Source organism: Trifolium pratense, linkage group LG2 (assembly GCF_020283565.1).
Source record: "Trifolium pratense cultivar HEN17-A07 linkage group LG2, ARS_RC_1.1, whole genome shotgun sequence".
Lineage (NCBI taxonomy): Eukaryota > Viridiplantae > Streptophyta > Magnoliopsida > Fabales > Fabaceae > Trifolium > Trifolium pratense.
In genome coordinates, this window is record NC_060060.1 from 40,838,446 (window position 1) to 40,980,019 (window position 141,574).

The 141,574-nt window shown below is 32.1% G+C and overlaps 19 protein-coding genes, 2 long non-coding RNA genes, 2 other non-coding genes and 1 pseudogene across 45 annotated transcripts; 12 read left to right on the plus strand and 12 right to left on the minus strand.

The window, feature by feature from the left end:
* Positions 1–9,464: 9,464 nt before the first annotated feature.
* LOC123904702 lies at positions 9,465–14,765 on the minus strand (annotated as a pseudogene).
* LOC123908987 (21 kDa protein-like) lies at positions 13,846–16,546 on the minus strand. 2 transcript variants are annotated; one of them, XR_006809792.1, is made up of 4 exons: positions 15,886–16,546; positions 14,708–14,874; positions 14,280–14,584; positions 13,846–14,084 (listed from the first exon to the last, which is right to left on the minus strand). XR_006809792.1 is itself a non-coding variant. In XM_045959753.1 (1 exon), exon 1 carries the CDS (start codon positions 16,493–16,495, stop codon positions 15,890–15,892), a length of 606 nt encoding a protein of 201 aa, XP_045815709.1. In that variant the 5' UTR covers positions 16,496–16,545; the 3' UTR covers positions 15,802–15,889. The 2 variants fall into 2 exon arrangements, 1 of the variants encoding a protein (XP_045815709.1); XM_045959753.1 differs by lacking the exons at positions 13,846–14,084; positions 14,280–14,584; positions 14,708–14,874 and having other exon boundaries at positions 15,802–16,545.
* A 329-nt stretch (positions 16,547–16,875) lies between these two features.
* LOC123908986 lies at positions 16,876–19,591 on the minus strand. The gene is made up of 8 exons (XM_045959752.1): positions 19,371–19,591; positions 19,122–19,268; positions 18,360–18,457; positions 18,216–18,288; positions 18,067–18,127; positions 17,594–17,679; positions 17,409–17,498; positions 16,876–17,174 (listed from the first exon to the last, which is right to left on the minus strand). Exons 1-8 carry the CDS (start codon positions 19,503–19,505, stop codon positions 17,112–17,114), a joined length of 753 nt encoding a protein of 250 aa, XP_045815708.1. The 5' UTR covers positions 19,506–19,591; the 3' UTR covers positions 16,876–17,111.
* A 3,967-nt stretch (positions 19,592–23,558) lies between these two features.
* Positions 23,559–25,463, plus strand: LOC123909456 (non-specific lipid transfer protein GPI-anchored 9-like). 2 transcript variants are annotated; one of them, XR_006809925.1, is made up of 4 exons: positions 23,559–23,937; positions 24,034–24,078; positions 25,203–25,380; positions 25,417–25,463. XR_006809925.1 is itself a non-coding variant. In XM_045960298.1 (3 exons), exons 1-3 carry the CDS (start codon positions 23,619–23,621, stop codon positions 25,295–25,297), a joined length of 459 nt encoding a protein of 152 aa, XP_045816254.1. In that variant the 5' UTR covers positions 23,559–23,618; the 3' UTR covers positions 25,298–25,463. The 2 variants fall into 2 exon arrangements, 1 of the variants encoding a protein (XP_045816254.1); XM_045960298.1 differs by having other exon boundaries at positions 25,203–25,463.
* A 3,685-nt stretch (positions 25,464–29,148) lies between these two features.
* On the plus strand, positions 29,149–31,742 carry LOC123909051 (non-specific lipid transfer protein GPI-anchored 7-like). The gene is made up of 3 exons (XM_045959830.1): positions 29,149–29,499; positions 31,095–31,133; positions 31,505–31,742. Exons 1-3 carry the CDS (start codon positions 29,199–29,201, stop codon positions 31,597–31,599), a joined length of 435 nt encoding a protein of 144 aa, XP_045815786.1. The 5' UTR covers positions 29,149–29,198; the 3' UTR covers positions 31,600–31,742.
* Positions 31,743–32,653: 911 nt separating this feature from the next.
* Positions 32,654–34,342, plus strand: LOC123909898 (UDP-glucuronate 4-epimerase 5-like). The gene has a single exon (XM_045960828.1). It carries the CDS (start codon positions 32,866–32,868, stop codon positions 34,168–34,170), a length of 1,305 nt encoding a protein of 434 aa, XP_045816784.1. The 5' UTR covers positions 32,654–32,865; the 3' UTR covers positions 34,171–34,342.
* Positions 34,343–37,446: 3,104 nt separating this feature from the next.
* On the minus strand, positions 37,447–38,221 carry LOC123904703 (F-box/LRR-repeat protein At4g14103-like). Its single transcript, XM_045954332.1, has one exon. The coding sequence runs from the start codon at positions 38,209–38,211 to the stop codon at positions 37,447–37,449; it is 765 nt and encodes a 254-aa protein (XP_045810288.1). The 5' UTR covers positions 38,212–38,221.
* A 5,373-nt stretch (positions 38,222–43,594) lies between these two features.
* LOC123908477 (40S ribosomal protein S13) lies at positions 43,595–45,995 on the minus strand. Its single transcript, XM_045959130.1, has 5 exons — positions 45,898–45,995; positions 45,730–45,802; positions 45,504–45,642; positions 44,893–45,079; positions 43,595–43,851 (listed from the first exon to the last, which is right to left on the minus strand). The coding sequence occupies exons 1-5, from the start codon at positions 45,918–45,920 to the stop codon at positions 43,818–43,820; spliced, it is 456 nt and encodes a 151-aa protein (XP_045815086.1). The 5' UTR covers positions 45,921–45,995; the 3' UTR covers positions 43,595–43,817.
* Positions 45,996–49,170: 3,175 nt separating this feature from the next.
* LOC123908478 (probable calcium-binding protein CML13) lies at positions 49,171–50,033 on the minus strand. Its single transcript, XM_045959131.1, has one exon. The coding sequence runs from the start codon at positions 49,874–49,876 to the stop codon at positions 49,433–49,435; it is 444 nt and encodes a 147-aa protein (XP_045815087.1). The 5' UTR covers positions 49,877–50,033; the 3' UTR covers positions 49,171–49,432.
* Positions 50,034–52,576: 2,543 nt separating this feature from the next.
* LOC123908974 (LRR receptor-like serine/threonine-protein kinase GSO1) lies at positions 52,577–58,064 on the plus strand. The gene is made up of 4 exons (XM_045959733.1): positions 52,577–54,189; positions 55,822–56,082; positions 56,377–57,249; positions 57,430–58,064. Exons 1-4 carry the CDS (start codon positions 53,760–53,762, stop codon positions 57,909–57,911), a joined length of 2,046 nt encoding a protein of 681 aa, XP_045815689.1. The 5' UTR covers positions 52,577–53,759; the 3' UTR covers positions 57,912–58,064.
* Positions 58,065–58,487: 423 nt separating this feature from the next.
* Positions 58,488–58,605, plus strand: LOC123911955. Its single transcript, XR_006810817.1, has one exon. It is a non-coding gene; the product is annotated as a U5 spliceosomal RNA (small nuclear RNA).
* A 1,886-nt stretch (positions 58,606–60,491) lies between these two features.
* Positions 60,492–67,735, minus strand: LOC123904704 (serine/threonine-protein kinase SAPK3-like). The gene is made up of 10 exons (XM_045954333.1): positions 67,673–67,735; positions 65,152–65,283; positions 63,164–63,238; positions 62,658–62,771; positions 62,482–62,535; positions 62,319–62,414; positions 62,111–62,203; positions 61,506–61,610; positions 61,300–61,398; positions 60,492–60,740 (listed from the first exon to the last, which is right to left on the minus strand). The coding sequence occupies exons 1-10, from the start codon at positions 67,733–67,735 to the stop codon at positions 60,492–60,494; spliced, it is 1,080 nt and encodes a 359-aa protein (XP_045810289.1).
* A 1,743-nt stretch (positions 67,736–69,478) lies between these two features.
* On the plus strand, positions 69,479–70,987 carry LOC123908316. Its single transcript, XM_045958923.1, has one exon. The coding sequence runs from the start codon at positions 70,019–70,021 to the stop codon at positions 70,730–70,732; it is 714 nt and encodes a 237-aa protein (XP_045814879.1). The 5' UTR covers positions 69,479–70,018; the 3' UTR covers positions 70,733–70,987.
* A 2,191-nt stretch (positions 70,988–73,178) lies between these two features.
* On the plus strand, positions 73,179–81,869 carry LOC123906026 (SNARE-interacting protein KEULE-like). Of its 3 annotated transcripts, none has more exons than XM_045955856.1 (21): positions 73,179–73,472; positions 74,213–74,271; positions 75,237–75,318; positions 75,533–75,611; positions 76,157–76,207; positions 76,305–76,401; positions 76,512–76,544; positions 76,901–77,026; positions 77,122–77,313; positions 77,397–77,480; positions 77,565–77,663; positions 77,741–77,817; positions 78,545–78,641; positions 79,179–79,304; positions 79,502–79,597; positions 79,728–79,847; positions 79,925–80,005; positions 80,327–80,511; positions 81,286–81,382; positions 81,474–81,563; positions 81,651–81,869. In XM_045955856.1, the coding sequence occupies exons 1-21, from the start codon at positions 73,391–73,393 to the stop codon at positions 81,702–81,704; spliced, it is 2,007 nt and encodes a 668-aa protein (XP_045811812.1). In that variant the 5' UTR covers positions 73,179–73,390; the 3' UTR covers positions 81,705–81,869. The 3 variants fall into 3 exon arrangements, with proteins under 3 accessions (XP_045811812.1, XP_045811811.1, XP_045811813.1); XM_045955855.1 differs by having other exon boundaries at positions 73,198–73,472; positions 79,728–79,853; XM_045955857.1 differs by having other exon boundaries at positions 73,198–73,472; positions 79,928–80,005.
* Positions 81,870–82,460: 591 nt separating this feature from the next.
* LOC123906027 (deoxyribodipyrimidine photo-lyase) lies at positions 82,461–86,201 on the minus strand. The gene is made up of 9 exons (XM_045955859.1): positions 85,823–86,201; positions 85,009–85,352; positions 84,591–84,831; positions 84,309–84,466; positions 84,198–84,234; positions 84,029–84,087; positions 83,400–83,481; positions 83,221–83,292; positions 82,461–82,949 (listed from the first exon to the last, which is right to left on the minus strand). The coding sequence occupies exons 1-9, from the start codon at positions 86,174–86,176 to the stop codon at positions 82,761–82,763; spliced, it is 1,536 nt and encodes a 511-aa protein (XP_045811815.1). The 5' UTR covers positions 86,177–86,201; the 3' UTR covers positions 82,461–82,760.
* Positions 86,202–88,808: 2,607 nt separating this feature from the next.
* Positions 88,809–88,881, minus strand: TRNAK-CUU. Its single transcript has one exon. It is a non-coding gene; the product is annotated as a tRNA-Lys (tRNA).
* A 304-nt stretch (positions 88,882–89,185) lies between these two features.
* On the plus strand, positions 89,186–92,701 carry LOC123906028. 19 transcript variants are annotated; one of them, XR_006808676.1, is made up of 8 exons: positions 89,220–89,447; positions 89,636–89,702; positions 89,878–89,937; positions 90,058–90,186; positions 90,387–90,476; positions 90,597–91,150; positions 91,250–91,357; positions 91,595–92,701. It is a non-coding gene; the product is annotated as an uncharacterized LOC123906028 (long non-coding RNA). The 19 variants fall into 19 exon arrangements; XR_006808672.1 differs by having other exon boundaries at positions 92,163–92,701; XR_006808669.1 differs by having other exon boundaries at positions 89,186–89,447; positions 90,597–91,357; positions 92,163–92,701.
* Positions 92,702–94,984: 2,283 nt separating this feature from the next.
* Positions 94,985–97,325, plus strand: LOC123908420 (uncharacterized protein At4g22758). The gene is made up of 3 exons (XM_045959041.1): positions 94,985–95,419; positions 96,400–96,616; positions 96,850–97,325. The coding sequence occupies exons 1-3, from the start codon at positions 95,105–95,107 to the stop codon at positions 97,056–97,058; spliced, it is 741 nt and encodes a 246-aa protein (XP_045814997.1). The 5' UTR covers positions 94,985–95,104; the 3' UTR covers positions 97,059–97,325.
* Positions 97,326–99,474: 2,149 nt separating this feature from the next.
* On the plus strand, positions 99,475–100,667 carry LOC123908567 (uncharacterized protein At4g22758-like). Its single transcript, XM_045959238.1, has 2 exons — positions 99,475–100,025; positions 100,354–100,667. The coding sequence occupies exons 1-2, from the start codon at positions 99,752–99,754 to the stop codon at positions 100,422–100,424; spliced, it is 345 nt and encodes a 114-aa protein (XP_045815194.1). The 5' UTR covers positions 99,475–99,751; the 3' UTR covers positions 100,425–100,667.
* A 1,433-nt stretch (positions 100,668–102,100) lies between these two features.
* Positions 102,101–105,734, plus strand: LOC123910406 (protein cornichon homolog 4-like). Its single transcript, XM_045961501.1, has 4 exons — positions 102,101–102,464; positions 102,571–102,752; positions 105,174–105,296; positions 105,387–105,734. The coding sequence occupies exons 1-4, from the start codon at positions 102,393–102,395 to the stop codon at positions 105,415–105,417; spliced, it is 408 nt and encodes a 135-aa protein (XP_045817457.1). The 5' UTR covers positions 102,101–102,392; the 3' UTR covers positions 105,418–105,734.
* A 4,389-nt stretch (positions 105,735–110,123) lies between these two features.
* Positions 110,124–113,308, minus strand: LOC123908083 (ACT domain-containing protein ACR8-like). Its single transcript, XM_045958589.1, has 7 exons — positions 112,878–113,308; positions 112,237–112,282; positions 112,001–112,115; positions 111,803–111,870; positions 111,120–111,686; positions 110,886–110,990; positions 110,124–110,785 (listed from the first exon to the last, which is right to left on the minus strand). Exons 1-7 carry the CDS (start codon positions 112,937–112,939, stop codon positions 110,423–110,425), a joined length of 1,326 nt encoding a protein of 441 aa, XP_045814545.1. The 5' UTR covers positions 112,940–113,308; the 3' UTR covers positions 110,124–110,422.
* A 6,774-nt stretch (positions 113,309–120,082) lies between these two features.
* On the minus strand, positions 120,083–121,272 carry LOC123910280. The gene is made up of 2 exons (XR_006810180.1): positions 120,869–121,272; positions 120,083–120,200 (listed from the first exon to the last, which is right to left on the minus strand). It is a non-coding gene; the product is annotated as an uncharacterized LOC123910280 (long non-coding RNA).
* A 4,308-nt stretch (positions 121,273–125,580) lies between these two features.
* Positions 125,581–130,725, plus strand: LOC123908141 (ATP-dependent Clp protease ATP-binding subunit CLPT2, chloroplastic-like). Its single transcript, XM_045958681.1, has 6 exons — positions 125,581–125,851; positions 125,932–125,970; positions 127,292–127,330; positions 127,418–127,527; positions 128,243–128,422; positions 130,426–130,725. Exons 1-6 carry the CDS (start codon positions 125,631–125,633, stop codon positions 130,581–130,583), a joined length of 747 nt encoding a protein of 248 aa, XP_045814637.1. The 5' UTR covers positions 125,581–125,630; the 3' UTR covers positions 130,584–130,725.
* An 82-nt stretch (positions 130,726–130,807) lies between these two features.
* On the minus strand, positions 130,808–132,566 carry LOC123908140 (protein DETOXIFICATION 56). The gene has a single exon (XM_045958680.1). It carries the CDS (start codon positions 132,564–132,566, stop codon positions 131,049–131,051), a length of 1,518 nt encoding a protein of 505 aa, XP_045814636.1. The 3' UTR covers positions 130,808–131,048.
* Between the last annotated feature and the right edge of the window lie 9,008 nt (positions 132,567–141,574).

Sequence of the window (141,574 nt, forward strand, 5' to 3'; positions counted from 1 at the left end):
TGAAGTACACTATTATAAAAAGTAAGTGTCAAAAAATCTTACTCCTCTAATTATTAACATGTACTATTATTAAAAAAAATAGATTCTTTAGAGATTTTGAATATCCAAGTAGATAAAAAACATCTGAATTTAAATGATTTTATTGTAGGTGAAAACTTGCGAATTTAGATGATTTTACCGATTTTACACAGAGTAAAATCATGTAAACTCGTTTTGACGTGTGATTTCACTCAAAACTAATTTAGTTTTGATTTAACACGCAAGTCATACATAAAAACGTAGTATCGATAGAGTTTGCGTTTTAAAACGAGATTTTAACAACCTTGCCGTAGAATAGAAAAAGATAAAGTTTGAATGAATTGAGGAGAAGGCCTTATTTGTGATGCAATTTCTTGATATTCATTCAAAAAAATTCAAAAAAGAAACGCATATGATTAAAAAAAAAAAGAATTTCTTGGTTAAAGAAAGAAAGAACCGTTCTTAATACTCATTCAAAAAAGAAACGCATATGATCATATAAAAAAAGAAAATTTCTTGGATAAAGAAAGAAAGAACTGTTCTTGATAAACAGCAAGTTGTAAAAGAAACACGCACGATTGCGTACTGCAAGGTATATAATAGAAGAAAAAGTCCAAGATTTCATTACCAATGCTACAACAGACAGCGCTGTATTGTGGTCTTTAACCATCTTGGTTAGAGTTCCATTAGAGGATAATGGCGGGGTTGAAAATACCGAAGATGGCAGTGAAGATGGAGAGGCAGGGACCTGTGACAGTGCCTGAAAATGTAGACTTAACATTTGGGTTGCCATGACAAATAGAACCAGAGAAATGGTTAAGAATGACTTGGTGTGATCGTGTACGGTGATCGGTGGTGAAGATTCAAGCGGCGGCGGCGTTGCCATTGTGAAGAAATTTGGAGACGAAACGGAATTGGGGAAAAATCTAGGGTTTAGGGTTGAACATAATTTGACTGTTTATTTGCTTAGTAGTATAATTAGTGCACTATAAAGAAAGAACTGTTCTTGATACTCATTAAAAAAAGAAACGCATATGATCACAAAAAAAGAGAATTTCTAGGTGAAAGAAAGAACTGTTCTTGATACTCATTCAAAAAATAAATGCATATGAAGCTTATAAGAAGAAGGATTTCGATCGTTTGTTAATTGTGAATTGTTCTAGCTTAGTTTAGGTTACTTTTTGAACATAATTTGACTGTTTATTTGCTTAGTAGTATAATTAGTGCACTTAGTTATAGTATATTGTTAAACTGTGATTTCTCTAGCTATGCAAAGGGCAGTGGTTTATTATTTGTGTATATGAGTTTCTTTGTTGTGTATAAAAAAGACTCGAAATATTGATTGAAAATATAAAAAAATTCATTATTTTTATGGGACAAAATCCAATACAATATAAGAATATTACTGTCCCTGGTAAAGGCAAAAATACCCCTGCTTTAAAAACTGCCATGTGTCCATATTGAGGGTAATTGTTGTCCAAAAAACTTCTAACTGAACTAAATAAAAACCAAACCAAGCTAACATGTAACTGAGCTGATTTTGATTTGTTGTGAGACAAAAGACACTCTTCACGAAGCCCAATGAAAGCCATAGTTTAAAACAAACTATTTTAGTTACTTTTGGAGAACAAAGTTTAGCTAAAGTGAACAAACACTTTTTCAGAAAAATCAAAATCAACCACACTCAATTATTGTTTCTTTTCCTGCATAGTACAATGACACAACACATTTTCCACTTTTCATTCAAATTCAAATTCACAAATTTTCCCACACTTTATAATTTACATTTAACTAATATACTCATGCTCATTATTTGAAACTTCTCACTTCTTACTTCTCTCTTCTTTCTCTTCTCATCTTTAACTACAATTCTCTAATAATTTTTTTTTTGTGTTTTGCAGAAAAAGTAAGAGATATTCATCTCTATCTAACAACAAGAAGAAGATAAGTATAAAGATCAAACTCTTTTTTCTATACTCATTTTTCTTCATTCTTTTTTTCTTTCATACCATGTTTACTAAATGATTTTTTTTTTCTTGAACTTATCACAGACAACTAAGTAAAAAAAGATCAAACTCAGGTATGAAGATCAAACTCATTTTTGCAATATATCACTACTTTTTTGATATATAGTATTCTTATCTTAAGATCATAAACACATTGTGTTGAATATCTTGCTATTTCTTATTCTCTTTTTTATTTCTTTTCATCTATCAGATCTAAAAAAAAGCAGTTGAAGAAGACAACAACACAAATACACATGTATCCTATTTTCTATTCTTTCTTCATCCATTTTTTTCTTCTATGTTAATCATTGTTCTATTTCCTCTCAATTCATACAAATATTTTCTACTTTGACTCCAAAAAATACTTTATTATGAAACAATGATGAGTTTGCAGCAATATGAAATAAAAAATATGATTTTTTTTAAAGAAAAAAAATAAAGAAAAAAAATATGATGATTTACAAAATAAAACAAAGAACAGTTTAATTTTAAAGATCAAAGTTACATATTTTCTTAGTTTTGACCATAAAAGACAAGATTTTTTTCCATCATTTTCTTTACTTACACAACTTTATACAATAAAGAAGAAAACATACATAGAAACAAACAATGAAACTCTGTCAATATTTGTTCATTTTTGTTTTATATGTTAATATTTGTTCTATTTTCTCTCAACTCATAAAAATATCCTTACTTTGACTACAAATAAAATACTTTATTATGAAACAAGGAACAGTTTGAAGAAAAATGGATGAATTACAAAATAAAAACAACGAACAACTTCCTTATTAAAAAACAACAAATTGCGTAAAAAAAAAAAATAGAGCAGGAACATGTCAAATATAATCAAAGAAAAATACATAACAATAAATCTACACAATAAAATTCATAAAATAGAAATCTTTTGTGAACAAACAAAATATAGCAAAAACATGTGAAATAATCAAACTTAGCAAAAAAAAAATAATAGACAAACAGATGAAAAAAATTAAATAAATTTTATTCTTCAATTTTAAAAAAGAAAGAAATACAAACATATCATAAACCTACCATGAGTAAAATAAAGAAATAAAAAAAAGTTGAGATCTAAACTTCAAACACTGATTTGTTGTTGCATGAACCAAAATTGGAGAAGAAGATCACAAAAACAGACTAAATTCGCTTTCCGGCACGGTGACGCTATTTTCCGGCATGGAGGTCAGGGGATTAAAAGTTTTCTGATATTGATTTTTTTTTTTGTGAGTTATGTAGAGGAGGTGGAGGAGAGCCTATATATGGTGATAATTTTTCAAAATCTGGTCTATGGTGGTCGAGATCTAATGGGAAAAGTGGCGTTGATACATCCAAAATACACTCCGATCTAAAAATAAATTAGACAGAAAGCTAGAGGGGAGGATGAAGATGATGGTGGAACAACCAAAAGAGATCGAAAATAGATTGAACAAGGTAAGGTGGTGATAGGTGGTGTGTGGCGGCTAGGTTTTTCACGGGGAGAGAGTTCTCCAAAAAATTGACAATGAAGAGAGAGAGAAAGAAAATAGTAGTAAGTAATTTCTGAGGGTTTAAAGTAAAAAAATTGACCCCTTTAGTCTCTGAAAAGTTACAAACAAACAATATATAAAAAAAATATATGCTCTCTTCAAAAAACATATATATATATATATATATATATATATATATATATATATATAGGGGGCTGCTAATTTAGACCCAGTTGGGTCTAAATTAGCAAAGTGCACATTTTCAGTTGGACCAAAATACTCATTCTTTTTAATTAATTAACCAAATTACCATCAATGGACGCGGATCCAGTGTCGCGCGCGTACCGCAGGACCATGGTTACAGGCCGTTGATTTCCATCTGACAGCCAAGCTCTGATCTCATCAAGACTGTCTGATCAATCAGACAGCCCAGATCATACGAATCCATCAGATTCCAGCGCGTGCACCACACTGGATTACACCCTGGAGAGAGAAGAATCTACTTTTTAAAAGCAGGACACGTGTCGCTGTCTGATTGGCTGGGCGTGATTTTTTTCCATTTAATACTTTGAACTCAATTATTTCGTTGTAAATTAATTTTTTATTTTTTATTTTTATACCAAAATTCATAATTTTTTTTTCTCTACAAATAGAGACTTGGTTCGTTTGATTTGGACACAGAAAAAAAAACCCAATTTTTCACTATCTTAATCTCATTTTTCACTACCTTACATCAACTCACTGAAACCATTCTACCAGGAAAATGGTTTCAGAGTACAAATCTCTGAAACCATTCTACCAGCTAAATGGTTTCAGAAGCAAATAACTAAGAATCAACTTACTGAAACCATTCTACCAACAAAATGGTTTCAGAAGCAAACACAATTAATAAATTACTCACTGAAACCATTCTACCAGTAAAATAGTTTCAGAGTACAACTATGTGCAACCATTCTACCTATGTTGCACGGGTACTCCATTTTAGACAGAGTACCGGTACCGGTACGCGTATGGTACTCCCATGGTACGTACCCTCAAAGTACCGAGTTTTTTTGTTTGTTTTTTCATGTGGGTACACGCGTGGTACTTCCGAGGTACGCGCGTGGTACTCTCAGGGTACACACGTGGTACATATTTCATCAAAAACTATTATTTTATTTTATTTTTCAACACTTTCCAATCCCATTCTTCTTTTATTTGTTTGTTTTTTTAATAAAGATTCACTTTAGTTTAAAATTAGAATCAATTCAGTCTCCTTCCCTTTTTATTTATTTTTAAAAGTAGAGCCGCATAGTCTTATTACTACTCCTAATTTCCTAATCGTGTAAACCACAATATAACTACTTTTAAAGTTTGCTATTTTTTATGTTTAATTATTTTTTTAAGAATATAATTTTATTATTTTAAGTATATAACTATATTAAAAAAAAATTATACGAGCGTACCCGTACCTTAATTTTTTTAAAAATACCGTACCACGTACCGGTACCGGTACCGGATACCGGTACCGTACCCGCACCTATGCAACATAAGCTAAATGGTTTCAGAAGCAAATAACTAATAATCAACTTACTGAAACCATTCTACCAGCAAAATGGTTTCAGATTACAACTCTCTGAAACCATTGTACCAGATAAATGGTTTCAGAAGCAAACACAATTAATAAATTACTCATTGAAACCATTCTACCAGTAAAATGGTTTCAGAATACAACTATGTGCAACCATTCTACCAGTAAAATGGTTTCAGAAGCAAACATTAGTTTTTAATTACCGTTTTATCTCATTTAATTAACTAAAAATAGTTTCAGGTCTCCAAAAATTTCATAAAATATACCAAAAGTTCCAGAATATTATCTACTATTTTTCTGGTATAATGGTTTCAGTGAGTTGGTTGAGTGGTGCGTGTTAAATTACAACACACAAGTAACGTATTTAGTAGACAAAAAATGAGATTAAGGTAGTGAAAAATTGCATTTTTTTTTCGATGTCCAAATCAAACGAACCAAGTCTCTATTTGTAGGAAAAAAAAATTATGAATTTTGGTAAAAAAATAAAAAAATAAAAAATTAATTTACAACGAAATAATTGAGTTCAAAGTATTAAATAAACAAAAATCACGTCCAGCCAACCATTGTGTGACACGTGTCCTACTTTTAAAAAGCAAATTTTTCTCTCTCCAGGGTGTAATCCAGTGTGGCGCACGCGCTGGAATCTGATGGATCAGGATGATCTGGGCTGTCTGATTGATCAGACAGTCTTGATGAGATCAGATCTTGGCTGTCTGATGGAAATCAACGGTCTGTAACCATGGTCCTTCGGTACGCGCGCGACACTGGATCCTCGTCTATTAATTGGTATTTTGGTTAATTAATTAAAAAGAATGGGTATTTTGGTCCAATTGAAAAGATGCACCTTGCTAACTTAGACCTAACTAGGGTCTAAGTTAGAAAACCCCATATATATATATATATATATATATATATATATATATATATATATATATATATATATATATATATATATATATATATATATATATAAAATAAAAAGTCACAGACAAAAAGAGTTAGGGTTTGGAATAATAATAATAATAAAAGTTTGATTTTTTTTTTTTTTACTAAAAGGTTTGTGTTGGATAATGTGTTTTGGGCTTTGGCCTGTAATAATGGTCTCTTCTAATCAAATAATGAGATTTCACATTAATTATGATCAAGAAAAAAATAGACTTCACATTAATTATTTTTTACAAAATCAATTTTTTTAATTAATACTTAATAGGTAAAAATAGGTAAAAAAATTATTTTACTATTTTTAAGAAAATAAATCATAGACTAAATATACTATAAAAAAATTAAATAAGGAAAACCCACAAAATCATACTTCAAATTCTTATGTTTTACTTTTTCTTAATAAGTGTGATTTTTTTTATTTTCCCTTATAATTTGGGACGGAGGGAGTACTTGAGACAAATTATGTTACTAATTCAAGGAACTCATAACAATCTCAAAATAATAATCATATACTAAACAAATCATACATGGGACAAATTATGCTACTGATTCATGAAACTCATAACAATCTCAAAATAACTATCATATATACTAAATAAATCATATATGAGACAAATTATGCTACTTATTCATGGAACACATAACAATATCAAAATAATAAACATATATACTAAATAAATCATACATGAGACAAATTATGCTACTAATTTATAGAACTCATAACAATCTCAAAATAATAATCATATATACTAAATAAATCATACATGAGACAAATTATGTTACTCATTCATAGAACTCATGACAATCTCAAAATAATAATCATATATACTAAATAAATCATACATGTACAAATTAGAACTCATGACAATCTCAAAATAATAATCGTATATAATAAGTAAATCATACATGAGACAAATTATGTTACTAATTCATGGAACACATAACAATTTCAAAATAATAATCATATATACCAAATAAATCATACATGGGACAAATTATGCTACTAATTCATAGAACTCATAACAATCTCAAAATAACTATCATATATACTAAATAAATCATACATGAGACAAATTATGCTACTAATTCATGGAACACATAACAATTTCAAAATAATAATCATATATACTAAATAAATCATACATGAGACAAATTATGCTACTAATTTATAGAACTCATAACAATCTCAAAATAACTATCATATATACTAAATAAATCATGCATGAGACAAATTATGCTACTGATTCATGGATCTCATAACAATCTCAAAATAATAATCATATATACTAAATAAATCATACATGTACAAATTATGCTACTGATTCATGGAACTCATAATAATCTCAAAATAATAATCATATATACTAAATAAATCATACATGAGACAAATTATGCTACTGATTCATGAAACTCATAACAATCTCAAATAAATAATCATATATACTAAATAAATCATACATGGGACAAATAATCATATATACTAAATTAATCATATTACTTCATTTATTAATGAATATATACTTTGATTACTTTTTGAAAGTTGACTTAACAAAGTGTAACTTAAAAAAATATAGGTGTAACGTTACGACCCGTGCGGGTCTATTACTAGTTGACAATTAGAAGTGCTAATAACACCAACTAAGAAGTGTATAGTTTAAATTGAAAAGCTAGAATTTTTATTTTGAAAAGCGATAAAATTGAAATTAGTTGTATGTATTGGAACATAAATAGCATAGATTGACCTTAGACAGATCAGAACTATTTAAATTTTGCTCCTTTAGTTTGCTCTTCCTAATGTTATTCAAACACCCGAAGTATAGACTAGGAAGATTTGATCAGTTTCCTAAACACCCGAAGTATAATGTGTTGTTGTTACAATAATAAGATGTGCTCATAATATGAGTTGGGTTTGTATGCAGGTATTGGTTGATTTCCAAGAAAATCCAAAGGCTGCGCAGGAACATACCAAGAACCCTGGTGTGATGGACAAGATCCAAAAGCTTATCAGTGCTGGAATTGTCCAGATGAAGTAAATTTGATGGAAGATGGCAGCAGCTCTCGCAAAAAGCATGTGATCATAAAAGAGAATTTCTTGTTAAAAAAGAAAGAGCGGTTCTTGATATGAAATTCTTGGAAAGTCCTTGAAGGAGAGAACAGTACAAGTGATTTTTATACAAGTGATTTTTTAATATTTTTTTAATGGCAGCTGTATAGAGTAATGAATATAACACCCTATATATATAGGTTCAAGGGAAATAGCACTGAAGGGAGTCCCCTCTCAGGTTCAAGTGCTTAAACTTAGAGCACAAGGAAGAGAGAGCTCAACATGAAAATTGGAGTCACATGTAAACTTAATACTAACAAGTATGTAGTATTTACACATAACCTAAGTGCTAAATGAACAATGACCCAAAAATTTTCTGTCCAATTCTCTACTTGAAACTTAAAGACATTTTAGAATTAAGGAATTATCCTTATGGATTACATATCGGATATCATAGTTCCACTTGAAGGAATTTTAGAATTGGCTGATGAATCATACTTAAAGTCATGCTTTTATGGATTAATTGTAATGAGAATGAAGAGACCAATTAGTTAGCTATTTAGAAATGATAATGAATTGTGGGCAATTGTATAGAGTAAAGACTTTTTGTGATATTCAGGTTCTAACAAGGAAGAAATAGAGGGCGGGCCTGTTTGTTTCAGATTTTTCACAAAAAAATTTTATTTTTTTATCTTGTTTCAGATTTTTTCAAAAATCATTTTAGTAAAAAAAAAATCATTTTTTTCATGAAAATGAGAATCTATTTTCAATAATTTTTATCAAAATCCATTCTTTTATCATTCATCATCCCTCATATCTTAAAAAAATATATTTTAATGATCGTAAACAAACGGCAAATAGTTTTAGATTTTTTTTCAAAATCTCTAAAAAAAATGATTTTCTTGAAAATAATTTTTTTTCAAGAAAAATCATTTTTTAAAAATCTCAAACAAACGGGCCCATAATCCATTTGTCGAATTTTTTTTTGTATCGAGATAAGCTCCGCAATGTGAATTGCAGAACCCTTTGATATATTCCTTCAATGATATTCTCAGACCACTCCAATGATAATATAGAGATCTTTCAATGTTGCCATCCAATAAAATCTAGTAAACGCAAAACTTAGAACACAAGGGAAGCTCCAGGGAAGAGAGAGTTCAATATATAAATGGAGTCAAGTTAAGTCAACCATTAAAATTGATATTAAAAACCATAAAATAAGTATGTACTAATATTTACACATGACCTAAGTGCTAAATGAACAATGACCCAACTTTGTTTTGTCCATCTTTGCACCTAAATTTTCTATCAACAACCAAACCCAAACCAACCATTAGAACAACTTTTTATGTACACAAGATCATATCCTAAGCTAAGAATATTATCAGACACAAGCATCTGCATTAAGAACATGATTTAATTAATCCCAAACTGTACAAATTTCTTCTCACAAGGTTCCCGGTAGACCACAACACTGCTCCACCAACTCCAATCACATTTGTTACCATGTTTTCTACGGTCGATACCTCAACCCTTGTAACATTAAGCCCGTTCTTTCGCGGAACGTTCTCATCACTTCTGCTCCCTTCTTGTCTTCCGTACATAACTCTAGTTGAACACCCTGTTAGCAAACATATATACCGCATTTCATGGAAGGATGTTGAGTAATTACCAAGTAAGCTTCGTTACTATTCGTGTTGATGGTTGCATGAAACACAACATACTCCATGTCTGTCAAATTGCATACGACATCAAATAATAGTTTGATTCGATCCTTGCACTGAACATTCACAACCGAATTGCCCCTTTCTGCCCAATTCTGGACCGTCACTACAGTGTTATCGGAAGTTAGCTTGAGTATGGGAGTCCTCTCGTAGTCACTAATCATTTGATGCAACCTTCTTTCACTAATCACTATGCATAACAGACATAGAGATAGTAGTCTTTGCACTTCTAGTGTCATTTTGTGTCCCTTCAAAACCTTTCTTAAACGCACTTCAATCTTTTAAATTTTCTGAGAATCCTCAATAGTGATTCCAGAACCGCATCCAGAACCGCAGTCTTTAACATATATCAGATGCAATGCGGCCATTGTGAGTCCAAAGTCGCATTGATGATCAGCATGTACAGCAAACACCTCCGATAGAAGACCAACTCTATCGGTTCCTGATAATTCAATTCAAGCGCGCAACTAGTTCTCACATTGTGAATGCTCCCAAGTGACTGTTGCAACATACAATCAAAAACTAAGATTAACATCAACAATATTAACAAGTAGCATTATAATTCAACATTTTGACTATTAGAACTAGTAAAGTCATTATTTACAATTAAATTACCTGTTCTGTATATTTTAAAACACTCTTCAATTAACTTGCTTCCATTTTGATGACTGACATGGAAAACTATGTTAGTAATAGTATTTAACTACACGCATTCTCTACGGTTATATATATATATATATATATAGAGAGAGAGAGAGAGAGAGAGAGGATGTATCACATGAGAATGATATATTTATATGAGAATATGAGAATGAATTTTTAGCCTTTAGATTAAAATAAATGGTTCAGATTAAAAACAATAACATGTGCTCTTTCTATTATATCCATTCTCCTTCACACCAATTCTCTTCTTCTTCTTCACATCGTGACTATTGTCTTCTGTCATTGACTCTTCATTTCTGGCCGCCGTCTTCCCATATCATTCTTCTCAATTCCGGTCACCGTCTTCCCATCTCATTCTTCTCAATTTCGGCCACCAATATTCAGAGCCCCTTAATACAACACCTGAATTCTCAAAATTCAAATTCAGAGCAACCAATTTTGCACAACCACACCAAATCTACGATGCATTAACTCAGAAATATGTCCAATATTATAAAAAATCAAATGAATTTCACAGATCTTCATTGTAACATTTTTTTTTAAATTAACCGTAACATGAAATTGGATTGGTTATTTATAATCTTATACTGATCCAAACTATTAAAAAATCCTCAACATAAAATTGGATTGATCAACAAACAAGAGGGCACGATATATATATATATATATATATATATATATATATATATATATATATATATATATATATATATATATATATATATATATATATATATATATATATATATATCTATGGGGGCTGCTAATTTAGACCCAGTTGGGTCTAAATTAGCAAGGTGCACCTTTTGAGTTGGACAAAAATACCCTTTCTTTTTAAAAAAAAAAAAAAAAAAAAACATATTGGCGCTGATCCAGTGTCGCGCGCCTACCGCAGGACCACCGTTACAGACCGTTGATTTCCATCAGACGGCCAAGAGATGATCTCATCATGGCTGTCGGATCAATCAGACAGTCCAGATCATCCATCTCCATGATAAGCCAGCGCATGCACCACACTAGATCTGCGCCTGGAGAGAGAAAATTTCATTTTAAAAAAGCAGGACACGTGTCAACTGCTGGGTGGTTGGCGTGTTTTTTTTTTCATTTAATACTTTAAACTCAATTATTTCGTTGTAAATTAATTTTTTATTTTTTTATTTTTATACCAAAATTCATAATTTTTTTTTGTCTACAAATAGAGACTTGGTTCGTTTGATTTGGACACAAAAAAAAAAACTCAATTTTTCACTACCTTTAATTATCTTTATATAATACTGTGAAACCATTTAGCTGGTAGAATGGTTTCACAGTATAACTCTCTGAAACCATTTTACTGGTAGAATGGTTTCAGTGAGTAATTTCTTAATTGTTTGCTTCTGAAACCATTCTGAAACCATTTAGCTGGTACAATGGTTTCAGAGCGTTGTACTTTGAAACCATTTCACTGATAGAATGGTTTCAGGGGAGTTGATTTTTAATTGTTTGCTTCTGAAACCATTTTACTGCTAGAATGGTTTCACAGTATAACTCTCTGAAACCATTCTTCCAGCTAAATGGTTTCAGAAGCAAACAATAGTTTTTAATTACCGTTTTATCTCATTTAATTAACGAAAAATAGTTTCAGGTCTCAAAAAATTTCATAAAATATACCAAAAGTTCCAGAATATTATCTAATATTTTATTAGAAACAAATAAAAAAACAATTGGTTTCAGAGTACAAATCTATGAAATTATTATTATTATTTGTTAAATGGTTTTAAATAATCAGTGGAATTTGTGAAAATAATTTCATGACTTGAACTAGGGAGAGTGAGGTACACAAGAGGGTTCTAAATAATTCATAGTACTTTACATAAAGTTTTGGAAATTTTTTATGGAATTATAATATTTTTAATTACCTTTTTACTCATTTAATTAACTAAAAATAGTTTCGGGTCTTCAAAAATTTCATACAATATACCAAAATTTCCAGAATATTATCTACTATTTTATTATGAAAAAATAAAAAAAAATAGAGCCTCCCTGAGGCCGCACGCGCACCCACGCGCCGCCGGTGAGAGTGGGCGTGGGCGACGCGCACTGTTCATCGTCCCTCCCACCCGTTTTATGCAGAAACGGGTCGTGCGACCCGGTTTTTGACCCGGTTCGATCTCCCTCAATACTCAACGAAACTCGACGTTCCTTATATGGATTTTGATCGTTTTTCAATTTTACAAAGGTTTCCGGTATTAGTTTTTGAAATCGGCGTTCGATTCGCACGTAAAATGAGGTCGAAATTTGGAAGAAATTTAAAAAATGTAATAGTTGTTCTATTGTTTCAAAAAAAAAAAAAAGGGTATTTTATGATGCAAATTACATACATGCCCCAGTTGCTCTATTGTTTCAAAAAAAAAAAAAGGGTATTTTTGTCCAACTCAAAAGGTGCACCTTGCTAACTTAGACCTAACTAGGGTCTAAGTTAGAAAACCCCATATATATATATATATAACTTGCTTGAATTAACTGTAGAGAATGCCAGTGCCTTTATTGAAAGATTTTAAATATAAATAATTAAAGTAAATCCAAAATATTCAACAATTATTTGTGTTATTTTGGTTGCTTTTTTTTTTTGTAACCTGTTACCTAAGGAGTGTTTAGGTGTTGTGCTTATTAATAAATTTAAACCCGTTCAAAAAAAAAAAAAAACTACACGCATTCTCTACAGTTATAAAGCCAAAGTATATATATATATATATATATATATATATTCAGGATCAAATGGCACAACTAATTTGAAACCAAATGTTACACCTCTCGATAAAATTTTAACCGATATAAATTTTATAAACTTCATCGTTGGATTGAAAGTTTACATCATATAAATCATTTATGTAAAACTTCAGACAAAACATAAAAAACCAAAATTATATAACTAAATAGCTAAATAGTAGGCTTTTTGGATCGAAAATGAACACATTACACAGAGTAAAAGCGTTCGTGATATATTCGTGAATTCAAATGGCACAACTAATTTGAAACTGAATGTTACACCTCTTGATAAAGTTTTAACCGATATAAATTTTATAAACTTCACCATTGGATTGAAAGTTTATATCATATAGATCGTAAAACTTCAGACAAATCCAAAATCATTTAATATGTTATTGCGACACATAAAGATTTACGGCATATATTTTTTTTTAATATTAATAAAAATATGAATATAGACCTTGTAAAAATGAAATATTTCGGGACGGGCTGCGACCCTCCCAAGACCATAGGGAGCTCCGCCCCTGCTTGGATATATCTTATATAGAAATAGAAACTAGAAGTAGATGGAAAAATATTCACTTTCTCATAAAAACTAATTAATATTCATACATCATCACGAATATAAAGAAAAGACGAAAACAATTGAGCATTAAAGGAAATCAATATAATGAATTCATGTATAATTTGTTAATCTCTCTTAGAAATTCATGGTTTGAAATTTTCTAACAACAAAAAATTTGTCTAGTACTGGCCAATCCTTTGATTGCTCTCCTCCACTGTTGCAGCCGGTAAACCCTTGAGCAATGGCCTAAGTTGATTCTCGAGCAATAGTAATTTTTGCAATAATGGTTCCTTGAACATTTTATATAAAACCCAACTTTCTTCCTGAAAATTTGTAATTCATGTAAAATAATAATAATAATAATAATAATAATAATAATAATAATAATAATAATAATAATAATAATAATAATAATAATAATCAACACAATCTGTAGCGTAGACAAAAATAAAATTCGAAAATAGACTATGGTTTTTATCGAAAAGAAAGGCGATATTATGAGTAAATAAATATATAACCTGAGCCTGAAGAAGAGTGCCACTTTCATCTTCATTAGTTTCTAAGCGGTACTCAAACATGAACCATTGACTTAATAGTCCATTAGGTTCCCTTCCTTGAAAGAAGGCTAGAGGCTTTTTCATTCCAATGAGACTATTATGGTCATTCTCATCATCAGAGTAGATTGCACAGCCAGTTCCTTCTGCTCTCCAGTATCCTGCTTTTGTAGTTATATATGTATGATTCCTACTAACTGAAAACTTGTCTTTTCGACCGAAAAAATACCATCCTATTTGTCTATCACCAAATCCTATATTGCATAATTCTGCATGCATCTCGACACAATTAAAGATTATCTAGTTAGATAGAGTTAGCATTGCAAATAATTAACTAATATATATATATAGATAGATCAATTATATCTTACAAAAGTACCATATATACCTACCTGGTATATCCCATGGCTCAATTTCATTGAGATCAAGATCTATGAAATCAAAATCCATCTTTTCAGAAGCAATTTTATTCTTAAGGTACGTAGTGCTCAATAAGTTGTTCATCGGTGGGTTTGAAGATTACTCCACGAGGAAGTGGTAAGAAATCATTCATATCGATCTGCGCGAATTTATTAACACGAAAGGCTCAAATTGTATAGATGAAAAAGAGACCACTTAATTTGCAATGTGATTGATTGATTGATTTTCTTTACATATTTATAGGTTTTCGTGGATCGGCTCAAAAGCCCATTCCGTGTGTGACGGCACGTCAAGTTGGCAACAACGGTAAAGTTTTTTTTTAAGTTTTTTCAAGTTTTTTTTTTTTAAGCCCATTCCATCTTACATTTAAGTTTTTTTTTTTTTTTTTGACAATTTCTATATATATATATATATATATAAGTATTAAATCCCCGTTTCAAAAAAAAAAAAAAAGTATTGAATCCTTACCAAAAATAAATATAAGTATTGATTCCTATTAATCAGCTACAAGTTGGTTTATTCAAAAAGAAGTTACTGAAATATTCTTCTTCTAGATTCTGTTCGGCAAAACTTGAAATTAGGCTTTCTTTGGTAAAAATAAACTTATAGCTGAAAAACTAATAGAATAAAATTAAAGTTTTGTAGAAGAGATAGAATAAAAAAAATACACGTGTCACCTTGTTATTGGCTAGTTGTGCCACATCAGCGTTCTGTTAAAAAAACTAACGGTAGCGACTAATTTTGATGACGAAAAAAAAACGTAGGATTTTTTTTTTCACCATAAAAAAAAGTAAGGATTATTCTTGATCTTGACAATAAGGTAAAATATAGAAACTGAAAACATATTTAACCCTTAAAAAAACAAAATTTCTTTTAATAACGGGACGGTGCTTCACACATAACGGAAAGATCACTATCAGTTAGTGACATGGATTAAAGAATGACGTGTTGTTTTTTTATTGGGGGAACAGTACTAACAACGTATATGTAACTGTATCTAAGTTTTGTTCATATGTTTAATGGTTTTAATTTCAATTTCAAAAAAAGAAAAACACCATCCAACTCATTGGTAGAAGAGAGACTTTTCATCAGTTAAGGGAAAACATTGACAATAGTACAGTTGAACAAAGCGGTTGACAATACAACTGACCAATTTAAGGAGTTTCAACAGTTCGATGAATCGAGGCAAAGCGATTGACCAAAGCGAGTGCGTTGCTTGTAATTTGAGTAACATTGACAACTCTATTCTTGATGGCAGCCTTGACATTTCCCTTCATGGAAGGACCAGAAAAGCCATCAAGACAAGTGTTATCATCAGTAACGGCAGCACTGACCCAAGTTTGCACGTTGCTCATGTGCCAAACGAAATCCTCTCCAACAGCATGACCAATACTGCCTAACTCCCTAACCGATTGGCTAAGACTGTCCAAACTGTCACCCATGTTTTCTATGCAGTCTTGAATGGCTATGTACTCCCTTGGTTTGATGCCTCTTGCTTTTGATATCTTCTTCACAAATGATGCACTCGATCGTGTCCTGGATATGCTCACTGATAGAGCAGTCATGGCTAGTTGTCGCTCACTTAGGCCAATCACGCTCGCATACCCCATGAGGCATCGAACACATAAAATAGGGTAGCGAGTAGCCCTACACGAAGACTTGATAAACTCTGCCGGGGTTATAGAGGATTCTGCGGTGTTAGACATGTAAGTGACAAGGCTCATGAGAACCAGTAAAGAAACCCTCACTCTAGCTGCCATGTTTACTGCTATATACTAACTATATACTGATGTATCATGTATGTACATATATAGGAGGAGTATAGGAAATAGGGATGTAGAAAGTGGAAAACATTTATTATTGTATATATTTGTGTGGATTGCTACGTATTCCACTTTCTTTTTAAAAAGAAAGTATATCATGTTAGCTTTAATTTAAAGGTATAACTTTTCTTTTAATATGTTCCAGAGATATAACTTTTGTCGACTGTTTTTAAAGATACAACTTACTACTTTAACTAAATATATTATTAATATTCTATCTAATTTGATAATGTAAAGCCATTTACTGCCACAGTACAATTCATCATCCATCAAGCATGTGCTCGGAACCATCAAGTCATGAAGGAGACAAATTGAAATTACTCAAAAACAGAACCAAACAATTAATAAACAGGGCTTTCCAACTAAAGATACATTAGTCGTACTAGTAATTCAAAATTTACATTTCATTTACTATGATACCACGGTGAAGAAATCTGCTACAGGTCTATGACAACTCAGTTCTATTTTATATAGTATATTTGATACAATTATCGACAGCACAATTTTCCACAAATGGTGATAATACAGTAAGAAATAAAATGTACTATATGCACTAAACTGTAATGTATTTGAGAAGAGCCCCCCGGAGTTTCTCCATGTATTCTGCAGCTTGCTTCTGCAACAAGGAAAACAAGGACTAATCTCAATATCTCTTATAAAGTATGTGCACCATAAGTTAGTCTGTTATGGTTCAAACACAAATCGTGTTCCTACAATCCTAAGTCAGTTCAAAGTTTTCGTTTTTTCTTGTAACGGCAGCATGAAAATATGTTGTGCTTTAAGGGTAATGAGTTAAAACTCCACACACAGATTCTGGTATTCAGATGAAAAAACATTCAATTGATATTACCTGTTTGGCCTCATGTGCAGTTGCTATGTTTTCATCAAGAAGCGTCAACAAAGATCGATTAATCTCGTTGGTTTCAACCATCTCCAGCAACTGCATTGAAGACAAATTAGACCTGGTTTAACTAGAATCAAAGTACAACACCAGCAACATAAACTCTAAAGAACTGTGAAAATTGATTGATATACAGTTGCTTTGACATCCTTTGATGTCATGATTTTGGTTAGGCTCTCCTTGGATTTTATGAGCTCATTTTGCATCTTGTCATAAGCCTCTGCATAGGAAAATGGAAGCAACCAAGAAAGGAGTGAGCTTGTATTATAGTAATAGTTTTTAAACAATATTTTTTTTCTCGGTCGGAATGACCAATTGATCAAATAATCAATCTAGTCTTTAAAATGGTAGGGTTTCGACAATTTAGTCCTTCAAATTATTAATATATCAAATTAGTCCTTGATATGAAAATATTCGATTACAAGTCATTACAATTCAGTCAATTTTAGCCCCTAAAATAGAATGACAGTGCCTAATGTGATTGAGAATTTTCAAATTCATAGATAATTTTTAAATTTCGTTAATTTCATGGACTAAGTTACCAGTGCCTTACAATTTTATGAACTAAATTGGCCATTCACTGTATTCAGATTCTATTTTCACAAACCTATTGCTTCTTGTATGGCTTTCTCTAGAGCCTCCAGCTCAGCCAATCTATCGTCCATAAGCTGCAGAAACCATCTTTTTAAAAAAGATCAGACACTAGCACAATTTGTTCAACAGAAATATAACCAACAATAGATGTCAGAAACGGACCGGTGTTTTGTTAACAGCAAACCGAATCTGTCCCAACTCCGATTTTAATTCTGAAAAGAATTCTGCATTTAATCTGCAGAACTAAAGAGTCAATCACGACAGAATATAAAGACAAATCTCATTCACTTGAAAAGTACTACGTACCGCGGTCTCATTCTTGCAATCTCAAATTCAATCTCCTGAGCCTCAGTGTCAAGTAAGTATTCAATGAGATCTTGTGGAGTCTCAGGAACATCACGAGACTAAGCAAATGAAGAAAAAAACAGACAAAAGCATTGAATTCGTCATAAAATAATAAATGCTACAAAGAAAGAAGCATTCAAGAAATGAATAAACCATCAATTTAGTCTCAAAAGTTTCACTCCTCCAATTTTTTTCATTTTTTTGGTCAAATAGTTTTGTGACCAGAATTTCACCTCTTAAGGTGAATAAGTAGGAATACAGGATTCGAACCCCGACCCTGCATATTTCAATGTCCTTACCAACTGAGCTATGCTCACGAGGACCATTCCTTAAAGAGTATGAAAATTTGGCATGTTAGTTCCTAATAGAACTAAAATCTTAATAACATGATGAATTTCATATATTTTAGGATTATAATTCGAGTAAAACGACATTTGTCAGGTTAATCCTAAATAGTCATTTTGGCCCTAAATGTATAAGACAGTGCTACTATAGTCTCTAAATGTATCAAAATTACAAACATATTCTCACGTGCCTCTTTTATTAGTAACTTAATTGATCAAATTGACTAACAGAAAACATATTCGATGACTAAACTACTAACAAAAGACACATTTAAATACCAAAATGACTAACAAAATAGACATTTATGAATGTTCTTAAAATTTTGATACAAGACTATTGTGATAGCACCTCACACATTTAAAGATAAAGTTAAGTTACTTGGCGAAGGGCCTGACGACGCTCTTTCTCTTCACGGACTTGACGCTCAAAGGCTTCACGAGCATCGGAATCTTTCTCCATCCGTCTCTTAAACTCAAGCCTAGCAAGGTGGCCAGTATTGGGCTGCCCTAGTATACCTTCTGGATCCTACATCAATCAATCAAATAATTCAATAAACGAATTCCAACTAAAAAGAAAAACAACACAAAGTAGTTAGTTAGTTAGTTAGTTAAGGATTAGTTGAGTTACCCAACTAAGAGGACCAACAGGACCTGGACCAATACACACAATTGTTGTGGGGTTTTGTCGGTTCCATTTGGTTCGGTAACCAGCAGCACCAGTGTTTACATTTGTTGTGGCTATGCCAAAGTTAAGCGTAGCCATTTGAAGGAAATGCCACACTCAATAAAAATCTCTAACTATCTTCAATAAGATGATATCGTTATCTGTTACTATACTACTCTTCTTCCAACTTGGAATAACCTAAACTGGCAAGGGTATTTCTGTAAATTCAGTTTGACACTCTTCCCCTGCTCAGTTGTTACTGGATCTTGTGTTTTTGTTGGGTTTTCAAAATGGGCCACACTAAAAGTTTAGCCCACTTATTTAAGGGATTTACTTTTGCCGCCGGTAGATACTCACGCGTCATACGACTTTTTCTTATTACCATTTCGCTACTTAAGTAGCGGACGTTATAAAAATGATAATTTTAAAAAAATATCGTCCGCTACTTAAGTAGCGGACATTATAAAGGTAGGGTATTTTGGGGGGTGTCCGCTACTTAAATAGCGGACGATGGTATTTTGATAAATTCGTACGCGCGCCAGAATGAGTAGGGTGGCAAAATGAGATATCCTTATTTAATAGAAAGGTGGGTTTCTCAATTGAGATTTTATTTTGCCACCCAACCCATTTTCTCACGCGCCCTACAAAATTACCAAAATACTCATATCCGCTATTTAAGTTGCAGACATCATAAAAATGAGAAAATTTCATATCAGGAGACGTTATAAAAATCTTGAAATTCATGTTGGGGGGGAGGGTGGGTGCTTCCTCAAATTTCACATTTTTATAACGTCGCTACATAAGTAGTGGACATATCCGCTATGCTACTTAAGTGGACAGGTAAAATTATTGAATTTGATGTAGGGTGTTTTTTCCTCTAAATTTCATGTTAGGTTGTGAGTTGCTACCTCCCATATTTTTTTTCTATCAATTACTTTAATGACAAAAGTTTCACATATTAAAAGGAATAAGTGAATTGTTTTGAATTTGAACCTCAATAATTCTTGCATATTACAATTTCTCCGCAATTGATTTATATTGACGGGATACTCTCTAATCCATCTCTAGTCCCTACATTTCTCAAAGCACACCCCTACATATTCAACATTTTTTTATAGATTTTCTTCATTGAACATACTCTTTTATTTGTGTCAAACACTAAATGCAAGTTATCTATTTTAGTTGGAATTCAAATCTTAGTTTGTCAATAGCTGAGTTTAGCTTATTCTACTAGATTCAATTCAAGTTGACCAATAAAATGTATATTTAATACCTCAATTATACGTTATTTAATAACTTAATAATCTAGTAAAAATTATTTATTGAGTCAAAGACAGTAAAAATTATTTAAATGTTCATAATAAAATATCAAATCAATTACAAATTAACATTTTATTTAAAGAATCTATTAAAAAAATTTAAAATCATTTAGTGATCAACATGGTAATTAAACCTACTTTTTATTCAACATTTTATAGTTTATCAAAATTTGTGCAAGTGTTACTAAATATACTAGTATATAATGGTTAATTAAACAATCGTGCGTATGCTTTTCTTGCTAATTAATCAAATTCAACAAAACCAATAATCCAATATATAAAAATGTTATTATCATAATAATTCATATATAGTTGAGGCCTACCTTGATTGTTCAATTCTTTTATCAAATGTTCAGACTTTTTCTCTATTATTTGAGGGAGGGAGTCTTGTTAATATTTTTTAAAACACATAATTCAATTCAATGCCGATGTTATTGAACTTCGGTTCCTATTTCATTTACTGTCTCTCATCAATAGTCATCATTATTAAGGGTATCGCAACATTCCAAATAATTCGTCCTAGGGAAGCTCATTAACTGCTTAAGACTAATGTCTTGGTTTATTTTTAATTTTTTTGTTACAATGTCTTGGTTTAATTTATTATCATCAACTTAATCAAACAAAATCTTTTTCATTCAGCAAAATAAATTTAATTGATCTCTCTCTCAAAATTTTTAATCCAAATAATATACTATGAAATTCTTCTTCTTTTTTCAGGGCCAAAGCATATTGTAAATAACCTTTCGTTACATTTTAATTCCTTAATATTTTGCTTAGACTTGTGTGTGAATGGACCGCTAAACTTCTGCGATGGTCATTTTCGGTTCATGTTTGTCTTAATTGTCTTACATTCACCATTTCATGACACATATCACAATATAAGACCCTCTGTCTATTTTATGCATGCATCTTTTTCTGGCTCTTCCTAGCTAGTTTCAGCTTTACGATCTTCTCTCATTAGGGATTAAACGTTTTATCGGACAATTGTTGAGCCAGTCAAGATTAAATTAAACATGCCCACGTAGAAAAGTTAATAATTCGTCCACAAATTCTACAAAAATATTAAAATAGTTAGGTGGAATGTGATGATTGGAGTTTAAATTTCGGTCCTTCCTTTTGTGTGTGGATAAGTTTTTAATGATTTATCATTTTGTTTAATTTTTTTTAATAATTCTACAATATTTGAAAAATTAAAATCTTGAGTTAGAAATTAAACCTCTAACTACCCACTTAAAATGTCCAAAATTCGTACCACTTAAACCAATTTATTATTGGTAAGGTAGTTCTGAATTGATTTGAGTTAAACGTTAAATGTGTTAAGAGTAAAAGGTCTCCAATTCAAGTTTCAGTGGAGGAGAAAAACATTAACATTATCGACTAATGACTAACTTTACAAATTTTTATCCGTAAAAAAAAAAAAAATTGCAATTTTTTTAAAAATAAAATAAACACACTGTATTTATTTATTATATCCTCAATTAGATTCCACCAGCCTTAGCCTATAGAAATTAATTTAGAGTATCCTCCATTATGTCCATCCAACAACTAGCCAAGTATATAAAAATAAAAAAAATAAAAAAATGCTAATTTAAGCTCGTCATTAACAATTGGTCAATCCATGTTGGAAAATTAAGAAAAACAACAAAATGCTCCTACCACTTATATAAGACTTTCCTTTTGATAAAAAATAATTATAATATTTTTTATCAACAATAAATTGATCCAAGTGATAAAGAGTTTGATCCTTAAACAAATGGTTAAGTGTTTGATCCTTGAATTTCAACTATGGAAAAAAAACTTAGTTGAGATGCGAGAGTTCACAAATTCTCCGACAAAGATTATTCGCCGAAATGTGGTAGAAACTCCATACCTATACTTAAAAAAACTTATAAGACTTTCTTTTGTTTGGTACGCACGTAAAAAATAGTCTCTTATCATTTGGTTTGAACCAATCAATGCTTCAATATCGCCAACCATGTCTTGATGAGTAGATCAAATGTCAACATCCATTTTTTAGCTTAATCGTTCCTTAGGCGTCATCAAGCGTGGAAATCATTCCATTTCCAACTAATTAGTACAGTTGTCTCCCGCTGCTACCCTCTTTCTTACTAAGTTTGTTTAAATTTGTACTCAGAATAGTAGTGCGAAGTATATATTGACTTTGACTATTTTTGGTGATGACTAATCTTCATCAAAAAATTTAGTCGAAATGGTAGTTACAAATTAGAATCCTAGTCTCGGAGTTTAGATTGTGCCTTACAAAATCAGAGTAATAAAATTTAAATTGCAAAATATATAGGGTATGTGCATTTTTTCGCCCAGTAGCCATAGGTCTCTCGTCTTCCAATCCTATTTTTTCCATCTACAGAAACTCTAACATGAGACTTTACTTAAGAGATTCAAGTCCTTTAAAATAAAAAAATAAAAAAAACAATTTCAATTTTACTATAAATGTCCACAAATTCTAACTCAACCGAAAGAAACTTCGAAATTGTTAGGTCGGACATCATAACCGGAGTTTAAATCATGGTCACTCCACTTTGTGTTTGAGTTTTCAATGATTTATCATTTTTTCTATTAAAAAAAACCAAATAATAAACACATATAAAGACAAAGTAAGAATATATTTTTTATGGTAGAGAATCTCACCCAAAATATGTAGATATACAGTTCACAATATTCCTTTGAGATGCAAATCTTACTTGAGAGAGTCACCAGCTAATTAATTAATAAATATATATTAAAGGAAAAAACAAATATTTCCAATGAGGCAATGGGAACTATATATAAAGACTTATACACATCCATATCAAAACAAGAAATTAAATTAAGTGGAACAGAATTAAGGTCTCATTGTCGTCTCATATTTAGTTAGAACGTTACATACAACAAAATGGATAATTGCAAAATTATGATAATTTGGGTGTTAATGATGGTAGTAATTAGCAACATGAATTTAATTAGCTTAGTAGATGCACAAGTGGCTCCACCTTGTGCTGATAAGATATTACCATGCATGGATTACCTTAACTCAACAAACCCACCAGACATATGTTGCAATCCAGTTAAAGATGTTTTTGATGCAACACAAGAAGCATGTTTTTGTCAACTTGCAATTCCTGGCTTACTTGAAGGTTTTGGTGTTAAACTATCTCAAGCTTTGGCAGTTCTTCATGCATGCGGTGTCAATTTTGATGTCAACTCTTGCAAAGGTATATATGTTAAATTAATTAAACATTTCATATTCATATTATTTATTGGGTTCTTTTGTCTTGAAATTTTATTTTACTTTTTTTGGAAAATTGTAGCTTCTTCTCCAGCTCTTTCTCCATCTTTGGTGCAACAACCACCAGGTAAAAGCCTCTCAATTAATGTCTCTGCTTTTTTTGGATTACTAATAATGCTTAAGTAGTGCTTTACTTATTAAGTACACACACAATGCTTTACTTATCGCAAGTAAAATTAACATCATAAATTTTAAGAAATATGAAAATAGAAAATGTTTTCACAAGGTGAGTGAGGCCTAATTTTTCACAACATATATATTTTTTGACTAGGAAATTAAACAAAATCTAAAAAATAAAAAGATGGGGTTTAACTCATTTTACCCGAGAGCGTTTAAATTAGATGACGCATGTTTCTTCTAGTTTAATCAAAGGCTTGAGTTTGATCCCTAGTTTGAGCATGCATCAGCGTTAAAATTCTTAAGAAGAGTTTGCTACTCATTTGGTTCTTACAAGACTCGATGAATTAGTCTCTACAGCGTTTAAATTAGATGACACATGTTTTATCCTAGATTTTGTGCCCCATGAGTTCGCTACTTAAATAGCAAATGGGGTATTTTTGAAATTTCTAAAGGCGAATGAGGACTTCTAGGAGTGCAAGAAGAATATTTTAATGAGACTGAACTATAAATTTCAATGGCTTGAGTCATTTTGGCTCCAATCCCATGTGAAGGGGTCTAAATTACTCCAAAGCTAAATGAGCCGCCTTTTGTATGAGCCACAAAATCAAAACTTGGCCCAAACCCTCAACTTTGTTAATTGTTTCCCAATTTTTTTCTCCCTAAAAATTACATATTTTCTTCCGTCAAAAAATAAATTACATATTTTCCATATCAAAAAGAAAAATTGAAACTTCCAAACTCTTACAATTGTTTCTATGATTCCCGCAAACTTATTTAAACAAAATCTCTAAATTATTTTGAAATAAAAAAATACAGAGTTTTTGTAAAAAAAATCTCTTCAATTCTTTTTTTTTAAATTCAAGTTTTTCTCGACATTTTTATTAGCCCGAATTTTTATTAATTGAGATCTGTTATTTGAACATCGGATTTGGAGATTAAAATTTGACACCTCATTTTCTCTATTTAAAAGGACGAAATCTGATGCATGCAAATGATAATAAAAAATGTATATTATTGTATTTTTGTTAGAAAATTGTGTTTAAATAACTTTTTTCTTTTATCAATTTGCAGCAACACCAGGAAGTGATGAAGGAGGAGCGGCTACGACCGTTTTAATCAAACTCTATTTCATACCGTTCATTTGGGTATCCATGTGTTTTTATTAGGAAGAAGAAATTTGTATTTTGTTGGTTAATTTATTCTATAAAATTAAAAAGATATATGTAAATGTATTTGTAATTTCAGCGAGTTTTTTTTTCTTTTTTTGGTACAAAATTTCAACGAGTTAGACTTTCAAAAATTAAAATAGATGTTTGCGTAATTATTTATCTTCGTGAGATCGTCATCTAACTAAACCAAAATTGTATTTGAAATTATTTTTTCATTATTATTGAACGTATTCCCATGTATTTGGTGGTTGTCTATTTTAGAATTCTATTTCCCCACTTAAACGGATATAATTAATATCAACAATGAATTAATCTAAATAGTAAAAGTCTTGAGTTGTAAAATAAAAAAGTGGTAGAAATCTTGTGTCACTTAAGCAGATGATTAGATGTTCGATTGTTAACTCCAATATGAAAAAATATGATTATTAAAAAAAAAACTCATCTTATATTTCCCATTAATTTCAAATACGCATTGATTAGTGCACACTCAAGAGCAAATACGCATCGTTCACAAGTCACAACAGTATAAAAAATGTGATGTGAATCTCCAATGTCATACCAAAGTATTTGAAAAACAACTAGTATTAGACTAGATGATTATGAGCATTCTCATATATATGTCGAAAGTTTTTTTTATTCATCATTTTCATCAAGCAACACATCATTCCACTGGTCACTTTTTATTTTTTTTATACATAAAAGAATTTGCTATTCTTAAATATTTTGATGTTATAAATGTCATTCTCCCTCACTAGCTAGTGCATAATATCAGAGGATAAACTACCTAAGAATATAAGGAAATACACTACACATGAAACAAAACATTAAAGAGTAAATTGATCTATTTTACTTTATTGCCATCAAACTTTATAATTAGAATTTAGAGGTTATTATTCTACTATCAACCTTAGTTCAACAAGGAACTGATATCGGCCAATAAATCAAAGGGAAATGCTGCTTGTCACGAACTACTTTATCACGAGACCATCACGAATCACGATAGTCCATTTGGCTAAATATCATATCCAACTCTTTATCCAGCCTCCCATGTTTTCCAATAAAGATAAGTTGATCCATGATAGGTTCGTGAAATTTTCTTTCGCAATGAATAGCACCACCGTAGATCAAAAGAAGCGAAATTAGGAGCAATATTTAAAAGACAACTTTCACAATCCATTTGAAGTCCAAAAATCAAAAGATGCAAAATTAGAAGACAACTTTTACAATCCATTTGAAGTCCAAACTTTATAAAAGAAACATGTTAGCCTCACAAAAGATATGAGAGATTATGAATCCTGAATTTTTTGTTGTAGACTCATAGATTTTGGCCATCAAACCATATAACAAGGGTGTCTCTTATTACACCTTCATCAATCAAGATCATTAGTGTCATTGTACCAAATTTTACATGACTAAATCTAAAGCTTCTTTTCCCATTGTCAAATTGACCCATTACGATTTGTCCACATTTCATCCATATTATATTAACCAGAATAGAGGCCCAGAGCCAGACCCAGTTTTTCTATTTTAGTTGTGTTGTTTGTTTTCAATTTTTTTTTTTTTGGCATTCGTCACCAGTTTTCAATTATTTTATGAAAATGATTATAAAAATTATTTTTGTTTTACGATAGTTTTCAATTTTATTAAAAAAAACCTTTTATTACTAATTTCAACATGACAATGTTTTTTGTCCTATTTGGTTTAATGCAATTGGTTTAATATCAATAATTATATGTTTATAAGAATAAGAATGATTATTTTTTTTATATTATATGCAATTTAAATCGATGATTTTTTTTTAAAAAATTATGTTTTTTTATTTATGGGCCACTTTTTAATTTTGCATAGAGCCTCTAAAAACTCGGAGACACCCCTGAATCACATCATAACAAATCACGAAGTTATTACAACCACAACTTTTAATTTCCTCACTTTACATTTTAACCACTTTAAAGATTCAAATCTCAAAATTATAAATCTCTACTTTTACCAATTTCATTATCAAATACTTAAACACTTACTATAAATTTTTAAATTTCTCTCTTATTTTCATGAATATTATGTTTCATAATATTTTATTTTGACTTTATTACAAAACTAACATGTAAAATGAGAACTCACTCCATTTATAAAGACATGTTCAAACATTCTTCTATCTAATCTTAATCTAATGTAAGACTATTAATATGTCGCTTTCACTTACTCATATTTGGTGATGCCTCACAAAGTTTTACATGGATCAACTTATTTAAAAAAGGGTCAAATGCTTTCGTTACTTTCAAAGGTTCAAAACTATGGTTAAAAACCAATTTCCTCACATCATAAAGGCTCTCCAAACAGATTGGATCGAAAATTTTAGACACTTTATCCAAATTTTAATTGAGTTTGATCCATGTCTCATTTGCCCTCAACTCACCATCAAATTGACATAGTTGATCAGAGAAACAATAAAATTTTAGTTATTGATGGTTTCTCTCCCAACCCCCCTCAATTCTTTTCTACCCCCAAAAAATCCAAGTTTGCCCCTTGCGGTTTGAAACATTTTTGCCAAAAAACTTTGGTTCGTATTCACCGAAGCCAAATATTAGACCATTTCGGTAACTGCAAATCGAACATTAGCGTTTTTGGTACACAAAAAACGAACGTCATCTTGTTCGGTATCTGCGAACCGAAATGTCCTAGATTTCGGTACGTTGGTCGCTGGAATTAGGTCATTTTCGGTAGAAATTTACCGAAATAATTGTTTCGGTACCTACGAACCGAAATGTCCCAGATTTCGGTAAGTGGTTACCGAAATTTATCAGCATGTCAGCTTATTTCGGTTTGTATAAACCGCAGTACCCCAGGGACAAAAACGGAAATTCAGGGGGTAGAAAAGAATTGAGTGGGGTTGGGAGAGAAACCATCTTAATTATTTAATTTCAGAGAAACTCTAAAGCAACTCCAAAAGACACCTTACTTTTTTCTTGCAAAAAAAATAATGGAGATTGAAGAGTGATTGATTTTTAAGAAATAAGGATTAGAGAGATAAACGATTGACCAGAGATAAAGACAAAGCAAGAATATTTTCCCCATGAAATAAAAGTAGAGAATCTCACCAAAATAAATAGCTCAATTCATCTATATATTCGACTCTCAAATATTAATATTATTATTATATTGAACATTTTTATCGGGTTCAAACTCAATTAATAAATACTAATATTGTTAAATGAACACTTTTATATGAATTCGATCTCAAGACCTCAAAATTTTGTGCGTGTGTGTGTGAGTTTCTTGTGATGATCGTCACTTCATTCACGGATGAAAAAAAAATTATATATCTTAGTGTCAGGGTGAGTAAAAGGAAAACATGCATGTGTGAACTTGATTGGTGTTTCCCCACATGTGGGATTAAGAAATGAGGATTTTATTGTGGAATAAGCGGCCCTCATAGCTACTTCGGGTAAAATGGTTAAACACCAGAACCTGTGGATCTTCTAAAAAGAGTTCAAAGAGTTATGCATAACAATATTATATCTCTTAGATTTCTCGATGTAATGTTTAAGAAGAAATATTTTGTCATCCAAAAAAAGTTAACAGCGCTGTTTGTTGTGTGTTTATCCATTCATGTGTAATTATTTTGAATATATAAGATTATTTTATAAGTTTATATATTGATCATGCTTTTAGTCAACTGAGTGCCAATCTTGTTGAAAGAGTCATCAAATCACCAAGAAAAAATAAACCAAATATTAATTAATTCTAGGAAAATCAACCTTTCAAGTGAGGCAATAGGAACTATATCTATTAATTAATCACCAAATTAAACCAAAGCAACATATAAATACACACATTTCCGCATAGGAAAAATGTAACAAAATTAAGGTCTCATTGTTTCATCAATTATAACAACAAAATGAATAATGGCAGAATTTGGGTATTGGTGCTAATAATTAGCATCAATGTAATTAGTTTAGTAGATGCACAAATGTTTCCAACTTGTGCTAATCACCTATTGCCATGCATTAACTATGCTAATTCAACTAAGCCACCAGATTTTTGCTGCAATGTAGTTAAAGATCTAAGCACAACCCACAAAACATGTATCTGTCAACTTGCAACTCCTGAATTATTTGAAGGGTTTGGTGTTAAAACTGCTCAAGCTTACCGATTTCTCCACTCATGTGGTAGTAGCTTTGATTTCAGCTTCTGCAAAGGTATGTCAAATTAACAAAATATTTAATATTAATTGGGTTTTTGTCCTTTTTAATGTAAATAAACATTATGTCGTGCAAGTATAATTACCGGAAAATATTAACCTTGTATCTTTGAAGTATTATAGTTAACGAATCAAATATATTAAAAAAAATAAAAAATTTACACAATATTAAAATTGTTTTAAAATTTGTGTAGTCAGCCATTTAAAAATATAAAAAATGTTAATTTTAATATAAAATTTACCATTTTGATTCTTTTTTTTAACAAGCAAAATAACATTTTGATTCTTAGAGCACTAGTTAACATAATTTTTTTTTCTTACACAAAAATTCTTACGAATTTAAAAATCTATTGTGATAACCCAAAAAAAAAAAAACCATTATACTACTAATTTTTTTTTTCGGATTTCCACCCGCTCAAGTGGTGAGTACAACTAGTGCTGCCGGCAAGCAAGCAGAAACAGAAATTAATGGATCCATGAAATTAAATTTTATTTTTAGATATAACATTTTTTTAACAGCAAATATATTAATTGTTATTATTAATAACCGGTCTCTGCACAAGACGAATAGAGATCGGAAAAAACGAAATTACAAAACAAATGTGTCGTATATAGGCGGAACACTAATAAATAAAGTCAAAACCAGACACCACATAATAGAGGTTCACTTCTAATCTCATTCTTAGAAGATCACTCATCATCAGCCTCCAGGTTATCAAAAAGGACCATCAACCTGACCCATAAAGATACCACTAGACTCTAACTTCTGATCTCGAATAAAAAATAATCCGTTTAATAATAATACTTTTAAAAATTGTACAAAAAATTTATTAATTTTAAAAACATGTAAAAGAAAATATTGATATGTGTCCTAATGTTTTACTGCCTCGTTCCCAATATATAAAACTTCTTTCACAAAAATAGTTTTTGCATTAAATTTGTCAATAATATACATTTTTTTCCAAAACTACTCTTCAATTATTAAGACTGAAAAATATTAATTATTTTTATTTCTTTTCATTTAAGTATGAGTATTTTTGTGAAAATTTAATTAATACACATTGAACTTTGAAAATGATTTATAAAATGGAACAATAAAAATTTACAAAAAAATCTTATATATTGAAACGGAGAGAGTATTTCGTATTTCAAACTAAAGATGAGTAAGACCGGAGTAAGGATCCTCTCAATTTTCTACGATTTTCATTTTTTCCATTACCAAAGTTTTTTAATATTTTGGAGGGTATAAAAAAGATGTTAACTCATTAAATTAATGTCACACTTTTACATTTATATTTCCAAAACTATATAGTAATGAATAAAATGAAAAAAAAATACAAAATAAAGAGATCCCACTCGTAAGACCAACCCGTCCAACCGTGCATTTAAGATTTGTGTTTTTAATTTCATTTTCACTAAAATAAAATTATGCTGGTCTTGGGATCAATAGACAAATTTTCATCAACTTTGTCAAAAAAGCTTGTTCATGTGATTTTTTTATTTTCTCTTATAATTCGGGACGGATGAAGTATTTACCTATTAATGCATTTATATATCCTGAAAATTTAATTTTACTTTATTGGAAATTTTCAGCATCTTCTCCAAGTCCTTCTTTGTCGGAACAACCACCAGGTAAAAACCTCTTAATTTTCGGTATCTTATTTACAATTTTAGTTTTGTTATTTTAGTTAATATAAGATTTTAGTCCTACATTTTATGAATGAAATGCATTAAGTTTTCTTTCGTAAAAAAAAAAAAAATAGTCCCTACATTTGTTACATAAGAAATTGAATCTCTTAACATGGTTGGGCTTAAAATTTTAAAATAACACTGCATTTGTCTCGTTAGTTTAACTTAATTGATATGAATATTGCATTATATGTGTAGAGGCCAGAGTTTGAACATCAGTCATCTCATTTATCCATACATTAAGGATAAAATTTCTAGTCACTAGATTACTTAACAAAAAAAAATAACACTGCATTCTTTTTACCAATTTGCAGCAACATCAGGAGGTGACGAAGGAGGAGCAGAGAAGATTGCTATAACTCGAGTTTGCTTCATGCTGTTTATTTGGGCATTTATGTTGTTTCATTAGGAAGAGACTGGTCGAGAAAGTTCATTTGATGGGGGGCAAAGAACATAGTCATTGTGGTTTCACACGAGAAAAATATTACTAAGTTTTTAAAATACTTTATAGCTAAAGTTTTAAAAATTATAAATGTCCTTTTATACATATTTTCATATTTTAAAATGATATTGTATTTGTAAAAAAAATGATATTGTATGTTTTTCCATTGTATACTATATAAGCCAATATTTATATGTATGTATTTAACAAAACAATTGTTTATATCTACAATTCGTTTTATGATGTTTATATGTATGATATTTATCTTTAGTTAAAAAAAATGTATGATATTTATCCGTCGTTAAAAATATTAAAATTCAGGTTTGGTGGTGATTTAAAGTGAAATTTAAGAATTTTTATTCTAATTATTATATGTGGTACTCAAATTCTTTATGTTTGCGGCTACTTGACTTGTCTCACCTTTAACACCATAAGTTTTGTTTTAAGTTATAATTTGACATTTGTTGTAAGTTGTAACCTCAGAATTATGCCCACCTTGTAACAAACTTTAAATTTATAGCTCTAGTTTCTATATACCATAATGAAATTGAAATCAATCATGATATACAATGAACAAAGTTTATGAACGTGATACATGTATTCTAACTTGTATTTTATAATGAACACTAATTAACATACATTTTATATTGCCATGTTCCAACGGTAGTAAACATATATAAGGCAATATCAACAAATGGCTTTATGACTATGATTTCCAAGCCAACGGTAATAGTACATATATATATATAGAAATATTATCGAGAACTTTTATGAGTGTTATTTGATTTCACTCCATGTAATAAGAAATGCATTCACACAAATTATTTTTTAATGGTTTGACTAGTTTGTCTTGATCTATTACTTAAGGAATTTTTATGATTCTTTACATCAGGTCATACAATTTTTTAACACCGTTACTACATTAAGTCATTATCCAACAAATTATAAAATAAAATAAAATGATAGAAAATTAATTATTAATGAGATAAGTCCCACTTAAAATGACTGAGAAGGCAAGCAAGAAAAACTCAAGAAGAGCAAGCTAATGAAGTAAGTAACCTTAGCGGTGGAAGTAAGCAAAGCAAAAACAATCACACCAAGTCAATACTTCAATAGTATAAATAAAAAGTCAAAACCCTCAAAAATATTTCTCAAAATACCTACCTTCTCCCTCACCCACAACTCAAAAACCACACTATTCTCAAATCCTCAAATGTGAAAAAAAAAACAAAAATGGATAACATAAGCATATTACCATCAACCCCAGGAAAATTAAAACCAGAAAAATACTACCAACCTTATAATAATAATAATAATAATTACTATATTCATCGCATTAGATTATCAAAACTTACACTATGGTCTTCAATTTTCCTAGCTTTCATTATTTTCTTTTTCATTCTCTCACCTTCCCCTTCCCCAAATTCAATTCGGACCCATAACCCATGGGGCGGACCCGATTGGGAAAAACGGGTCACCAAATCCGCCCGACGCAGCTCCGCTTCATCTCTCACCGTACTCGTCACCGGTGCTTCCGGTTTCGTCGGTACTCACGTCTCACTCGCGCTTAAACGACGTGGAGACGGTGTTCTAGGTCTTGATAATTTCAACCGCTACTATGACCCGAATCTCAAACGCGCTCGTCAGAAATTACTCTCACGCGCCGGTGTTTTCGTCGTTGAAGGTGATATCAACGATGAAAAACTTCTTCAAAAACTCTTCGATGTTGTTCCATTTACACACGTTATGCATCTTGCTGCTCAAGCTGGTGTTCGTTACGCAATGCAAAACCCTAATTCTTATATTCATAGTAACATTGCAGGTTTTGTTAATCTTCTAGAAGCTTCTAAATCGGCGAATCCTCAACCGTCGATTGTTTACGCTTCATCGAGTTCAGTTTACGGATTGAATTCGAAAGTTCCTTTCTCCGAAAAGGATCGAACGGATCAACCTGCTAGTCTTTATGCAGCTACAAAAAAAGCTGGTGAAGAAATTGCACATGTTTATAATCATATCTATGGTCTTTCTATAACTGGGTTGCGTTTTTTCACTGTTTACGGTCCTTGGGGAAGACCTGATATGGCTTATTTCTTCTTTACAAAAGATATTTTGAAAAGGAAACAGATTACTGTGTTTGAATCACCTGATGGTGGAAGTGTTGCTAGAGATTTTACATATATTGATGATATTGTGAAAGGTTGTTTAGGGGCATTGGATACTGCTAAGAAGAGTACTGGTGTCGGTGGGAACAAGAAGAAAGGGAATGCACAGTTTAGGATTTTTAATTTGGGTAATACTTCGCCGGTTCCGGTTACTGAACTTGTTGATATATTGGAGAGGCTTTTGAAAGTGAAGGTGAAAAGGAAGGTGATGCCGATGCCGAGAAATGGTGATGTTAGGTTTACTCATGCTAATATAAGTAAAGCACAAAGGGAGCTTGGTTACATGCCTACTACTGATTTGGAGACTGGACTCAACAAGTTTGTGAGGTGGTATCTTGACTTTTACAATCCTTTAAAGAACAAGAGTGTTTGGTGATTTATTTTATTTCACGTGTTTTGCTTTTGTTCTGTTTTGCTGCATAATATTTGTGTATTATTATGATGTAATGTACCACATTCCCCTATTTCTCTTCCCTATAAATAATTGCAGTGTGCTAATTGTGCTGAGGGGAAGAACTAGTATATATAGTATCATGGACTTTAATCTTCCTACGTGTGCCTTTTTATGTTAGCCTTTTGTACGGTTTTTGATGGAGTATTTAAGGCGACTTTTGTTGAAGTTTATATTTATTCATATAGGTGCAAAGTTTTAAATTGCAGTTAAACAGCATTACATGATAAATGTGCTGCATTCGCCGTTGTGATGCCGTTATAGTGACATTTAAAACCTTGGAATCTTTGTATCGTGGCGGTTGTGAACTGCAATTAAAAATTACTGTTTATAGCTAAACGATTAGTCCGACACTATGCTTACCAATTGAATTTTAGTTTATATGGTTGAAAATCTCTGAAAGCATGGTTAGCCCCAAAACATCTAGAGTTCTTTTTGTGGTCAATTTATGTTTGGATTTTGTAAGGTTAAACCCTACATATCATGTTTTAGGTTTAAACTACGAACTTGTTATGTCATGTTGTGGTTTAAGCTAGTTTTTTTTGCCTGTATGTAATGTTTCATAAGATTACAAGATGGTTTCCTCTTGGAGATTATGTATTGTGAATCCTCATTGACATGGATATTTTTTGGTCCTCTCATGTTAGTTGAGACTGAGAGTCCTTGTCTGCGCCAGTATTCATATACACGACAACAGAGCTACACCCAACTCTGTATATAAGCCAGTGGTGTCATTGGTCCAATTTGGCTTATACCATTCAAGCATTCACCATACTGTTATGTACTTGTCTATCACTTTATATATATGTAGCACTTGATTTTTTGTTTTGAATTGGAATATAGTCGGACTCAGGAGGGTAAATATGTATCAGTTCATTCATGTACTGGTGTCATCTATGGTGCTTTATATTCAGTGAAGTTTGCTGATTTGAAAAAATTCAGCATAATTCCAAAAAAGTAGAAACTGAATTTTTCTGAGCTGACACAACTGCATACTTCGGCATGTTCTGAATGACCAAAATTACATTTTTGGATCAGTTTGATGTATTTAAGATTTTAAATGTCCGTTTGGATATGCGATATGTTTGTTTGTGTCTCTTACTCATGTCAAAATAAGTGTGCATTGTGAATTTATTGAAGCGGCTATTTGCCTACACAAACACAAGCCAAGGGTGATGTTATCATGAATACACTCTTTTCAGTTCAGGAGGGCTTAAAACTTACTTAACTGTTGGTAATTCATTCACTGATTGTAGAATCATCAAAATCTACATGCAGTTGAAAATATCATTGTATCCATTGTTGTTCATGGAGTCATCAAATAGAGCACTATGACTTTGTTAGGATAATAGGATGTGAGCAAGAGTGTGACTAAGCGAGAAAAATGTGAGAAACATAGGAGATTTTATAAATTGGTTCATGTGAAAAAAATATTTATAAAATAGAAGATAAAGAAGTGTGTATGTGTCTCTATTTACTTCAACAAAAAAAAAAGTCTCCATGAATTTAGCATTGAAAAAAAATTCAGGTAGAAAAATTCTATTAAGTTAAAAACCTTTGCTTCTAATGTCAGTAGCTCAGTATATGTGGAGCTGCCTGATCTTGTGATCTTAAGGAAAAACTTCCATACTGACAACAGCGAAGGAAGCAGGAAATTATGCTCAATAGAAACGGAGGAGCAGAGATGAAAGTATTCATGAAAATAATTATTTTTCAAAACGGACAAGTTGGTCAATGTAAACAAGGGATTTGGATCCTCTCCAATTTTTCCTTCATGTTTTCTCTCATTTTCGTAATCCAATGGTTGATTCTTTCTCTTCTTAAGTGTGTTTTTATTCTTTGTAATTTACCAACTCTTAGATTAAGAAAATTAGAGAAAACATGAGGGAAAAATTTGAGAGGACCCAAATTCGTAACGAAAAAGAATAGTGATAATATAACAGAAAAATAAGTCATGGAAAAAAGTATGCGCACACTTCCAAGACAGTTCGATTATGTCATGGCAGCAATTCAAGAGTCAAAAGATCTTAATACTACGACCTTGAATGCTTTGCAAGTATCATTGGAGTCGCATGAAATGCGAATGAGTGTAAGGTTAAGTGACACAATCTATCTATCTATTAAGCATTTAAAGCTCTAGAAAATCTGACAAACGAGGGATTTGTGCAGAATTTTAGAGGTACATCAAGGTTTCCCAGAAGAACTACTAGTAACTTAATGGTTCAAATCCAATATTCGATGTCATAACTCATAAATGCTAGAAGTAGGGAAATCATATATAGCATCAACAAATTTTTCTAGTCAAGCAATTTGGTTCCAGAAGATGCTAAGAGAAACATACATTGCATAAAAGATCCAATCTAAATTGTTCAAACCATCACTCCAGTAGTAGCATATATTATTAGAAACTAGCATAAACACCGGGTATACATCCAGGAACTAGAGACAGTAGTAGGGATGATTGATTGACAGCTTACATGCGGGAGAGATCCTCTGACAGGAGAGTAAATCTTTTAGAAATCGAGGACTCTCATTTGGGGAACTGTGATAGCAGATTGTCATAGCTTGTAAATGTCTCGCATTCTGTAAAATATATGCTGCAAATCGAAAATCACCTTCCACCGCAAAATAGCCTGAAATTGTACATGTTTTTAGATGAGACGAAATACATTTAGGAACATGATATGGGTATTTCCAATCATCTCTGCCTCTTGTTTGTGTCCACTGTCAATAAACAAAAAAAATATAGGTTTTGTAAAAATCCTTAGAGAATAAAAAAGAACCAACAAAAATCAATAATTATCCATCGGTGTGACTAACAAACCTTTGAAATTGAAAGAGCTTCAAGTTTGGGACAATTTTGTAGCATTTTCACTACGTCATCCCAATCATGAATGCAATCATCAAACCAAAATAGTCGAAGTTCAATTAAGTCTTCAAACACAGGATATCCTTTGTAATATGAATTGATTTTTTCATCGGGAAGTCTTTTCCCCATCTGCAAACAAAACAAAAAATATTATCAACATAACTAAGTGCTTATCATATAAGTGTTTGCTACACACAACATAAATTAACTGTTTTCATATGAACTTATGAAAAGAAACCAGAAACAACTTATTGATGATATCTCTAAAACAGTTTCACATTAATGTTATGTATATAGATAATTCAATCAAAGAGGATGCATCATATATCATATCATACCTTGGTTACAGTTAGAAATTTCACACAAGAAAGTGCTCTGAGAGGAACATCGAATAAACGGATACTGGCTTTGATCAACTTAGATAAAGAAGGTTCAGAGTTCCCTCCAGCTGTAACGCCGACGCTTGCATTAATATATGCAGTTTTCAAATCCTCCAATATGGGACACCCATATAGAATTTTATTTAAATCCCCCATATCATCAAAATTAATATCAACCAGACTCAGAATTTTAAGTAAAGGAAGACGAACAGAACAATTAGACAAAGTTGAAACATGTAACCTGCATAATTTTAGAACCACAAGTGTTTTCGAGATGAAAATGGCAGTAGGCTCCAATGTGACACCAAATAACAAGAACAATGAAAGATCCTCAACACAACGTTGTATTGCGGCTTCAATCCATTTGATGATATTGCGATGATCAATTTTCCAAAATTTGTATTGACACTTGAGATGAAAAGTTTTGAGAGTTTGTTGTTGTGCATGTGGGGAGAGTATAATTGCATCCAACATTTGACAGAACTGAATCCATGTCTCTATGGTGGTTACTCCGCTTTGGATATCGTCGAAGTGGAGAGTGGAGAGTGAGTAGCACAATGAGATCCATCTCTTGGAAAGAACGCTGGTTCTAAAAGCTTCTTTGATCGGAAGAAAAGAGAGAATGTGAGTGAGTATATCGTCTTGAATGTCGTCGAGAGTGTTTATTATTGCTGCCGACGATTGTGAAGAATGCCGAGGATGTTTCCCATTTCCCATTGAGTGGATAGTTTCTCCAAAGAACAAACTAATGATCCATTGAGGTGAGGTCTAATTCTACAAAGACATTGATTGAAGAAGGCTTGTTGAGTTAATGACAATTTGTTGACGGAAAACACAAAAATATATCCGGTTAATGTTTTTCCTTTTTTATAAAAAAACCGTCATTGACCAATTTTTCTAACCAGTACTGCTATATGGTACGATGGAAATTTACAAGAAAAGCTAGAATGTATATGTGTCAAGCATGAGATAAATCAAAATATATAATCTCCTTCAATAGCGAAAATCATGTTGTGCCTTGGTTTTAATATACGGTTCAGATTGATTCGTGTGTTTCGTTTGTTGATATGTTTCGTATCAATAAGCAATAAAGTATAGTATAGACCAAATACATAAATGATGCAATGGACCTAAAAAATAAAGTTTGCTTATATTTTGTCATAAATGGAGTATCTTTTAATGTTAGATTTATAGACTATTTGATTTAGCCGTTGATAAAAATATTTTGATGGCGGGCGTACACAAGGGGGTGAGGCGTGGGTGAAGTGGGATGGAAATGGTGCCGGTGCCTTTTTGCATGGGCGCAGGGGTGCAGTCTAGTGTTGTTATGGGTAGTCTTGGCAAGGCTACCTTTTATAATTTAATTAAATTTTTAAGGCTTAAATGCAGTTTTGGCCCCCCAAGTTTCACAATTGCTTGATTTTGGTCCCCCACATTTTAATTGCTTGATTTTAACCCCCTAAGTTTTACAATTGCTTGATTTTAGCCCTCCAAGTTTCAATTGCTCGATTTTGGCCCCCTAAGTTTATCCCCTTTTGCATTTGCTAGCCCCCCGTTGAATATTTTAATTAAAAATTGGTTATGTGGCATTTTAAAATTAAATAAGTATTTAAAAATAAATAAATAAATTACAAATTGTTTTTTAAAAACTAAATTATATATTTTTTTTATTATATGTAGTTTGTAAAATAATTTTGTTATATAAAAAAGTAAAAAAAACATTTTATGAATTATTTTTTAAAAACTTTGTAAACTTTTTTTTAAATAAAAAATAATTATTAAACTTTTTATTAAAAAACAATTTTTAATACATTTTTATAAAAGCAAATATTATTATTTTTTAATTAAATCATATTTTTAATTTTTTTAAAATGTCACACAAGCAATTTATAGTAAAAAAAGTCAACGGGGGGCTAGCAAATGCAAAAGGGGGTAAACTTGGGGGGCCAAAATCGAGCAATTGAAACTTGGAGGGCTAAAATCAAACAATTGTGAAACTTAGAGGGTTAAAATCAAGCAATTGAAATGTGGGGGGCCAAAATCAAGCAATTGTGAAACTTGAGGGGCCAAAACTGTATTTAAGCCAATTTTTAATAAGCTATTGTATTTTTACAAATAATTATTTTGATAGTGTAAATTTAGCAACCTAAAATAAGTTTATTTGTGAAAAATTAGTAGAAATATGAAAGAAAACAAATTATCACTTGATAGACAAATTTATTCTTCTTGTTAAAACTAGATTAATAAAATAATATTTAATTTTTTCTTTTTATTTAACCCCCTCATAAGATTCCAGCTAGTTTCGCCACTCACAAGGACGAAGCTAAATGAGGCTTACCATAAGGTAGCCAAAGCCACCCAAAATATTATTTTTTATTGAATAAGTGGGTATATCTTACAATTGATTATTCTAATGTACTATATTGAGTACCACAAGTTTAACTACAAAAAATTAGTAAAATAGAAAAGCTAAAATGATATTTGCTTGTTTGATAGATGTATTCTATCTTATTTTGACATCTTTAGACTTTTTTTTTTGACACATGCATCTTTAGACTCTTAAACAATTATAAAGTGAAGTTTGTTAAGAATAAAATTATAAAATTATCAAAACAACACTTAAAATAATTTTTTTTATAAATTTGATCCCCTCATAAATAAATGGTTAGCTTTGCCGGTGCATACACTTACAAGTTACAACAAAACTATATATAAGTCACTTTAAACGACAAAACAGTGAAACATAGAGAAATATATAATCTATTGTCTTGTATAACATAAAAATCTATCTATCACAACAAACAAATTCAAACACAAAAATCTAGTCAAAAATAGTTTGTATAAATCAAAAAAATATTTAGTCACAAGACTACCAAAATCAACAAATGAAGGATATACCTGGATTTGAAGAAAAGAAGAGGAATAGTTTTGATTTTTAGTGGAAGAGAGTAAAATTTTATGGAAAAGATAAATTTATGGCATTATTATATAGAGTTAAAATTATTACTACGTTTTGATTGAAGGAGAAGTTAAGAAGTCATGAAGCCAAGCCCTTAACGTATGGGCAGAAGCTTAAGGAACGTAACGGAACGGAGCAAAGAAACTAGAGGTAATGGTTCTTTGAAAAATAAATCCAATATTCAATGTCATAGCTCATAAATGGAAGAAGTATGGACATCATATATATAGCGGCAACAAATTGTTAATGCTTATAAACTAAAAAAAAAAATTGTTAATGCTAAGTGAAACAGACATTGCATCAGTGTTTTAAAAACCGGACCGGACCGGCCGGTCGAACCGGTCGAACCGGGAACCGGAGCCTGTCCGGTCTGGTTCATAAGTTGGATCGTCCATGTTATTGGACCGGAGAGAACCGGAAAAAACCGGGAAAACCGGGGAAACCGGTGAACCGGCGGTTTTCCCGAACCGCCGGTTTGATTACACGCATGTTTTTTTTCACCCAAGATTCCAAAACGATGTAGCTCTTTCTTCTTTCTTCTTCCCTCTTTGTTCGGTTCTGTTTCTTTATTTCTATTCTGTTTTTTGTAGGTTTAAAATGGTGTGGTTTTTTATGGTGTTGTTTGGTGGTATTTGGTAGAAAATGATGGTTTTTGTGAGGAAGATGAAGATTATGGTTTATGAGTTTCTATTTGTGTTTGTTGATGAGTTGTGGTGGTTTTTTATGATGATGGTGATGAATGAATTGAAGGATGTCGAAAATGGTGGAGAGGGGAAGCGCATCTGTTGTGTTTCTATCTCTCTTCTTTCTCTAATTTTTTTATTGAGTTTTATAGACAAAATTAGGTTTTGGTGTCTATTGAACAAATTTATGAACTGGATTCAAGGGTGTTTTGAAAGAAAAAATGGATTGAAGTGATTTGTGCTTTTGCTTGGAGTGTAGAATTGGTGAAGATTGGGTGAAAAGAGAGGAAGGAAGTGTGCTGCTTGTTCAGTTTCCTGTCTTTCCTGCTTCCTTGATTGAGTTGATGATTTTTGGTTTTTTTTTTAATGAAATTAAATATAATAAATTACAATAATAATGATAAAATAAAAAATAAGAAGAAAAAGAAGGGTTGGGGGACGTGATTGTTGCTGTTATTGTTTTTTTTTTTGTTATATTTATAATAATGATGATAATAATAGTGATAGGTAGTAATTAAAAATGGAATAAAAAATAAAAAGGAAATAATAATAATAATAATAATAATAATAATAATAATAATGATAATTAATGGATGGAATATAAAAAGGGAATAAAGGGGAATAAATATGGTAAATAATACAAAACAAAATTTATAATAATAATGATAATAATAGTGATAGGTAGTAATTAAAAATGGCATAAAAATAAAAAGGAAATAACAATAATAATTATTATGATAATTAATGGATGGAATATAAAAAGGGAATAAAGGGGGATAAATATGGTAAATAATACAAAATAAAATAAAAATAATAATATAAAAAAACAAATAGTAAAACAAAAGATTTTTGACCTTTTTTTAAAGATAAATTTATCTGATTTAATAATTATATAATTTTATTATAGAGACCGGTTCATTCCACCGGTTTAATCCGATTTAATCCGGTTTATCATGCAGTTCGACCAGTGACCCGGTGGTTCGACCAATAAACCAATGAACCAATACCCTCACCGGTTCGATGTCCGGTCCGGTTTTTAAAACATTGCATTGCATTATAAAGAGATCAAGCCTAAATTGTTCAAACCATCAAATCTAGTAGTAGCATACTCTCTCCCGGTCACATTTATAAGCAAAAAAATACTTCAAATTTTGATCAATATTATAAACAAAAATTAACTACTTTTAAATTAATTAATATACCATTTTATTTCACTTTTACACCTTTCAAAATGGATAATATAGTAAACTTAACTCGTTTTGCATTAAATCAAGAAAAATAACTATACTGAATTAAATTTCTTAAGCACCACATAAACAATTTTTTTTCCTAATATTTATGACCTGAGGGAGTATATGATAGAAACTAACATAAACACCAGGTATACAACTAAGAACTAGAGACAATCTTCTTTTACTAGTAAAAGGAAGGTTGAGTTGCTCATAGACAAGTATTTTGTTAGGTGTTCATGAAGTGCTATCAAATGTCGCTCATCAGCCTTTACAATTTTGCGCTGTTTATATTTTTTTTAAAATGTCCTGACAAGCATACAAGCGATTTGGGTTGTTGTTGGAATTTTTGGAAAGAAAGCAATAATAGGATGTTTACGCAAAAAGAATCTCCGTCGGAGGTATTGTTCGAAAATGTGAAATTATTGATGTGGATATGTGGTGATGGTTAAAGATTAAAAATAAAAGTGTGATGTTCAATTTGAATATGTTATGGTCTAACCTCATGAGTCATGTCTTGTTTCGGGTATAGAATTGGATAATAGGGAGTAGATGTTTTATTTTTTTTTGTTAGACGCACCTTGTCAAGGTGCTTGACTATGTTAATATATAGGCAAAATTGTTTTTTTAGTTCTTAATTTAATTTCAGATAACAATTTAGTCACTTTTCACATCAGTCTAATCCTTTTTCCATCATTTTCATGTTTGCGAATGATGTTAAGTCTGATCAGATCAACGGTTTCTTGTGTCTTCTATGGTTGTGCGCCACCTCTTGTTTAAAATCTCTAGCTAAAGGTAGATATATATCGTGTTTAGTTTACTCGGATTTAAAAGTGAGGAATAAATCTGATGCTTGAAAGCATTTCTATATGATTCTTCGCTAATCATATATTTTACCCCAAAATAGTGGATCTTCGTGCATTATATGGCTCTTTGGCTACATTAAATACTAAATAATGGAATATTTTCAACCAAAAAAAATGTGTTACTCTTGGTCCTACTAGTTAAAATTTGAGGAAAGCAATGTATTCTCAAGATAAAAACAGAGAATGTATTGGAGAGAATCCAAATCCCTCATTTCAGGAAAGCAAATTGACTTTCTTTACTGGAATGCAAATTTCAGGAAAGGCAATACTAATGAAAGCTCATTTTCACAATTTAAAAGTGTAATTAACAAGCTTTTAATTAAAAATCCTATGTTTCATTCATAAGCACAAGTCACACAAAAATGCAGAAATACGAAGATCATTTAAAATAACTTCCAAAACTGTTTAATATGTTATACTTGAAAAGAATACAACGCAGTCAAGGTAAAATAACATCTTTAAGCTTAATCAAAGGTTTATAACAAAATAAGAAATTGCATGGCCCATCTAGTCTCCAGATAAACTTCAAAATGACCTAGCAGATAACAAGTGTAGCAACCCTCTGTTACCGGAAAGCATACAATCTCTAAGCAACCAAAGTGCTGGCAGTTGTTGATTCGCTGCAAATTAAAAAGTCATTAGTTGCAGTATTCACATAGTAAAGTGCAAATTAACAGGAAGACGGAGACATGAAAATTTCACTGCTTGAAAGAAGATTATAAAGTAACATTTGCACACTTTAAAAAAATTATATACAAAATTATAATGCAAGCAATCACACCATGATATTAGCCTATTGAGAAACAATATTATGCATGTACGGCAACATAAAATCTAACGGAACAGCAAAAGAAATAAGAACAAGTAATAACTCCGGTCTTTGTTGCTGTTCAGAAGTTTAATATACAAAAAGTAATTTATTTACATCAAAATAACTGTAAAACCCAGTAATTAACATAAAATGATGTGATACCACAGTAACCAATATAATTGGTATGTCCGTGGGATAGTTAGTATCTATAAAGGGCCAAAGTAAAAATTTAGAATGAAAATCACGTTATTTACTGGTACTTATTAAGTAGAATAAAACACATACGAATGAAAAGTAAAGATCACTTAAAACACATACGAATGAAAAGTAAAGATCACTTCGTTGTCACTCTTGGTTGAAAATCATTTTAACATGTCATTGTTTTCAACTTTCCACCTAGTCAACCAGGCTTGATATTAAAAATATTTCAAAAGAAACTTGAATTTAGCTGAAGATCCAACAAAAAATGAACTCAATTAAAAATGTGGAAAAATGAAGACGTGAAGGAAGAAGCAAACAAAGGGAATGATATTAAGCATTATTCAACCCAAAATGCATTAGTTAAATTTATACTCTAGCTAACAAGATCTTTCCCAAATGTTGATGGGACCTGGTGGACTGTATCTGATACCCTAGGCATGTAATTATAGAATACAAAAACATGTGACGTAGAATATGGATCCAATGTATTAGAGGATATTATAAAAATTTGGCTAATAACAACATGGATAATTCTTTCTCGTGTTCCAAAATGCAAAAAAATTGTAATTGGTGACTAAGCCTATCATTTTGAAGCTGAATCAAGTCGAGGGAAAACAAAAATAAATTGCATAGGGTGTGAATATCTTACTATTTCCAGACAGGGGGAAGCTTCTTAGTTTTCTTGTAGTAGCGAGCAAGACGGTGGATTCTGCTCTCAACAAGGATGAGTCTGAACTTTGAGTCCTTGTCCTTTCTGTTCCTCTCAAGATGCTTACGGATTGAAACAGCCTTCTTAATCAAATGGTACAGATCCTCAGGAATCTCAGGTGCAAGTCCTTCAAATAAACAAAACAGTTAAAAAATAAATCCAATAGTTACATATACTTTTAGTTCCTATAAATTAACTAGTTTAACATTTTATTCATTTTTAGGACCACAAATGTATTTAACACTACAACTTCAGGCCAGTTTGGATAAATTAAAGATAAATTATTTCATAAGCTAAACTAGAGAACTTATGATTATTGTCATAAGCTGTTTTCATAAGTTCTCCTAAACAGTGTAACAAACTTATGCCGGTGGATAAGCTCAAATAAATCAATCCAATCCAAATAGACATTTTATAGGACTGAAATTGAACTTAATTTTATAACGACTACAAATACAAACATACTTAACCCTAAATTCAACTGCTAACAAATGGAAACAACACAAAACAGAGAGAGAGAGAGAGAGAGAGAGAGAGAGAGAGAGAGATACCGTGAGCTTTGAGGATACGGAGGATTTTGCTGCCGGTAACGCTCTTAACCTGAGCAATACCATGAGAATCACGAAGAATAACACCGATCTGAGAAGGAGTCAAACCCTTCTTAGCAAACTTGCAAATATTCTCATCAACCTAAAACAAATTCAACAAAGTGAAAATCAATAAAATAAAAAAAATTAATGTTGATAAAGAGAATTAGGAGAATGTAATGTTAGTTACATCTTGGGAAGAGATCTTGAGCCAGCTAGGAGAAGTTCTTTTGTACGGCAAAGCGGAGGAGGATATACCGTTACTGCAATTAAACAAAAGGAAAATCAATGGTGTCAGAAAATAAATTGAAGAGGAAGAAGAAGAAGTTGATATGAGATTGGAAGAGGAATTACTGACCCACTGCTGTGCATACGAACCATGGTTGCTGTTTGTGGTTTCCGCCGTCTGATACAGTACAAACCGAAAACCCTAGTTTATGTTTATGTTATAATAGTGAAGAAGAAAGAAGAGAAAGCTTAATAAAAACTAGGTTAAACTTGGATCGGCCCATATAACTCATTGGGCTGGGTTTTGTGTAAAGTGGCCCAAATTCTCAACCCACGTTTTTTATACAGAAAAATTAATGTTTTGTTCAAAAATATATTTTAGGGTAATAAAAGTTTTTTTTTAGTTCTTTTACATTTTATACGTAGGAGTCGAAATTCGAATTTCTAACACTACGAATTTACCTTATAGATGAAATTCTAGCCTAATTGATCCAATAAACAAAAATTGGTTCAATTGGTAAAACATTAATGGTTCATACATGGGGGGTAAGCGGATAAGAAAAATCTAGTTGAACCAACGATCCAAATCAATCCAAACTGAAAGGAAAAAAAAACCTGATTTTTATGGTTCGGATCCAAGTTCCAAGTTCTCTCTAAACATTTTAACTTGTTGCATGCCTTACTTTAATATAATATATTATTATTTTGCCTTTTAAAGAAAAAATTACCAACAATTTTATATGTTACTTAAAATAATTACCAACCAGTAATAATTTCCTGCTTTTCCATTCATTCTTTTCTCTACTTCAGAAGCAAGAGTTTGACATATACCAAGCAATTTCTAACGACGTAACTACAAAAATCCAAGTAATGAACAAAAGTTGATAACAGAGTAAAGTATGTGCTTGGTTCTTCAGTATTTTGAACGTGCAGAAGTAAAAAATTAGAATGAAAATCACTTTATTCTCGGTTGAAAATCATTTTTAACTTGTCATTATTCATTTAAAAATTAAATTGTTGAGCTGTTGAAAGTTGAAACAGTTGTAAAGGGAGACTTCCCTCGGCAAAGTTAATACTTAATAACATAATTTGTTCTCTTTTTTTGTACAAAATAATTTGTTCTCTTTTTTTTTTGACAAAATAATTTGTTCTCCTGTCCTTTCTTTTCTTTACTTCTCTTATTCAACCTTACAATTTTCGGAACTAACACCATCCAATACAGGAATTTCTTATTTAGAAGTTTGTTACTATAGTTTAAAATTCATTTTTGTTTAATTAACCCTAGAAGATGGAAGCATTCAATTACTATGAAAAATGATAGACCACTTCTTTAGTATAGTACTATAGTTATTTGTCTATTCTATTAGTATTGTTTTACTATTTCATTTAACTTTGAAAAAGTAATTCTTGTTTGATACAATCAAAATACAACGAATCTGTCATTTGATGAAGTAAAAATAAATTTGCTGCATCCTCTCTTCTTCCTAGCTTTGCAGGTAGGTTTCCTTTCTCCATTTTGAGGAGGCTGGTTCCCCTAGGAACACGTGAGCTCATTTTCATTTCCTATCACGAGTATTCTCCAGCTTGTTCTCTTAAGCTATTTGATAATCTTAATCTTGTAGCTCAACATTGTTAAACGTTTTCATTCATTGAATTGTTATTCAAAAGCTACAGTTATAGTAGGTGGATGCTCTATAAATTGAGCAGTATTTACAACATCTAAACAAGTGCTCACAATGTCATTGGATTCAAATAATTGTGAAGATCAGTCATTGCTTCCGAGCTGAACAAAAGACAAAAAAAATCTAATAGATCCTCTTTTCAAATTATTATATTTATATAATGGAAGCAAAAAGACAAATTCCAGCAGTTTATCACAGAACAACGTGCAAGGGTTCCAACAATTGAATTCAATTCACCATAACAATGCCAGAACATTTAACAAATGACATAAATAACCCAGAGCAGCGTAGCCCAAGGCAGCATCCACACATTGGTTGAAAGAATTAAAAAATGTGCCACACATTGAAAGTTCGAGGGCAAAGTTCGAGTGAACAGACATACGATGTTTCTACTCTATGTCTCTACTTTATATTGGCCTGATAGTGATTCGGCATCACATTCACATTGAACCTTGTACCAAAATGGACAACAATTAATTACACTACTATCTTGAAGGTCAATGTTTTTGAGATATTTATGAAATTATCACACTACAAAAAACAAAAACGATGTAATATCCATAATTCACAAACATGACACCAATAATCTGGAGTATCGTTCAAGGCAAATAGCCAGAGTCTCATCTGTTTGTGAATGATTGTGCGAGACAAAGTCGCGTTTTTTGGAGAAGATTAATATTCTAAGTCCTAACATTCTACCTCTTACAATAGGTTCTCGTCTCTGCATCGTCCTATATTGTGTTCCCTCATTACAGAAACATGGAAAGAACATGCAAACATTTGTGGAACCAGAATAATTACCTCTACCTCTTGCAATCACACACACACAATTACACATGCAAAAACACTGCTTCAAGAACACATCAACCCTCATTGCCTGACATAGGCTATAATGGTTTGTACAATGCTAGAGGTGGAAACCAGAGACTTGGTATCGGGAGGCAAACAATATACAACATAAAAGACTTTATAGTATTCTTTATGACCTGAAAACATAATTCATTTTGTTGACGAAATCAAATAAATTACATACATGAAAAAATTACAAAATTGAGGGTCATCATACCATGCACATGTTCCCCCAACCCCCACTGCGTTAGTGTACTGCTCAGTGCTCACTATCTCAGTTTGAGTTAACTACAATAGTGATTCTTCAGGTCCAGGTCTGGTTGAGAGTATCATAGACTCTTACTCTTTACACCAATGAAATGGTGTATGTATGACATCAAATAGATTGCAGTAAGCATTATAGATACGGGAATAGTTTCTTTACATTTGACCAATGATTCACAGACATATGGCCATGGCTTCTTTCTTCCTAACCTGAACTTAAACGTTTAGAAGCAGTTCTTCTAAATATCATCATAGACATATATCATTTCTTATGTAAGGAAGCAATGGCTAAAGTTCATATTTAGAACCTAAAAATAATCGGTTAAAATCACAAAAAAACACATGACGCATCAAGCGTACATTCAATTAAAGCAACATTTTTCTTTCTATTCCTCCTATTCAAACCAACCCTCTGCCATTTACTTCCTGGTTTCACAACACTCAAAAAACATGGAAACAAACGCACTTGGGTTGGTCCAGTGGTATTGGCTTGGGACCTGGGAGTATGTTCCTCCTTAAGGTCTCAGGTTTGATTCTCTCCGATGACAATTTGGGTGGGCTAATTTAGCTTCTTCAATAAAATAAAAAAAGCTTGATACAAAAAAAAAAATTAATTAGATACACATATATTCCCAGTATCAGATCTCATCATACAAATCAACTCAAACAAATAGCCAAATCACACACAAGGTTAGATACATTCCATAAAACAAGAAAGCATAACTAGGTTAATTGATTGATCCACTTGAAGGAAATGAAATAGAAGAAACACAAGCATCACAAATTAAACAGATGTAATAACGAAACACTAGAGAAAAGGAAGAAAGAAAAAAAAAGCATTTGAACCGATTCAAATAGCAGGATCTGGATTCACTTAGCAAGCATTCTAGCGATGAAATCCTCATAACGAATATTCCCATCGGAACCAACATCAACTTCCCTGATCCATTCATCAAACTCAGCAGTCTCGAGTTTCTCACCGATGCTAGTGAGAATATGACGAAGCTCCTTAACGGAAACGGAACCGGAAGCATCCTTATCGAGAACCTTGAATGCGTCGCGAAGTTGACGATCGAACGGTTCAGGTTTCATGTGTTTGGACATGAGATCCAGAAACCGAGGGAAATCGAACGGTGATGTGAGATTCTCTTCGGCAACGATTGATTTGAGTTGAGCTTGGGTCGGGTTTCCTCCGAGAGATCGCATGAGGATTCCGAGCTCCGATGGTGCGATCTTGCCGTCGTTGTCGGTGTCGAATAGAGTGAAAGCTTCTTTCATTGAAGAAACTTGATCGTCGCTCAGATCTTTACCCATTTAGTTCTGATTTCGGGTTTTCGGGTTTTGGATTTTTGTTGAAGATGATGAAATTGAAAATGTTTTCCCCCTCGCTCTTTTTCACTCGATTCTTAGATCGATGATGAAGATAATAATGGTACTTTGTTTTGTTTTTTGCTTATTCAAACGACGTCGTGAGGTGATGTTTATTTGGGCCTAAGCCCATAAAAAAAGAGGGAAAAGTGTGTGGACCCCGGGTGCACGGACTAGACTTATGATCAATTATTTCTGTGAGCAAATAAAATGTTAGAGACCATTGGGAACTGAAGTTGTCTTTAATTTCTGCACCTGTGACTCAGTTTGTTTGATTCCTACTCTCTTGGTCTCAAAATAAATGACATGTTTGATCATATTTATATTTGTCAATGCACATGTTTTTTGCTTATTCAAAATTAGATAATTTATTTTGGGATGTAAGTAATCAAAAAATTACTTATGTGAGTGTGACATTTGGTAAATCATAGAAGTTTTGCTCAACTACTATTCTCTTCATCTCTCTATTATGAAAAAAAAAATCAATTTTTAGATTCAATAATTACGGTAACTAATTGATACTGTAATATACTTTTTTTATTACAAAAAATGACATTCATTCAATTAAAAAGGTAGAATATAATACAAATTGAAAATCGATAAAAATTAGAAAGAATAGATCTGTGAATAAGCTCACAGTGCTTAGGTTAATAGCATACAACAGCAAAAATAAAGCCTACATATGTGATAAAGCATACAAATATAACAAATTTAAAGTGTTCAAAATGTATTTAGATCTGTAACGTTAATGATGTCAAAGTCATTGATTGAATTTACATTATAGCGAATCGAATATGTCAATTTGAAACCAAACAAATACCGCAACAAAACGGGAAAATACAACAATGCTGCACCAAGACGGTGAACAAATATCACACAAGACGGGAAAACAAACAAAGTCGCACCGTAAGACGACAAAATAACAAAAAAAAAAAAAACTAAATACTCTGTATATGTGAAAATCACTTATTTGAATAAAATGAAACAAATTTTCATATGAGTTAGCTCGCCCCAACCCAGTTTCCATATGGGCTACACGAACCTCACCCAGTTTTTAGAACTCTTAATTCATGGCAAATTTCTTAGGCAAAAGCTAACATGTGTTATTAGGGTATTTGTTTAGTGTACTATTTGAATAAATTTTATAATTTGTGTATTTTATAATTTTAAAAGTAAAAGATTTAGTTTTTCAAAACAAAATTTCTATTGTATTTAAGTAACCTAAACACGTGTGATCCACATTGTTATCATGACTCATTTTCTTATAGTAAAAATCATAATAACTTTTCAATTTTCAATACAACATTATTTTTTTCAATTGTGTTATCTAATTAAAATTAGAAAAATGATAACTAATGTCCCTGGGTCACTAGTTAAAAAACTAAACATGGTAAAATAATTTTGAAACTTGTATAATTGACCTTTTATGAATATAAAAAACACTACTTTCAATATAAAAATTATTTTTCGATATCCCTAACTAGTGTCCTAGAGACACTAACTAGCATGACTCCTAAATTTATTTGCATCATTTCAGTTCAACATGAAAGTTCGTCAATTAGTGAAAACCAAGGACACTAGTTAAGAAACCAAATATGATAAAATAATCTTGAAACTTGTATAATTGACTTTTTATGAATATAAAAAAAAAACATTATTTTCAATATAAAAATTACTTCATTCGGACACAATTATAAGCAAAAAAACACTTTTTAGATTCATTGAAAAACTAATGTATATAGTCTATATTATTGATCAGATACATTACTTTTTAAATATACCTAAAAGGTAGTTTTTTTTGCTTATAAATTATACTCCTTACGGTCCTATATATAAGAGAAGTTTTACTTTTTAGGTTCATTGTAAAATGGATGTATATAGACTATAATACAAGAGAAGTTTTGCTTTTTAGGTTCATTGTAAAATGAATTTATCTAGACTATATTGTAATTGTGTCTGAAGTACCCCTTCGTCCCAAAATATAAACAAAAATGGATCAACAAAAATGAAGGTATCTAAACTAAATTTTAAATCAAATTCATCAACTTTTGTTGACCACTTTTTACTTATATTTTGGGACGAATGTATTGATTAGTGTCCCTAATTAGTGCCACGGCACTAACCAGCATGACTCTTAAAATTACGGTATTTGCATCATCTCACTTCAACACAGTGTTTTAAAAACCGGACCGGTCATCGAACCGGTGAGGATATTGGGTCACTGGTTCATTGGTCGAACCACTGGGTCACTGGTCGAACCGCATGAGAAACCGGATTAAACCGAATTAAACCGGTAAAATGAACCGGTCTCTATAATAAAACTATATAGTTATTAAACCTATATAAAAAATCATATAATTAATAAACCTACATAAAAAATCATCACAACTAAAAAAAAATTGAAAATCTCGTAAGAATCTTCAAAGAAAAAATAATAGCGAACCATTTTTGTAAGAATTTGCAATATAGTCGATCTACAATATAGTGAATGTGTAGCTATTATTTTTCTTATATGTTCTCTACATTATAATATTTGATGTAAAAAAAATTAATATCTATTTCAAAAAAATAAAAAGTAATATCAATAGCAAAAGAGTTAAGTGTGTATATATATATATATATAAGTGCTATAACTTTTCCAACCTTGTTTTTTCCCTTTACTAATCTTACGGTACAAAAATAGATACACATGGTCCAAGCCCAAAATGAAATAGATTAATAACTCTCTCTCCTCTCTTTTGGTCCAAATAGATACATAACCCTAATGAATAATGCTTTATGAATGGAATCATATCAGTAGCCGCCGCATCTTTACTTCATTTCCTATTTTTCTATGAGTTGTGCATAATAATTTAACATGCTTCCTCTTCATCTTTTTCTATTCTTTTTCTTTGCTTCTTCTTCTTCTTCTTCAACTTTATATGGATCTGTTGTTGCTGTGCTTCTCAAATCTCAATCTCGGTTCAGGTTTCTATTTTCTGCTATATTTTTTTTTTATCTTTTTTTTTTTTTTTTAAAAAAAACAAAAACAGAACGACATCGTTTTCAGCTTGATGAAAAAAATGCATTTAACCCGCCGGTTTTCAAAATCACCGGTTCACCGGTTTTTACCGATTTTTTCCGGTTCACACCGATTTGATTGCTTACCCGGTCCAGCAGTCAGACCAGACCGTTAAACCTCCAATTTCCGGTCTGACCGGTCCAACCGGCCGGTCCGGTCCGGTTTTTAAAACACTGCTTCAACATGAAAGTTCGTCAAATAGTGAAAACCATATAGTCAAAGGACCTGGGTCCACAATATGACGAATCTCTATTCATACTTTAATTAATTCCACCAATATTTTCCGCAAAGAGTGGCACCCAGTTGCAGTGGCATCCATTCCCACTACCGAACAGAACACCAATGTCATCATCATAATAAAATCCCATTTCCCCCCAAAATGTACTCAAAGTCAAGATACATGCAATTGCAATGTGAACCAACCTACTTTTGTCTTTCTGTCAGCAACTCATAATAAAGTTAAATTAAATCAAATTAATTATCATGCACCCTTCTTTGAAAAATGTTTCTCCTTTTACTTACTACTCCTTTCTTCTCTATCCAAATCTATCCACACAAACTAACAAAATCACACACCATTAATTAATTAAAGTGTCAAACTAGGTATTAGTCCTAATCAAGTAATAATCAACATTATTATGTTACACAGTTACAGAACAATCAACCACCCAAAACCAAAGTTAGATTTTTTAACATAAAACCTTAAAAGGGTGTCTCTCTTTTTTTAGCTTTTGTTTGAAATTTTTGAGAATTTTGAAAAATTTAGACATGAATTACTTCAATCTCCTTCTTTCTTTGTTTCTGTTGAATGCATTTTTAAAACCAGAAACGGTTTGTGGAAATGCAGAGCTAAGAGCTTTGATGGATTTGAAAACTTCTCTTGATCCAGAGGGAAAGATTCTTACTTCATGGATCAGCGATGGTAATCCATGTAGTGGTTCATTTGAAGGGGTTGCTTGTAATGATCATTGGAAAGTGGCTAATATCTCTTTGCAGGGAAAGGGACTTTCTGGTTGTTTATCTCCAGCTGTGGCTGAACTCAAATGCTTGTCAGGGTTATACTTGCATTATAACAATCTTTCTGGTGAGATACCATCACAAATTTCAAATCTTACTGAGCTTGTTGATCTTTATCTTGATGTGAATAATCTTTCCGGAACAATTCCTTCTCAGATTGGAAACATGGCTAGTCTACAAGGTATGTATATTATACAAAATTGTCTTTTAGTAGTATCTCACTATCAAGTTATTATTAGTTGTTTAATTTTCAATATCAAGCTCCTGTGAGTTTAAACAAGACCAAAATAACCAAGAGCATTTAGATGAGATGAGGCAGAGGTCTCTTCCAGCTTAACCAAGGGTATGGGTTTGATCCCTGACATGGGCATGAAGTAGCGTTAAAACTCTTAGGGAGAGTTTGCCCCTCATTTGAGTCCCACAAGGCTTGATAGATTAGTCTCTGCAGTTGCGCGTAGAAGATACTTAGTTTACGCCCAAAAAAAAGACCAAAATTGTGTGGCACGAGTACCAGACACTCGTATCCTTTAAGCATTTATAGTCAGGAGTTTGATCATTGATGAGCGTGTTCAGGGACGGAGCCACTTGATGGCTTGTGTGGGCATGTGCCTTCACAAAGTTTTGAAAAAAAATTAAGTAGTATATAGAATAACATATGTATATATCAAGACTATTATAATTTTTAATGAAAGTGAAACAGACCACCCAAAAGAAACACATCACACCACAACAATATTATATATATATATATATATGTCAAATACATGTTTTCACATTTGTAATAGTTAAGTTTTTTAAGCTTTTTAGGTAATAGATATGTCCTTTAAATTTTTAACTTGTTGCATCTTTACCCTTTAAGTCCCCTATTATTGTTCCCGTTAATCTTCTATAACATATGTGTCTTTTTCATCAAAATATCCACCATTGTGAAAGTCAAATGGCCATAGTGCAACAAGGTAAGAAGGTTAATCGGAAGGATAACAATGCAACAAGTTAGCAATGTAATGAACTTATTTGTCACCTAAAAATTTGAAAGAATCCGGTTGTTACCTAAAAAATTAGCTCAAGGGACATAACTGTAAAAAATGCGAAACTTAAAGGATCTTTTGGTACATTCGGCCTATTATATATTTTGTTGAGTTTGAATTTGTGTTAGTAATAGTGGAAACTCCATTGTTAGAGAGAAATATTTTTATTGATAATGAAAAAAATATGAACGTTTTGAGAATATAAAACATTGTAGAAAACAACTTATGCAATATAAACGACGATTAAAAAATGAAAAGTTATTTATATATTTAATATAAAAAATTTATATATAGTGCCCCCACCGCTCAAAAGTTCTGGCTCCGTCACTGAGCGTGTTTGATATATGTTGAAGATGTTAACCCCTTAAATATACAATTACCTTATGGGATTAGTCTTTGCAATTGCCTAAAGAGATATCTTAATTTACAAAATAAAAAGCTTATGTAGATACAGAAGATACCTCACTTAATTTCCACTTTCAAGTTTACACCTTTTATGTAAAGTGAAGAAAGGTACTTCTGCAATCAATGACATTTGGAAATGTTACTTTTACAACTGAGTTTCTTTTGGTACATGACTATACATGAGAGTTTGTATTTCTTTGTTGGATTTGAATAGATTTTCAAATCTCATGTGTCTTTGCGGAATGAACCCTTTTGATCGGCTTAGGGATCTTTATTTCAATGAGCCAACACGTTACGAGTTGTGTATGTTGAACCAAAATAAATTTTTAAGCGTGTTTTGGTTCTGTGGTGTAAAAAATTGATTTTGAATTGTTTTTCAGTACTTCAGCTGGGGGATAATCAATTTGTGGGGAATATACCTGCACAGATGGGTTCCTTGAAGCAGCTTACAACTCTTGCTTTGCAATATAACAAGTTAACTGGTCGAATTCCTCTTAGCTTAGGGAACTTGGAGAATCTAAGCCGGCTAAATTTGAGTTTCAACAACTTCAGTGGTACTTTTCCAGCAACACTAGCTAATGTTTCACATTTGGAAGTTCTGGATATTCAAAACAATTCTCTATCAGGAACTGTTCCTTCTGGTATGCCTCTAACCCATGTCCTGTTAGTAAAGTAGTATTTGCATTTTAACCTAATGCCTTACCCGGCTTCCAAATTTTCTTGGCATTTCTCTTTGTGCCTATGAAGCATAGGCACAAACACCGGGTATGACACTGACACATCCACAACAACGGTAGTCTGAGAAAATAAGTTAATTAATTTTAATCACATGTATCTGACACCTCACACACCTTCATTTTAAGCGTTGGTGCTACATAGCTTTGTACGTTATTTTAGTGTAAATCCTAACTAACACTTTGAAAATGAAAATGAAGCATTGAAGAGACTTGGGGAAGGATTCCAAGGGGCAAACAATCAAGGTTTATGTGGAGTAGATATTTTTACTTTGAGAGCTTGCAACAATAATTCAGATTTAGACGCCAGCGACATTGATACCTCGGATCAAGGCCACCTCAAAAAGGGTAATTCCGCAACGCCTCGCCCGGAGGCTGCAGATTTCCAAATGCATTGTAACCAGACTCATTGCTCAAAATCAAGGTTTCCTTTAAGTGTCGTCACAGCAGCAGGTGTTACAATCACCGCTCTCACATTCATAGTTGTTGGATTGTTTACATTTGTCAAATACCGCCGTCGAAAGCAGAAGGTTACAGCAAACTCTTCTGAAGGGAAACTTAGTCCTCAGCAGCCTAAAGGGTTATACAGAAAAAGTCCATCTACCCTGGTTAATCTTGAGTATTATAACGGATGTTATCCAATGCCCGGTGATCAAAATGCTGGGGGATTATACAGTGAATATCTAAACCAGTTTAGGTTTAATGTAGACGAAGTCGAATCTGCAACACAATATCTTTCAGAAGCAAATTTATTGTGTAAGAGCAAATTCTCAGCAATGTATAAAGGAATTCTCAGAGACGGTTCTCTTGTCGCTATTAGAAGCATTAACATGACATGCTGTAAAACCGAGGAAGCCGAATTTGTAAAGGGATTGAGCTTATTAACCTCCCTTAGACATGAAAATGTTGTTAAGCTAAGAGGTTTCTGTTGCTCAAGTAGTAGAGGTGAATGCTACCTTATTTACGACTTTGCAACGATGGGCTACCTATCTCAATACCTTGACATAGAGGATAGAAGTGACCATTTGCTTGACTGGTCCAAGAGGGTTTCTATCATCAAGGGCATTGCAAAGGGTATGTTGTTCCTAATTGCTGGTATTTTCTTAAGAAATATATGGTACAAATGAAAACGTTTTCACAATAATTTGCAAGGACTAATTGCAAAAAAACGGTATATTTATAGGAAGCAAAAACATATTTAAACCAACTTTATGTTTTCTTTATATTTGATACTTGCTATTCCTTTATGATCAGGTATAGGATATCTGCATGGTGATGAAGCAAGCAAACCTTCAATAGTACACCAAAATATATCAGTGGAGAATGTTCTCCTTGACAAAGAGTTTAATCCATTGATCATGGATGCAGGACTTCCTAAGCTTCTCGCAGACGATGTTGTTTTCTCAGCTCTAAAAGTAAGTGCCGCCATGGGATACCTAGCTCCTGAATACATTACTACAGGACGCTTTACCGAGAAGAGTGACATATATGCATTTGGAGTTATTGTACTTCAAGTTTTATCTGGCAAGACAGCAATCGGAGGTTCAATACGGACAGCATTCGAGTCTTTCAGATTTGATGATTGCATCGACACAAATCTTAAGGGAAGATATTCTAGTTCTGAAGCAACGACGCTAACAAAGCTTGCAGTGCAGTGTATCCATGAGAGTCCCGACCAAAGACCAAGCATGGTGGATGTAATTCAGGAGCTAAGGGTGCTTCCGGCTAATTCATAATATTCTACTAATTGGTTTCATCCATGACAGTTATTTATTTCCATGAGCATGTAATAAAGTTATCTAATTTAGTCGTTGACTCGTTGCCAAATGATTGTAAATTTCGTTGCGAACCTTACAGTTACAGATAAAAACTTCTATAACTTATACATATTTTGAATTTGGATCCTCTTATTTGAATATTGATTTGCATAACTGCTGTTGTTGAATAATTAACTATGCAGTTCTGTTAGAGGACAAAGACAAATTTATCAGGCAATAATCTTTTGATTGGTTATAAGTACTGTGTAAATCAAAGCACAGTCTTGGCCTTTGTATATGGAAGCAAAGCTTCAATGCTACATTTCTTAGTCTTCCTCTCTCATTTGATATTATGAATTTTCAAATGATTCTAAAATATGAAAGTGAGAAAACATTAGAAATGGGTGGATGGGGATAAATGCAAAAAAAAAAAAAAAAAGACTATAAATAGAAACAAAGGCCACACAAAAGTTAAGCCCACATCGACCAGTTCATGTACGAAAGAAAATTGCCAACACTATAAAGTGAATAGACTTCCAATCTTTTCAATACACGAAGCCATGTGATAAGCTTAAAGCGAACTATTCTGTCGCCTTTTACTAAAGAATACCGTGGGCTTGTTACTATTAAATGGCATACAGCGATTTTTGGAAGAGTCCTCTAAGAGGAGTCTGAGGAGTCTGCTATTAGTTCAATATTTTTTCTATCATTTTGTAAAATATGATTGATTTTTTGTTTTGGTAAAAATCAAACTTCTTAATTTAGATATAGTTGTGATATAATAAATTGAAGTATTGCATATACATTTTTAACTTTAATTAGATTTAATCTTATACTTCTCTGGTCTTTTTAATTTATATGTTATGCTAACCAGTGTTGTAAATGCATTTTAAAGTTTAATCAACTTTTAAAAAATGTAATATAAAATGCATTTTCCTTGATTTGCAAAGTTCAATGTAATATTTGTAAAAAAATAATACTCTAAATTATTTATCGCAAAGAGATAAATATAAGTGGAATGTAATATAACACATAGTTAAAGACGTTGTAGAAAAAGACAAATAATTACATAAAAAATAACAAAAAAAAAATTATGCTAAAAATGAATCAAGAAAGTATTTTTCTATTTCTTTTCTTTCCTCTTTGTCTATTTCATGGATGAAGAGTCCAATGACCAATTCAGTTTAACAATGATATATAGGGTTCACAGTAATTTCTGGGTTCTTGGATATTAGGGTTCGCAACGATGTGAGAAGGAAACTGATCGCAGAAAATCAATCGGAGGAGAGGAACGATTTATGGGAAACGATTGTTCTGAGTTGAATTTATCTGGGAAACGGTTGCACTGAGTTCAATTGCTTTGAGTTTGATGGGAGAAGAGGAACAATTTCGTTTCTAGGGTTGTTTGATTTGCTGGGAATCGATTGGGTTTGAAGAAATTATGATTGCGAGATTGGGTTTGAAGAAACTATGAATTCATAATGTTTGCATCGTGGGTTCAATGTTTAATTTCTCAGTTTTTATTTTGTTTTTTAATAACTTCTGTTTCTATTTTTAAATTTTTTTATTAAAAAATAAAAATAAAAGGTCAACGGGTCAAGGGTTCGATACTCACCCACCACCCTTTTTAATTAATTTCAAGCGCGCGTTTTATGCTTTAATAGCGTGTTTTAAAAAAGCGCTGTCATAATTTTGTGTGTGTTAGGCTTTAATAGCGGTTTTTTACAAAACGTCATTATAGTGTTCCCTGATTGAAGGTTTTAATAGCGTGTTTCATAAAACCGCTATTATAAATGCTACAGTTTGAGTTTTAATAGCGCTTTTTAAACAAGTGCTATTAAAAGGGCGCTATTAAAACTCATTTTTGTAGTAGTGTTTAGATAAATGTGATGTCTTCCTATCATAGAACATTAACTCATTGTTGTACGTGGCGTTGCGTATATTTCTATGATGTTTTTTTTCCTGGACTCCCAACACATTGTAGATTTGTCCACCACAGGCAGGTGTGTACATTATCCTATATATACTCCGTACTATGTTAAATGCGAGAATAATTGACTTGATGATGTTGGTGCTAGCTTTAGTTTGAAGTACTCGTCCTATTCCCATGTGATGCCGCTCTCTTCAACATACAGTAGATTTATAAGGTCAATAAGTGCAGGCATTATCATCAAACGGTGCATATGCATGTCTTCATATTTAATTTAGCTCGCTTATTTCCATCTACATTAGGTGGTCGTTTTACACGAAAACAATAGGAAGGAGGTGAGGTTCAAATAGAATAAAAGTACTAGTATACTACAGTATTGTATTAGCGCATTATCTATGATGTGAACGAATGAATGAATGAAATGAACACGCTATATGTACGGATGAAGCTTGCGGCTTGTATATGTTGCGCAGCTAGCTGCCTAGCAATTATCATCTCAAAGCAATTCCTTTGCAACACTTTCTCTTAAGATATGATCACAACATAAACTAGTTTTGCATTTTGTTTAAGATAATTTATTTATTGCTACATAACAATTGTAAACAAATCCAATAATGACCGCAAATTGGTCACACAAGTTCCACTTTCACAAAATCACCATTAACATCAACAACTTTCTCTTCAACATTCCCATCAACATTAGCAACATATGTTGTTCTTGCTTCTTGTAGAAGCTGCATGATTTCTTCTACGCTTTGTTGCCTAGGTAATTCATCATTTTTTGTTTCTTGGTAACATTTTTTACCAGGTTCAACAGTTTCTCTAGGCATGTATCTCAAAAACCAAGAGTGTTGTTGTATCTCTGGGATCGTGATCCTCTTTAGCATAGATTACAAAAAATAATAATTAGTTTCAATATACAAGAACTATATATATTTTACTTAACTACTAATTGAGTTAAGAAAAACTGTCATCTTTTAACATTTCACTTTCACATTCTTAAGCTGAAATAAAATTTTTGCTAGGCCTATTAGCATGACACATGCATGTTTTAACTTTTAATTAGTGTTTTAGAGTCCAAATAAGATGAGAATTAGAAGTTTTTTCTTCTTCTAAAATTGGTTCAAATAAGATGTTCTTAATATCTTTTTAAGAAAATCTTTTCTGATAATAATTGATTACACTTGATGTGCTAGTTTAGCGGTAAGAGATTACTTTTGCAACTTCAAATACTGAGTTCAAATTCATTCGAAAACAGTTGTAAAATGATTATTATTACCGGTGATTAATAAATAAAAAATTTCATTCCCCGCTTTTGTTTTTAAAAAATTGATAATTGATTTACTTTTAAACAAAATAGTTTTCACTACTGTAAACAAACACAAATAACATTTTTTTTTAAAAAAAAAAAACTTAAAAATATATATATATATTTACCTTAGCTGGATTGGCAACAAAAATCCTAGAGAGGAGATGCCTACAGTCTGCAGATATACATGCATAGCCAGGTATGGAGTATTGAACATCCATTATTTTCTGCAAGGAAAAAAAAAATATGAGTATATTAATTTCTTGCTATAGTCTATGGATCAAAGATATTAATTAGCCATAATAGAACTTTTTCATTAAAGTCAATAGCTCACCTTAATAATCTTTCTGAAATTTTTAGGATCTTCTGGATCTTGAAATGGGTATGATCCAACTAGCATGACATAAAGAATAACACCACATGACCAAACATCCGCAGGCTACAAAATTGCCAATTTGAGAAGGAAATTTAGCATCCATGATGAATTGTAATATACTGGGCGCATGTTTGAATTGCCTGAAATTGACTTTCACAAAATCACGGTGCTATTGTGATTTTGCCGAACTCACGTCAATAATTCAACTGTATATACATTTTATGTGAGTGATAGCAATAGAGGCGGCCTTAGGAAGGTGCAAAATGCTCTACAGAGATGGGCCTTCAAATATTTGGGGCCTGAATTTTAGGTTGTCATCCGACCACAATCAAAATACTTTGTAATCACTACAATCGCATATATCTATTGTTGAATCAAGATCTGGCGAACGTCATTCTCAGACTTCTTCCGATCATATTTTAAAGATATACTCTCCAACTATAAATCGTCCGGCCTTTATCCAACGATTAAGAAATGTTAATTGTAGCGATTAAATGATATTTTGACCGAACCAAATCCAATTAGTATTTAAACATAATTAATAGACAAATTTTTTAGAATACCTTTCCATCATACTCCTGTCTAGATAAAATCTCTGGTGCAATGTATGCAGGAGTTCCAACCACTAATTTGGGTCGAGAGTGCAGCAAAGTAGACTGAAAATGAATATAAAATTTAAAAATAGGAAACTCAACTAACAAATATATGAAAAAAAACTACTTCATAACAAAGAAAAAAAGTTCATTTTAAGAGATGATATATATTTTTAACCTTAGAATAACCAAAGTCACAAATTTTGAGTTGAGGAGTTCTTGGATTTCCATCCAATAGAGTGTTCTCCAATTTCAAATCCCTATGACAAATTTGCTGCAATAGAATGTATAAGATGATTATGACATTATGAATTAAAAAAAGAAATTCTGAATTTGCATACCATGGAATGCATGTACTGGACTCCAGATATTAGTTGCTGGAAGAAATATCTTGCCTGTAACATATATATACGAAATTAATAATAATATAAAAAAGATATACTCGATACTATATAAATGTATGTGCGCGAGCGTGCACACGCGTCAAAGTATATATAAATATATAACAGTTTTAAACCTCCTTTTCAGTAATGCGACCCTTAGGGATAATGTTAGAGGCTATCCTATGAAATAGTTCACCACCATCAGCATACTCAAGGACAATCGCCAAATGAGAGGGTGTCACAAATAACTGCATAAATAAAAATAACTATCATTCAAAATTTGTTGTATATAGTTTATTTGATTGAGATATTAAAGTACGAAAATAATAATGCAGATATACAAAAATGTGTGTGTCAATTTTGTATATTTATAAAACGGGATTTAGATTGTGTGCGGTGTGATCAATTATATATAGATCTTATAATTAAAATTAAAGTGAATATGATTTTAATGCATATTTTATTTTTAGAAATCTAAAATACGTGCGAATTTCAAATTTAAAGTTGTGACTATTTTCGCGCCAACACATGATTGCAACTTAAATCCTTATAAAACCACAACAGTGAAGCATTAACATTTATTTTTATTTTGTTCAAAGAATAAACAATTTTAAGGTTAGGGAAACAAAGTCGCAATTACCTCTTTGAAATTGATGATATGTGGATGGTTTAAAGATCTATGATTAATTATCTCCCTTTCAACATTCTCATCAATCTGCAAATATAACAATGTCGGAAATTTAGTTACGTAATCTAATCATAATTAAGCTTAATGAATAAAGGGTAAATAGGGTTTTACCCCCTGCAAAATAAGTCAATTTTGCATTACCCCCTGCAAAAAAAAACTTGGGATTACCCCCCTGCAATATGAAGATTCTCTCTTTTTACCCCTGCTTGACAACTTGACATAGAATCTTTATTTTTTATGAGGTGGCATGCATATGTGGCATTTAATTATTTTTTAATTTGCACATGTCATTTTTATTATTAAATAAATTGGTGATAATATTTAAAAAATTCCACTTAATTAGTTTTTAAAAAAATAAAAATTATTGTTAAAATGGATGGTGGAGTATTTAATATTATTAAAAAAATAAAAAGAGAAAATTAAAACAGCACAAAAAGATTGTATTAAAAAAAAACACGAAAAAATATGTTAATCCATTATTTCTAATGCAAAAAAAAAAAAAAAAACTCAGAATTTTTTTCCGTAACATAACACAAAACTTTCTCCTTCTCATTCTTCTTCTCAAAACCCAAAATTATTTTTTCTCTAACACAAACTCAGAATCCCATAATCCTTTTTCTCTAAAATAAAACCTAGAAATCCACCGAATCACTCCGCCAAATTCGTCGAAACAAATGATTGATGAAGAACAAAGGCAGGAACTAGGAACCGAATTTCCTATAAAGGCAGAAACTGGGTTTTTGAATTTATGGGTTAGGGATTGAATTGATGGGATGAAGAATTGGGAAGAAGAATTATGTTTTTGGGTTAGGAAGAAATTGAGTTGTTGCAAGGGATGAAGAATAGAAGAACAAAAGAAATTTATGATTATGTTTCTGGGTTTACTTCCTCCGTCACTGAGATTGATTTTTGGAAGAAAAAAAATTGGATTCTTTTTGGATTGTTATTCTTGGTGGTGTTGATGATTTTGTTGATGTTGTTGTTGTTCTTGGTGGTGTTGATGTTGTTGTTTTTGTTCTTGTTGAATGATGAAGGTTATCGTGGTAGGGATGAAGGGGAAATTAGAAAAGGATTTATTATTATTTTTTTAATTTTTTATTTATTTAATAATAAAAATGTCATGTGCAAATTAAAAAAAAAATTAAATGCCACATATGCATGCCACCTCATAAAAAATAAAGATTCTATGCCAAGTTGTCAAGCATGGGGTAAAAAGAGAGAATCTTCATATTGTAGGGGGTAATCCCAAGTTTTTTTTTTTGCAGGGGGTAATGCAAAATTGACTTATTTTGCAGGGGGGTAAAACTCTATTTACCCATGAATAAATCATTAATATAGTGCTGAGTTTGTTCATATAGGTCCAGACCCAGCACCATAGTGGAAGACTTATGTCTATCTTCTATAAAGGGTTGCAGAGCTCTCACGAAATCGTATGCTTGAAAGTTGGACAAAATTCAACACAATATTATACTTGCTAGACTGTTCTAATATGGCATTACACACTCACAACATCTTCACATCAAGCTATCAATTCATTCACAGATAGATCTACTACATTGTGTTACACCAATCAATAAAATTTAATTGGTGATGTAATTGTAATCTAATTAAACTTGACAATGACCACAATCAATAAAATCCCATGATGATTTTATGAATATATCACAAAAAATAAATCCACAAGAAATCAGCTTTTGGTATATATAACGTTGTCCTGATTTACAACTTACCTACAACCGAAATTTCAACATCATAGGAGAAAAAAAATGATAGTGATGTTGCTTATGACACAATTTAGATGCAGACTACATAGTACTAAGTAATAACACAATGATATCATTATTTAATTTGATTGTATCATAAAAACTCAAGCCAAAATGAAAATTCAATTGGGGATCAACAATTTAATATTGAATATTTGTGAAAAAAATAAACGAGACCTTCTCTCCTCTTTGAATGTACTTGATAGCAACAAGTTCTCCGGTTTTGATGTTTTTGGCCAACTTAGTCACGGCAAAGTTGCCAGAACCAAGCACATGCATTACCTCGTAACGTTGTTCCTCCATTATCAACTCTCACCAACCCAAAATTTTGAAGAATGGTTATTTAGGATGATTAAGGTTTTGGCTTTTATTCTTTTTCTCAGGTGAGAAAAAAGGGTAAATTAACTTGTAGTGTTTGTGAAGCTGAGTTGAGTTGAGTGTCTAACAAAACAAACTTAGAGGTTTGTGTATTTGTATGATCAGGGACGGAGGCACTTAGAGGAGGATGGGGGCACTGGCCTGCACAAAGGTTTGGGAAATTTTTTTATAGCATATATGGCTAGATCACATTCATGTATCATCCACAAAAAATTTGTTACATGAATCTAAAAGTTGTGCTCATTTCCATCCACTTACTACACAAGTACTGAGTACATATGTTATACATTTTTTAGTCCATGTCATTAATTTTAGTTAAAAAACTAATGGCAAATGCTAGTGCCCTGGACACTATTTAAGATCTTAAATAGTAAATATTAATAGAATTTTTATAAATATTTATAAAGTCAGCGCATTAGAAAATTGTTAGCAAGACCCAAAACTAAAATGGTAAATAAGTAAATTGTATAATTAAATTTTTAAAATTAAAAAGAAAAAAGACTTGTTTTTTCTAATGTGAAATTTACTTCTTTTTGGCTTGCTTAATTAGTGCTCCCGAAACATTAATTAGCATGACCATTTGTCAAATAACAATTAGACTATGCTTGGTAATGTCAATAAACTAGTTTATAATTTATTAGTATGTTTTATAGTAAAAAAAAAATTTGTTTGGTAACATATTGTGTATCCATTGATATATTTACTTTTAAAGTTATTTTTGATCAATATTACTCGTGACAATTGCAACAGTTGAATAATATATCGTTTACTTACTTTTCTTTACAGTGTAGAGAGATATTGTTTACTAATTATGTGGAAAGGTATTTTTATAGATTGAAAATGGAAAAAATAAAACCTTCAAATTTTCAAAATTATTATAGGTTGTAGAGAATATTTACAATGTATATTTATCCTCTCAAAAATAAAATATAATCTATATTTAATGCTACAAATTTATTTAATGCCCCCTCTATTGAAAATTTCTGGCTCCGTCACTGGTTGCGCTGGTGTGTGGTTCACTTCAGCTTGCGGCTTGTATATCCACCAATTTTTGCTTCCCACCACGGCTACACAAGTCAATAATAGTCTGTTTGATTTCCATCAAATGCCCCGTGTCCTAAATAAACTAATAATCATCACTATGGTGACTTATCACACTATTGTATTATTTTCTGCGAGCTTAATTCAGTTGATAAGACATCATATTTTAGGGTTGAGGTTTAAATCCCGAACATCCCATTTATCTATCTCAAGGATGAAGTTTCTAGCCGTTAGACTATATAAAAGGAAACTACCGTACTCTTTTTTTTTTTTTTTATAAGAAAACTACCGTACTCTTTTAATAAAACCCTTTCTAAAGATTTCTTTTTTTTTTTGTAATTAGGTGTATGTTCAGAAAACATAAATCTAAAGGGGAGGGTAATTAATTAATTAATTAATTCTTTAAACAATATTATGGTTTCTAAATTTAAAAAAAAAATCCTAAATATCATGCATCACTTTTAAATTTATTATTTTTTACTTTACAATATTTATAAAGTTACAAATAATTAATAAAGATAATCGAGTAAAATTTCTAAATTAAAAAAAATATATATATATATATATATATATATATATATATATATATATATATATATATATATATATATATACGGAGTATATGACACAAGTTTCTGTTGCTTTTGGAAGGACGAAGGAGATAAAATATTGAGGTATGGATAACAAGTCAATTAAGATCAAGACGAGAACCTAAATTACTAAGTGCTGACGTTAATTAACATAATGGATGAGGCCGTGAACATGTCTTCGTGCAATGATTATGACTGTAATCGTAGCATCCAAGCAAACATTGACCATATTGGGGGAGGGGGTGTAATCCGCTACTTAGTGGTGCGATTAAGTAATTCACCTGTTTCTTGTGGAAGAAATATGATAGTTGCCACTTTAGAAAAGCTTTGCCTCCAATATTAATTACGAATGTGGTGACCAAATAATTAATCCCAAGAAAAATCTATTCCTTGCTGGGACTAATCTATTTCTTAATTAAGGTATATATGCATTTGACTATTTTCCTTCTGCATTTTTCCAATTTGCATGTCATGTCATGGTCTTTGTTCTGGACTGGGCCAAAAGTTGACCCAATCACTTTCTGCTCGACATTTGGGGCACAACCCAATAAGGGGAGGTTTTCCCGACACGTCAGCCAATGACGTGTCCTCCCCGACATAACGGATAAGCAGCACGTTAAACACGTGCTCATCTATCCACGCGTGTTGATCCGTTCAACCACGCCTTCGTCAAGGAGCCTATCCATTACCCGCGAATAGCGTAACGGCTCCAACCAAGATAGAGGCGAATAACCGCCTCTCCTACGATACATGGACTATCTTGGCAGTTGAGTCTATTGGGCCGGTTATTCCAGCCCAATAGACCAACCTTTGGCCCAGCGCTGGGGGCAACTATATAAGCTCTCATAGACAAGAGAGCCAGGTATTCTAAACCATTCTACTTTCTACTTTCTCTCTCTTCTCTCTTGTATCTCTCTCATTCTCTTGCTGACTTAAGCATCGAAGTGCCTGCAGGTACAAACCCCCCTTCGGTGTGGACGATTTGCTCAACGGACCAGCCATCAACCTTTCTGATCATCAGGTTAGATCAGTCTTATTATTATGTCTTGCATTCCATTCCTTGACCGTGTATTTTCTTTCCTTTTCTTTTCTTTGATTTAACACAACGAACGTGTACATTCTATCTAACTCTGAAAACTTTGTTTCACACTCACAATAACTTGAGCGTCGGAGCACTTGCAGATACACAGTTCTCCTCCTGTTCATCGGAACGTAAGAGGAGCGCATCACCGGCGAGATCATCTCTGATCCAGGTACGACTAGAGACCAAAATCCCTACCACTTGGATTAATTCATTGTTGGTCGTTTCCTTAATTTTTAGGAAGAAAATAATAATTAATCTTCAAAGTTTTAAAATTCATTTTGACAAAATCATTTATTCTCTGAACAAATGATTACTACAATATTTTTGCGTGGTTGATAAACTACAATATTCTCTTTGAAATTTGTAGTAAACATTTGTTAAATTGAAATTGACTACAGTGATAGTTTTTTAATGATTCAATTTGTACGATAGAAAGCAAGTTGTTAGAATTTAATGTTTTTAATTAAGATAAAATAAAATAATATAGAATTAGGTATTAAGGTTTGATATTTTGTTTCTCTCAGATATTTTTATGATATTTAGTAGGAGTAGACAATAGCCAATCACCGCAACCGCCATGGTCCACCAAGATTTCAATTGCAACTAGATGAAAATTGATGAACAGAACAACCACTAAAATCCAAAACCACCAACAGAAAAGTTGTATGAAATGAAATAAAAATTAGGTCATTTTGGTGAATAGTCCCATCTTAGAGAGATTTTATTCTATCACGGGCACGAGTGTGAATCTATGGTTAACGCTCGAGACATCGTAGTTACCGTGCCGTCGGTCCTCCGATCAAATGAATAGTTGTGATAAATTTACTTTATAAAATTGACTTGAAATGTTAACTATTTAATCTATTTTGTACGGTCATGATCATCTACTGCGTGTAACTGCATGCAACAGTTACATAAGGCGATCCAAATCCTGATTTTGTCTATCTCATCTTTAAATTGAATAAGTTCATTTAAAATATAAAAAAGTTTTTATGATCAATTGTATCTTGACTAGTAAACAATAAAAAAAACATTGAATCTATAAGATATATGGTTATTGTTTTTCATCTCCATTTTATACATGTGTAATTATCGTAAGTGTCACAATAATATATGCCTTTAATTTTAAGGTATCCAAAAAGATGAATTCTTTGGTACACATATTATGTGAATGTGTACCGGTACATTTGTTTAGGTGGATGATTCCGATTGGTTTACAAATAGTATTTATTAATTTTTTATATTAAATACTATTTGTAAACCAATCATCCACCTAAGTAAGTCGTGTATTGGTACATATCCACATAATATGTGGACCAGAGTGTTCACCTTCTAAAAATAGAAATTTACACGAAATGATATAACATACTATATTTCATGTTTAAATAGTAAAATACACAAATTACAAAATAATTTTATTATATATCACTCCTTAACATGTTCGAAATTTTTTTTCCTGCCAACTGAATTAAACTTAAGAAAAAAAATAAAAATAAAAAATATGTATTTCAACTACTCCAACTATAAAACACATATCTAAATAACTTCACACAATTTAAAATCAACCGTTCGATCTAAAATAACTTGACACAATTTAAAATCAACCGTTGATTATAAATCAAATAATCCACATTAATTATTGTGTTAACTGCATGTGAGAGTGACCCATCCCTTTGAGAGCATGACTAAGAAAGCACCGAGAAAATGTCAAACAGAGAAAGAGAACAACAACGCCATTCATTATTACTACACAAAAAAGGTGACATAAATGCCACCGCTATCGTAATCCAATACGTTAGATTGTCGAAGCCGAAACACGAAAAGTCAATGGTCTTTGTCCCTTCACACGCACCATAAATACAACCCTCAAACTCCCATTTCCCATTCCACACTCCAACACACCAACAACAATTTCACAAACAAAACCACAAACACAAAACATAGAAATAACATGAAAGATATGAAACTAATTTGGTCACCAGAAAGAGCAACAAACTCATACATAGACACAGTTCAATCCGTAACAACCAATAATCTTTCCAATGAATCTGGTGTGGCGGAGCTGGTATCAGCCATGGCGGCAGGATGGAACGCGCAGATGATAGTAGAAACATGGTCACGCGGCGGAGCTATTCCAACGAGTATTGGTTTATCTATAGCATCACGTCACACGTGTGGAAGACACGTGTGTATAGTACCAGATGAACGGTCAAGATCAGAGTATGCAAAAAGTATGGGTGAAGCGGGTATGTCGCCGGAGATTATGGTTGGTGAACCGGAGGAAGTTATGGAGGGTATAATTGGAATAGATTTTTTAGTTGTTGATTCTAGGAGAAAAGATTTTGCTAGAGTTTTGAGGTTAGCTAAGTTGAGTAGTAAAGGTGCTGTGTTGATTTGTAAGAATGCCAATTTTATTTCTAAGATGGATTCTGGTTTTATATGGAGGAGTGTGGTGGCGCGTGGTTTAAGACGGCTTGTTAGGTCGGTCTTTCTTCCGGTTGGAAAGGGGATTCATATGGCGCACTTTTCAGCTGCCGGTGGTGGTGGTGGTGGTGGTGGTGGTGAGAACACTGTTTCGGCGATGAAGCATAAGGGACGTACTCCCAACCGATGGATCAAACATGTTGATCAACGGTCAGGGGATGTTCACTTTATTAGAAAATGAAAGATCAAAGATGTATGTATATAGTAATAGTATTACCTTAATTCCAAAATCCAAATCATTTTTTTTTGGTTTCCTTCTCTGTAAATAACTAAGGTTGATTATGATTGTGGTTAGTATTACTCTCGTAGTAGAGTAGTACACGGAATATATAGTTTTCATATGACTAGGTGAAAAGACTGTTAATTCCTAGCTTGATCTTAGTTTATGGCAAATTTTGTTTAATCGTTTACTTATTTTAAGATGATAAATACAAAATTATGTTGGCGTTAGATTTGGATTTTTTTTTTCTAAGTGATAAATAGGATTTTAATAAACGATATTCATTCATTTAAATTAGAAAAATATTAAATAGTATCTCATACATTAATTAAGTATATTAATAAGTAAATTTTATCGCGAAACTGTATATTCAATACTTTAAAAATAAAAGAAGTTATTTTTCACTCTAATTATATTTTTGAATTAATATAACATGTTTTATTTTTAAATTAATATATCATCATAAATTATCTTTTGTGTCTTATTTTTAGTAATTACAATTTTTAGACTACAAATTTGATTCCATTGTTGACATAACATAACCATCAACAATAAATAGTACTCTCTCCGTTCAAAATTATAAGAGAGAAAAAAAAATCACACTTATTAAGAAAAAGTAAAACATGATAATTTGAAATATATTTTTGTGGGTTTTTCTTGAAATAAATTGCATGAAAAGATGTAAATACAATTTTTATTGATTGTTGTTTATTAAAAAAAAGGGAGAGAGATAAAATTAAATGCAATTTGCATTTAATTTTATGAGAGTAAAGAAAAAATATTCTTGAAAATGATTTTTTCCCTTATAATTTTGGACAAAAAAAATGAAAATTTTCACTTGTAATTTGGGACATATATTTGTGTCGGGGGTACACAATTTCCCCCTCATTTTCGTGTGTTGAATATGATCTTGAAGTCATACATACATATCAATCACCAAAAATATCATCTACGAATTACACATAACACCACCAACCAATTATGAAATTTAAATTATTATTATTATTTTGGTCATACAGAAGAAAAAAAATAAAATTTTAATAATAATAAATCATACATAATTTCCTCATTCTAATGTATTAAATATGACTCTTGAAATCAAACCTATCAATTACCAAAAACCAATTATTATATGCATAACACCATCAATATAATTTATTCTCCTTAATTTTTCATGTAATATTACATGCATGATCATTATTTTTATGTCTCATTTCTTTTCATATTTTTTCTTTTGTATTTTTCTCTTTTCCTTCCTTTGACTTTTTTGCATACTTCCCTAATGTAGTATGTGGATACACTGCATTTCAAGCTTTGCATCTAAAACTGCTGTAGCTTTGCTCATGTATTGTGCATCTTAAAATAGAACTTCATTTTCAGTCCCTTATGTATCTTGAGAATATAGTTTATCTATGTTAAATTGGAATAGGCAAGCTGAGCATTAGAGAGAACTGTTATAAATACAAGTTATATTTCTTGGATCACACATTCTGGTATAGAAAAATTCAAATATAATAAAGAGAAACTAATACCAATCTAATGGAGTTATAGAAAATATATTAATTGGCTACAGAGTTGTATTTCGATTCCGCCATTGCTATTCGTTACACATCTACAGAGCTCTAATTAACACTTCCATCAACCTGTGACCAGCTTGTCTTACCCTCGTGGAAGGAGTTTTTTCCCCCTTTTCTTTTGAAACGGTGATTAAACGGAGTTAGCATAGAGGGAAGGTGTATGTCATTTATTTTATTTTATTTTTTAGCTTTTACTACAAGTTTAATCTGGTTCGGAGGTCAGTCGTATCAAGTGGTTTAAGCTACTTCCCGATCGCATTTGTGGGAGATCGAACCATGGTCCACCCTACCAAGTTCAACGTCAATCACCACTGAACTAACTAACGATCGATTAATTGTGTTTCATTTAGATAAACTTAAGGAAAAATTTGTATAATTTACCCAAATATTATTAAATATAAGGTCAATATGATAATTTTAAATAGGACATAGCAGGACGAGTGCGAGTGTAAGCACACACACCCCTGCCTCCGTATTTAAAATTCGAATTTTCTTTAATTAATTATTAGTTGGTTCAGTGGTGATTGACGCTGAACTTGATAGGGAGGATCACGGTTCGATCCCCGAAACTGCTATCGAGAGCTGAAACCACTTGATGCCAGAACCGACCCTCCGAACCAGATTAAACCGGTGGTGAAAGAAAAAAAAAATTGAATTTTCTTTGGGCCGGGTCACACTAATCTGGGTGGGCCTGGTCCACTTGCCATGCCTGCACCCGACCCAGCTCTCTGTTTGGAGCTTCTTGAATCCAATCATGGAGTGTACACGTACGTACGACAATATACAATTCAAAACACGTCATCACTCATCCATCATTTTCAATGCGTTTCAGCTTAAAATTCTTTTTGACTGGAAATTTTTTCATTCCTAAATTAAACTAAACAAATTATCATCATTATTATCAAAAAATAGTAATTATCAATTCCCAATTTCAAATTAAAAAAATAAACAATTCTGTTCAAAGCACATTCATCATCATTTTCTAAACTGATTGATCGATCAAAGCACATTCATCATCATCATCATCATCATCATCATCATCATGTCTATGTCCGATTCTGAATCCTCCTCCTCTTATGGCGGTGCCGCCGAATACCAATATTTCAAGCAAATTACCCGCGACCGTACGTAAACCCTCTCTCTTTTTCTATTATTAATAAATAATCTATTTCTAATTTCCTTTTACTTTGTGTTAATCCAATTCATGATCCATTTTGTTGTTATTATACCTTTAAACTCACTTAACCGCTCTTATAGTTACTCTTGCAACTTTCAACCTAAAACATCTAAGTTTCGAGTGTGCTTTTGTTGCATTTGTACCACATGCCATGCAATTACTTCATGCTTAATGATTTTAGAGGATTCCAATGATTTAGTTTTACTCTTAAGATTTTTTTTTCCCATATGTGATGATATCAATTTATTTTCTTAGGCTCTCTTAAGTCTTTGTATAGTGGATAAGATATTTATCTACGAAGCTTGGATACTCGTGGATTGAGCGTGTCCTGATGTCAGACATGTGTTGGTGTCCGATACGATAAGACACCTATAATTACGTTCAATTATGTCATTTTCTCAAATTATTATCAATGTCGACGTGTCGGTGTTTTTTTTTATAAGCACGACGTGTCGGTGTTGGTGTCACGTTCATTGTCTGTGTCCGTGCTTTATAGATTTTCATTTAAGCAAGTTTTGAATTATTATTATTCTTATTATTGTTGAAGTTAATTTTGAAATGATGGTATTTTTCAACCTTTCACAGCATTGTTACTGCATCCTTTGAGTGTTTTCTTTTCATCCTTTGAACATTTAATAGTTGCTGATTGAGTAAATTTATGTGTCATGCTGATGATATTGTCTCCAGGATTATTACGTGAAATGCTCAGATCAACAAAAACAGGGGATTCTAAATCAACTTTCAAGGTATGTGATGTTATTAATTACCAGTAGTTAGCTTATAAAAAAAATTACCCATTAGTTAAATGAATTCTGTGTTAATTTATTTAGCTTTACTCTGGATATAGAGAATTAGAAGGACTTAGAGCATCTACAATGGTGGGTGCTTTCACCTGTCTAGCACGAAGCTAAATAGGCACAAAATTGGGTGCATATATAGAGAAGGGTGGCTATGGAAGCGACGTCTTTTTGCGGGCCCCACTTAATAAATACTCCATATTAAAATGAATGAATTATGAATTTAATTTATATACACCGTTACCGTAAAGTTATTTTACACATACATCCGATAATATATTGACACAATATGTAATGTGTTTAAACATGATATGTTACATTCATTAAATGATTTGACAACACATTATTGGATGCATGTGCAAAGTAACTTTACATTAACATTGCATACCATTTAAACTCATGAATTACATAGAAATATAAATATATAATGATATTAAGTTATTTGTGTACCCATTTCGTAATTTTTTTGAGGTGCTGTGTTGGATATATTGAGTTCTTATTAAGTAGTAACATTAAAAAATAAGTGATATGTACATGCTTGATCCATTTAAGCATCTAAAATGGGGAGCTCTGTTGTGGAGGCTCTTATTTTTCTGTCTGTTTCACATTAAGTTTATAGTTTATATACTTCATGTGTCTTAGTTGCTTGTTTTATTCATTGCATTTTTAGTATATTCTTGTCTCTGGATATGAGTAATATGCACTGTGGACTGGTTTATGCACACTAAATGCTGGTAGATGTATCATGTATGTAATTCTTTACGTACAGCCACCCAGAGTAGTCTAAATCTAAACATACTTTACAAATGAGTGAAGTGTTGAAGGTAAATTAAAGAAACAAAAATGTATAATATAAAAGTTGAATTTATCGATTAACATCTTATGCATCTGGTTCATGGTTTGCTTGCCTGTAGGTACTAATATTGGACAGACTTACTTTGAAGATAATGTCTCATTCATGCAGGATGGCTGATATCACTGGCGAAGGTGTTACATGTAAGGATCACAAAAAGTAAATGACCAGTTTTAGTGACTATGGATATATTGTATTTGTTAATTAGCACTTCTTTTAGTAAGGTTATTTAAATTGAAGTTTCTTATCCTATATTAAGTATTAACATCAAAATGGTGGGATCTTCATTCATCAGGCATCCCTTTTTTCAGTTCTATATTTCCTTTATGGTTTGATATTTTGGTGCTCTTTCTGTAGTGGTTGAAGACATGTACAAACAGAGGCAGCCATTTCCAACGTTGGATGCTATATATTTCCTCCAGCCAACCAGAGAGAAGTAACACATCTGAATTTCTTTGATGTTCCTATTGTTCTTCACTTTTCTGTTAAGTATGCGACTAATGTCTCAATAAACACGTAGGTTACAAAACATTTTGGAACCTATAATTCCCTGTTTCTTAGTTGCCAATAAAAGTATGTAGTCATTTTTAGGTTTTGAATATCAAAGGGTATAATTTGTTCCAACTTTGTCCGTTATTCTCTTAGAGTTTCTGCCGTTTAGTTTCCCTTTTATTTTTCACCTTATGTTTACTTCCAAATGTGTCATGAGTTATGTGTCTTGCCTTTTTAATTTTATCATTTTTGTTTTGAATTTTCCTTTCTATTCTCTACAAATAACATGATAATGCATTACTTTGTCTCTAAGTCTCCCTTTCTTCTAATTCATTTTTAATGTAAATTATTACTGAATGATAGTTGCCATATCTTTTTGGATGTAAGATATTTTCATTTAGCTTTGATGTAGAATTTAGTGAAACCTAAATTGTCGAGTTTTGTCAGATTCACCCCGATTTAGTGATTTTCTCTTTATTTTGATTGCAGTATAACTATGTTTTTGTCAGACATGGCTGGAAAGGCACCCTTATACAGGAAGTATGTGGTGACCGTTATAGTACCTTCTGTTTGCCATTCATCCTGTCTTCAACTTATTTGTTTTCAAGTTTTTTTTTTCCTTTCTGTTTTCTTGTAGGGCATTTGTTTTCTTTAGCTCACCTATTTCCAGAGAATTAGTTGTGGACATTAAGAAAGATCCGAGGGTGTTGCCTCGATTAGGTGCATTGAGAGAGGTGAAGATATTATATTAATTAGAAACAAGTTGTGCTTAAATTCATATTTTTACTCAAACAGTTTCATTGCCTATTGTGATTTCCCCCCTTATTTGGATGACGTCATGCAGATGAATTTGGAGTATTTTGCCATAGATAGCCAGGTATATGGTTGCATACTTTTCATTCGTCATATATAATAAATTGCAAAACTTACAACATGTAGAAGTTTTCTGTGTTGGTCCAGTTACACTTCGCTGTGCATGTATATGTCAAGTGATGAATCATGATTTCTTTCGTTTAAATTAATCATAATCTACTAACTGCTAAAGAAAACCTTATCCATATATACAAACAAAGGGTGTGCTTGAATTGACTGATAAACAGCACAAATAAATTGTGCTAATTGCATATTTTTGAGTCTTCTGAATTAGAAATCTTGTATTAGTTTCTAATCTCGCCATCGTCTCATTATTTTGTGTCTTCAACTTGAGGTGTATTTTTGGTCATATCAATGCAGGGTTTCATCACAAATAATGAGAGGGCATTGGAGGATCTATTTGGGGATGAAGAGAATAATCATAAAGGTGTTGCATGTTTGAATGTGATGGCAACACGAATCGCTACAGTTTTTGCTTCATTAAGAGTATGCGGATAATGCTCTTTGTGACAAGAATACTAAAGTATTGTAGTAAATTCTTTCTTATTGAGAAGTTTTCTGAAGCATGTAATATGTTTTAGGAATTTCCTTCTATTCGCTATCGTGCTGCCAAGTCCCTAGATGCAACCACAATGACTACTTTCCGTGATCTTATTCCTACAAAGCTTGCTGCTGGAGTCTGGGACTGTCTTACAAAATATAAAAAAACCATACCTAGTTTTCCTCAGACTGAGACCTGTGAGCTGCTCATTATTGACAGAACTATTGATCAGGTTTTTATGGTCATTTACTTTGTAATAATATTTTATCAGACAATAATGTTGCTTACAATGAAGATATTATTCTGATTTTGTAGATTGCTCCTGTAATACATGAGTGGACATATGATGCCATGTGCCATGATTTGCTGAACATGGAGGGAAATAAATATGTTCACGAAGTAATTTCAACAGTTTTCATTTCTGAGTTTTTGGGTCCAGTTTCTTGTATATAAACATGATTTTATACTATATGTATTTTTAAGGTTCCTGGCAAGGCTGGAGGTCCTCCTGAGAGAAAAGAAGTTCTTTTGGAGGATCATGATCCTCTATGGCTCGAGCTTCGTCATGCACATATTGCTGATGTAGGTCCTACTTTTTGGCTTTACCTATCCTAGACTTGAGCAACATAAATACCTTTTGATATTGATGACCATGTCAGGCTAGTGAACGGCTGCATTTGAAGATGACTAGCTTCATGTCAAAGAACAAAGCTGCACAAATTCAACATGGTTCAAGGTGAGTAGTAATCTTCTGGGGATTTCAATTGATGATGAACAAACTGATGTAGCTGGTTAATCATTATCAGCAATTAAATATTTTCCTAATTTTTATTTATTTAAAAATGGTATGGTTTGACGCACCCGATGGTTTCACTTGAATTAGTTCCCCACTGTGTTGTAAAAGTTGACACTTTGCCGCCCCGTGGTGTATTCGGTGATCTGATAATCACCCTGAGTTTTTCCATCCATTTTGCTATGACTAGTTATCTGCGTGAAGACTTTGAATATATTTGCTTGTTGTTTGTGATAAGGGAGCAAATCATAATAGATGGGCGAAGTATCGATATTTGTTCCTTTGGACAATTTGAATTCTGTTCTGTTAGAATATAAGAAAATATCTTACAATATCTTTGATATTATTATCTTAGTATCTTAGTTTATTTCTTGAAATCGGTTTATAATCCGAGAGTGTCTTAGGTTATCTCTTAGGGTTAGTTTTTATATTACTTATTATTATTATTATTATTATTATTATTATTATTATTATTATTATTATTATTATTATTATTATTTGTTTCTTGATTTCTCTATTTAGGATTGATTCTATGTATCCCTATATATGTTGTGAATATTTGCCCTTTTCATAATTTAATGAATCTTGGATTTGTAGTTTGATGGAAATTTTTATTTATCTAGTTCATAATAAGCTTCACTGAAACTATCAATTTGTATGGTATTTATAGAAATAGCGGTGAAATGTCGACAAGGGACTTACAGAAGATGGTTCAAGCACTTCCACAATACAGCGAACAAATTGACAAACTCTCCCTCCATGTCGAGGTTAGTTTTGCTGTAATGCTGTTTTGATACAAACTATTTTTCTTTCTTATAATGATAAACAATATGGCTCGCACAAATACATGAGCTATCTACATTTTGAGGAAGAGGCCTTTTCAACAGTTTGCATTTTGTTATGCAGGAAAAATCTTATTGTAATATGGTAATGTCACATATTTTATTGCCTCATTGGGCAATTTCCTTCTTACTGCCTTCCTTTTTAATAAAACTGAACTTAGAGATGTTATCTGTTATCCCACTTAATATTATTGTTTCCGTCATGATTCTCGCTGATGTACGACAGAATTAACAAACTTCTGCACCTAAGTGTTTTAGATGAAAATAGATCATATGGGTTTTGGTGGAAGGAATAATAAAGAGCAAAACAAATCCACTCTATTGTTTTGTTTGATCTTAATGGCTTGCAAAACCCAGTTGAAAAGTCTTTTGCAACTATAGGGATCACTAAATCTACCGTGCTTGATTAAAATCATGTACTAATTGACATAGCATTATAAATAATGGGCTTCTCTGATCCAGCTTGCAGGAAACATTAACAGAATCATTAGGGAGTCAGGACTGCTTGAACAGGGCCAGCTGGAGCAAGATCTTGTTTTTGGAGATGCAACAATGAAAGATGTGATCAAATTTTTGACTATGAAAGAAGTAAGATATTCTTAATGGGTGAAAGGAAATGGCGTTCTTTAACACCTAATCAATGTACATGTTAGAATGAGAGAACTTTAATCACCAAACAAAAAATGAGAGAACTTTTTAGTGAAGACATGAATTGCGAAATTAGACATGCAAGCTTTGTACTGTTTTGTATATTAAATTTCATACACATGCCCTCTTTTACGCAGGATACAACCCGTGAAAACAAATTACGCTTGTTACTGATTCTTGCAGCTGTTTATCCTGAGAAATTTGATGGAGAAAAGGGTCTGAATTTGATGAAGGTATGATTTTTGACTTACTGGGTGCAGACTTAATTTCCACTCTCTGTACATTTGGAAGAATAATATCTTTCTATGATTTCAAACACCTGTAATGATGTTATCCAATTTTTACGTTTCAAGTACTTTTCAGGTAGCTCGATTAACAGATGAGGATATGATTGTTGTGAATAACTTAAGAATGCTTGGGGGACAACCAGATACCAAAAAACGTTCGACTGGTGCTTTCGGCCTGAAGTTTGAGATCAATAAGGTAAAGGTAATACTCATTTTGAAGTATGCAATTTTTTTAATTTTACATTATTTCTGAAAATGCTTTTAAGTTGTCAGAAGAAGAAGCGTGCTGCAAGGAAAGAACGTCCTGAGGAAGAAGAGAAATGGCAGCTATCACGCTTTTATCCCATAATAGAGGTACAAATTAAGTTAATTAATACGATTTTCCCACATAAAATATATATCCACTTATGAATTTTCACCGACAGGATAGCATTAGAATAAAAATTTAACGACTATGATTCTCGCTGAAAATATGTTTAAGCAAACAGTTATATTAAATATTCTGTCTTTTAGTATCTCTTTTAGTATCATTGGAATTTCAGACAAATAAAGGCCGACTTCATTTTTTCATATGATGAACAGTTTTATAATTTATTAGAAGAATATATTTATGATTGCATATTTAGCCTCAAAAGTTCTATAGCTTTTATATGTGATGAGTGGATGAATATTCAGGAACTCATTGAAAAACTCACGAGAAATCAACTGTCTAAGGAAGATTATCCATGTCTGAATGGTCCAAGTGCAACTTTCCACAGCTTATCTTTTTCTGGGCCTTTACCTCAAAATCCTCAATCAATGAGATCAAGACGCTCGCCATCTTGGGCACGACCGCGAGGCTCTGATGATGGGTACTCAAGGTATTATTTTCTATACACCTCAGAACTAATCAGTAATCTAACAATTGCTTCTGATGGGATCAGTTTTTTTGTTTCACTATACCTGCTCGCGTAATATTCCCCTTCACCTCTGAGTTGGGTAGACTTGCACTGTTGCACAAGTTTGTTAATATTTAGACCCATTTCCCACGGCCAAGCAAGTGAAGGCTTTGTTTTGGGCCAAAAAATAGTGTTTCTAGTGATTAATATTATTTTAGAGCAAAAATTTACTGAAAGGGTGTTGCTAGTAATTAACTGGTAAGTAATATTAAGGTTAAGAATTTTCTTTGTATAAAATAGGTTCCTCATCTTGTCATGGGTCTCCCTTTTCTAATTAGCTAACTTTTTCTATTCTATTAAGCTTAGCTAATGGATGTAGTTCAAAATTCAAATAAAATTATAACAATTTTAGTAAATTAAATTGAAGTTAGAATGGCTTTATCTTAGAATTATTATGGGTGTAGATATATACCTTGCGCCAGACCATGGCAATTTGTATATCAGCATTCGTTTGAGTTTAAGGCATATGTAAAAACATTTCACATGCTTACGTACATCCTATTATATTGTTATCACGATGTCACTTTTATATATTACTTCCTAATGTATTTCTAAATTTTCTATAGATATTTACATGATGATAGATGAGATATGATTGGCTATATATGTAATTTTTTTTACATACATTGAATTCTGTGTATTTGAATACTCTCTTGTAGTCAGAAACAATTTTTATATTTTCTTGTTGGCATGCAGTGATTCGGTGCTTCGACATTCTTCTAGTTCTAATGATTTGAGGAGGATGGGGCGACGGATATTTGTATTCATTGTCGGTGGTATTACCCGATCGGAGGTTTGAATAATTTCTTCCATGAGTTGAGATTGTAAATTCTGGTTTTTAATTTTCTTACCTTTTGGTCTTGTGCGATGATTTTATTTTTCAGCTAAGGGTTTGCCACAAGCTTACTAACAAGCTGAATAGGGAAATTATTCTAGGTTCATCTAGTCTTGATGATCCTGCACAATTTATCACGGTATTTGAAGTTTCTACCCTTTTGACATAATCTGGAATCACAATTTTGACATAACCATCATTGTGTGCTTTTTATCTTGTTTTGCAGAAATTGAAGATGCTAACAACACATGAACTGACATTAGATGATATCCAGATATGATGTTACAGAAATCAAAGATGAGCTTCTACTTTCCTGTAAAATATTTGTTGTAATTATATAGCTCAGTCATATTATTGCAGTTCATTTGAATATTCAACTCCTTGTGGTTCAAATGAGTCACTTATTACAAACTCTGCACGCTAAGAAATCTTCATTGTTTACTAACCATAATGATTTCTGTAGTTTTCCATGAAGTAACAGTCTCGCTTAAGACCTTGAATCAAAAAATAGGAACTATTTGCACTGCTGAAAAGGAAAACCAAGAGTCTTCCGTTCGCTCTAGAAATCGTCATCAAGTCATTTTTATTTGAAGATATACTGCAATAATTGCATAAAACATTGTACCAATTTAAAACCTGTTTCAGTCCATTATAGGAATATGTTGCATATTCCTTCTTCTGCCATGCCCTTAACTTCTACAATCTAACTGCAAAGCGAGGAACGGAACATTGTATTGAAAACATATATAATAGAATTTTGCTAGAGACCACCATCCATCTCAACCTGGGGCGAATCTTTTCCATCACAGCAAAATTTTCTTAATACACACATATGTACCAAATTATCGATTCTACCATCAATTTTATATGTAACAAACATGCAACATTTACTAACTAGTATTGAATGTCTACTGTGCCACAATGGCTAAAGTGTTTTTATAAAGGCCACTAACATTTGCTCAAAAACTGATTTCAAACTATCACTACAAAACATTTAATATTTAATTGAAATATATATTACTTAGCTATTGAAGACTTCCTCAAAGAAAATGCAGTCTAATTACAGCACTCCCAACAACAACAAAAAACCACTCAACAGTTCCATATCCTCTTTTTAATGTCAATGTGACCAACTTGTTCGAGTTGGAGCACAAGCAATCTCAGTTTCGTCGGTGAATTACAAGGTGTGCATCTAATGAAAAACATCATTGTATTCAAAACTCAAGGCACATAAATCTAGTCCTACTTCAAATTAAATCAGCCAAACAAAGGCAAATTACTAGGCTACTCTACCTAAACAAAAAAAGATGCCTAGAAAACTAGAAGTATACATGCTTCAATCCTCGGGATTACAATGGCGGAGTACTTTCTCCTTTTGTGACGGCAAATTTTCAGCCTTTCTCTTCCTCAGTTCGCCAACTAATTTATTAACATATGCAATGTATCTGTCAACATCAAATTTTCTTTTGCACCCTTCATAATTCATGTATCGAATTTTCCCAAAAATGGGACGCTCTCGCCAACCCTGAAATGAATCGAAACACAAATGCCAAAAATTGAGAAATCTTCATGAAAATTTACACTACTTGATTCTTATACACTATCTTTGCAACACAAAATTTTACAGTTCAATAGCTTGTAATGAAATTAGAAGGAAAGCCTAAATCAGTTCCACATGAAATGAAACTACCACAGCCTAGGTAAAGGCATCAAAAGCACTATAGCCAAACTAAACTTCATTTTTCCTTGATACTCAAATCAAATTGTTGTAGCAAACAAGAATGAAGTAGGCGAACCTGATCGTGTACCCCACATATAGACCACATACAGCCAACATAACCACTTGGATCCCTCCCATCCATTTCATACTGCAGTCAGGTGAAATTGTCATTTAAGAAAAAAAAAAACTTCATCTCATGAAAACTGCATTAGTAATTTTAGATATCTTCTATATTGACTAAGGGTTAGCATATACCTTATCATTTAAATATATACATATCTCAAGTGCTTCCTCAGGTCCTCTTGTCCATTCAAGTATCTTCTTCGCCCAATACATTCTGTACAAGAAAATTTCTAATTGAGAAAACATATTTATAAGTTGCAACCATTAGAAGCTATTTGTATATTCAATTTACAAGAGATATGGTGTGCCTCTGCCAAGATATTATATAGCGTCATGCATAATAATAAAACATTACTGTTCTTCGATATTGTAGACTATTGTAATGTAAGAAAACGCTCGTGTTATTTATCTATCCCACTCCACACACACGAAAAAGTTAGGCTGGTGGAACGGAATCACTTTATCAACAGGATATTCATATTATTGACAGGCTAGTCTCATGCCTTGGGAAATCACAGATTCCTTGTAGTCTAAGTTGTTATTTTTCCCTGTGAAAATGAGGATGGTGGGTTTCTCACTAGAAAAATAGATCCTATGAAGACCAATCAGAACTGTAAGGGGGAATAAACTGTTTTGGTTGATACTTATTATTGCATAATAACATGACATATGGAATAAACTGACAATTAGAATTTGCAGTACAAGATTCTTCAGAAAGCAACAGAAAGGAGACAATAATTTATCAAAAAGAAGTTACTTACCTCATAAAACCATGCATTTTCCCATAGTGAACCATCTCCAGTTGAGAAGCATTCCAGAGCTGATATTTACCCCAAAAGAATATGAAAGGCATTAATAAGTTTTGTGCTTGAGGGGGCCCATGTAGTTTTAATATGAGAAATGATTATTATCCATGAAAGATTAGCTTACAGGATCAGCAGTTTGTGCCTTCTCCAATTGCTCCCTCCTGTAAAAACAAAAATCACATGAGCTTATTACAAGTAAACATTGAGATATAAAACAAATAAAAAAGTGACTCACGTGTAATTATGTTGTCGCTTATCAGACGCGTGATCGAGTAAGGTCTTACGAGCCCATTCCCATGCTCCTTGTAATGAATCATAATGAGGCTGATAGTAGCAAAAGTTATCGGCAAGTTCTCTCCGCACAATCAACTCCTCCAAGAAAGTATCAACCGCCTTTACACCAACATCAAAGAACAGAAAAAGTTAAGTCCAAGATAAGATCTTTAATCGCTATATTTTTAGGAAAAACAAAATCAAACAACAGAAACAGCATATATGTCAAGTAAAACAGCATTACTTGAGGATATGAAGCTCGTAGTTTACGAGCTTCTAACGCGCATCTTTGAGCAGATATCTGTCCAAAATGCAAATAGGGAGATAAACCAGAAAGTGCGGTTGGTTTACAAGGGTTATTGCGATCTGTGGAATAACTTCCCAACCTTTTAGTCAAGAATCCATTTTTACTTCCCATCAATACTTCCATAGCAGCACTTTCTCCAGGCTCACACCAATTAACTTCAGGAACCTCAGCTCCACTCCTAGTTTAAAAAAAAAAAAAATTCATTAACAGATATACATATATACCCACATGATTAAGGCCCGGTTTGGATAAACAGCTTAATGAAGCACTTATAATATAAATATTCATATAAGCTATTTCTATAACAAAAGATAAAATAAACTCAAAGCGAAAATAATTGTATAACTTCAATAACCTTAACACTTGAGCAATGATTTCATCCCAGTCTATGGCGTGATCCTCGGTGCTACCCCATTTCATAGTTGGTGATTCAACATTCGGAAAATCAACAAGATAATCAGAAAGCTTTTTGTTTATCTTTCCCCTTATTGTTCTAGCACTGTACTCCAATTTCTCAGAAGCTACCCAAAGAGGCACAATGTTGTGAGCATCAACTTCATGAACTGTAACCAAATCGCTAACCCTCTCACAAATCTCAGCTTTGCATTTCTTCACTTCTCTTAAAGGTGACATGTCTGTCACCAAAAGTGAAGCTCCACATTCTCTAACAAATTTCGATACAGTTTCCTCTGCCTCACCCTATCATATAGAAAATAATAAAAATTGCAATACAACATATTTGAATTTTGAAGACAAATCGAAATCTATGGTTCCATTTGGATGTGTCAAAATTGATTCCAGACGTGTAGAATTGATTTTGACATGTTTTGGTTTTTTCAGGAGAATCGATTTTGCATCCAGAATTTTTTTTAAGAAACTAAATTAGACCACCCAAATTGGCACAAGAGAGAATCGAACCTGAGACCTTAAGGAGGAGCACACTCCCAGGTCCCAAGCCAATACCATCGGACCAACCCAAGTGGTTGTTTGATTCTAACTTAATAAAGCTATGAATTGTAGCTTTTTACTCCAAACGTGATTTTCATAATCAGCTTATTGTTCAACTCAATTTTCCATATATCACTTATAACTAAAATTAATTTAACAAAATCAATTTTTTCACTGCAAAATCAAACAAACACATACTACAGACAAATAGAGCTATATACCTGAAACAAGAAAAAGGGTATTTGAAGCGTGTATTGAAGTTGGTGACACAATTGACGCAAACCCTTAAGCATAAACCCTAATTGACGAGACTTTGCACCGAGAAAGTGATCGAAGAGATTGAAAACAACGGCAACGGGAACATTGGATTTGTTGGCTTGATGAACGGCGTGGATGAGAGCCCAATTGTCTTTCAACCGTTGATCTCTGAACATCCAGTACACGACGGGACCTGTTTTTCCAGAACCTTCTTTTAAGGTTCGAATGCGACCTGCGTTTACCGGCGGCGACATTGGAGGCGACGGTGTTGAAGCCATGATTTGGGAATCGTCGTCGGAGAGGTAGCTTGCTAACATGCGCCTTTTGGAGGGAACTTCAACCGTTTAATGTTTGTGTGTGTGGTTTCGAACCAATATACGCACTTCCACTCTTTGTTTGACACGTGTGTAATGCTATATTTTAAATTTTTATTTATGAGTAATTTGTAAATTATTTATGAGTAATTTTAAAATTTTATTTTTTTATATTCCTAAGGGTGTGTTTGTTTCAAGGTTTGTAATGTTATTCCTGGGAATATGAGATCTGAAATGTAACATTACTATGTTTGTTTCAATAATTACACATAACTTCTACACTTGTTATTCCCATGCTAATAGGGTGGGAATATAACATTCTCATGGGAATAAAACTCAACTTCCTATAACTTCTCATAACTTCCCACTACCACTCACATTTATTTGCATTTTTATTTTTTTAATTTTTTATCTATATATATAATTCCTAAATAGTTCTCCTAACCCTAATCCACTTAGACCAATCAAATTGTTTCATTTAGCCACATCATCTATATTATTATTATTATTATTATTATTATTATTAGTTATTATTATAATTATTATTGTCATCTCTATACTTTTTATATTCTACATTTATATACTTATGCCTTTTTAATATACACTCACTCAAGCTTTTACTTAGCCTTTACTTTTTTTGGTGAATATAATAATTTTTGCTTACTATATTATAATAAGGAGAATACAAAAATACACACTAATTAACTTTGTAACTCACGGTAATATATTTTTCATCTCTTAAGTCACAATTCAATTTTCATCTCTTGGACTCTTCTACCAATATTTTAATATATAGCTTACAACTGTTTTAATTTGTATCCTATTCATATTTTCCTAACTAACCATTACGAATGTTAGAAACAAATATTTTCATCCCCTGGTGCTCAATCATGTGCTTAATAAGATTACCATTTGTTTTTCCGGTTGAATGTGAGAATAAATTTTTTCATATCTTATAATGTGCAATTTCTCTTTCCATTATCTTGCCTCTTCATCTTTTGTGCATCAGGTATAAATACTTATGTTATTTTCTAAAACCATGATTTGTTGTAGTTATTTTATTTTTTGCAAAAATTAACTTTTTGCATAACAAATAAAATTAAGAGAATTTGACATTTTTTGTTTCTTGCAGATCATACATTCAACTTTTGTGTTGCACATCATTTATAGGTTTAGTTAATTGTTACTGTATATGTGTATTTATATTCTATTATGATACAAATTAAATAATATATACTTTATTTTTAATTGAATTATGTAATAGTTGTTTTACTTTCATTTTCTTTACTTTTTTATTTATTCATTTTTTTTATTGATATACTTATTTTTATAATTTTTGATTTTAGGCTTTGGGTCATCATCTCTTACTCAAACGAACTGAACTGTGAGGTTGATGCTCTTCACATATGTCCCTTTGGAATATTTTTAAAAGGTATGTACCCTTTAATTTTATTTGTTTTATTTGAGTTTTTCTAATTCTGTCACTATTTATATGCCAATTGTGTAACTTAGATTCTGTCACATATATTCCAATCCTTTGTGTGTTTTGAAATAGATTTATATGTTGTGCGGAGATATATCATATTACTCCTGTATATATAAATTTTAGATAGTCATTTTGTTACTCATGTAAAGTAAATCATAATCCTTAAACCAATAATATTTCTTCATTTAACCACTCACTTACAATGCCACACCACTTCTCCTAAGAAAATAAATCTTTTGAATTTCGGATTCTCTATTTTATTATTATTATTATTATTATTATTTTGATAATATGTAATGTTTCAGTTTTATGCAATTGTAAAATAAAAATAATTTCATCACACCCGTGCATCGCACGGGTAAGGGTCTAGTTTTATATAAATTTTAAAAACATTCCCAGGAAATCTAAATTTTAACCAAACACGTGAATAGGAATGTTATTCCTGGAAATAATATTCCTAGGAATATCATTCCAAGGAATGCAATTTCATACCTTGAAACAAACACACCCTAAAGTGACATGTTAAGTGCTTAACTAAAACTTATATTCTTTTGAGTAACGTTGTCATATTAATAGATTGGTTTGTCGAAACCCTAAAAAACATAGGGCTTAGGCCCTTAAACTGGTTTTTTTGGACGGACTTGGTATACTCGTAATTTTTGAAGTTTGCTCTAAACATCTCACAATTTTGGGACTTTATATAGTTTACTTATTATCTTTTAATTTTCATGAGTCGTATAATTATTTATCAAAATTTTATAAGAAAATGCTAAAGATAAAATTAATTCATTACTTGCATATTCTTCACGATAACTAAATTCCGTCAATGAATAGATGTGAATTAGACAAAATGAAATTTCCCCTTCAAATTAATTTTTTCATACATAAGAATGTGAAAATCAAACCATTTACTATATTGCTTACATAATGTTTGTAAAAAAAAAAAGGAATTTCTTGCTTACAGAATTAACAAATTGTTTTAATCACCAAAACAAGAGGCAATTTATAAAAAAAAATTACTTTTTTGGTTCTTTAATGTATAGAAAAATTAGCCAATGGGCCACCGCTCCTCAAAAGCCCTTATGCTTATGAGCCCAACGCTGTTTAAGTTTGGAGAACAAAAAATAAGGGAAAAATCAAAGCAAAAAACGCCCACCGTGGGGCTCGAACCCACGACCACAAGGTTAAGAGCCTTGCGCTCTACCAACTGAGCTAGACGGGCTATTATGATTAGTTGGTAGAGTAATAGAAATTTATAGTAGTTAAGCACTTGAAACCTTCAAAGAATTAGTACTTCCCCTTAACATTTAGCTCTTGTCTGATGGGGAGTATCTTATCTTATTATACTAAAGGCAAGGCAGATTTGTAAACCCTAAATCAATGGAAATCTGAAGCCCTAATCTTCACCCAATTGTGCTTTGCCATATTTCTCTATCATCCAATAAGATTTTGACACACCTAGATTACAAGGCTGTCTTGGAAGCCCTAAATCTTTGCTTATTAGAAGCAATATGTAACACATGCATTGGGTCCAATGACGTATTTCTCTTTTCCCAAATTTTTTTCATTTGTAATGTTTTTTTCTCTCTCTTCTCTCCCTCTCTCTCTCTCGTACGCTCTCTCTTTTCTCACCATCACTTTCATCTCTCCTCCCTGCCTCATCTCCTCCTCCACCACCGCATCCACCACAACCTCCACCACCACCTACAAATCGATCTCCGAATCAGAACGTCCTCTCCGCTTCCGGTGATGCCGCCGTCATCAGAATCACGTTATTCTTCCTCTCAGGTAGGCCGAAAATCATCAACCCTAACCCCCAAATTTCAATTCCTCAAATTTAGATCTTGCATGTTTGAAATCCTCCATGAAATTGGATCTTTGGATGTAAATAAACTCAATTGACTAGAAAAATCTCTTTTCTCTTTCAAACTGTTTTCTTTTTTTTTTTTAATTTTAATTGTTTGTTGTTACAACAGGTTCCTTGTGTCAATTTGCTCATAAACTTTGTAGAAATCATAACTCTTATTGCTGCAGCTGCAACAGGTACTTTGTTAATCTTTCTATGAACTGACAATATCTATAGTTTGGTTATTTCTGATCTTTGGTTAATACTATTGATTTTTATGGTTTTGTTTTATGATTTCTACAAAGATCCAGTTCTGCCATTGATTTCCCTATATGGGTTTTCAAACTCACAAGTGATTTTGTGGTATAATAGAAATTGGGAATTGGAGGAAGTATGTGAAACCCGTATTCTGGACAGGGGCTCACTAAAACGGTAACTGCTCTTTCTCTATAACTCCGAATTTAGTGTGGTTTGTCTCTATGGTTAGCTAACGAAATTCCGGTCGTTCCGACGCCAATATTATGAATTATGGAGCTGTAATGAATCCTGCAGACGCGTTTGAAGTTCAGGGTCAGGTGCAGAATTTTGGGATTGAGGTTAGCATCATGATCATCATCTTGAGCTACTGGGAATTCTATGGAGTAGCTCATTTCTTAAAGTTTCTGAGTTAATCTCATTCAGGTGGGTTCCTTTAGGAAAAACTCACTTTAATAGAGTAGCTTTAATAGTTTTCCCCAAATTCAATTATGCATGTTAACTTAGGGATTTAGGATTAATTAGGAAAACTCTTGAATTGAATTAATTAATGACTTAAACAATACATAAGTTAAATTGAACTCTGCAATATTTTGGATTATTTTGTAGTTTTTTTTTGTGTGTAGGTTTTGATATGTGATTTCTTGAATCCATCATGGGACAAGAGTGAGTAACATGAAATTTGAGTTTATTCTGGACAGGGGCTCACTAAAACGGTAACTGCTCTTTCTCTATAACTCCGAATTTAGTGTGGTTTGTCTCTATGGTTAGCTAACGAAATTCCGGTCGTTCCGACACCAATATTATGAATTATGGAGCTGTAATGAATCCTGCAGACGCGTTTGAAGTTCAGGGTCAGGTGCAGAATTTTGAGTTTGAGGTTAGCATCATGATCATCATCTTGAGCTACTGGGAATTCTATGGAGTATGTGTTTCCTATACTACTGTCAGCTTCCTCAGCATAATCTTGCTACCAATAGTTGGCAATGCAGCTGAACATGCAGGAGTTTATATGTGTTACAAGGTTTTGTGCATCTTTATTCCATAATTATCTGCATATACTTATCCACCTTCATCGTTCTTAGTGTAGAGGTAATAGGGTGCATTGCACTTTGTGGGATGATTTTGCTCTAAATATGCAGAAATTCTTGGATATACTCATGATTCATCCCTACCTATGGTAATCATAATACAACTATGCAAGCTTAAGAAGTACCTTAGTAGGAAAATACTTCCTTTTCACCTATTGTTTGAAATATAGCTCTGGTGGTTTATTTTTTTGTTTCCATTTGAGTATGTGCTATGTAAATTTCAAATTCTTTTTATGGATCAGAATTGTTGTTGAATGCTCAGATTCCTGAGGTATCTAATTATATAGAAACTTAGAAAGGTGATTCTTCTATGCTGGTTGCTTGAATTTCCTTTAGCTACTCTTTGGTGCTTCATTGTCTATTTTCTTAAATAAATGATGAATGTTGCTAATGTGTAGTTGAGTCAAGTGGTTAATCAAATGATCGGACCAGTGATGCATAGTGTCGTCGATGATTTGCTGTAGACCCCAAAGATGACTATTGAGGATCTCATTGAATCTACCGAGGTTAGAAACTATTTTTAAGATTCTCTACCCAATCACACGTATTGGTTACATAATATTATGTTGGTTAGTTGGTGTTTAAATAGAGTTTTGATCTTATTAGTTGGTGTTTAAACAAATGTGAAACAGTATTAAGTAGATAGCAATGTCCAATTAGAAACACACTAATTAAGCAACTAAACTCCTTTTTATTTTTATTTTTTTTATAAGCAACTTTTTATTCCTTTTTTACGTATGCAGATAAATTTGGAACCCATGTTGGTGAATCATAATTGCTACTTTGTAGGGGAGGGGGGATAGGTATTTATGGTTATTACTATTTTATAGGGATGACTACATCATCATTGCTACTTTTTAGGAAGTCTTGAGTATCCAACCCTGTATTTTTGCATAACTCCTTCACTAATCCACACATATTTTCTCATTGATCAAATACACCACTCTTCTAATTTTCTTTTCTATTCATCTCCTCTGTGTTTTGTCTATCCTATCTCAATACCATCTTCGTCTAACCCTTCATTTCCCATATGGCATCCTATCTCACATAATTAAATGACTGTTATAAAACCCAATCCAGGAAAGAAAGAAAAAAAGTCGGACTCTTATCTTTCTTGCTTTAGATGGCTGGCTTTGGAAACAGAGATATGACATGCTTTGTTGTAATTTTGAATGCTTTAATATACATTACTTAATTGCTTCAATCTTTGCTTATGATACTAAGTAAAAAAAAAGTTCTCAACAACTTAAATTAGGGATAAGTATGAAGTTTTGAACTTGGAGAGATTGATATGTTTCAACCAATGTGCAGTCCAAGATCTCATATCTCACAATGCGTTCAATCTTTATTAGATTGCAAACTCTGTGAATGTTGGTGGCTCAAATTATGTTGAAAGATTCCTACTTTAATAGGTTGGCTCAAATTTTTAGTGGATGGAGATATTATGAAGATGAAATTAGTTGTCATCCAAGCATAGACTTTGCAGCAAAGAAAGTAACTGTTGTTGGAGATGTGACTCAATTGAGTGTAATGGCAAGCATAACAAAGGTGAAGTCTGCATAAATTTGGCCAGAATTTGCTTCACCAATTGGAGCTACAAGTGGTGCTGCTGAATAAAGGAAATAAATTATAGGTGCTTTCGTATGCTTTGAGTCTGTATTAGGTGGTAGTTTAATTAGTGTAAATGAGAATGTTAGCAAGTGAAGTTGTGGCTTTGAAGAGATATTGGTAGTTTATTTAGAAGGAGCTTTATCTTTGCATAAGGATTGACTATTGAAACCGATTTTCATAATGAGTCTGATGTGTGGATATAAATAGTGGATCATATAAGTAAAGATTCATTTTTTAAATTCATTGTGTCTTTGGTTAAAAGCCACTTATGAATTATCAATTTTGTCAATTTTCTTTTAATTTTTGCTGGATGAGAATTTCAAAATATGATACAACTTTCACATGGAATTAATGACACAATATTATTATAAGAATATCCATGGAAAAATGGCTACAATTTTGTTCAACCTTAAAGTTTGAAAATCCTTCCAAGTTATATATTTTTTTTCAAGGCTCAGTCACGGGTCTTTGAAAGCTCCAATATAATCATTGATAGTTTGGTGTTGATAATTTTTACCTAAAAAATTGTAGACCTTTTTATAAGCAGGGCGTAAAAATTATGAATCTCTCTATCAATACTCGGAGGTTGAAGTATCTCGAAAAAGTCATAAACCTTTCTATAAGTAGAGGTTGAAGTTTGAATCTTTCTATTAAATTTTATTAATGCCACGGGTCATTGAAAGCTCAACTATAAAATTCGATGTGACTGAGCCATCTACCAATAGGGTGATTCACGGGTCTTTGAAGGCTCTACTATAAAATTCGATATGACCGAGTCATCCACTTATGAAAGGAAAGATAGTCGACAACAATTGTTCACAAGAAGCTATTGTTTGGGAGTCATATTTTGCTATCCAATTGACCTTTAATTTGTTTTTGTTGTTTTCTGGTATGAATCTTTACTTCATTTACTTTGTTTTAATTGCGACATGATACTATTTCATTTGCGACGTAGATGATGTCCCCCTTTGATAATTTTCGCATCCAATTTACCTTTAATTTGTTTTTGTTGTTTTCTGATATGAATCTGTACTTCATTTACTTTGTTTTAATTGTGACATGATACTATTTCAATTGCGACGTAAATGATGTCCCCCTTTGATAATTTTCGCATGTTCATGACTAACTTTTTCGGCTAATAGCATCCATGATTGGTATATAAATGATGCCCCCTTAAGGAATTTGCATATGCTTATGACTAATTACCTCGGCACATAGCAACCATGATTGGTATATAAATCACGTTCCGGCGAACCCGTGCAACGCACGGGCGGCCGTCTAGTTATTTTTTAAAGCATCAGTACTTACTAGACATCCATTAGAAGACATCATTAGAGGAAGGAAGACAAAATTGAGTATTTGATAGATATCACTTTTACGATAAACATGTTTTCTCTATTAAATAGAATATGGTAAGACTTATTCTATCCCTTTATAATTTGGATGTATCTACCCATCAACGAATGAGAACAAACCACACAAGTAGATTTGCATGTTGTAATCAACTTTTATTTCATATTCATATGACTTGTTTTCATTGATTGGTGTGTAAATACCACCAAATTATGAACGGATTGTTTAGAAAAACCTTAAAACATATCTTTTTGTGACCTATTTATAATGATGTATAATTATTAGTGTGGTCTATTTAGAACTTGTTGACGGACTAAGTCGTTTCGTTTAAAGTGCAGATTTATGCGGGGACGGTTCAACCTGTATACCCAACTCTATATATTTGTCTTTATAGTTTGAGTTTACCTAAATAAGTGTTTTGTATTGTCTATGAATGTTAACTCAACTGACAAAGTCGATATCGTTAGGTTTTTTGGACTGGGCCTTTGGCCCAACACCTGAGGAACTCATCCTCTCATGCGTCGAGCTACACCAAACTGGATGCATGTCCAACAATCAAAGGAAGCTAGCCTTATGTAATGGGCGACATCAAAATGATTCGCATTTATCGTGAATCTTGGCTTATTTGATGTTATTATGACAACCATTAATGACAATGACGTCGTATTCGTCCTGACATTAATAGTTTTGGCTCCGCACTAGAGACTATATATACTATTCTCTTGCAGAAGGCTCAAGTATATTACTTTCGATCTCTAAAACATTCACTTCACGCATAAACTGACTTGATCATCAGAGTGTTTACAATTTCCCATTCATCACAACCGTGTTGCAGAGGACAACTACCGACTACATTGATTTTGATCAAGTAATATCATTAGGCTATACATTTTTATTCGGATTCAAGTTCAAGACCGCACAATTATTTCAAATTTATTCAAAATTCAAACATTATAATAAAAATGTCTCCGATATTGAGAGTAAAATAATTGTTGATGGAAGATAATTTTTAAACATATTTTTTGCAACTATTACTACGTAATATCCGCATAAGGATATCCTAACTGTAACAAAATAAAATAAAATAAGGATATCCTAATTTATTTTTTTAAAAAAAATCTATGGATTAAATAAATTGCTATTCTTTTCATACGTGGAGTTTCACACTCTGCTTTTATAAGAAGAAGAAGAAGAGTGCAGTGCAGTTCCATACTTACAATCCCAATTCTCAATCTCATCTCATCAAACTTACAAACAACCGCTCTTATTTCTCATCTTTTACTTATTGCATGTCGCAAATCTCAAGATCGCCGGCGGCGGCGGCGATTATATCCCGGAGAAAAAAACCACCGCATCCATCACCGTCACCTCGTAGGAACAAAAATAATAAGTCAAAATCAGTCAAGATCTTGAAGCGTTGTTCTTCGGCGCCACTGCTAATTTCGCCAAGAGATAATGAAGATGATCTTCATCTCGTTGCTCAATATTCTTTCATGAACAGAGAACAAGGAGATGGAACACTTTTCCGACCTCAAACGTTTTCACATGCTTTTGTTTCTTCACCTTCTCTGTTTCCAACTTCTCCAAAGATTTACTCTAATGAGGTTAGTTTCTTAACTACACTCTCAACACTACTAATTCATGTTTTTATATCATTAATGATTAATTTGTTCAAGTTAGAACAAGGTGATTAGTTTGAATTTTCAAATCAATATTTTTGCTTAATTTTTACGAATTTTGTATGCTTATTATTTATTACACGTTTCTACGCTGAGTTTGTTAATTGAGGGAATGGAAAGTAGAGATTGCGTGAAACAGCAAATGAAGTTTGGTATAACTTTATTTTATGATGCTGATGCATTCCCAAACTCAAAAGATTCTTACAACTTTGGACCAACATTTTTTTTCCGACTAGTTTAGTGGCTACAATTAACTCTTAACATATAAATAAAGGGAGTGTCAGATATTCAAATTCCAATTTCTACATAGATTTTTATATACAGTAATTTGGTAAAATTAATTTAAAATGATGAAATATAAAAAGTTACATCATCTTCAAATTTAAAATATAATTTTCATTGGGGCTTAGGCCCTCCCTATTACCAAAAAAAAAATATAATTTTCATTTGTTTGGTGAATGATGACATTAGGTTAGGAGAAAAACAGGGGTGATAAAAAATAATTTAAGTATATATTTGTTTTTTTAGGCAAAAAATAATTTTGTTTTCGGTTTGATCTCACAATTTTATTGGACAGACCAATATATTAATTTAAGTATATGTTTTTTTTATCTACTAGTAGAAGACCATTATTATGTTTATTTATTTTTGTGATGTGAATCAAAGGTTTTTTATTTTATTTTGCACTACCTTTTTTTTTTGGTAAACTATTTTGTACTTTTTGTATCATCCAGGTTACGTAACACGGAAATGAAGATTTAAATATTAGGTGTATTGACGTAGAAAGCATGCTTTATAATTAATTACTTGATTACGTATTCTAATTTACACGCTTGAAGTTCTCTGTAATAATAAATTAAGAAATCACGTAGTATTGATGTTTTTCTTTCCATTGGATTAATTAGATGAAGGGGTACGACAAGGAAGCTAAGGTGGTTGTTAATGTTACGGTTGAAGGAAGTACAGGACCTGTCCGAACTATGGTTAAATTGGGGTCCACAGTTGATGATACAATAAGACATGTTCTTCATAAATATAGGGAAGAAGGAAGGAGTCCTAAGATCGATGATTCTAATGTCCCATCTTCATTTCAATTGTATCTTTCTTATTTCAGTCTCCAAGGTACACCATGTAACCTATGATCCTATCGCAGTGAGTATGTCAGAATCATGGTGATTCACCGTAATTTTTCAAAAACTAATACACTATTAAGCTTCTACAAAATCACGGCAAATTACTGTAATTCTGACATACTCACTGTGATACCAAACATACACGTAATACTTTTATACACTGTGTCATTATTTTGTGTTGAAATATGATGGTTGATTACATTTTGTTTTTCTTCTTCTAAGGTTTGGATAAATCAGAAGTAATTGGGGATGTAAATAGTAGAAGTTTTTATCTGAGGAAGAGTAATGGTGAATCTACAAGCAATGATTTAGCAAAACATAGCTCTGCAAATCCTCCTCCAATGTTACTCCCTTCTTTTATTGTCCGGAAAATTAACAAAATTGTAAGAAGAGCTCAGAGGCTTTGGAATATTCTGGTGTGCTCGCCATGACAGTGGATCAAGTACCCCATAACATTATGGGCTACTTCACACCTATGATATAGATAGAAATGCAACCATTTTTTATCTGTTGCCTTTCAAATTTCAATTCATCTCCCCATCTTTTCTAATTGATTTATAATTTTTTATTTCTTCAAAATGTAAAATCAGTATGAGGGCATTTGGGAACAATTTCCCTTCAATAGTAATTAGATTGTTGGCAAAAAGAATATGTAGCAATGATATTTGTAATTTTGTATATAGTGGTTTTTTTGGGTACATGTATATAGTGATTAGATTGTTGGCAAAAATACATATTAACAATGATATTTGTATATTTGTGTGCATAAGAATTTCATTTCTCAAAATTATTATGACATTTATTCTAGGAAAAAATATTTATCTCAACAATCAGGTCAGACGATTCTCCCAATTTAAGAAAGGCTATATCCAACAACATTATTGTTGGAACATAAAAGATACCGATGTGTGTGAATTGAAAAGAGAAACACTAGTACAATAGTACCGGTGATCCACATTGAATAGTAGAGTATATTAGTATGTGTGAATGGAAAAAAAAAAAAACACTAAATCTTATATTGGTTAGTTTATACAATTGTATAGTTTTCAACACTAAATAAAGACATTTTTCTGTTTGGTGTCTCAAATTAGAGTTTTGTTGTCTTTATTTTTCTACTTTGAGGTTATGTTTATTAAACATTTAAGCAATTGTGGTTTTTCATATTTTAGCTAGGTTAGTTATTTATTGGTCTAGTCATTATGTTCTTTTTTAATTTTTTTTTTGTTCATCCCTGTATTGAAGAGTATTTGATATGAATTACGTTTGGGAGAAAAACGATGCAAAATGGTGATTTTAGGTTTAAAAATATCGAAAATCATCCATCTCAGATGAATGAAGAAGATAATTTTTTCTTGCTAAAATTATTAACAAAAAGACACACTTGATTAAGTTTTGTAATAATTTCAGTAAATTTAGTAGTTCCTTTTCCGTTAACATAATTTAATTGGTATTTGGTAGGGACATCACACTTTATATGCAATAGCCAGAATTTGAACGTCAAATATTTTACTAATTCATCTTATAAAAATTAAAATTTTAGCCACTAAATTAGTTGACAGTTTCTTTGAGTCAAAATAAATAGATAAAAAAAATTTATAATATTTTTTAATAGATCGAGGTTTATTGTGACAAGTCCTCCTTTTTTAATAAGACAAATGTTAAATTAACAAATTAAAGAGAGATAATATAATTATAACCTCACAATCCAAAACCAGATGAACATTGGGAAAAAGGAGCATTAAATTCCTTTTTGGCCGGTAAATCCGCACACGAGTTGGCTTCTCTAAAACAATGTTTAATAGTAATAACCTAATCTGAAAGATTTATTAGATTAAAAACTTTTTATAGGAGAGGTTTGAGATAAGATAAACTGATATACTTAGAAACCAAAATAATTTTTTCCTTTTTATAGGCCACCCTTTTGTTAGATAAGCTTGGCCATTTTCAGTTGATGAAACAGAGCCCCTGCCATTGACTCAATTGTAGTAATATATAGGCTTAAATACAGTTTTACCCCCTGTTTTGAAAAATGCGGAATTTTATTCCCCTATTTTAAAATGCAGAATTTTACCCCCCTAATATATATTATATAAAAAAAAATGATAATATAACTTGCATGTTTTTAAGACTTTAGCAAATCTTATAAAAGAAAAACTTTAGTCAGCATTTACCTTAATAAAATGATGAACCCAATTCAATTATTACGATTTAAATGTATTTTTCTGAAATATTTTAGCATTTTCTTAACTCAATTCAATTAATACTATTTTTGGCAAATTTAATATGGCATGAACGTTATTTTAGTCAAAAAAATATTAACACCAAAACATTCTTAATTCATATCACAACATTATCACAATTTTTTTCCTAAACAATAAATACATTTATTACAATAAATATTTAGTATTTAATAAAAAAAAAGGGTTTCTAATAGCAAAAATAATGTTAGACTAGAGTGCTAGACTAGACATATATGGGCGCGTTTGATTCGCAAAACAGTAAGTACCTGACAAAACAACATAAGACAGAACAAGATAGTACATTACATAAACAAAACTCTACCGAAGAGATATAAAAATAATATTTTTTATATTTGAAAATTAAATTGATATTTTTGTATTTTTTATATTGGAAAATAAAATTGATAACAAAAGGTTGTCCAATCTCACCATCAATTTTCAATCAAATCCCTTATTTTTTAACGGATCAAATAAGCAATATTTTTCACAATCAATGTATGAGGACATTATTGAGTGTTTAACTTCAATAACATTATACCAAACAAAAATACTATGAACATCAAAATTGCAATGTTTTTGGTATATTGATTGACGAGGCTAATACTAGAAAATTCAGGATACCACAAAGGTTTGTTTCTCTGTATCATGGTGCTCTGTCTCAAAACCAACCTCTCAAAAATGTAAACATAAGTTAAACTCTTGCACCTTCCAAGAAGCTTCCTTCCTTCACCCATTTAAGCCCCACACACTCAAACTTCACCCTTTCCCTTTCAAAAAACCCAAACAACATCTTCAAAAGGTTAAAAAAAAAAACACAACAAAATACAAACAACATCGTTAAAATTCGAGTAAAAAAAACCCTCTTGTCTCTGTCGAAAATCCTAATGGGTGGTACCATTTCTACTCCTCAGACCCACAAATTTCCATTACAAACAATGGAAACTAGTGATTCTCCTCTTCGACCATCGAAACTTCTACTTAATGTCACTATTGAGAATACTTTGGGCGCAATACAAGTGCTTATGTCTCCTGAAAATACTGTTGGTGATTTAGTCAAAGTAGCATTGATAACTTATGATAAGGAGAAGAGAAGACCATTATTGAAAGAAACTGATCCAAATCGTTATGAACTTCACTATTCACCTTACACTCTCCAAAGTAAGATTAATCTTTTTTTCATTAGAGATTGATTCCCCTTTTTAGTTGTTGCATATTCCTGAATAATTAATCTAATCTCCCCATGTGATTCAACTTTTTTTTTTCTGTATAATTAGATTGATGATATTGATGATGACAACATGGATTCAATTAATTAATTTGTCACATGCATCATGTATATATTATAGTATACAGAAATGTTCTATGCCAATTAATTAATTTGTCACATTCATCACCATGAAATGTGATTTTTTTTCTCATTTTTTTTGGTGTTTTTTTTTGTTTTGTTTTTGTTTCCATGAGACAGTTATATATTGAGATGGTGCAGGTTTGAAGGCAAGTGAGAAATTGAAGAATTTGGGGTCAAGGAATTTTTTTCTATGCTCAAGCTCAAATTAAGCCTCCTATCTTTTCTTTCTAGGCAGCATGCATGTGTGGCAATTGATTCTGCATATCTCAATATTGTTGGCCTCATGCCATAGTTAAAGATAAAGATTATAAGGTTGTGGCTGTTTGTGATAATGAGCAAGCAACACTACATGTTCGCTGTTTCAATGTATGATGATTCAACATTTTTGAGTGACAAAAACTCATGTATCATATGAAAGGGTAACGTGAAATGAAAAAAGGAAGTGAAAATAATAGTTTGGATTTTTTTTTAATCTAGCTGCATGTTTTGGGATTACATGCTTGTATGTCTTCCCCAAAAGTTACTTCATAGGATGAGGTCAAATGACTACATTACTTAGTTTTTTAACCCGGTTTCTGATACCAAATTAAATATGTTTGAATCTCATTCTAAAAGGTAGTTCATAGGGTGAGGTTGCTTGCATATATTTATACATTCAACAGTCAGAACAACAATGTGAGACTTCAAACAAACCTCAACAACACAACAACATATTCAACAAGGACATTGAGCAAATTATATTAAAATTGCCTGCAAAATACATTATAGTTATCTTTATTATCATAGGAAATTATAAGAATCATTTGAACAAAGGTAAAAATAAAGGCTTCCACCTAAAATCTCCCACTCATATATATATATGCCCGTTTGCTCTCTTCTAAATTAGTACCACTTAAACCGTAAAAAATAAAACAAAACAAAAGTAGCACCACTTAATACCTCCATTTATACTCCTATCTCCACAGAATTCAGAATTATTTGAAGATAAAAGAAAGGATAGAGAAATCACAGTGGTAGATCGATGGAAGAATTGCTCTGAGATGGAGGTCCGAATCCGAGCGTCAGAGGTGACCAACAATGAAGAGAGCTCGAGAGACCCACCCGAACTGAAACTCAAGTCAACGGGCGAAACCCGAGTTGAGTAGGTTTGGGATCGGGTGACACCCGGTACCACGTGTGGGTTTGGGATCACTCAAACCCACACCCGAAACCCTACCACCCATTCGAATATATGTTAAATTACAATATGTTTTGCTAACTGATCGACTTGATAGACCTTGTTTTGCTTAAATTTGTAAAGTAGTACAAAATGCGCTGCGGGTTTAGGTTTGGGTGGAAAAACCCGAACCCAATGGAAGTGAATGTGAGTTTTGTTTTGCCACCAGACAACTTTTGAGTTTGGGTTTGGATTTGGGTGATGATTTCAGGTGTGGGTTTGGGTAGTGTAAAATCCGCACCCGTGAAGGTCAATGTTAGAGTAATATATACCATGTGAAGTGATAAATGATTGTATATATACACACCAATAGACGTGACATTGAATTGACTGTTATAACATTAGGCTTGGTCCAGCACAAAATTCTAATTCCTAACAACATCAACTAATTAAAATAACCTTGATTATATTGAAATAAATTAATTTGTTTTTCCAAATTCACATTACCATATGTTTAAAAAGCACAAATAATTTGGATGAATATTCATACTGAATTTTGTTTTTTTGAAAGATCCAGTAAAATAGTTGAAAACATCAACATCTATCGGCAAATTTTGTCCATCGATCATTATATAAGTCAACTTTCAATGGTAAAAAAAAATAAAAATTCTTTGATTGATTAACAGTACATAGAAGATTATTGTTGAGTAGAACTTTAGAAGAATCCATAATGAATGGCACAGATGGAAGAATCCATCTTACATAGTATTTCAGAAATTTCCGACCAAAATGAGTCAAATGTACATATAAGAGTATGGTGGTAATTGGTAACCAAAAATAGTAAAGTTCTGAAAATAAAAAAAAATAAAAAAAAGCAGTTAGTTAGTTAGTTAGCGAGTGGTGTTGCGTTGATATCTGATCGCAAGTAACTCTATGTGAAGTTAGTTATTGTTTGTTGTGGATTGTGAATTTTTGAGAGGAAAGTGACAGAAAGGTGAAAGGAGCGAGCGAGAGAAGGAGCATGGCCGATCTATTTGGATGGATCATCTCCTTCTTCCTCCTCATCGCCTTACTCGTCCTTGTCACTTACCAGGTATTCTATTCTATTCTATTGTATCTATCTTTCTTTCTTTTTCACACAATCATTTCAATCAATTTTACTACTTACTTAATAATAATAATAATAATATTTGTTGCAGTTAATGTGTCTCGCAGATCTAGAATTTGATTATATAAATCCCTATGATTTCTCATCAAGAATAAATGCTGTTGTCTTCCCTGAATTTGTTATTCAAGCTGTTCTTACTTTCTTCTACCTTATTACTGGCCATTGGATTATGTCATTGTTCTGTCTCCCTTATCTATACTTCAATGTCGGAATGTAAGTTTTTTCTATCTAATTCATAATTTATATTGTTTATTTGGATTTGCAATGTTGATGGTGCATGAGTCAAATTCAATTTCATAGGAGTAGACTATGGGCCTGTTTGGATTTTGCTTATTTTTGAGCTTATGAAAATAGCTTATGCAAATAAATAAACTTTTATGTTAATTCATAAGTTTTCACTAAAAAAAACTGTATCTTTATAAGCTGTTTTCTCATAAGCTACCTTGAAAAACTTATAATAATACATAAAAGCTTATTTATTTGCATAAGTTGTTTCGCATAAGCTCAAAAATAAGTCAATCCAAACGGGCCCTATATAGAGTTGTAGTTAGGTCTAATATCCCATAAGTAGTTTGAAATGTATAGGAACAATAATCAATTTTAGCTTCAATTGTTTGTAGAGGAATCCTATCTTATTTGATCCATTTGACATGTGCAATTTCTTTTCTGTCGATATGTCCTGCAATTGGTACTTTATCTTTTACTGGTTTAGTGGATTGTTTTCACTACTTTGGATGAAGATGCGAGTGTGGTGGAGTTTAGGAGGTTGGTTGGTGGGAATGGGGGTTAAGGTGGAGATGAGTGTTATTTCCATTGGGAGGAAGAATGGGTGTTGCAACTGTTGATGGGGGTAGAGGGGATAGTTTTTTGAGTGGGGGTAGAGACAAAATGGTATGGAAGGAGGAAAAATCGGGGATCTATTTACTAAAATCGGTTTACAAGAGTTTGATGAGGGAGATTTTTTATTGAGCGGAACAATTTAACAGTTTGGTTTGACGTAATCTAATACCATTTAAGGTGGAATTGTTCACTTGGCAATTAAATCAAAATACAATTCCTACTAAAGATAACCTCAGTCGTGGGATTGTTGGAAGTGATGCCCAATTGGGTAGTGAGGGTGTGAGTGCATTGAGAATTGAGATAGTGAGTCATTTATTCTTTGAATGCCTTTTATTTTCATTTGTTTGGTGTTCGATGGAGAAATGGTACATAACGAAGGTAGTCAACATTTATGAAATTTCTCTGGTTTAATTCGTGGAGGTAGGGTCGTAGAGTTAAAATCCAGAAAAAATTGGTTTGCATGTATTTAGGCCATTTGGAAAGCTAGAAACACACACATTTTTTTAGGAAAGGAAATTTTGGTAGATGTGGGTATTGCTCAATGGTTTTTAAATCCTTTGGAATGTTTGGGACGGGTCTATCTTGGTGAAGGTTGTGCAAATTTTGTTATTGAGATTGACAGGATTTTTTACTTGAGTTTTTTGGTGGAAAAATCCAGTTTTGTTGGTCATGGCTGGTTTGGGAGGGGATAGTGTGCGGGTATTGGTGATGCAGGTTTTCTGTGATAACATCTGAAACTAGGTAATGGTTATACTTACTTGTTGAAGGTGGTTTGAAGAAGGCTTTGATACGGGTGAAAATATCTTGTGGGGTCAAGTTGTGGTTCATTGAGGATGTATTCTAGATGTTGGATTCAAGTTGACAGTTCTTGAAGTGGTATCAGTACCTGTTACTAGTGTGGGCCGAGGAGGGGTCTGATCCTAGTCTTATTCGTGGTGGCATAAAGCTGCTAGTGGAGTTGCAGTTTCTGCATCTTCTGTTGGAACTGGAAGTAGCCTAAACCCTTTGGTTTGGTTTTAGTTTGTGTGTATGGGTTGGTTAGTTTTGTACGTTTCTTTGGTGATTTGATTCAGTTTTTTGTGGCTCTAAGACTTTGTAGTTCTTTATGCTTCTAGAGAATCTCTTTGTATTCTCTTTGTAGTTGTAGTTCTTGGCACACCTTGTGCTTGGGTTGATTCATTTGGCATTTTTTTAAAAAGAAACTATGTTACTTCTAGAGAATCTCTTTAAAGAGAATTATAAGTGCCTATACTGGATTGGGTCAGAGAAGAGAGTTTGAATTAGTGATCTTTGTATTCTTTTTTATCTTCATTTATGAGAGTCTGAATGTTCAGCTACTGAACAAAATCAAACCATTTATTTTCTTTTTGATTTATTATCTTTTTGTTCAGTTTTTCAACTATACGGTTTAGTCTGATTTACATGATATATCTATGTTGGATCAACTGTCTGGAATGCCTACTCAAACCAAAGAATGTATAAGAATGTGCTCATAGGGTTTCATTATTGTAACAAGTAACAACCTGAAATCTACTAGAAAGTTTATGATTAGCTTCTAATCGACACAATCAAATCGCTGTTCTTTATATATCTTGCAACTGCCCTATAGGTGTTCCAGTGTGTCACTAGTTATCTATTTCTTACCAGTTACTGGTTAGAGGATTTGGGGAGATGAGTTGTTTCTTTTCTGTTTTTGTTTTTGTTGCCGCAATTATGATGCTTGATATCTTAATGCACTTGAATGTGCTTAAAATGGTAATGCTTATTGCCTATTTTATTTATTCCTGTGATCAGGTATAGACAAAAAAAGCATTTAGTTGATGTTACTGAGATATTCAACATGCTCTCGTGGGAAAAGAAGCAACGACTCATCAAACTCTTTTATCTTGTTTTAACCCTTTTCCTCTCTGTGTTTTGGTATGGAAACTCCTACTTATCTGTCAAATGTTATAAATTTCATTAAATATACGCATTGATTCTTAAATGTTTGTTTTTTTTTTTTGGTAGGATGATCTATACAACATTGGATGACCACTGAAAGTGACACTGCTGTAAATTTCCAGTTTTGTATGGAAGGAAGCAATTCATTATTTTGTGTATGTGACACTAACATGACTGACTGTATTTTTGGGGTGAGTTTCAACTGCTAGTTTGATAGTTGGACAGTAAGTTATCGTTGTATACGACAAGCATTTTATGCTTATCTAACTTATGACTTCATATATATGGGTAAAGACATCAAAAAGACGTGCCGGAAGCTGATGAGGGATTTGGGTTATTTGCATAGTGTTATTGGCCAATGTATGCCTATGTACCAAAAGAAATGTTGAATTCATATTGAATTTGTTTACAAAACTTTGCAGTTTTAACCTTTTCAGCAAATCTATTGTTTATTCCTACGTAAGAGATCTACCATATGATGGTGCGCGATTTCAAGGACTAATCAAGGAAAATTGAATAATTTTTTGTTAGGGAAGATTGAACTGTAACTGTCGTTGCAATTTGTGTGCACCACCGGAGTGAGTGTTTGTCATTTACGGTTTATTACGGTATATTGTGACACAAGTCTAAATAAGTTGTTCATAAGTCAATTGAAATGTAGCCTCAATGGCAATAAATTAGAAATCATTCTAAAATTAGTGATTGCCATAACTCAAGAAATAACTATAATCTCATAGCCAATATAACTTGGAATAAAGGTGGATTTATTTGGGAATAACAACGACATTAAAGCATTCTGCATGAGAAAGTATAAGAAGCATATCATCTAATTAGCCAAAACACATACTTTCAAGGGTAGAAGGAAAAACTGTTAAAACAAGCTAGTTCTATAACACTAGCAGTAATCTTATAACAGACAAAACAAATGGGAATCTAATAACAATATGGTGTAGCAAATGCAAATGAGAACCAGTCTTATTCATCAACTTTCATGAAGTGGTGCATTAATGTCTGTTGAGTTATTCAGAATCCTCCACTGATGTGATTACATATCAATTATCTCCATGGAAGAAAGATGAAGATGAGAGGTCAGATATTGGACCAGAAGTAGACGTGGAAGCACCTGTCATTGGCATTACAGTAGACATGGAAGCAGCTGTCGTTGGCATTACAGTAGACGTGAAAGAAACTGACGTTGGCATTACAGTAGACGTGTCGTTGGCATTACAGTAGTGGTGAAAGCACCTGCAGTTGGCACTACAGTAGACGTAGAAGCACCTTTCGTTGGCGTTTCGGTTGGCATGTAGTTTCGCATCCAATCCTCTTCGACTTCGGTATAGCTTTTGTCGAGGTCAACTGGTTCTTCCAACTGTGCTAGCAGATCTTCATTACAGTGGTGTAGCAAATGCAAATGATATGAAAGTCTTATACATGAACTTCCATGAAGTGGTGCATTAATGTCAGCAGAGTTATTCAGAATCCTCCACTGCTGCGATTACATATCAATATTATCTCCATGTAATCCAGACGAAGATGGGATGTCACTTGAAGATACATCAATTTTCTGTTTTTTTGCTTCTGCTCATGTTGTTCACTCGCTAGAAAACGGATTACCACTACCTGGTACATATGAATCCATTGGAAATAGTTATCAACAAGTTGTAAGAATTTAGTTTTTTATGTTAACACGTCTTAGCTAAGTGGAATAAAAACGTAGATTCAACTCGTAAATTTTTAGATGTTTCGGAGAAAAAACTCGTAAATTATGTAATTTAGCTTATTTAATATTGAACATAATCTTAAATTAAAAATTTTCTTTTCAATTTAAAAATTTAAGTGTTATCTATTACTAATATATTAAAACCGATGACTACCAAAGTTACTAATTTGTTCTTATTACTTTTAACCACGTTGCAAGTTTTATATCATTAATTGTAATTTTACTAAAAAAAAATAAAAAAAATATAGAAAGAATATAAGATAAATACAAAAAAAATGATATGCTTAAAAATATATAAAAAAAAATACATATAGAAAGAATATAAGATAAATAAAAAAAGATGATATGCTTAAAAATAAAAATAAAAAATATTATAAATTAGATCAAAACAAAACAATCTATACTCATAAAAATAGCAACAAAACAAATTAATATGATCAACTCAATAATCTATTAAAAGAAAAAAGAGGATAAAATAGTCAATAAAAAAAATTATAGAAAAACTACGATGAATATGCATAAAATTTGGAATATAAAAATAGAAACATAAAAATAAACAATACTTTTCAGCAAAAATAAAGTAAAATAAACAATATACTATTTTTTAAAGTATATACTATTAACAAGTAATAATAATAATATAATAATCATACAATAAAGTTTTTTTTACGATAAATTACTATCAAATTTACTAAATTATCCTAAATATTCCTAATTAAATTTTTAATTTTTTACTAAAAAATATACACGGGACTATTATTTGTGACACATAAGAAAATGACAAACTTAAATATCAAATTAATTCATTTAATAAGTTTTATTCATTGATAATCTACCATAATATAATGACAAATTTAAATATCGAATAAAATTCAATGACACGTGCATTCGCACGGGTCTTTAAACTAGTGAATATTAATAAGAAAATGACAAAATAAATATATTAGATAATTCACACATAATTGATTTTCTCTTATTTTCATTAATTGGTTAAATATGACTAAAATCATGCATTTTTTTTGGTAAGGGACTAAAATCATATGCATTTCAATAACAACTAACACAACAACTATATGTATATAATATTATAATATATATTGTAAAAAAATAATATCTTTAATTTTTTTTCACGTATTATAATTATGTCTCTTTGAATCATGCATGTCATGTGAAATACAAAATGATTATATGTTTTAACCCCTATTTTTTTTTTTTTTACGAAACCAAATTATGTATTTTTTTTTTTGACAATGTATATGTATCTATTATTTATCAAATAACTTATTATATTTAAATGTCAACAAATCTTAGCTCAACTGACAAAAATGTCGAAATTGTTAGGTCGGACACCATTTCGTCTATCTACAAAAAAAAACTTATTATATTTAAATAATCACATAAAATTTTGCTATATTATATTATTTTATCAAAATATAATTAATTATTTGTTTTGTTTCTCACTTGTTTTCATCTATTCATTTTGTATTGTTTTCTTCTTTTTTTCACACGTGCATAAAAATAGTAGACATTGTTGGGAACACACGAGAACTAAAAATCATTGAATAATTAATGTATTTGGTATATAATATAGACTAGATAATCAATTATTCAACCATAAATTGTTGCTTATAAAAAAGAACATAAAGAGTATACTATTATTGAAAAATCATCACAATTATACTATTATAGAAAAATCATCACAATTGTAAAAATTACTCCTATAATTATTAACATATACTATTATAAAAAATTAAGTGTTTTTTTAAATATGATATTGTATTATTTACTAATATAATAAAATTAAAATTTTGAATTGACTAAAAAAAATTAAGTTTTTGAAGGTGAAAACATGCGAGTTTAAGTGATGTTATTGATTTTATAGGGAGTTAAATCGTCTAAACTCATTTTGACTTCCGATTTTACTCAAAATAATTTTAGCTCCGATTTATCGCGAAAACCGTACCTTAAAAACGTATAAACCGTAGTGTTTATGATTTAAAACAAAATTTTAACGCCAAAAACATGTTCTTCTAGCCCACTAAAAATACACTCATGATACCTCAGTGAATTCCGTTTTCGTTTGGTGCGAATGAGTAGGCTAAAGATAAAATTAAAAAAAAAGAAAGAAAAAAAGAGTAAGAAAGATAGAATTAGCTTCATATAGGAACATTGAATTCGAAAAACTATTTTTTGTTAAAATTGTAAATACAACAATAGAAAATATCATGTTATTAACTCTCCAGCATTAACAGTGATAGTATGGAGTCTAAATTTAGTGGCTTCTGACCCGACGCTCTAGTTCTTGAGGACGTTGAGTTTGATCATCGGGAATCAAACTTACTATAGCTAGAGATGAGCTTCGAAGCAATCGGCTTGAATAAAGAAAGAACTTTCACTAAATAATCAACAAAATATGTTATCCTTGATACTCCTTCACAAAGGGGTTAAAATACACTATTTTTGATAATCCTGTTTAACTGATGAGTAACAACCTCTAACTACTTTAACAGGCTAAGTGGTAGACTCTGATGAAATGATTTTGTAAAATATCAAATATACTTGATCTCGGGATGAAATGCAGAAAAAAAATGAAGCATGTCAAATTAAATTTTATCTTCAAATACGAGACAATCCATTTTATATGTTTTGTCCGGTCATGATAAAAAGGATTTGTTTGTGATCTGCACTGCAAATTTGTTGTGTTGCGCGAGTAAAAAAACAATATTCGAAGAGCGATGGAGGATATATAAATAACACTGAGCTTTAGAGGATGCCTGAGCAAGTGTGTGATATTCCGGTTCTAACAAATAATGGGAGACGGTGAATTATTTTTTATTTTTATACATGATATTAAGATGTGCCAACGAAGAAATATAATCGATTTGCCCATTTTTTTGTATTGAGGTAAGCTCCACAATGTGAATTGCAGAACCCTATGATATATCCCTTAAATGATATTCTCACACCACTCCAATTATAGTATAGAGATCTTTCAATATTGCCACTTTAAAAATCCAACAAAATCTAGTAATTACAAAACTTGGAACACAAGCAAGAGAGAGAGTTCAATATAAAAAATGGAGTCAAATCAACCATTAAAATTGATATTAATAACCATAAAATAAGTATGTAGTATTTACACATGACCTAAGTGATTAATGAACAATGACCCCAATTTGTTCTGTCCATTTTTCTACCTAAAATTTGTCTATCAACAACCAAGAATCCATTATGTACTATTTTCATTTCACTACCTACCAAACCCAAACCAACCATTAGAACAACTACTAACTATCACCAAATTCCATCATTCTAAACTTAACTTTTTATGTACACAAGCCCAATCCTAAGCACGGAATATTATCATGCCCAAGCATTTGCATTAAGAACATGATTTAATTAATCCCAAACTGTACAAATTCCTTCTCACAAGGTTCCCAATAGACCACAACACTGCCCCCCCAATTCCAACAGCTTGATCCTCACTCTCTGCCTTTTGATGATAAATCAATGGTAACTCCTTCACTTCTAAATTGTTTGACCCGATTTTCTGCCGAACAGACTCTATGATTTTTGGATCAGCTGGATTTCCAATCACATCTGTTACATAGAAAACATTTGTTGCCATGTTATCTACAGTTGATATCTCAGCCCTTGTAACATTAAGCCCGTTCTCGCGAAAGGTTCTCATCACTTCTGCTAGAAGTCCTTTCTTGTCTTTGGTGCATAACTCTAGTTGAACACCCTGTAATCAACAATTAATCAGTCTTAAACACTTCATTAACAATTAACAATTAATCAGTCTTATAAACAATGGTTAAATAAATGATTTAACAAATATATACCTCAGACGCCCTTCTCTCGACAGAAGCTTTTAAACACTGAATTACACGTTGCCGCTCCGGTTCTGAACTAATTGGAGTGCCATCCTTGTGTCTTATATAAAACTCCTGAAATAATCAATGATTTGAATATCAATAACCAAAACTTGTAGCATACTAAGCAAACATATATACTGCATTCTTGTTCAAAAAAAAAACATATATACTGCATTTCATGGAAGTAAGTTGAGTAATTACCAAGTAAGCTTGGTTACTATTCGTGTTGATGGTTGCATGAAACACGACATACTCCATGTCTGTCAAATTGCACACGACATCAAATAATAGTTTGATTCGATCCTTACACTGAACATTGACAACCGAATAGCCCCTTTCTGCCCAATTCTGGACCGTCACTACAGTGTTATCGGAAGTAAGCTTGAGAATGGGAGTCCTCTCGTAGTCACGATCCGCGAACATCATTTGATGCAACCTTCTTTCACTATGCATAACAGACATAGAGATAGTAGTCTTTGCACTTCTAATGTCATTGTCTCCCTTCAAAACATTTCTTAAACGCACTTCAATCTTTTTAATTTTCTGAGAATCCTCAATAGTGGTTCCAGAATTGCAGTCTTTAACGTAGATCAAAGAGGCAATGCGACCATTGTGAGTCCAAACCTTAGCCTCAACCACATCGCATTGAAGATCAGCAAGTACAGCAAACACCTCCGATAGAAGACCAATTCTATCGGTTCCTGATAATTCAAGCGTAGTAAGACCGTTTGTGCAACTAGTTCTCACATTGTGAATGCTCCCGAGTGACTGTTGCAACATACAATCGAAAACCAAGATTAGCATCAACAATATTAACAAGTAGCATTATAATTCAACATTTCCACTATTAGAACTTGTAAAGCCATTATTTACAATTAAATTACCTGTTCTATATATTTTAAAACGCTCTCTTCAATAAGCTTGCTTCCATTTTGATGAGTGACATGGAAAACTATACATTGAATAGCCAAAGGTTAGTAATAGTATTTAACTAAACGCATTCTCTGCAGTTGCGCACAGAGGATACCTGATTTACGCCAATCAAATTGAAAAATTCAAAAGGGGAATCAAGATTAGCTTACCATCCATGAACCATTTGCCATCAGAAGATATATAGGCCTTCTTAATTACAAGATTAAGATCAATGAGAACTTGTATTGCATCAAGTAAACTACCATGTCTTCTTGTGCTAATAACCTATGAATTTCACCAAAAAATAGACTATTATTAATTATTTGAAATTCATAAAATTAAAATCAAACATTTTTTATGACAAATTAATTCCTTATGGAAATAATTTTCCTATAGATGATGTTACCTTGACCAAAGTTGCAGTGGAGCACACGGCATTGTCAATAACAACCCTGTTTTCAGACACAAATGGTCAAAAATTCAATTAAATGCATCCAAATTGGGAACACATAAGTTCTATAGATGGACAAATGCTAGAAGAGATAAGAACAGAAAAGTCAAAAAATAAATAAAAATTGACTAAAAAAGTCAATAAATTATTAAAAAAAATTAATACTAGTGGAGAAATCAATTAAACATATTAAAAATTAAATATTCACATTATTATGCCATTTGGAAATATTAAAATGAATAAAACTGAATTATTGCAACCAAAAGGTGATCTAGACAAAGAACATTCTTGCTTGCTGAAATTAACTTCTGTTAGATTAATAGAAACCAAAAACAACACACCAAAATACCAGATGTTTTTAAATTAAGGAAGATCACTTTTTTCCTGGTTAACTAAATTATCACCGCGCGCAACTCATTAAATTAATAATTAACCTCTTGAGATAACTGAGATTCATATGAGATCATTCGAAATATTTGATCAAAGAGTAAACAAAATTGGCAAAAAAAAAAAAAAATACAAATTCATAAACCAAGACTAATTAAGATCAATCCAAAAAACATAAACTACTACATGATGAAGGAAAATTAACAAACCTGGGAGTGCTCATCCTTATTAAGAGCTTTTCATATTCATCCGTACAAGCAGGCCACTCCATAGTTTTTCTTTGTGGGATCACAAAAACAAATCTTTTATCTTCTTCTTCGACCAAATCTTAACATAAACAACCTTAACCAACTCAAAGTCTCAAACTATGTTGTTGTCTATGATGTGTGATCTGTGTGTGTCCAATACTTTCTCTCTTTGCACAAAACACGCCTTGGTCTTAACTCTTGACTCTTGTGCTCATAAAGTTACGCTCTATTTATATATGGGAAAAAATATTTAAAGATATTTCCATGTTGTAATATTTTATTTTATTTTTTGAAATTTGAAAATACAAGTTGTTGTAAAATATTAGGAAGGTGTCTATGTGTGTGTGTGTTTAATGGAGCACATCTTGATCTTCACATCACATGGCGTGACTAACGCATGCAGCGTTGACCCATTTTCCAATTTTGTGCTGCTCCATGCCACCACACCCAACACTTAAAACAAATATTAATTTAATTAATTAATCTTGTGGCTGGAATTGGAGTTGATATAGTTATCACTTATCAGATAGATGTTTGATTTTAAATCGATGGTTGAGATTATTCAATCAAGCAACAAATTAATGAAAGTTTGGTCAACAAATTGTTCTATTCAAATAGTATTAAATTTAAATTCTTTCAAATAACCTTTTATTGAACTTTATTAACCACATGAGTTCAATGACTTAATTAACATTAATCTTCTTAGTTTAATTAAGATATTATATTCGAACTTGAACTTCAACAAACAAAAGCTTTAAAGTTTTTAGGAATAAATTGTGGCATATTTGAGTTTCACATGACACAATATTAATCTATAGGTGCAGAGTAATTATTTGAAGAAAAAAAAAAAGTGTGACACATGTCCATTTTCCCCTCCAATCAGGGATGTTTGTAATCCAACATGGATGACACATGGGATGTTGAGATGTTAGCTTTGAGCTGAATGAGGAAATGTGTTGGCCTAGGTGGCAGTTTGGGTGGGATCCAATTGAGTAAACTTGAAAATTAAGGTGGAGTTTGCCGACCCAAATTATGGCCTCCCACGTTACAACACCTCTTCTGTCGGCTTTTCCTACGTCAGTGTTGAGGTAATATATCTCTCTATTTCTCAAATTATATAGGGAGTTCCATTAAATAGGGAGTAGTAGTATATTTTTAGAATTTATGCATATATTTTGTTCATTTTGACTTTTTTACAATCAAAGTATTAGTGATGAAGTTTTTCATTTTTCAAACTCTCAATTGTCTCAACTTCTTTTAAGAAATATAGAAATAGAGATAATCTCTATTCTTTAGTGTCACTCATTTGGTTTTGGATGTTATGTATTTCTTTTTGTAGTTGTTAATTTGTATCTTCGATAATCAAATTATATATATGATAAATAACTTTAGAATATGTTATTTGGAAAGAAGAAAAAAATATTGACACCGTATATTAATATTAGACTATATAAAATATATTTTCTGTATGATTCTGTTTTGATGAGAGAAAAAATATGATAAAAGAAGATAAAATTATAGTGGTGATAAAAATTGAACCAGGAAGCCATTACAAATTAGGAAGAAATTGGTAAATCGATGAACCCATGTAAAATCAACAAATATTTAGTAGTTAGAATTTCACTTTTAAGATAATAAGTGAGTGTATCAAAGTTCAAACCATGATCCTGTTAGATAATAAAATAATAGTCTATGTTATTGGGTCTATTAGGCCTATTAGTTTAGAGTCCATTAGGTTTTATTATTTATTATATATTCTCTCCAATAACCTTTTGTAATGTTAAGCAATGCAATAATATTCTATTGAAACCCTAGCCGTCTCTTTCTCTTTTCCTATTTGTGTATCTCTAATTCTAACATGGTATCAGAGCCGGGTTAAGGACTGCAATGTGGGCATTTGACCCAGGACCACGCTAGGCGTGAGGGTGGGTATTGAATATGTTGTTGTGTTGTTGAAGTTTGTTTGAAGTCCCACATTGCTTACATTCCCGGAATGTGAAGTGTATAAATATGTGAGGGCAACCTCACCCTTTGAGCTAGCTTTTGGGGATGAGATCCAAGCATATTTAACATGGTATCGAGAGCATCGTTCGATCCACCTTGAACCACTCGTCACTTCCGCAGTTGAATTCCCAAAAGTTTGGGAATTATAGTTATATGTTTTTCGGGTCATGTGGTTCTGTTGAAATTGGTGAATATGGTTTTGGTCAATTCTATTTCGGTTTCATTGTTGTTTGGTACGGTACTTTTCTTTTACTGGCTTTTTCATTGGTATATGTTTCTTTGGTCAAAATTTGATTCATATGGTTGAATAACATAATTGAAAATTAGGAGCAAGTGTTGTTCTAATATATTGGTATGATGTGGGTACAGTGACAAATTGTTTGCTGTTGATTTGGTTTCAATTTGATTGCTATGGCACGGAATTAAAAAAATAATAATAATAGGGTCTTGTGTTTAACTATACCTTCTTGCATCTGCGTTGGTAGCCTTCTCAATTCTCTTCAAGAAATTAGTTTGTTTGGAAAATTGTTGGTATTATGGCATTGAAATTTGGAAGGATTTCGGTGGGAATTTGGAAGGCTCTTGGTTACTGGATTAACAATGGTTGATATCTTATGAATAATTGCACTTCTCTCTGGCTTCTTTTGATTGCACCTCTCTCTGGCTTCTTCTGATTGATTGCATTGCACTTCTCTTCTGATTGTATTGCACTTCTCCCTATTGCACTTCTCTTCTGATTGCATTGCACTTCTCTCTATTGCACTTCTTCTGATTGTATTGCACTTCTCCCCCTATTGCACTTCTTTTCTGATTGTATTGCACTTCTCCCCCTATTGCACTTCTTCTTATTGCATTGCACTTCTCCCTATTGCACTTCGGATTGTATTGCACTTCTCCCTATTGCACTTCTCTTTTGATTGCATTGCACTTCTCCCCCTATTTCACTTCTTCTGATTGCATTGCACTTCTCCCTATTGCACTTCTTTTCTGATTGTATTGCACTTCTTCTGATTGCATTGCACTTCTCCCTATTGCACTTCTGATTGTATTGCACTTCTCCCCCTATTGCACTTCTTCTGATTGCATTGCACTTCTCCCTATTGCACTTCTTCTATTGATTGCACTTCTCCCTATTGATTCTTATGATTGGTTTAGTTTGAATTTGTTCGATTGATTTGGTTTTTGGTTATCTTGGACTGCATTGGATTGGATGTTGGATTAATTTGATTTGGTTCTCCCCTCCTTGATGGTAAATGGCTGCTCTTAGTTGATCGTGATCTTAATTGGGTTGATTTGTTGTCAGGGCTAATTTGTAACAAGCTTAAAGCTTAGTAAGCTTTAGCTTGAGGGGTGATGTTAGAAGTTTATTTTATTTTCGTATTTTGTTTGACAAACTCATAATGCTTCTTGTTGATGCATCATGAGTTTGAGAGTAGGTGTTAGATAATAAAATAATAGTCTATGTTATTGGGCCTATTAGGCCTATTAGTTTAGAGTCCATTAGGTTTTATTATTTATTATATATTCTCTCCAATAACCTTTTGTAATGTTAAGCAATGCAATAATATTCTATTGAAACCCTAGCCGTCTCTTTCTCTTTTCCTATTTGTGTATCTCTAATTCTAACAGATCCTACATATTATATGTAATATTCATGTCACTTTAGAGGATGCAAAATCAACAATTTGAAAGGTTGAATTAATGTTCTTTTCTTATTAAAACAAAAAAAAAAAATTGAGAAGAGAAACTTATTAATTAGTAATTAAATTATCAAAGTGATACTAATAAATATTTTCCAATTGTCATAAAGGATTTTAATTCCATGATCTCTTACTATTACAATGTCAAACTTTTCAAGTTAAGTTGACACCTCGTTCGTTTCAAAAGAAAAAGTTTCCACACCTCATTAGTGTTGCATTGTATAAGATTTTTTCATGAAGTTTGTGTCTTAAGAGAAAAAAAACATTACATATACTCTCTAATCTATACTTATATATATAAAGAGGATATAAATTATTTTTGTGTGGACTTTTCATGATGCCAATCAATACCATTGATTCTTTTTTAGCAGCAAGAATCTTTTATTAACAAACTCACCATAACATAACATATATTTTTTTTAGCAACAAAAATATTTTATTAACAAACACACCATAACATAAGACATATTTATTTTTAGCAGCAAAAATATTTTATTAACAAATTCACCCTAACATAAAACATATATATTTTTTTAACATAAGTTTCCATGACAGACGCGTCTGGCCGCTGGTGTTCAATAAAGAGACTAATTTGTCCTAATTTTTTTTTCACAAGAAATAAATTAAAGGTTATAATGTTTTAAAAAAAGAACAAACTAAATGCTATTGCTATCATAATGAATCTCTACTCTTTGATGGAATCTATACTCTTATTATAAATGAAATAAAAACATATGGCCAACAAAACATGACATTCGAACTACTTAATTATTAATTACGTCCTCAATTAAATTAAGCAGAATATTCTTGCGTTTATCCGCAAATTAGATCCAATAATACTAAATATTTTAATGTTCATTGTCCATATCATGAAGACAAAACTACTCTTTTGAAATTGTTTATTTAAAAAGTCAAAATATGGATATTGTATATTTAAGTATCAATATTCCATAATTGTTTCAAATGGTAACAAATGATACTTCTTAATTATGCATAATATATCTGGTTATTTTTTTAAAAAAAATTTATTAGAATATCTTGAAAACTATGGTAATGATCTTTGCTTATAACGTGCATGATGATGATGATGATAAGGAAAGCGTGGATGCATGCACTTATGTTTGTTCAAGAAAAAATAAACCAAGGCACACATATGCACACATATGCGCCGTAGTTTGACAATAATATATACTACAAGATTTTTAATTTTTGTTTGACGAAGACAAGGTTTTTAAATTGATAATTCGGATTTAATTTTTAATTTTTTGAGAGGTATAGGAGTAGTAGTAGGATAGAAGTGGTGGGGAAATGGTCTCGTTGTGTTGTTGTTTGTAGTATTTGTATCACATGAAATGCAGGCCTGTCAGAATACACGTTCATTCCCTGTTGGCTATATTATTGTTTTACCCTCCAACTTTAATTACCCGACCAACGTATCACCGCCAAAACAGCTCCTATGGAGAACGGCATGTCGTTAGTGTTGGTTACCGCCTGCAATAACTAACACTATAACTGTTCGTTGAGATGAAAAACCGTTAGTAGGTCCATTGATGATTAACGTTGGAAAAGAATATATGGTTCGATCCCCACAACTATAATTAGGAGGCTGAAACCACTTGATATACTGGTGAAAACAAAATTCACTGAGATGTGATGTTAACATAGATTCATTCAATTGAAAAAAAATTGACTCACATTTTATAATGGTGGAAGTTTAACTCCTTTTATTAGAGCTACAACTTCGTTAATGAGCAAATATATAAATATTGTCATTACACTAGTAGAAAAAAGCTTTTTTACATCTGGCGAAAAACACTTTTTACATCTGAAAAATTTCAGATGTAGGCGCACGAGACTTAGTAAGTATACACGTTTTACATCTGGCGTAGTCAGATGTAAAAAAACACTTTTTACCTCTGACCAAGGCGAAAATCAAATATTATTTTTTTAAATTTAAATTGGACCTTTTACATCTGACTAAGTCCACCAGATGTGAAATCTTAATTTTTTTTTTTTGAAAAACCTGCGGTTTTTTTTATATATTTTAAATCTTTTTTTTTTATTAAAAAAATCTAACCCACAATGCTAACAATAAAACATAACTTGCATCAAGAACATAATACTAAAATTCAACATCAATAGCCAAATTCAACATTCAAGATATATATAGTAATAATGTCATTAAAGTACAACCACATTGTAATCCAAAATACAAAACATCATAATAATTAATACTAATCCATCCAAAATACAAATTAAAACATATTCTGATATGCATATCAAAACAGCATTACAATATTCTTGGCAAAGAGGAAGATAAATCAAAACAGTATTACAATATGTTTGGAAAAACAATATAAAGTAGCTCTAGACAGCAATAATGATTCAAGCCTAACCTATAGTGTTGCAACCTTGACTGCAGTGGCATGCCCATCTTACCTTTCTAATCGAGGATTCAAATTGAGTTGGCTTATCTCCCTTCAATGAGTCATGTGATACTTGATTGTCTTCTTTCCCCTCGTCAACCTGTGAAGTTTGTGAAAGTTCAGGGCAATATTGCGCAAGTGCAAGCAAACAAGTACATAATTTTCAATCTACATACTTAAATATCATGACACTTAACTCCAAATTAATCATGTTGGCCAGTAACAATAAAAATTCTAAATAAGATGTTCAACTTACATCAAAATAATGTGTGCACACAAGATACTCATGGAGCTTGCCTTTCTCCAGCCAAAACTAGACAAATCATGCTTGTCCTTTGCATAATTTTTTTTTTCCACCTATTATAACAAAAAACAAATTCCAACACTTATTACTAGATTGTCAAAAGGCTAGCACCAAAATTTATAATGTCAAAATAACTTTGTAAATTGTGTCAAAACTCATGAGAATATCTCAATATTCAATATCCCAAAGGAACTTTATTCATTGTTGTAACATTGGATAACTCCAAGCCTACTGTAAAACACTATGCAATAACATTCTAACTCAAGAGTTTTAGCTTGGTTACTAAATAAAAAGTTTCTAGTTTCATCTCCAAACAAAGCAAATTTAATTGAGTTGCTAAATAATTGTTTTCTTCTAAACCATGATCATTCTCTTTTTAAAATAGCATGAAAATTTTGAAAAGAAGCATAATAGATATACTATACATGCCTCGGCCTCTCAATAAAACATGGCTAGTTCAAACATTTCATTCCCAAAACCAATAATCTACTTGTATAAAACAATCATCAAAAGCTTATCTTAACTTAAAAATTTCTTTTCCAAAGTAACTCAAAATTTTAAGCTAAGTAGATTTAAACCCTCACTGTTTTTATTCTTCAAAATTAGACCACATCAATACATGTTTTCAAAAGCTGCAGAGGGTCTAAACCCTCACTCTTCTAAACCCTCACTGTTTTTATTATATAAGTTACAACTATCAACCCTAATAGGAGTACTAGGTTAGCGATACTTACCGTTTCCTTCTTCCATAACCCTATAATATTTGAAATTAAAGAGTGTGCTATATCTAATCCATATTTTCACTTTGCCAATCCAATGAGTATCTTCCTTCACCACCTCATTTTAGTACCTGAAAAGTGAAAAGTCATGAGAATATCTCAATATTCAATATCCCAAAGGAACATTATTCATTGTTGTAACATTGGATAACTCCAAGCCTACTGTAAAACACTATGCAATAACATTCTAACTCAAGAGTAACTCAAAATTTTAAGCTAAGTAGATTTAAACCCTCACTGTTTTTATTCTTCAAAATTAGACCACATCAATACATGTTTTCAAAAGCTGCAGAGGGTCTAATTTCAAAGCAGCAGAGGGTCTTAATTTCAAAGCAGCAGAGGCAACTCTCATGTTTTTGATAAATTGTAAATTTTCTTTTAAAGAAGACATGACTTACACAAATAAATTAGGGCTTTTCTCGTTAAGTTAAACACAAGAAAAGTGCAAGTACCACAAGTCATAGAATAGTTTTAATTTTAATAAAACCATGACAAACTTCAAGTTCTTGATCAATTGGAATTTTCTCAAATCCCTAGCTACTGACTATTGTGAAAGCCATGGTTTCAACCATGAAAATCCATCTAACTACCCTTAACACACTAGTTTCATAATAGCTACTACAAGACTTCCATTAGGAGTTAACTAAATCATAAATCATAAATATGAAAAAGACATAAAACCATTCTTCAAGCTCTAAGAGCTTGACCTGCTATGGAGAAGAAAAGAAATTCTAGTTACCTTAGAAGAGGAAGCTCACAACTCCTAGCTTTCAAACAAGCTTCCAAAGGATGAAAATGGTGGAGTGTGTGGTTCGGCCAAGGAAGAAAGATGAGTGAGTTTCCAATTTATCCTAAACCTTCTACTTAATAGCTAAGCTAAGGATCATGGCCATTGTTCATAATTCAGAACAACAAATTAAATTCTAATAATCATAATAAAGGCATAAAAATCAACCATAAAGAGGAACCTTGTTAAGTGTTAACCATCAAACACAACGATAAATTATGTTTCAAATACATAAAAATTGAGATGAAATCAAGTCACCCTTTTCAAAGTAGTCTTCTTACTAAGCAGTTCTGGCACAACAGAGGCCTCGGCTGTATGAACCAGCAAATCAGTAGGTTCTTGACCATCCACTGTCTTCTCCCGCAACTTCAATGTATAAAGTCAAGCAAACAAACGCGTTAGCATCAAAATGAACATTATTAAAACTGTAAATCAGTCATACACAATTTCATAAACCTCAAAAAATTTAAAACATTGTAACACCAATTAAAGTATTGGTTTCGTACCCGATGGGAAACCAATCACTTAAATGAATCACTTAAACTTTACCACTAAACTTTAAATGAAATAAATCACTATATACCAACATTATGAATTCACTGAAACTTTAAATGAATCATATTTCAAATTAATCACTTAAACTTTACCACTATATACCAGACAAAAAACTTCAAATTAAAATCAGATAAATCACTGAAACTTATTTCAAATGAAATCATATTTCAAATGAATCATATTTCAAATTAAAATCACTGAAACTTCAAATGAAATAAACATTATACCAGATAAATTATAAACAACAACAGATTTCCACCATATATACCAGACAAAAAATCATTGAAACTTTAAATGAAATTTAAAAAATGTGAAAATAACAGTAACAAAAAATAATACAAGCAGAAAAGGAAATCACGAAACACAAAGAGCTAAAACCAAGTAGAACACAAAGAAATCAGGGAAAGGAATCACGAAAAGGAAAAAATTTAAAAACGATTAAAAAAGAAAGAAGAGTACCTGAATCGATGTGAGAGGGAAAGACAAGGCTCCGTTCGTGAGAGTAGAGGCCGGAGAAAGCTTCGATTTGGAGTTCGATTTGGGGTTCGATTTGGAGAAAGCTTCGATTTGGAGTTCGATTTGACGAGTGAGAGAGAGGACGACGGCGCTTAGGACGACGGCGCTTAGGACGACTGCGAGCGAGTGAGAGAGAGAAGACGAATGAGATAAAGGTCGACGGCGCCGGTAGAGGTAGAGGTCGACGGCGCTAGGGTTGCATCGCGAGAGAGATGGGTCGTTCTTAGCGTTTTGGTTCTTTTGGTAGTCTTAGCGTTTAGTATCTGATTGTGTTTTTTTACACTTAGCGTTTTTTTGTTTTTTTTAGTCTTGTGAGAGAGATACTCCATCAGCTGATTGGTTCCAAAAAATATTATTATTTTTTTTTATTCAACTTGACTTGTTACATCTGAGCCTAAATATGGCCAGATATATATATATATTTTAGATAATTGTCGCCATAATTACAAGATTGCCACCGCGTTTAGTTATGCTTCTGGTATATTGAAGGCAGATGTAAAAAGTCTTGTCTATATATTTTTTACATCTGTGGATATTGAGACCAGATGAAAAGACTACTCCATATAGCATTTTACATCTGACATATGTTCGTCAGATGTAAAATGCTTAAGTAATATGTCATATTTATACTAGTGTTAGTATTCTCTAAATCTTAAACGTGAACTTAATCATAAAGTGTCAAGAGAATGACCCAACTCACCTAAACATATGTAAACAAAAAAAAGAAAGAAAGTAAAAGATACAAATTTAGACGCAATTAGTTATTCATTAATGAGTTTCTTAGGTCTTGCTCAAAGAACCAAGTATTCATACCTAAATAAGTTGTGCAGGAACTGAAATTTGTTGCGCTCAATAAATCTTCAAAGTCATGTAGTCACATATCGGTGGATGTCTAATTAAGTTCGAAAGATATAGATTCAGATTCAATATTTTTTAAATTAAAAAATAAAGTCTAAATCTGCTAGATGACTAGCTCGTCGCGAATGTCATGATCTTACAAACCAAATTCATGAGCATGTCTTTTTGGTTTTTACACGGATAAGGAAAATAATGAAATTGGATTACATGTAGTCGAGTTGGATTCAATCAGAGTGAAATTAAAATTTTGGTAATATTCAATTAAGATTGAATGATTTAAATCTTAAAACAATTTCTAATTTTTTACTAGGAGTTATTTTGAGTAGTGCAACGTCGACACAAACTCAGCTGTGATTGTTCATAAATCCCATAATTATCGGGTAACATATCTTGGTACTTTTTGACCGTTATTAGAAACCTTGTGCTAAACATCAGAGGCGGGATTGAAGGTGTGAGTGAGACTGGAGAGTGGTTTACTGCGGCGCCGCATGTCTCTCCGAGGGACACTCCACACATGTTTTGCTCCAACGTGCATAAACATGTTTCAATAGATAAATGTAATTAATTAAAATATAGTTAATCTAGATCCTCTAAATCAAAACATATGATATGATTTCCTGCCGAATCTTTGCACTTTGCTTACCTTTCATTGATTTTAGACAAGATTTTGGTTTCCCACTTTCTTTCCTGACTCCTAGTCTTACACCCCATTTCCTAATTTATTCAGTTAAATATTTCACGTTCATACCTTTCCTTTGCTTCCCCATCATAAACAGATTGATATCCCCCATCGGTGCATAGGAAGGAGTATTCAATTATCTTGAATAGATTAGTCTCTGCAGTTGCGTGCGGAAAATATCTTTGGTTTATCAAAGAAAAATAGTTTGATATCCTTTTGAACGATGTTGAAAGGAAAAAAGTTTCTTTCTTTTTCTTTCAACTAAAAGTGACATTTACTCAAATTGATATAATAAATTGAATAATATAATTTTAAAGTTACTATTTTTTTTATAAAAAAAAAGACATTCATTAATAAAGTAAATCGAACTATACAAATTTAAAATCGCTAAAATTAATATAAAAAAGAATAAATTTACGAACATACTCATAACACCTGCATTACTTATGAACAATTTACATATAAAAAAAGAATAAATTTACACAACAATAACAACATACCTACAAATGTTCAATTTCAATTTATGAACAATTTACGGTATTTAACAAAAGTTAAAGACATTAGGAAAAAGAGAGACATCACCATGGAAATGAAATTATTCTAAATCCATCTGAGAGGTGATTTGGGGTCGAACATATGCTTATAATCACCCGTTCAAATAATTTTTTCTTTCTATTTTAGTTAAATAGGTGTGGTTTCCACATATCTTTAGCATTTCTTTTGTATTTTTTGTAATTTCGTCGTCTTATAGGGTGACGTTGTTTGTTTTGATTTCCTGTCATAATGCGGTGTATTTTAGTTTTCTCGTCTTAGTGAGGTATATTTTGTTTTTTCGTCTTGGTGCAATGTTTATTTGTTTGAGGTTGAAAGATTAAGATTGATATAGTGTAGATTCAATCAATGACTTTGGTGTCATCAACACTACAAATCCGAATGCATGACTATTCCAAACACTTCAAATAAAGTCCAATATGTAGACTTATGCAATTTGTCGCTTTATGTTATTCATATGGATGCTGTGAGTTTGTTCACAAATTAATTTTTTTTGTTTTTAGCAATTTTGAATTTGTATTGCATCGATGCACTCTATCAAATTGTATTTTGAATATCGTTTATTTAGTCATAAAATAATGATAATAATAATTAAAGGTATGTTTCTTTTATGAAAATATTTGTTAAAATTTGTGTTAGTTTTATTTGTTAATAATAAGGAAATAAACTTTTAGAAAACGTCATAGTGATAAAGAGAAGATAAAATGTTAGCTATAAATGATGCATTTCAAAAAATAATAAAAATAATTCATTCAACATTTTCTCTTAACTCTCACTTGTGATAGATTTAATTTAAGTGTTTTCCGTGTGTTTCTCAATCATAGAATCCCTCCCAAAAGACACCAAAATGAAGATCTCCTTTCAAAATGAACATGGCTTAGTATGGCACGAAATTTGAAGTAGAAATGCTTTACAACCTAGTAATTCTATAATGATTTGAATCCTCTCATGCTTTTTTTCTCATCCCGTCTATTCAACACTAATCTAAACTATTAACTCATTTTTTTCCTCATAAATTAATCACCCTTAGATGAGGAAAATGAGAGACGGCTGAATCAAAATGACATGAGAGGATCCGCTAAGTGTGGGGGTGGGAAACTCAACATAGAGTATAATTAATTTTTTATGTTTATTTTTGCCACCCTATTGAGTCTGGCACACGCTCTATGAATTTACGAAAATACCCCCATCCGCTATTTAAGTATCAGACACCCCTAAAACACCCTACCTTTATAATGTCTGCTACTTAAGTAGCGGACATTATTTTTCAAAAATATTTATTTTTATAACGTCCGTTACTTAAGTAGCGGAAGAGTAAAATAGAAAAGACATAGGGTGCGTGACTAACCAATACGGCAGCAAAAAGTAATTCTCTTAATTTTTTTTCTTCCTAAAACAATGCAACACAACATCAGAAGTTTTGGAGGCCTTAGCCCAATCACTTTTAAACCCAAAGAAAGCCCACAAACAATACGACGCCGTATAGAACTTCCTGCATAACAAGTTCTATCCAAAATTCATTCCATCGGAACTCTCGCATTTTCGTCGCGAAAAATGGAAATAGCTGCTACGCACTACCATTGCTGTTCAAGCTTGCTTTTGCGTTCAGACTCCTCGCTTCGTTTGGTTCATAATTTGAAGCTAACAAATCCTAAAAATTCATGGCTAGGAACCAAAATTAGGGTTAAACCGTGCAGTGTCAGTGTAAATCCCGCCATATCCGTTTTCCACCGCCGTCCATTGGCTTCCACCGTTTCCTTCAGTCTCGCTACCTCGTAAGCTTCTTCAATTAACTAATTCGTTTTTTGTTTGTTCTATTTTTGAATTTTGATTAACTGTAATTTTGCATTTTCAGAAATCCAGATAGTGTTTCATCAAGTCGGGAATTTGTCAAGTGAGTATTATTGCTCGATTTTCTACTTGATTGAATGAATATTGTTTATTTAGTCATAAAATAATAATTAAAGGTATGTTTCTTTTATGAAAATATTTTTTAAAATTTGTGTTAGTTTTATTTGTTAATAATAAGGAAATAGACTTTAAAAAAAAGTCACTGTGATAAAGAGAAGATAAAATGTTAGTTATAAATGATGCATTTCAAAAAATAATAAAAACAAGTGTAATGCTAAACGGTGCCTCGGGCACGCATACTACAAAAGGAAACAAATGATAAAGTTAACGAAGAGAGAGAACAACTTTTTACATCACTAAAGCATTGAATGCACAATTTACTAGATAAAATTTTCAAATTTATATGCTTAACTAATGATCGGGGCACTGTTTAACATTTTCCTAAAAAACAATTCATTCAACATTTTTTCGTAACCCTCACTTGATATATTTCACTCAAAGTGTTTTCCCATGTGTTTCTCAATCATAGAATCTCTCCCAAAAGACACCGATCCTTAGCCCTTAAACTCCTCAAAGATCTCTTAAGAAAAATTTAAAGTAGAAATGACTTACGATCCACTAAAAATGCCTCATAATTCTGCATAGTAATCCAAAACGCCTTGCGCTGATTCTAAAACACATATCTATTTAGGCATGAGCAAAACACACTAGAAATTGATTTTAAATCCCCATGCATTTTTCTCCATTCGCCTTTGTGATTTCCACAATAGCCAAACCCAATTTTGTGACTTCCAATAAAATTTTAAGAAACACACAACATATATGTATCCTACAAAACTACATGTGGGAAATTGTGGGGGGTGGAAAACCCAATATAGAGTATAATTAATTTTTCCTTCCTAAAACACTGCAACTCAACGTGCATCAGAAGTTTTGGAGGCCAAAGCCCAATCACCTTTAACCTAAACAAAGCCCACCGACAATACGACGCCGTATGCAGCTTCCTGCATAACAAGTTCTATCCAAAATTCCATCGGAACTCTCGCATTTTCGTCGTGGAAAAATGGAAATGGCTGCTACGCACTACCATTGCTGTTCAAGCTTGCTTTTGCGTCCAGACTCCTCGCTTCGTTTGGTTCAAAATTTCAAGCTTACAAACCCTAAAAATTCATTGTTAGGAACCAAAATTAGGGTTCAACCATGCTTTATCAGTGTAAAACCCGCCGTATCCGTTTTCCACCGCCGTCCCTTAGCTGCCACCGTTTCCTTCAGTCTCCCTATCTAGTAAGCTTCTTCAATTAACTAATTCGATTTTTGTTTGTTCTATGTTGGAATTTTGATTAACGGTAATTTTGCATTTTCAGACATCCAGAGGGTGTTCCACCAGGTCAGGAAATCCCCAGGTGAGTATTATTGCTAGATTTTCTACTTGATTTTATTAATCTTTCAATTGTGATTGTTGAATTTTGACTGTGTTTGGTGAAAGTTAGATGGTCTTCTTCTGCTATAAAAGCGATTGCATTGGCTCAAGTGGAAGCCAGAAAACTCAAGCGTCTTACTACTGGCACTGAAACCCTTATCTTGGGGGTTCTTGTTGAGGGTTAGTTATTTGCTTGCGATTTTTCAAATTTGGGCAGTTCTTGATATTATTACACATTTTGGTTTTGCATATGATGCTATAAGTGTTTATATCACATGTGTAGTATAAGCTATTTTTGTACCAAAATATAAAATAAAAGCTATTAGTTGTTTAAGTTGAAAACAAGTAAACAACGTATGTACATGTACATGTACATGTACATGTACATGTAATAAGTTGTTTCTGTAAGCTCTCCCAAACAATTTTACAAGTGGTTATATCAGTATATAAGCTCTAATTAACTAATCCAAACAGGTGTGATAATTTTCCATGTTTTCATGTTCTAGATGCACCTCGCTGATAACCATCGGAGAATTTCTAATCTCATGCTCATTTCACATTTTCACCTTACCTTTTACTTTCTGGTTGAGTCTTAGATGACTACTAGAATACTACTTGGCTTGTCTAAGGAGTTGGTTCCCTCTACTCATAACTAATTATAGACAACAAAGACCTCATTTTTCACTGCAAAATTATTGAAAGTTTCATGAATTCAAAAGCTATAATTTTTGTTTTGAAGTTATTTCGAGGAATAGAGTTTTGCCGTTATTATGTTTGGGAGGCTTTTAAATATAGATATCCCCAATGTTGTTACACCCTTACCCCAATTCTTTACAATGAAAGTTTTGGATAGTTAAGTTTGTGCATTAAGCCTAGTATATCTTTGGGATTCTAGGTACTAATCTGGCTAACACGTTTTTGCGAGCCAATGGAATTACACTTTTCAAGGTGAAAGATGAAATGGAGAAACTACTTGGAGAAGCTGATAGGTTTGCAACACCCGGTACGCGTCCTCATATAACTGATGATGCTCAGAGGGCTCTTGATTGGGCTGTTAATAAAAAAATAAAATCAGGTTTGTTCTTGCCATATTTATTTCTCATTTAGTATTGTTAAGAGTCCCACATCGGTGAGAGATGGCCTGACTAAGTGTTTATATACTAGAGGCAATCCTCACCTTACAAGCCGATTTTGTAAGGATGAGTTAGGCCCAATACTTATTTCTAAGATGGTATCAGAGCCTCTCCACGATCCATTGGGCCACCTGTTATCAGGTTTCCGCTATCGGGCCACCTACCGTTTATATCCACGCACCAAGCCCAATAGTGCTGGGCGTGAGTGGGTGTGTTAAGAGTCCCACATCGGTTGAGAGATGGTCTGACTAAGTGTTTATATACTAGAGGCAATTCTCACCTTACAAGCCGGTTTTGTAAGGATGAGTTAGGCCCAATACTTATTTATAAGAAGTATTATGTCATTAATTGCAGAAGAGTAGAAACTTGTTTGCAAAACCTAGACCTTGTGGATTAATGCTTTGAATTCTCTTTGATTTCTACTACTGTCTCGCTCTGTCTAATTTTTGTAATTGCATGTAAACACACACTATGTGACATACCCCACCCCACCCCCTTTACGGAATATGGTTAAAATAAATGGAACAGGTGATCCCGCTAAATAAAATACGTGGTTGAAGTTGAGAATGAGAGATACTATATATATATATATATATATATATATATATATATATATATATATATATATATATATATATATATATATATATCCATGGGTTAGCGGCTTCTATTAATCATGGTTCTAGTTACCGGCCTATAGCATATTTGTATTACGCATGTGTGCTAAATAATGATGTCTCGTGTTTTATTCGGTCCTGAAGATTTTCTTCTGGTAAAAAAGTCAAATGTTCCTGCATTTAAGTTGATGATGATTTAGTTGTTTATGATTTTCATTCAAATTGTAATTGTAATGATTAAATATACTCACTCAAATCTGCTTTTAGAAATCAACAATTTCTGTATATTGCTGTCTACAAAGCTTTCAATTCCAAAATAAGGCCCTTAGGCAATTTAGGAGAGAGGAGTTGATGTTAGTATTTGTCTGGTGATGTGCATTTATTTGCTTTTAATGTACTCCGTCCCTCCCTTCCTTTTTACTTGTCATTTTTTGACTTTTTACACATACCAAGACAACCAATAAATTTTATTACTTTTATTATTTCTCTTTTTCCTCTCATTTCAATTTCCATCTACTTCTCTCTATTCAATAGTAAATGCTTAAGGGTATTGTTGCATTGAACTTTGAAAATGATAGGTAAATTAGAAAAAGAAAAAAATCTACAAAAGTGACAAGTAACAAACGACAGAGGGACTAATATTCAATTCAGTTTGATTCTTTAGCAATATGAAAAACTTTTTGTTGTTTTCATAGTCTTGGTATTCCCTTTGTCTCACATTAATCAACCTATTTGTAAAAAATATTTGTACCAAAATAATGGGCATTTTCAATTTTCAAAATGATATTAATTATGTTATTTCAATTGTACCTTCCAATTACTACTACATGCATAACTCTCAATTCAATATATTTTCAAAGTGAAAAAAATATATTTCACTCGGCATTTATGATAGTGGTAAATACGTCAATATTTGATAGGAAAATTACTATTCTCTCTATTTCTTCTATACACATTTCTTAATCTATGTGAAATGATCAAATAGGTCAATTGTTATGGGATGGAGGGAGTATTATGTTCCCTGCAATTGTTTAGATGGTTTTTATTTCTTAGAATGATCTTGGGATAAATGTCCATTATATTTATTAGTTGTGTGGTGATTGAATTTTGTTTTGATGGAAAAACACTTCGGGATAGCCACTGCTAATTTATAATTTTTTCCTTATATTATTTTGTCTTTCACTTAATTGGTGAATGGAATGTAGTGCATCATCAATCATCATCATATTATCATCATCCATTTTTCTTCTGAAACTGATTATTCTTATCCAATGTTCTGTTTCAGTGTAAAATAAGTAACCATTTTTATAAATTCCTGTGACTTGCAGGTGAAAGCGGGGAGGTAACCCCAACACACATAATTCTTGGCATTTGGTATGAAGTGGATTCCCCTGGTCACAAGATACTATCCAACCTTGGCATTAATGAAGAAAAAGCTAAAGAGCTAGAAGCCTCAATTTCTAAATCTGTTGTTATTGATGTATGATGGTTACCTTAAAGATGATTTAGTAATTTTTTTTCTGTTAATGCACATTGATAATTGATGCAATTGTTTGTACAATAGATAGATCAACAGGTTGTTCTGCATATTGATTTTGATTGCATAAATCATATTTTCAAATGTAAAATGACCCTTCAACCCCTTCCTCAACCCCAGAAAAGAAGAAAAAGATAATAATTAAATAAACTTGCGAAAGCAAAATCATTAGGTAGTGATCTAAAATGACAAAGAACCCATTTAGGTTGGCATGTCAAGTTTGTCTTTTAGTGATATTCAAGAAAGGAACACTTAAAATGAGTTTAGCAATTCATTCAGTCTTTGCATTGTAGGATCTTCTGTTTTGAATTGTTATGCATGGTTGAGACGTGTCTTATTCATCCTTGCCATTTGCCAAGTGTTTTGACACACGCATATCAATGTGTACTTACATAGAGATAATTGTAACACATTTTATACTTTGTCATTTTCACGAGCCTCAATTTGTACTTCCGCATCATTATAGGGAACTTCCTTAATTTGGTCGTTACTTGCTAGTATTTGTGCCTTGGCAGCTTCTTCCACCCACTTAATCCTAGCAATAAATATTAATAATAGCGACAAGCAAGCTACAATACCAGTAAGAAGTCCAAAGAAGAGTCCAACAAGGCCAAGACGAAGCTTGAAGGCAAAAACAACACCAAGGGGCAGAGCCAAGAAATAAAACCCACCTAGATTTGCATACATACCTAACCAAGGCCGAGCCGTCCCTCGAATTATCCCTCCACAAACTGCCAGTGGAAAATTAAACAATTCCACTAGAGCCATCAACAACATTGTCTTTTTTACTCCATTTATAATGCCCCTGTCATGGCTGAAAAGTTGCCCCCAAATTCCCCTTGCAGCCACCATCGCCAAGCTGCCAGTACAACCAGCGATAAAACCTATTCCCAGAGACATGCGTGCAGATCGGTAAGCACGGCTAGCTTGGTTTGCACCAAGCTCATTCGAGACACGGGTGGAAACACAAGTGGCCAGTGACAACATTACCGAGAAAAGCAAATAGTCGAAGTTTAACACAATAGTTAAAACTCCGAGCGCTTGCTTGGCGTTTGCGAGGTGGCCAGTAAGCAAGACTAGAATCTCATAGCACCACCACTCCATACATGTGTTGAGGCAACAAGATCCACTAAGCTTGATTAGCCTAATCCAATCCATAATACTCTGGTCCCACCATCCTCCTTCCTTCCACGCCGTTCCCTTTCGATTATCCAGAATTACAACATAAATGGCAAGAAGAACCACAACAATAAGATCAGTTATCCAAACAGCCATGGAAACCCCTTTTAGACCCATGGTTTTTGAGAGTAGTATGTTAACAGGAATATGAACAGCAAGTGCTACACCAGAACTAAACATGGTAGGAAGAGTGATGCTTTGAGAACTCAAGTAAGCTTTTAAGGGACACAAGAGTGACATAACAAACAAATCAGGTATGAGATAAAAAACATAGGTTCCAGCCACAGTAGAAATCTCTTGTTGTTGGCCAAAATGAATCAAAATTTTACCAATGTAAAGCCACATAAAAGTAATAGGAATTGTTACCAATAGCAACAATAAAATTGTCATGAGAAGAGTCTTGTGAAGGAGCCTTATGTTTTTAGCTCCATGAGCCTGTCCACAAATAGGTTCCATGGCACCACATAGACCATTCAAAACAGAAAAACCGGTAACATTGGCAAAAGTGAACCCGAGCGCGCCACCGGCTAAGCTGAGCTCACCGAGTCGACCCAAAAACGCCGTTGTTATAGCTGTCTTCGCAAACCAAGCTAAATTCATCAACACCATTGGAAAGGCCAAACTTCCTTGAACTTTTAACTCCTCCAATAGAGGAGTCTTTGTTTGATCCGCATCACATTTTCGGGTTTGTAACTGTGGAGAAGGTGAAGGTGGTTGGTTAGTTTTATGGTTTGAGCTACATGTTGATGACATTTTTATGTTTTGTTTTTGCAAAAGTTAATGTTTTGGGGACATTTGTTGAAGTGTTAGATTAGATGATGAGAAAGGTTGAGCATGCACGAGTTTCGTGATCTTTAAGGAGTAGTAGTGGTTTTTTAAGGAAGAACGGAAGCAGGCTTTTCTTGTGCCAATAGAAGAAACGGTTGTTGGTTGAAAGATTTATAGTGCGTGATGACTTATGAGATATGCATAGTAACTATGCACTTCGGTTATTGCAAGAGCCGTGTGTTGAGTAGGATCTGAAAAAGCAATTAGTGGATACTCCCTCCCTCCGGTCTTAAATATAAGCAAAAATCAAAACGTATTTAGTATAAATTTGAGCCAAATACATTTTAACTTTTGTTTATACTTCCTCCGGTCCTAATTATTAAAAAACTTTTTAGGTTCATTAAAAAGCTAATGTATTTAGACTATACTCCCTCTGTGACAATATATAAGCAAAAATTATCTTTTTAGGTTGATTGTATATTTAATGTATTTGTCCTATAATATAGACCAGATACATTAAATATGCAATGGACCTAAAAAAATAATTTTTGCTTATATATTGTCACGAAAAGTGTATTATAGTTTAGATACATTAGCATTCCAATAAACCTAAAAAATAAAAGTTCTTTTATAACTAGAACTAAAGGGAGTATTTAAAACCGGAGGCAGTAGTAAATTTAAGCATTTATTGTAAGTCAAAATTTTCTTGGAAATACAAGTCAAAATGATAAATACACAAATTTGTAGGCAAAAATAACATTTCTTTTGATTATTTTAAACATCAGTCATGCTAATTACTAATATTTTCCTCTATGATACTCCTCCGGTCTTAAATATAAGAAAAATCAAAACGTATTTGACTCAAATTTTAGACAAAATACATTTTGACTTTTGCTTATATTTAAGATCGGAAAAAGTATTTTATAAGCAGAATTCACCTTTCTAAGTTTATTGTATATTTAATGTATCTGAACTTTAATCAAATTCAGATATATTAATTATACAATTAATCTAAAAAGATGAATTTTACTTATAAAAAATATCACAGAAGAACTAGTTAACAAACCAAAAAAGATAAATATTATACTGAAAATAATTTCTTCTATATTTTAAAATATTGACTACACATATTTTTGAAATGATTATAATATACTTGACTTGACTCTTTAACTAGTACCGTCCAAATACTAATCAACATTTTCCTTTAGAAAATGCAAATGGTAACACTAGTTGATAATTTAAATTTAGTATTTAAAATCGGTGTAAGCGACACTTTAAAAGTTCGAATTAGTTAGTAAGGTCCAACAAATAATATTTAAATAACAATTGTTAATATTCTTCATTTTATATGTGTAATCATTACTTTTTCTGGGAGAGATTAATTTTTTTTAGTATGTGAGATAAAATTGAAGGAATAATAGTCATCATATACAAATTATACGCATCAACTATACACTATTAACATTTCTTAATATACATAAAAAACATGTCGATGAATTTTATAAATAGAGACAAAGGAAGCACTATTTACTCCATCCCTAACAAAATAACCACTTAATTAGTTTACACCCTTATTAATATAAGACAAATGCTAATAGTATTACAAAGATGCATTTTTGAGACCTTATACTTGGTGTTTAGACCTAACTCGTCCCTACAAAACCGACTTGTAAGGTGAGAATTGCCCTCACTTTATAAAAACATATTCAGACCATCTCTCAATCGATGTGAGACTTCTTAACACACTCCATCGCGCCAAGCACTATGGGCTTGCGGCGCGTATATGAAAGGTAGATGACCCAATCAGAACTTTATAGCAGACGACCCAACGGATCGTGGAGGAGTGTAATGAATATAGGCCCATAGAATAAAATAGGCCTAAATTATAGTCACTCATAGATTCTAGATCCTTCTTCTCTATTAGCGAGTCACTCATTATGTAGAATGTTCTAGATATCTCTTTAGAATTATGAGATGCTAGAGAATATGCCAATTTCTAGTCTATATATAATGACATTAGATGAATGTAATAAGGAAGCAAAATGAATGAAGAAATTAGTTATTTTAACTTAATGTAGTTTGTTAGTAGTTTTTAGAAATTATCTGTTTTAAAAAAATTGTTCATAACAAGGAGACTCTATACCACCATCTTAGAATGTTGTTTAGAATAATGAATGTTACAATTATAAGGGTTTTTGTGTTTTGAACAAATATCATCAACTTGGACATTGTTTGAATAAAAGGATGAAACAAAATTGCAATGCGTCTTTTAGAATTCAAGTTTAAATCTAGACGAATATATTCATCTTAACAATATTAATTTTATCGGTTGAGGTAAATAGTGTTATATATAAATTGATATTAATTGGAGTATAAAAGGGGATAACAGACTTTTTGGCTGGGGCGGCCAAAAGCATTTCTATTAGTTAATGAAGAGAATTTTAAACAAAAAACCTAAATCAGGCAAACCTTTTACCCCAATCAAACCATCAGGGAACCTAATCTACAATCTTAAACAAATCAATATGGAGTGAATTTTTGATAAACCTTAAGGGACAAATTCCCAGTAATCAAAAGTGAAAATTCCTTCACCATCTGCTAAAGACTTGGTAGATGCCATTGGATTTAAAGATAACAAAACATTCCCTAGATACTAATTAAACAACTAGTATTTCTTCTTTAACCTAATTGATGATGTTATTCCTCCTACTTTGGATACCACTGAGTTACATCCAGCACACTTTAGAAAACACTAATATATTTTTTTGATTACAGTTGCTATTTTAATAAAATACCAATTATATTTTAATAGGGCTAATCATCCATCTGATAAAATTTATTTAGATGCCGAAGAAAATGTTGTTGCTATCAAATATTTTGTCAACCGCGCGAGTTGACAAGATACAAAACGTGAAACAACAGATACATGAAATTCATGAAATGTGCATTGCTCGTTGGAGTAATGTTGTGTTGGAGGATGAAACCGACAAATACACCCTTAATACTTATAGTATGGGGTTTGACGACATATTTTTGTGTTGATTGGTTGGCGCTGATAAATCCCCGCCCAACATTGCTATATAACGTGAATGGTATTGTCACGAGATTCACGAATGCATACGTGTTGTTTTTATAAAAGATGGCTCAAAATTTTAACTCCTTTTTTTTTTCTGGAAAACGCGATAGGTATGAGAGGTTATGTTTTGGAGAAACAACATTTTCCAATTCGGTCTGTTGATGCCCAGTTAGGCTGAAAGTATACTCACGCTGACTTGATTACATAATAAGTTCCAACTTCAATTCTAAGCATGGAAGAAAATAATGCATAAGACCATATTCCTATTTCCTATCATCTAGGCCAGCTACTTTAACGGATTAAAGGACTAATATTCTTACAGCACAATGTTCATGAACAAAAATAAAATAAAAAATCAATGGTATATAAGATTAAATTAAAATAGTTTTACTATTTATTATTTAATTTAATATTTTACGTCGTAAATTATTCTTTTTCTTTTTTAGCATTAGCCATCTGGTTCTGAGGGAAAGGGAATTGTTCTCACCAGAAATCGAATTCGAGTTCTCCCAAACAATTCGTTCTAGGAGGAGTTAATTAATCGCGTGAGCGCAATGTCTTGGTTTACGTTGTAAATTCATGATTAGTTATGAATATAATATAATGATCGCATAATAATATAACAGTGTATTGTATTACTATCTTATGGAGGATGAGATGTGTATGCAAAATAAAGTTTAAGGAATCTTTGAAAGGATGTGGGATTTAGGGAATTTAGCTGTGAAATGCGACTTTAACAGACACATAAGTAAATATCCTTGAGGCACATGATGGGCTCTTTTTATTTTTTGGGTTCGGTTTGTAGTACTCTACATGATAAGGATCTTAAACTACACTTTATTGCAAACATTAAAAATATCATATATTTTCTAACAATCCCTTTCATTTTAACCTAAAGATAAAGATAAACCCACCCGATTTTGTAAAGTAATTAATAATTAGTGGGATGAAGGGTTGGTCCAGATGCAGAACAAAATTAAAGCTTACCAAATGGAAAATACGATCATCTAATTTGTCTCTTCTACAACCACTAATTATTTATCATCAAGGTTTACAATCATATTTAACTTGGTTAGAAATAAATGTCAAAAGAGTAGTTTTAAATTTGTCAATTTTTTTTTTTTAGTAACAAAAGTGTGATTAGTTACTCATCTTCCCTGATCATACTCATAAGGGTTTTAGCCAGTGAAACAATATGTCTTGATGGTAATTCTAAAGGAGAGTGTATCTACAAAACACTCTAACACTCAAGTAATTATTTACGCGAATGTAAGATTTGAGAGCAAGAAATATAATACTAAACTCCTTTGCATGATAGATATATATAGCCTTCGAGCCACGACATATAATGAATTGGAAGCCAGGATTGGCATGCATGCTATTATTATGATGTCGGCCTTAACAAAAGACTTATGTGACCGTTGGGCAGGACGCATGGTCTTAGACCGAATCGGGCTTAAATCCAATCCATAATGAGGAAAACTGTTATGCATGTTGAGAATATGAGAGGATCTGCTGATCCAAATTTATAAATAATCGCTACGTAAATTGCTAATTGTTAAATTTTTCAAAGAAGAAAGAAAAAAAGAAGAAAATTTCCAATTTTATTAGTGACATTGACAAAAAGGAAAATATAATATAGAACAAAACATTGGTATAGGAAAGCTTATATTATTGAGAAAAAAGATAGTATGATTGAAGTTGTCCCCAAATACTTTTTAATTAGTTGATATATAAAATTGTTAAAGTGGAAATTGAGGTGTACCTCTTGACTTTGTCAAAATGATTAAGAAACGTGAGATATTTTATGAGATCGGATTCTCTTTGGTGATTAAAAAAATATTTAGTGATCAAATTCTGATAACTAATTTGTATTATCAGATAAAGTCAAAGAAAAATAAAAGGTAAAAATTTAAACTGGACACTCTCCGATGAAATGCAGTCACAATTTGATCAAAGTCGATTATCATAAGATTATTTGATTTAAAATTGAATTGTCTACACTTCAACTTGATTTTAAATTTATTAGAATCAAAATCAATATTAAAATTTGAACCGTTTGATCTTGATTGAATTATTTAAACGTGGATTCTAAATATTTTAATAATGATGGAGCTAGCTAGCTATAAAAAGATGTAAAGGACTTGTAAACCTGTGCTAGCTAGCTGCTGCATTCATCACACACACACACTATGCAAAGTAAGGCGATTCCCTCAATGATTTGGATTCAATAATGATAAAGATGCTACAATCCAAACAAAGATCGAGTGACCCTTTTCCACATTTAGATTTGTCCAACAACAACCATCTTTTCTTTCTTGCCAATAGAATTTTGCAATTTTGGTTTCTTAAGATTTGTTTTAGTGTATGTTGTAGGGTCCTTGTACTGTCGTACATGTACTAACAATCACTTTAAAATGGACAAGAAATCTTGGATTGAACTCATTGTTGTCCACGATTTCAATATAGTCATCATTCTTTCTCCCATTATGGGATAATAATAACCACACCCGGTACTGCGGTTAAACAATTATTGTTAGATGATAAGCACTGATTAGTACTCCATATTTAAATTAATCAAGGTGAGAATGTTGCAGGAATTTCTAACATTTTTGTTTGCCATATAAATCTCACTAATTACTACAATTCCGGTGTCAATCTTGTAGTAAATTTTGTCTTCTTTACACTAGAATAAAAATAATTAGCATACGACTTATATTTAGAGAGCTATGATAAATTTACCACAGGTATTTCTACAACATTTTGCAGAAACCTTTCTCAAATTTGTAGGTAGGTTTTCTCATACTATACTTAATGAAATTTAACAATTTCGGTGTCAATCTTGTAGTAAATTTTGTCTTCTTTACACTAGAATAAAAATCATTAGCATACGACTTATATTTAGAGAGCTATGATAAATTTACCACAGGTATTTCTACAACATTTTGCATAAACCTTTCTCAAATTTGTAGGTAGGTTTTCTCATACTATACTTAATGAAATTTAACAATTCCGGTGTCAATCTTGTAGTAAATTTTGTCTTCTTTACACTAGATTAAAAATCATTAGCATACGACTTATATTCAGAGAGATATGCTAAATTTACCACAGGTAGTTCTACACGAATTTTCACATAAATCTTTCTTTTTTGGGGGGGGTAAATTTATGTTATTTCGGTTTATATAAACCAATTTATTTTTCCATGTTTAAAAACTTCGGTTCGTAGAAACTGAAATAAGTTGGCCAAATTTTTTCAAACCGCAAGAGCCAAAATGAGATTTTTGGGGGTATAAAAGAAAGGCGGGGGTCGGGAGAGAAAACATCAAAGAGTTATAGAATGTGTTGGATCAAACATCAGCCCACTATAAGATTAATGGACCGCTAAGCCAGCCCATATGATAAGCAACATTTTGAAGCTCGCTCGTATCTTCTTTTCATTGTTTTCCTTACTACACCTCACCTCTCTCATTCACCTCTACCTTAATTATGATTTTCAATTGAGAGAATTTTGTTTTGGCATAAGTTAGGTGCTACATGCCTCTTCTTTGTTGTCAGCCGATAATGTTTTGACGTAACATTGTATAGGAATAAAAATTAATTTTGGGAAAAAAATAGAGCTTTGGGCCAATCAGCCAATGTAAGTTTGAGGACCTTTTGTTTTGGAAAATTACTTTTTCCATCCTATTGGTTACTCGCGCGCCCTATGATTTTCCCATTTTATCCTTTCACGGCTTAAGTCGCGGACGTTGTAAAATGAATAATTTTTTATTGCGGTAGCGGACGTTATGTGGGCTTTAAATATAGGTCCTTGACTTAGGTACCGGACACCCTACACGCTACGTCCGCGACATAGGTCGCGATGGACAGTGGTCAAAATTTTAGTGGTCTTTGAGGCTGTCAATGGTCAAGGACGGTGGTGGGCATCCATTGGCAGTAAAAAAGGCTGTTTATTTGTTTTGGCCAATGAGATTTATGTACAAACTCTATAAATTGGGACATTTCTTTTCATTTTTTCATCATTCTCATTTCTTCATTCTAATTTCATTTCTCTAAGTTTTGAATTTAATATGCTACTTTACATTCTTCTGATCAGGTAAGATCACAACTTAAGTATGTATGGAGGTGGAGTGAGATGAGGATATTCGATCACTGATAGATTTGAATTTAAAAAACTACTTTACATTCATTCCCGTTGAGAATTAAAACGGTATGAGAATATCCAAACTTTATGAATTTGGGGAGGACAAAATCCGCCCCGTCCCTTTGCCATGCCTATGCTTGATTAATACTTCCTCCGTCCTTAATTATAAGCACCCTTTTAAAGATAAAATTTGTCCCTAAATATAAGCTCATTCTCAATTCTCTAGACACATTTATTATTACTTTTCCAAACATAACCCTACTTTACATTGAAATCCGAAAAGTCAACTACAAATACATATTTTCATTAAGGACCATTTAGTAATTGTAATAATACCCAAAAAATACATATTTATTACACTATAACTTTTCTTAATATGCGTGAAAAAAACTCAATGAGAGCTTATAGTAAGTGACGGATGGAGTAAAGTATATTGTTTGAGTGAGTGAGGAGTACTGATGAAGGTAGATTAGTGAGAATAAGTTCACATGATAATTGTCATTTGTTACCCAAATTGAGGAATGCTATAAAGATAAGACCCATTGGATTTGAAGTAAGCACGCGTCTATAAGAATCTGACAAAGACACAGAGAGAGAGAGAGAGAGAGAGGGGATGGAGGGGTCCACCATGAGTGTGGCCATGGATGGATGGATGGAGAGCAGGAAAGGAGAGACTAGAGAGGCCGACAAAGAGCATCTTTGGATGCATGGGTTTTAGTATTTACACGCACACACACACGGGATAGATAGATCAAGCACTTATCAGTTGTAGTAACTTTTCTGAGTTGTTGTGTGTGATTAATACTAGCTAGCTAGCTATAGCTTATGATTTTAATATTATTATTATTATTATTATAGTATATCACTAATTTTATTTAAGTTTCAGAGTTTTCAGCTAACTCTCCGGCGATTTTGCCGTTGTAATATGTGCACGGTTGGCGCTTTTCACTGTCTTTTTCTCTGCCTGACAGCCAGCCAGCCAGCGTCTCATTATCTCATGTCATGATCTGGATTATGCGGTCAACCCCCCCGTGCTATGCTATGCTATCCACCACCACCAACCTTACATACACTCTGTTCTGTATGTAATCTTACTTTCTTCATCCATTATGTATGCACCAAACCTCTCCAACAGCACATCACATACATAATCCATCCACCCTCTCTATTATGAAGAACCACTAACTGCTTTATCTTGGATTATTCCCCTGTTATATATTCAAATTCCTTTCAATTTTTTATATTGTAAATTAATTAATGATCTAATAGTTGCGTATGATTGGTTGGAATATAATACACTACATACCATAATTTGGAGTTACGATGAATAGTTCAACTGATTAAACTAGTTAAGTTAAAAGTTAAAAGAGTTGGAAGTTTATGATTTAAGTTCTAACAAACATGATCTAGGGGCAGATGTTGATTTGCTTACTCTTTTACTCAATTGGGTGTAAAAAAAAAAAACTAACATATCAATTAACGTATTAACAAAACTTGTCATTCAAAGAAAAAAAAAAACCGCATACCATAATTTGTTGAATTCCATAATTTTCTTGCATCTATGAGAATCTGTTAAAATAGCCGAGTTCTAGCATGGTAAAAAGTGAAAGGTGGAGAGTCATGCAGTTTTGTAAGTTTTTGTCGTCAACGGCCACATTCTTGCAGATATATAATATCTACATTATCTACTCTCAGTGGAGTGCAACCAAAATTTGATGTCTTGTTAATTGCGATTAATTATTTTCAATTAGTAAAATAAACTCGAGATTGCTTCCA

Bases quoted from the DNA above. Each gene is read 5' to 3' on its own strand.
- LOC123908141 (XM_045958681.1), top strand. From the start codon at position 125,631: ATGGAAATAGCTGCTACGCACTACCATTGCTGTTCAAGCTTGCTTTTG. The intron at 125,971-127,291 runs GTGAGTATTATT...TTGCATTTTCAG, and splicing joins TCAAGTCGGGAATTTGTCAA to ACATCCAGAGGGTGTTCCAC. The intron at 127,528-128,242 runs GTTAGTTATTTG...TTGGGATTCTAG, and splicing joins CTTGGGGGTTCTTGTTGAGG to GTACTAATCTGGCTAACACG.
- LOC123908987 (XM_045959753.1), bottom strand. From the start codon at position 16,495: ATGGCAGCTAGAGTGAGGGTTTCTTTACTGGTTCTCATGAGCCTTGTC.
- LOC123908140 (XM_045958680.1), bottom strand. From the start codon at position 132,566: ATGTCATCAACATGTAGCTCAAACCATAAAACTAACCAACCACCTTCA.
- LOC123908316 (XM_045958923.1), top strand. From the start codon at position 70,019: ATGAAAGATATGAAACTAATTTGGTCACCAGAAAGAGCAACAAACTCA.
- LOC123906027 (XM_045955859.1), bottom strand. From the start codon at position 86,176: ATGTTAGCAAGCTACCTCTCCGACGACGATTCCCAAATCATGGCTTCA. The intron at 84,235-84,308 runs GTGAGTCACTTT...TTGTTTTTACAG, and splicing joins AAGCGACAACATAATTACAC to GAGGGAGCAATTGGAGAAGG. The intron at 83,293-83,399 runs GTATATGCTAAC...ACCTGACTGCAG, and splicing joins GTATATATTTAAATGATAAG to TATGAAATGGATGGGAGGGA.
- LOC123908478 (XM_045959131.1), bottom strand. From the start codon at position 49,876: ATGGGTAAAGATCTGAGCGACGATCAAGTTTCTTCAATGAAAGAAGCT.
- LOC123909898 (XM_045960828.1), top strand. From the start codon at position 32,866: ATGGATAACATAAGCATATTACCATCAACCCCAGGAAAATTAAAACCA.
- LOC123910406 (XM_045961501.1), top strand. From the start codon at position 102,393: ATGGCCGATCTATTTGGATGGATCATCTCCTTCTTCCTCCTCATCGCC. The intron at 102,753-105,173 runs GTAAGTTTTTTC...TCCTGTGATCAG, and splicing joins CTATACTTCAATGTCGGAAT to GTATAGACAAAAAAAGCATT. The intron at 105,297-105,386 runs GTATGGAAACTC...TTTTTTTGGTAG, and splicing joins CTTTTCCTCTCTGTGTTTTG to GATGATCTATACAACATTGG.
- LOC123908986 (XM_045959752.1), bottom strand. From the start codon at position 19,505: ATGGCTACGCTTAACTTTGGCATAGCCACAACAAATGTAAACACTGGT. The intron at 19,269-19,370 runs GTAACTCAACTA...TGATTGATGTAG, and splicing joins CTGTTGGTCCTCTTAGTTGG to GATCCAGAAGGTATACTAGG. The intron at 17,175-17,408 runs GTAATATCAATT...TCCTTGTTGCAG, and splicing joins CTGCACATGAGGCCAAACAG to AAGCAAGCTGCAGAATACAT.
- LOC123908567 (XM_045959238.1), top strand. From the start codon at position 99,752: ATGGGTGGTACCATTTCTACTCCTCAGACCCACAAATTTCCATTACAA. The intron at 100,026-100,353 runs GTAAGATTAATC...GAGATGGTGCAG, and splicing joins TTCACCTTACACTCTCCAAA to GTTTGAAGGCAAGTGAGAAA.
- LOC123909051 (XM_045959830.1), top strand. From the start codon at position 29,199: ATGAATAATGGCAGAATTTGGGTATTGGTGCTAATAATTAGCATCAAT. The intron at 29,500-31,094 runs GTATGTCAAATT...GGAAATTTTCAG, and splicing joins TGATTTCAGCTTCTGCAAAG to CATCTTCTCCAAGTCCTTCT. The intron at 31,134-31,504 runs GTAAAAACCTCT...ACCAATTTGCAG, and splicing joins TTTGTCGGAACAACCACCAG to CAACATCAGGAGGTGACGAA.
- LOC123908083 (XM_045958589.1), bottom strand. From the start codon at position 112,939: ATGGAGTGGCCTGCTTGTACGGATGAATATGAAAAGCTCTTAATAAGG. The intron at 110,991-111,119 runs GTAATTACTCAA...TGATTATTTCAG, and splicing joins ATAGTAACCAAGCTTACTTG to GAGTTTTATATAAGACACAA. The intron at 110,786-110,885 runs GTATATATTTGT...TGTTGATTACAG, and splicing joins TCGAGAGAAGGGCGTCTGAG to GGTGTTCAACTAGAGTTATG.
- LOC123908420 (XM_045959041.1), top strand. From the start codon at position 95,105: ATGTCGCAAATCTCAAGATCGCCGGCGGCGGCGGCGATTATATCCCGG. The intron at 95,420-96,399 runs GTTAGTTTCTTA...TGGATTAATTAG, and splicing joins CAAAGATTTACTCTAATGAG to ATGAAGGGGTACGACAAGGA. The intron at 96,617-96,849 runs GTACACCATGTA...TCTTCTTCTAAG, and splicing joins TTCTTATTTCAGTCTCCAAG to GTTTGGATAAATCAGAAGTA.
- LOC123906026 (XM_045955855.1), top strand. From the start codon at position 73,391: ATGTCTATGTCCGATTCTGAATCCTCCTCCTCTTATGGCGGTGCCGCC. The intron at 76,402-76,511 runs GTGAAGATATTA...GACGTCATGCAG, and splicing joins GATTAGGTGCATTGAGAGAG to ATGAATTTGGAGTATTTTGC. The intron at 76,545-76,900 runs GTATATGGTTGC...ATATCAATGCAG, and splicing joins ATTTTGCCATAGATAGCCAG to GGTTTCATCACAAATAATGA.
- LOC123904704 (XM_045954333.1), bottom strand. From the start codon at position 67,735: ATGTATCGTAGGAGAGGCGGTTATTCGCCTCTATCTTGGTTGGAGCCG. The intron at 62,772-63,163 runs GTAATTGCGACT...TTATTTATGCAG, and splicing joins ATATCATCAATTTCAAAGAG to TTATTTGTGACACCCTCTCA. The intron at 62,536-62,657 runs GTTTAAAACTGT...TATATGTTACAG, and splicing joins GTCGCATTACTGAAAAGGAG to GCAAGATATTTCTTCCAGCA.
- LOC123908974 (XM_045959733.1), top strand. From the start codon at position 53,760: ATGAATTACTTCAATCTCCTTCTTTCTTTGTTTCTGTTGAATGCATTT. The intron at 54,190-55,821 runs GTATGTATATTA...ATTGTTTTTCAG, and splicing joins AAACATGGCTAGTCTACAAG to TACTTCAGCTGGGGGATAAT. The intron at 57,250-57,429 runs GTATGTTGTTCC...CTTTATGATCAG, and splicing joins CATCAAGGGCATTGCAAAGG to GTATAGGATATCTGCATGGT.
- LOC123904703 (XM_045954332.1), bottom strand. From the start codon at position 38,211: ATGGGAAATGGGAAACATCCTCGGCATTCTTCACAATCGTCGGCAGCA.
- LOC123909456 (XM_045960298.1), top strand. From the start codon at position 23,619: ATGGATAATTGCAAAATTATGATAATTTGGGTGTTAATGATGGTAGTA. The intron at 23,938-24,033 runs GTATATATGTTA...GGAAAATTGTAG, and splicing joins TGATGTCAACTCTTGCAAAG to CTTCTTCTCCAGCTCTTTCT. The intron at 24,079-25,202 runs GTAAAAGCCTCT...ATCAATTTGCAG, and splicing joins TTTGGTGCAACAACCACCAG to CAACACCAGGAAGTGATGAA.
- LOC123908477 (XM_045959130.1), bottom strand. From the start codon at position 45,920: ATGGTTCGTATGCACAGCAGTGG. The intron at 45,080-45,503 runs GTATCTCTCTCT...GTTTATTTGAAG, and splicing joins CCGTATCCTCAAAGCTCACG to GACTTGCACCTGAGATTCCT. The intron at 43,852-44,892 runs GTAAGATATTCA...TTTAATTTGCAG, and splicing joins CTTCCCCCTGTCTGGAAATA to CGAATCAACAACTGCCAGCA.